Raw genomic sequence first — 144,179 nt, 5'->3', positions numbered from 1 at the left:
AACCCGAACAGACCTATAACCACTAAGGAGATTGAAACAGTAATCAAAAATCTCCCAACAAACAGAAGCCCAGGGCCAGATGGCTTCCCAGGGGAATTCTACCAAACATTTCAAGAAGAATTAATACCTATTCTTCTGAAACTGTTCCAAAAAATAGAAATGGAAGGAAAACTTCCAAACTCGTTTTATGAGGCCAACATTACTTTGATCCCAAAACCAAACAAAGACCCCATCATAAAGGAGAATTACAGACCAATATCCTTGATGAACATGGATGCAAAAATTCTCACCAAAATACTAGCCAATAGGATGCAACAATACACTAAAAGGATTATTCACCATGACCAAGTGGGATTTATCCCTGGGCTACAAGGTTGGTTCAACATCCACAAATCAATCACTGTGATAGAACTTTAATAAAAGAAAGAACAAGAACCATATGATCCTCCCAATAGATGCAGAAAAAGCATTTGACAAAGTACAGCATCCTTTCTTGATCAAAACTCTTCAGAGTATAGGGATAGAGGGTACATACCTCAATATCATAAAAGCCATCTATGAAAAACCCACAGCAAATATCATTCTCAATGGGGAAAAACTGAGAGCTTTCCCCCTAAGGTCAGGAACGTGGCAGGGATGTCCACTATCACCACTGCTATTCAACATAGTATTAGAAGTCCTAACCACAGCAATCAGACAACAAAAAGAAATCAAAGGCATCCAAATTGGCAAAGAAGAAGTCAAACTCTCACTGTTTGCAGATGATATGATAGTTTATGTGGAAAACCAAAAAGACTCCACCCCAACACTGCTAGAACTCATACAGGAATTCAGTAAAGTGGCAGGATATAAAATCAGTGCCCAGAAATCAGTGGCATTCCTATACACCAACAACAAGACAGAAGAAAGAGAAATTAAGGAGTCGATCCCATTTACAATTACACCCAAAACCATCCAAGATACCTAGGAATAAATCTAACCAAAGAGACAAAGGATCTGTACTCAGGAAACTATAAAATACTCATGAAAGAAATTGAGGAAGACACAAAGAAATGGAAGAACGTTCCATTCTCATGGATTGGAACAACAAATATTGTGAAGATGTCAATGCTACCTAGAGCAATCTACACATTCAGTGCAATCCCCATCAAAATACCATCCACTTTTTTCAAAGAAATGGAACAAGTAATCCTAAAATTTGTACGGAACCAGAAAAGACCCTGAATAGCCAGAGGAATGTTGAAAAAGAAAAGCAAAGCTGGCAGCATCACAATTCCGGACTTCCAGCTCTATTACAAAGCTGTCATCATCAAGACAGTATGGTACTGGCACAAAACAGACACATAGATCAATGGAACAGAATAGAGAGCCCAGAAATGCACCCTCAACTCTATGGTCAACTCATCTTTGACAAAGCAGCAAAGAATGTCCAATGGAAAAATGACAGTCTCTTCAACAAATGGTGTTGGGAAAATTGGACAGCCACATGCAGAAGAATGAAACTGGACCATTTCCTTATACCACACACAAAAATAGACTCCAAATGGTTGAAAGACCTCAATGTGAGACAGGAGTCCATCAAAATCCTAAAGGAGAACACAGGCGGCAACCTCTTTGACCTCAGCCTCAGCAACTTCTTCCTAGAAACATCGCCAAAGGCAAGGGAAGCAAGGGCAAAAATGAACTATTGGGACTTCATCAAGATAAAGAGCTTTTGCACAGCAAAAGAAACAGTCAACAAAACCAAAAGACAACTGACAGAATGGGAGAAGATATTTGCAAATGACATATCAGATAAAGGGCTAGTATCCAAAATCTATAAAGAACTTATCAAACTCAACACCCAAAGAACAAATGATCCAATCAAGAAACGGGCAGAAGACATGAAGAGACATTTTTTCAAAGAAGACATCCATATGCCCAACAGACAAATGAAAAAGTGCTCAACATTGCTCGGCCTCAGGGAAATCCAAATCAAAACCTCAATGAGATACCACCTCCCACCAGTCAGAATGGTTAAAATTAACAAGTCAGGAAACGACAGATGTTGGCGGGGATGCAGAAGAAGGGGAACCCTCCTACACTGTTGGTGGGAATGCAAGCTGGTGCAGCCACTCTGGAAAACAGTATGGAGGTTCCTCAAAAAGTTGAAAATAGAGCTACCATATGATCCAGCAATTGCACTACTGGGTATTTACCCCAAAGATACAAATGTAGGGATCCGAAGGGGTACATGCACCCCGATGTTCATAGCAGCAATGTCCACAATAGCCAAACTGTGGAAAGAGCCAAGATGTCCATCGACAGATGAATGGATAAAGAAGATGTGGTATATATACACCATGGAATATTATGCAGCCATCAAAAGGAATGAAATCTTGCCATTTGCAAAGACGTGGATGGAACTGGAGGGTATTATGCTGAGTGAAATAAGTCAATCAGAGAAAGACATATATCATATGATTTCACTGATATGAGGAATCTTAATCTCAGGAAACAAAGTGAGGGTTGCTGGAGTGGTGGGGGGTGGGAGGCATGGGTGGCTGGGTGATAGAGACTGGGGAGGGTATGTGCTATGGTGAGCACTGTGAATTGTGTAAGACTATTGAATCACAGACCTGTACCTCTGAAACAAATAATGCAATATATGTTAAGAAAAAAAAAAAAGAGGAAGAAGATAGCAGGAGGGGAAGAATGAAGTGGGGGAAATTGGAAGGGGAGGGTAACCATGAGAGACTATGGACTCTGAGAAATAAACTGATGGTTCTAGAGGGAAGGGGGTGGAGGGATGGGTTAGCTTGGTGATGGGTATTAAAGAGGGCACGTTCTGCATGGAGCACTGGGTGTTATACGCAAACAATGAATCATGGAACACTACATCAAAAACTTATGATGTAATGTATGGTAATTAACATAACGTAATAAAAAAAATAAGTTTCAGCCTCTTGTTAAGTAAGTGAACATAAAAGAAAATTATCTTAAAATGCTTCTACAAAGAAATACACATTAAAATGCAGCAATGTATATTGCAAATGTTGTCATTCTGTTTAATTTAAAGCCATGTATTGACAAAAATAGAAGATTAGAAATGATCATAAGATATTATTTCCATAAAAATCTATTCATAGCAATAAATAGTGAAAAATAGAAGTGGACTCTAGTGGTGGCATAGAATATAATTCTCTTTTTGCAGAAATTATTTAAATGAGGGTGGCCCTAAAAAGGAACTTTTTAAGATACGACTTAATGTGAATAATATAATTCACTTAATGACTACATAAACTGTGATTGTCTTGGTGGAAAGAGAATAAATTACATGTTCATCATTATGATTCTTATTTTCTCTTTCACTATTGTAATATGACTAAATCTCTATCATATTTTACTTAAACAAACATTAGGGTACGCGTAATATATCAAAATTTCAGAGTCCCAGAAAGAAAATAGATATTTGGTATGAAACGTTTTGCATGCACAAACTGTTTAGGCATATTGTGACACTCATTAAGTCAGGGTGGTAGAAATACTATATATATATATATATATATATATATATATATATGTATATATATATAATTTTTTTTTAAGAGAGCAAGAGCAGCGGGGGAGGGAGGGGCAGAGAGAGATTTTTTTTTTTAAGATTTTTATTTATTTGAGAGAGAGAGAGAATGAGCAGTGGGGAGGGGTAGAAGGGGAGAGAGAGAGAGAAGCAGGCTCACTGCTGAGCAAGAAGCCTGATGCAGGAGATCATGACCTGAGCCGAAGGCAGATGCTTAACTGCCTGAGCCACCTGGGCGCCCCACAGAGAGAGAATCTTAAGCAAGCTCCACACCCATCACAGAGACCCTGAGATTATGACCTGAGCAGAAATCAAGATTTGCTGCTTAACCCACTGAACCACCCAGGCACCCCATGGTGGTGGAAGTACCTTTGAAACCATGTTTCTAGAGCCAACCAAGAGTTATCCATGCAAGCAGTTATTTCTAAGGATAACAGTCTCAGTGCTACAATGTTAACTCCTTTCTGCACAGTATGATATAGAAATTAAATTTGCTGAGAATGATTTAGGGGGTGTAATAACTCAAAATTTTGTAATTTAAATATTTTCCTATCACTTTCATAATAATAGGATAATATGACCAAATACTTGTTAAATCAGAATGAAGATGAACTTTATAATTGGGAATTAACAGAGTTAAATGAAGTAATAACATGAATATAGTCACATGGAAACCTTTAAATTAAATTTTAGTATCAACAATTATATTTATTATATTAAGTCACTTTATCTACTATATTTTAAAGACAGTATACCAAATGGTTAATGATTCTTTACTCAGTTTGAGAAATGTCAGTATAGAGAGTGATATTTAATAGTTTATTCATTGTAATTTACATAAAGTATTTGAAAAAAATATGACAAAAAGTGTGAGATTTCCTACATGTGACAAAGTTTTGTGCATTTATTAAAAACCACCCATAATTTGAGCATCTAAGTGAAGATAACAAGGTCATTATCCATGTGAATATATCTCACGTACTGTAACCATCAAGTTGTTTGTAACCTAAATCTACTTTTGGTTGTCTCTTCTAATTCCAGTGAAGGTGGTTTATTCATTGTTCCTTTGGTGTTATTTGATTATGACTTATGTTTGGTTGATGGCATTATTTGGAAACTCTGGAGACTGGCCAAAAGATGCTTTCCCACAGAGTGTGATTGAATTTGATATGCCCAGAGCCTAAAGCACTTTAGACTTGGACCCACAATTATCCTTTGCCAAGTCCTCGGTTTTTTGTTTTTTTTTTTTAAAGATTTATTTATTTATTTGAGAGACAGAGAGAGAGAGCACGCTGAGGGGGAGAGCAGAGCGGCGGAGGGAGAGAATCCTTCAAGCAGACTCCCTGCTAAGTGTGGAGGGCTCCATACCGCAACCCTGAGATCATGATCTGACCCAAAACCAAGTGTCAGACACCCAACTGACTGAGCCACCCAGGTTCCCCCAAGTCTTCAGTTTTGTATATTAGTCCCAGGTCCCAGATCCCCCTTAGTAATCTAGGGAAAGGCCCAGTATCCCAAAAGCAGTACTGATATGTGGTCCTGACCACAAAACCTGTCCTTTATGTGTTTTCACAGCTCACCACTCAGGTACAAACCTGTGCTTTTCTTCTATCTCATTCTCTCTCTGTCTCTCTCTCTCCAGCACATGTGCTCTAGCTGTCTCTTTATTTGTGGTGTTTTCTCTTACATCCTGCAAGTCAAGAAATTAAGTATAATTTATCTTTTATGCAGGTTTTAGTATCAGGAAGGCCCCCCCAGAGAATTTAATCCACAATATTGGTGGAAACAGAAATCCCTACAGAGCACTTTGATACTGTAATATTCAGTGAAGGATGGCTGATACTGTATCATGGAAAGAGAAAATTACTATGGAAAAAATAACGTTCATTTTTCATCCTTTCATTCAATAAATTCCATAAATTTAATATGCATTTATAGAGGGTTTATTGAGAACCAAGTGTTATAGTTAGTATTGAGGCTTCAGAGAGAAATAAGTAGTGGTCCCTACTCTTAAGGACCCATGTGTAGTGAAGATACAAACCAACTTGTAAATGAATAAATTATAATATAATGTGATGTATAGAACAAAGGGGAAACAAGAATAAATGAGTCAGACACAATTTCATGTATTCACCATCTTCTTCTCATATTATTTCTCCCCAAGCATTATGAAAATTATCCTTACCCCCTCAATGCACGTAGCCAAGGCCATATGACTATTAACCAGGCTGATTAAACATAGACCAACTATAAATGGATCACTCCAAAGTAAAACTGTGAAAATCTCCATGTGATCTCCAGTTTCTCTGTTACTTTGCAGTGACAAACATGGAAGCCTTTTTTGAGACCACAAGCTCAGGGTTGCCTGGGTTACCTGGGTCCCACAAGAGGGACCAGTGCCCTTGGCCGTGGCTAGGACTCATGGTGAACTTTATAGAAGTAGGTAAGCCACTGAGATCTTGGAGATGTTTATTAAATGTAGCACAGCTTAGAGTATCTTAGTAATAAAATATGGAAATGGCATAGAGAATAGAATTGACTTTGTTTGGTAGATGTGAGAAGGGATTTGGGGAAGAGCAGGGTTTGCAGGTAGACAGAGAGAAGATCCTGTGCAAAGACATTAAGGTGTGAAGCTGATTATAGGAACTATACACTATTGTAGAGATAATTATTCTAAGTGCCAGGAAAGGAATGAATGTTAATATGTCAGCCATAGTGAACAGCATTCTATAATGACTTATCAGTCAGAGTTCTGGGTTGTAAGTAATAGAAACTGACTCTTGCTTATTTAATTAAAAAAAGAAAGAGTGAGAGAGAGAGAGAGAAGGAAAGAAGGAAGGAGGGAAGAAAGGAAGGAAGGGAGGGAAGAAGAAATTGGACAAGTTCTGGGTAGATTACAGAAACTAGGGAACCAACGTCAGAAAATAGATGGAACCCAAAGATTCTGGTGAGCAGGAGCCACTACCAAGGTTACCCAACATGCACAGTCTAGTCCCACCACCCCGGTTTGGCAGCTCCCACTAGACTCCATTATTTCAGCCCCTGGATGCCAGGGTTTCTACCACTTGAGAATTCTGCTCTGCGATTAATTGCAACAGTCCTTGCATTTACTCAATACTTGCCCAATATCCCAATCCTTCTCTGGAGATATTTTATTAGATAATGTGAGCTTAGATAGTGTAACCCATTAACTGGCAGGGTACAGGGAACGTGGATATCCTCGTTTTTGTAGGAGATGGCTGGGTTGTGATACCCGGAAGACAAAACAAACAAATGAAAAGATGCAGAAAACTTGTATGACTCTACCTTGTCTCATTTATCTCCTCCTTTCTCTCTGCATGTTAAACAATGTGCCTTTCTTTTATCTCTTTGAGCAAAGCTGACTCGAACCTACACCCACTCTCACTTGCTGTTCCCTTTCCTGGGAGTTCTCTTCCCATCAGTCTTTGCATTCATCGTTTCAACAATCTCACTGTCACAAGACATTGTCACCTCCACAGAGAGATGTTTCTCAGACATTCTGTATCCTGCTGCCTACTCTCCCTAATCACTGTATATCATATGGTGGTTTTCTCAGCTCATCGCCTTTGTTGCTATTTGAAGTGATATTCGTTGTTTTGTTTGGTCATGCATGCATCAGTGGTCCTCCAGCAGATGGTGTGAGCAGATGCATGTTTAGAAGCACAAGCACTGCAGGGCATTGAGCAGTATGTTGCCCATATTATGTGCTCAATGGACACCCACTGAATGAAGGATTGGGAGGTTGCAATTTTTTTGACATTAAAAGGGGAGCCTGGGTGGCTCAGTCAGTTAAGTGTCTGACTCTTGATTTTGGCTCAGGTCACAATTTCAGGGTCTTGAGATCAAGCCCCGCATCAAGCTCCATGCTCAGCATAGAGTCTGCTTGAGATTCTCTCTCTCCCTCTCCCCTGCTCCTCCCCCTGTTTGTGTGCTCTAAATAAATAAATAAATAAAATCTTTTAAAAAAATGTTACTGATGATTAGACAAAGATAATTTTCATCCCATGATAAAGAGTAGGAACAAAACTGTAGTACACTGAGGAATGTTTACAGTAAGGTAAAAAAAAGAAACATGAAAATTGCAATTTTGAGAGAAAGTGGTTGTTTTTTCTTCTTTAGAAAAAGCATTGTAGACCATCAGTCAAATCTACCTCACTCTATGAAGGAGATTGAGCTTAATTTACCTTCTACTACTGATTCTGTAGCTCTTTCCTCAAAAGTGTCACATCTATTAGTTTAATTATGATTCCTGTCAATTTTAGGTTTTCTGAATTTCACTAAAATTTCTCATCCTAAAATAGCACACAAGACTCCCATAAAGTAAACAGAAAGCTTAATTAGTAGGATGATTCTATTTTCTGTTTTTTGTGTTTTTTTTAAAAATAATTTCAGGATCAGGTAAACTTTATCAAGAATTCTATTTTTATTATTTAATGATATTTAGCTTGTGTTAGGGTTCCCTCTCCTCTCCCTTTTGCACTTTTCCATAACCAGTAACTTTCATTATATTTGTGAAAGACTTTCCTCTAAGAGAATCACTATTTCTCCCTCATTGGAATGCATCTTACCATTGTAAGGTGAGTCTTAAAATTGAAATGGAAAACATTTATTTTCTTTCTAATGGTGTAAAATCAATGGTGTTTCTTTAATTAAATTTACATTCAACTTGAGTAAAAACTACAGAATATCTCAATTACTTCATTCTTCCATTAGCCTTATGAGGATGTATTATTATATCTCTACACAGCAAAGAAGTTAAATAATTTGCCCAAAATAACACAGTTAATAGATGATTGGATTGGAATACAAACATAGGCAGTCCAATGATGAAGTTTTCACTTTTAACTGTTATTCCTTTAGTATTTAATAAAATATTTTCTATATTTTTTAAAAGATTTTATTTATTTATTTGAGAGTGAGAGAGAAAGAAAGCACAAGCAGGGGGAGCAGCAGGTTCCCGCCTAGCAGGGAGCCTGATGCGGGGCTCGATCCCAGGACCCCGGGATCATGACCTGAGCCAAAGGCAGATGCTTAACCGACTGAGCCACCCAGGTGTCCCTTAATAAAATATTTAAACACATTGTTTCCATTAGTCTCTGTACTAGTATATAATTATTATGTGACTCTTGCAAAGCAATCTTGTTTTGTTTGGCGGGGGACAGTATACAAATACATACTTCAGCTGTTCATATATCAAGAGTACTTACAATATGCAAAGGAAAATATCATTTGAGTGATTTATGTTTATGTTTTATCCACGCTCACTTTAACAGTTGGCATTTATATCATCCAATTTATTCTGCTTTGATCTTTAAGATGCTTGCAAAAATAAAAATATCCTTATATTTGGAAGCTAAAATTTCAATATTTCTACCATTTTCCTGACTTCATCTATAATTTTACTAAGACCTTTTTTTTTTTTGATATGAAGAGAGGTTAATGCAAACAAACAGAAGGAATTCAAATCTCTAATTATGTGATACCAGGAGTGGTATAATGATTCATCATAGGGAATCCAAATAACTCTCTTCAGTCCAACTGTGAACAAATAACTTCATTGTAAGTAATACAGAAGAGGCACAGACATGACTATTTCATAAATAAAACCAGAAACCTAGAGACATGTCTTCAAATGATGCACCTAGAAAACCAGAGTTGCACTTGAGTAACTACAGCATCCTAGAAGCCCTGACTTAAAAGGAAGTGTACACATGAGCAAACCAAGTGGGGCATAAACCACAGCCTTTGGAGTGCTCTCCTTACAAAAGAATCAAGGTTGTGAAATAGAGAATAAAACTGAAAGAAAGTAACTCCACCAAAAATAGATTTTGGTATGTATATGGAGATGAAAATGAGTATGAAGAAAAAAAAAACTAGTTCTTTCAGGGACATACAAAAGGATACTCCTTTCATATTGTCCATATTTATTTCATATAAAAAATTGTCCTTGCAGGTATGAATTATATTTTAATTGGATCTGTGTCACCGGGGCCTCTAAAACAGATGGGATTCATTTTCTAGTGAAGTTATCTTTTATTTTAATTTGAATATTGGGATTCTCTTCTTGATACTTCAGCTTGGAGACTTTGAAATTAAATATGTATCCAGTCTAATTGAAATAAATGGCACTATATTATTGTTGGTCAAAAATTCTTTGTAAAATCTGGAGATATTTTGTTCTCCAAATTTTCTTTTTTTTATTAAAGATTTTATTTATTTTATTTATTTATTTGACAGAGAGAGAGAGACAGCGAGAGAGGGAACACAAGCAGGGGGAGAGGGAGAGGGAGAAGCAGGCTTCCCGCCGAGCACAGAGCCTGATGCAGGGCTCGATCCCAGGACCCTGGGATCATGACCTGAGCCGAAGGCAGATGCTTAACCGACTGAGCCACCCAGGTGCCCCTGTTCTCCAAATTTTCAACAGCTCTCAAGATGGTGTACTTAGATGGGCTGGGAAGAAAATTGCAAATGTAAATTTCCTTGAGATTAGTAATTTTAAAATGAAGCAGTGAAGTTATCCATTAATTTATTAATCCCAGAAATATTTATTAAACTCCAAATAACACTTACTGGGGATAGACAGAAGAACAAGGTTATTCATTATTTTAAAAAATTTCACAAGCCAGTACATCAGGGAAGCCAAGAAAAACTATTTTAAATACAATATTATACTTGTTATAATGGAGTTATGTTTAATATTATATAAAAGGGCAGAAAAATAATTGTGTATTTCTCACCTCCAATTTTTCACTACCACTCCTTGCTTATTTCCTTCATGAAATGGATCAAAATATTTTATTAAACGTTTCTTTGTTCACTTGTCTCTCCTATTAGATATTAGTCTACAGGGCTAATCAATCAGTCAGGCATAATAAAGTTTGATTAATATAACAAGTACTTGACATAGTTTTAATGCTTTATTTATTTGTTTGTCCAGAAAACACACACAGGTTTCTGAATCAGAGGCAGACTTAAAAGCAATAACTTCACAGCTTTCCTAAGCACACTTAACTCCTTCAGAGCAAGGTGAGAGGAGCCAAGTGGTTATGCGGGCAGGGTCTGTACCATAACAGAGAAATCTCGAAATTGTGGATCTGGAGTCTTACAGAGTAAGTGGTACACTTCCCTCCCTTCCTCATCTTTCTAAAAAAAAAATCTCTCCAGGAAGAGAAAGAAGTCTCTGGTTTATAATCCTTTGGAATATAGACAAGGAATTTTGCAGAAATAAATCTAGAACTCTGAAATTCTATTTATTCAAACACCCTTTAACTTCCAAAGCTTGGCATTTAATTCAGGTTTTTAGTAATTTTGGCTCAGAAAGCCCTGACCAAAAACAAACATAAAAATATTCATATTTCTTCCCCACACTAAGGAAAATGCTTATAGAGAATAAAGAACAATGCTGTACAGAATTATTAAAAGACATATGGTAACAAACAAAACCAAATTTATCCCGCTCCTTGTCTATTTCTTGAAATATTTTTGAATATCATTTATTTGTGTTCTTTTGCTCACAAAATAGTTTTCTAAGTAAAGGATTCGAATAAAAATGACAAAGTCATGACTAAATTTATTGCTAATTTACTATAATCTGTCCTTTTTTTTTTTTCATGTGACACATGGAATAAGTCTGTGTCCCCAGGACCAAAGATAGAAGAAAAGGACTAATGAAGCATGATATGGGAGCCAAGTATATTATTTCATGGGATTTCCTATGCTAGCCTATATGAATCTCATGAATATCCATAGTGATATAGATGTATATTAGAGTCTGGATGTTAGGAAATACTCATATACATTTAATATGTCTGAAAAATGAACAGAATAAAAGTATAGAAAATGGAAGCATTATAGTTAAGGAAGAAGCCACTGTGTTTTGTAAATCATTCCATTTTGTAGGTTGTACTTCTGGTTTCTCATTTGTGAAATTTTGCGGTTGGAGTAGATGGTATTGATTGACTTGTAAAATTATATGGTTATACTAGACAAAATTATGAGGTGGCACTACATAATATTTAAAATCATTTTTCAATTCAACAGTCTACATATTGTCTTCTTTTACACACTCACACACACACACACATGCACACTTTAAGAAAGAATTTCAGAAAAAACTCATGGACACTATAAGGAGTTTCAGTAAAGCCGCACGGGTAGAGAATATTATTAGTCTTATATACACGTTACACATTACATAAAACAGGCTGTTATTTTGCATTGATCTTGTTTCTTTTCACATTATGAATGAGAATGAGGGTTTGATAATTAAATTTTCATCTACTCTCTAACATACCTTGAATTATTTGTGGAGAATGAATATCAATGTTGACTCCCCAGCCATGCTACACTTAATCGTGCCAACAAGGAATTTCATTTTATATCAACCTGAACATATTAAAATATTGGTTATTATGATTTGAAGTTATAGATTTACATTTTAAAAGTATATATTTCATGAAAGAATCTTCTTAGATTTTATAGCATTTAATAAACATTAAATAATGATATCATAAGATTCTGAAATTGAACAATCTGGCTGTTCTAATTGTAAAATAAATTTCTACATGTATTAGGGTAAACCATTAATTATCTCTGGTAAGTGGTGACAAAAGATAGCTAAAGTCTTTCTTGTTTAAGTTCATCTTCTCTAGATCTTAACTGTATTATGGCCTTTTAGCCTTAGCACAAACAGAGTAAAAATCACGAACCAGGCATGTGTGTATATATGTACATACATGTGTATAAATACACACACATATATATACATGCACACATAGGCAAGCACGCACCCATACATTCAAGCAGATAATAATTTAGAAGTTGTTTTCATTAATTATATCTGAAATAGACTTCACTTTTGTATGGTCTATATTTTTCAATCATTCAGATAATTACCAATAGGAAAATAACTAAAAGGCAATCTGAAGTAAACAGAATTCTGAAGTAGGCCCCACAATTTCTGCCCCCTGGTGCACATAACCTGCTTAATCCCTGGACACTGATGGGATGGATTTCACTCCCATCATTGGGTCATGTTATATGGCGCTGTTGACTTTAAGAAAGGGAGAGTTTCTGGAGCATGACTGACCTAATTAGAGGAGCACTTTAAAAGAAAATTTTCTCCAAGTGGTCACATAGGAAGAAGTTAGAGACTAGAAGCATGAGACAGGTTTTCCGTTTGGGGTTTTGAAGATAGAGGCATAGAACTGAAAGCAAGCCTCTAGTTTTTAAGAACGGACTCAGCTAACAGCTAGCAAGGAAATGGGGACATCAGTCCCACAACCACCAGAAAACAAAATCTGCCAACAAAGGATCTGAATGATCCTGAAGCAAAGTCTTCCTCACAGCCTCCAGAAAGGAACAAAAACATGGTATTTCTCACACCTCACCTGTGCAGCCCTGAGCAGAGGACACAGCTAACCTGTGTCTGGATTTCCGATATTCAGAACTGTGAGCTAATAAATGGGTGTTGTTTTAAGCTCCCAAAGTTGTGGTAATTTGTTATGCAGCAGAAGAAAAATAATACGCAAACAAAGCTTGAAGTACAAACTTTTAAAAATTTTATAAAACTGGTAAAATTTAAAAATTGCATAAAATTGTCAGAGGGTATGTAAAGTGCAGTTGGTCAGTCTTGATAATATTTATGCTTGATAAATCAAAACAGTGATTGGTAGAAAGTCATGGATCCCACCTAATGTTTTTTAGGGTTATTCTTGTACAATGCCAGGTAGTTTTGTCATCTATCACAATATTCAGGAAATGACACATATTTTACAGATGTTTTTTGATATTTTCTACTATATTTATATCTAAATATTTTAAGACATTTCTACTGTTCCAGTTTTGTTTGGAAAATGTGGGGACTTGAATGAACAGTAGAGGAAATGAGAAACTGAATCTTTAAGGATTGTCAACACGAGTTTTGACGTCTGTGTTATTGATATTACAGCAATGTAGTATTTAACTGAAACTAATGCAATTATATTTCAATAAAAGAAGAAGACTGTGACCAGCTTCTAAATTTTAACATGAAATCATTAATCCTATTTAATAAAATCACACCTGAACATTTCCAAGCTTCATGCAGTGATCTAGTTCTGTGACATCGATGACTATGCTTCTGCTTAACTTCTGTCCTCTTTTTCTCAAGAATATATAAGTTGATTGCAAAACAATAGAGCAAAACAATTATATCCTTTTTTCCCCCATGGGCAAACCAAGAACAAGCCCTTGTTTCAACTAAAATCATTAGATTTTACTACATAGTGAATAGATAAAAGATCAGCATATAAAATTACTGGATCTTAAAATAATGGGTAAAGGGATAAAAAAATCAGCTAATTAAAATTTTCCCCCAATTTTGTGCTATTCTCCCTATTTTGTTAGTTAATTGTCATTCTTTATCAGTGGAACAGTAGGGTCAATATATGTCAGATCTTTATTCAGCCAAGGTACTTTCAAAGTTTTTCCATTGCTCAGTCCCCATTAACATGAAAGAATTAAAAGAATTCTTGAAGAAATCAAATACACAAACAGGGCACGGCACATCTATTAACAAGAAATGGTCTTAGTTTTACTCGAAAGGAGTTTTAACCAAGAATTTGTTTCCTCCTTAACATGTAATATATTCAGATAAAAACAAAAAAGTGCAAACTCATAAACATCATAATTTAAAATATAAAATAGATGTTATTATTTTAAAAATATTTTTCTGGCTTGTTTAATGGTTATTAATTGAAAGAATTTTCCCTGTAACAACTCAAGTATTTACTAATGATTATCTAAACATAGACTAAACTATTTAAAGTACTACCACATCATAGCTGCTATAAGTAAAAACATTTAAAAAATGCAGGAAAACATAGTAAAAGAATGTGCCCAAATTTTTATCTCCTTAGTGAGGAAATAACAATGGGTTAACGATGCTGTTTAGTAAAAGACATTTAAACATTTTTAGCTTAGAAATTTAAATTCCATAAACAGGTTAGCTTACTTCTTTTAGGAGTAAAGTCTCATGCACTTTTATCCATGTCTATGCTATTTAATATGCTATAACTTCCTTGAGCTAAGTTACTATTCTGAAGCAAATTTTAAAAATTAGCACTGGGATACTTTGAAAGTGCTCCCTGCCAAATATTATTTTGCCCTGGTCATATTTGGGCCATTATCATTAGTGTTTTGCTGTAGTTTATTTTAACTTTTTTTTTTTTTACCTTTGTTATGACCTTGGGCACGAATAAGCTCATTAAAAATTAAATTGCTTATTATAGCCTGGCATCACTTTCCACTTTGATCAGAAAGCACAATAGGTTCCTTGAGTGGATTTACCTATAAAATGTTCTAGTAATGAGAACAACAACAACAAAAAAGGCAAACTTAATAACCTTAATGCTAAAACAAAAGCTAAGGAAATGCCACCAAGAGGGCGATAAGAAACATTTTATATGGCAAAAATAAACTATAGGTTTGTGATATTAGAATTTGGTTTTCTATCTCATTAAGTAAGCCTATTTTACAACTTGAAAACCTAGTTGTCGATTTCAGCTCTACAAAATTAGGTTCTGTCACTATATGTATATATTCTGTTAATAACGATCATGTCGATGTCTTTCTCTTCCCCTCCCCGAGCAGGAGAGTACCATGAGCAACTCTTGAATAATTCCATTAAGAAGAAAATTATTTAAAAAATAGTTTCTAAATTAGGTATCTTAAATATGCTGAAAGCTTTATTCTTTTTTAAAATTCTGAGGCTGTTATTTCACAGTTTTGATTGCGTTGTAACAATTTAGTTTGGGGTAGTTCTATTCTTAGAGTTCCAGTATAATTTATAGTTTTCCATCTTTTCAACATATGGAGAGAGTAATAAAGTAAAGGCAGAGTGGCTCATATCCAAGGTTTACAGCAATTATATATGAACTAAAGTGTTCTGAAAACTTTTATTTGCATTGAAATTTCCTCAAATATACTGTATATAAATGCATTTGCATTTGAAATTTGAAGGCTCTGCACTTGGGATTCCATTGTATGGATGAAATGAAAAGATTTGGCAATAAAACCATTATATTTATATCTACTTGCTATCCTTGGATGTAGTTATATCAACATGAAGAAAAATAAAGCTTTTAAAGTTATTTATTTTTTTAATGTTAGAATGAAGTGCACTGTAAGAAAGTAAAATTTAATATCATTTAAACAAAAATTCTATCACTGTTCAACTCAAATTATCACAAAATCCTCAGAAGCATCAAAAGTATTATCATAATCACTATCATCAAACTTTTAACATTAACTTGAAACCAACTAAACAAGGCAGAGGTCCATAGTTAGGACTTACTCTGGGTTTAGGGGTTTTGGAGGTAATAAGATAAAAATAAACTATTGTAAAGCAATGGTGCTTAAATCAGATTCTAGAGACAAAATGTATTTCTATTATTACAGATTAAATTAATTTTGATTTGTAACTCATTTTGTGCTCCTAATATAAGATGAAGGAAATTTAACAAAAAAGTATGTATTTGTCATCTATATATTGTATCCTTTCAGGACCATACTAGTTTTCCTGGAATGGGAATGTACTTATTATAGCCCTGAGGAACATTAACTCTGGATATTTCTTTGCATTAAAATTTGGAATTTATTTATTCATTTATAGGTAATTCTATTACTTGTTGTCCAAAATTTGAAAGAAAACATAATAACTGCTTTTATCATACACAATAAGCAATTTGAATAACTCATCAATTTTCATATGATGTTTTACAACAAAGGGCAGAGAATAAAGATAGGCAATTAGAAAGTAAGGCTGGAGGGGTGCCTGGGTGGCTCAGTCGGTTAAGCGTCTGCCTTCGGCTCAGGTCATGATCCCAGGGTCCTGGGATCGAGTTCTGCATCGGGCTCCCTGCTGAGCAGGGAGTCTGCTGTTCCCCCTGTTTGTGTGCTCTTGCATGCTCTCTCTCTCTCTGTCAAATAAATAAATAAAATCTTTTTTAAAAAAGAAGTAAGACTGGATGTATAACTTGAATCTTTCTACATATGGGTGTTTTTCATGTTGATATGGAGTTGCTACATTTTAATATACTTACTTGTTCTTATATTACAGTTTATTTTGGCTATTAAAAGTTTCTCCTTTTATAATTAATACTGTAATATGTATATTCTTACTTTATAGCTTTTTACCTATAGGTGTATTTGTCCCACAAGATGAATTAGCACTCAATACTTTTCTCAATCAAGAAGTACATATAGTTTCTAGTTCTTTAACAAACTGGTAAATGGATTTTAAAAGCCATTTTATTAACTTACGGTGATGTAAAGCAAAAGAAAAACTAATAAGTATCAATTTCTCAATTTTGTTGTTACTTTTGCTTATCTGATAGTATGCTAAAGCAAATGGACTATGACCCATTTTTTTCTCCTTACCTGTAGGACATTCTGAGAAAGAAAGCTGGTGACCCAGGCTAATCTTCCTGGAAACATGCTAATAATTAAACCTCTTGGCAAATAGACTAATTATATTGTCATGAGGAGAGTCTTTATCTGTGGAATGCTTTCAGCAGACTGCCTGCAGTTTAGGATTGCTTTTTGGAAAACAAGCCTAGAATCTTTATATTCACAAAGCATCTCCTTGGAAATTGTATAAGCTACAACGTATGATTCATAACCAAAATTCTCTTCATGGTTGAGACATCTGAAGAATCTTGCATTGTAGTGGTGGAACATTTTATAAGTGTCTTCTGTGGCAATTCAGAAAGCAGATAAATGTACTAAATGAGTCCACAGCTTTAGTTGAAAGAGTCAGGAAATAGACTGTTGATTACCATTGGCTACATTTCATAGGGTGCTATAAGAAGAGTTTAGAAAAGCAAATCCTTTACAAATAGGATTAGAAGAAAATTCAGTGAGTGTACATTCTGGGACTTGTAGGGTAGAGAGAAATGCAACTGATCTTCATTTAACTTTGAAAAACAAAACCAAAAAGGCCATCAGGTAGCAAGATAGAAAATCAGCCTGTGGTGAGGACTGAATTACTCTGTTACAACTTAGAACTCTGATTATGTTGGTACCCAGTAAAGACCAACAATTGGTCAAAAGTCCTTCAGAGGAAAAGGTCTAAGGAATAGTGATCCTTTTAAGTAAAAAGTACCTATAATTATGACTAGAGAGAGTTGTTTACCAAAAAATTTTGCATATGGCTACAATACGTGGAGCTGTTTGGAAAAAAAGATAGGTTTATGAGAGATATAAAACACTGAACCCACCAGTGACTGACCTTGAACCCCAAATCCCCCAAATATGGAAAATCAGCTTAGCTGCCAAGGATAGACTTCTCTCTGATGGCTTTTCAAGACACGACCAAGGAAGAACATCCAGAAGGCAGAGGCAAGTGTCACTGGAAAGAGTAAATAAACCACAATGCTCCGCTCCCTCCCCTCAGTGAGATTTCAGAATTGTTATGTAGTTATATCTACTCGGCAGCTTTCATTCTTCACTTTCCGGACTAAGTGTTCTTTGATGTTATCCTGTATTTATTGGGTGTGTTCTTTTAATTCTTCAACCTCTAGATCAAGACAAGTTATATGCAAATCTGACACAGACATAGGACACGGATTCTGATGCTAGACTAGATTCTTGGATGTACTTTGGGAGGATGAACATATTTGCATGTAAAAGGGAGGGAAGCTGATTTTTGCATGTAAAAGGGAGGGAAGCTGACCAAGAGACGAGTGTGTAAATTGCTTATTTTTCAAACCATTTACCTCCTGCCTACTGTTATTTAGGGTGAATGATGGTCTCTCAAAGGCGGTCATGTCCTAATCCCCAGAAATTATGAATGTATTAATTTACATGGCAAAAAGAATTTTGAAGATATGATTAGTTTATGGATCTTCAGATGGAGAGATGATCTTGGATGGTCTGGGTGGGCACAATGTAATCACAAGCACCTGTATTAGAGAGAGGCAGCAGGGTCAGAGTGAGAGGAAAATATGATGATAGATTCAGAGGTGAGAGAGAGAGAAGATATTTAATGATGCTATGCTTTTGGCTTTGGAGACAGAGAAAGAGGCCACTAACCAAGAATTCAAGAAATGCAGGCAGCCTCTAGAATGTGGGGAAGGCAAGGAAATGGATTCTATTCTAGAGTCTCTAAAGGAAATGCAGTCCTGTTGATATCTTGATCTTAAAACTTCTGACTTCTAGAACTGTAATATTAAATTTGTAAGATAATAAATCTATAAAATAATAATTTATGGTAATTTGTTACAGTAGCAGTAGGAAACTAATAAAATGACTTTCAGTTCTCATCCTGTGAGAAATTATACTTGCCTACAACATGACAGAATTCTTGACAATGTGACTTGCTTTAAATAATGATTCATGAGCAGAAGTGACATGCCACTTCCAAGGAGAAATTTTAAGAGCCATCACATATTTCCACCATGTTTGTTTGTTTTGCCTCGGCCACAAAAACAACAATGTCCCAGATAGGGACAGTTTCATTCGCCTGGGCTCCAGAATGAAGATAAACGCGGTAAGACCATAACTGGGGCACAATGGACCAAAAACATGAATGCAAACGAAGCTATTGCTGTTATAATTTACATGTTATACAGCTATAGTTTAATTTGGACAGAATGGAGATTTTTCTCCAAAATGTCTAAGTTTTTTGAACATTTGGGATTTTTATGTATTACCTTTCACAATAAAAATTGTTAAAATCTTCACTATATATGTTATACACATTCCTTTAAAATTTCTCTAAATTTATTATTATTCTTTATATATTTTTTAAAGATTTTATTTATTGATTTGAGAGAGAGTGAGAGCGTGAGAGTGAGTGCTTGGGCATGCACAAGCATGGGGAGGGGCAGAGAGAAAAGGATAGGGAGAAACAGACTCCCTGATGAGTGTGGAGCCCCACAAGGGGCTTGATCCCAGGACCCTGAGATCATTACCTGAGCCAAAGTCAGATGCTTAACGGACTGAGCCACCCAGGCGCCCCTATTCTTTATATATTTTTTTAAAGATTTTATTTATTTATTAGAGAGAGAGAAGTAGGATCAGAGGGAGAGAAAGAGAGAAGCAGAGTCCCTGCTGAGCAGGAAGCCCTACGTGGGGCTCGATCCCAGGACCCTGAGATCATGACCTGAGCTGAAGGCAGACGCTTAACCAACTGAGCCACCCAGACGCCCCTCTATTCTTTATATTTTAATGAGTAATTCTTGGTATGTAAGGAACAAGGAACATGAATATGTTCTCATGTAATTTGAAACCTATATGTGTAAAAACAGATTATATGCCCTTGAGTTTCTTTAAATCTCTTTTGTGTTGGCTTTAATTCTGTATTTGGCATAAAGTTTCTGGGTTATATAAACCGTGTCCCACTGACTTCTGAAAATTATTGTATTAAAGAATACTCTAGCCAGATAAATTCTCTTATATGGATATATGGATATGTAATGTATATTATATATTACCTATAGCATATGTATTTCATATATATATATATATATATATATATTTAGAAATTTCCATTGCAAATATGTTCAAGATTCTTGTGGTAGACTGAATCCTTTTTCCAATTCTTACTTCTCTGCTGCACAGTTATACTTCCACATACTTGCCAGTAACTGGTGAGGCTATCATAGCAGAATAGGTAGAGAATGCATTCCTACCATTGGCTTTGAGCTTAGTCATGTTACTTGCTTTGATCAATAAATGTTAGTAGACATGATGTGAGGGGAGGCTTAATGTGCTTGTTTGGCTTGACATTGACTTCTTGTACTTCTGAATTCCTTTATGAGAATACTCGCCTGTGTAGTTACTGATGTCACAAAGGAGATACATGCAGAGCAGAACTGTCCACAATGACGGTGTGAAGCCAAGCTCATTTGATCTTAGCTGAGCTCTACAGAGCCACATTTGATATGTGTCAATAAGAAAAATTAATGTTAGCTGTTGTTAGCCATTGATAGTTTAGGATTGTTGATTAAAGAAGATTATAAAAGCAATGGCTCATTCAATTGTTATATCATGTCGTTTTAACCTGTTGGGCATATATTTTTTTAAGTCATTTAAATTATTATTTTATTAAATGCTATTTTTCTGGTATTAAAATTATCTTATTAAAAACGCTAATCTTGCTTTGTTTGGCTCACACTGGCCTCGAATTCTGTTTTTTAATAAATTTTTCCCTGGTATCAGTTTTAGTATTTTTATCTTTTGGACAACTCCTTGATAAATTATGTTTGTTGTTGTTCAGGTGGTGGAGGTAATTTTTTGTGCACTCTTTCAGTCTTAGTTTTCTAGTGATGACCTTTAAATATATTAGTGCTTTATTCTGAATTAGTTCTACCTCAATCTTTTATGGATCTTCAAAATATCATGCTTTTGTGTTTTGGTTTCTTATTTTCTATATTTTTTTGGAGGGGAGGTCTTTTTAATGACTTGTTTACTTATGGATTGTTTTTTCTCTATTTTGGTTTAAATGTTATACCATGTTTTCTAACACTAACACTGATTATAGCCCTGACAAAAACTAAAAAAAAAAATAGTTTGGATAACATATTTAAAATCTTCATAAATAAATACCTGACCTCGCAAGAATATAAGATAAATACAAAGGCCAAAATTAAATTGAAACAGTGACCTTCGGATGAAAGGAAACTTCAAAGTACTCACTTTGAAGATACCAGGTAAATCATGCATGAACTTCCATTTTGAAAACATATCTACTTCCCAAAGAGAGACAGTACAGAGCCTGCCCAAGGTGAAAAGTCTAATAGGAATATTCCACATAAGGCTGACACTGAACATGCAGATGAATAAGAACTAATCCCATCCACAAAAATGGGTCTTGACTTAATTTGGTGCTGAGTGATAATAGGAAAAAGAAAATTCTCTTCAGAATTTGGTAATAAAAGCTGGGATATCAAGAAAATAAAAGCCCAAATTTGAACCACATGTGTGATTTCCAAGTATAAACAAATCATTTAATTCAGTGTTCCAAGATTGATAGGGTCCTCCTCAATACATGTAAACAATCTCTGAATAGATGCAACCATAACTCATTCCTAAGGAACTTACACAAGCAACTTCAAAGATTATGAGCAGTATATAGCTTTTTTAAAACATGGACACTACACATGAAAGGCAAAATTAATACAAACAGAATTAGGCCTTCAAAGACTACATGACGAAATCATTAAACTGTAAGGAAATTATATTCAATAGGATTTCATAAATAAAATTTTGAAAGTATGATCAAGAGACAAGAGTCCAATACAAAATGACCAGGTAGACTTGATACAGGACTAAATATTACTGGTTGGAATGCATGTATTTCTATCTATCTATATAATTCAATCAAAGAATTTCAAACTGATTAGTCATCACTAAAGAGAGAATAAGTGGCTGGAAGATGGATGCAAAGAAATTATTCAGAACACATCCCAAAGACAAGAAAAAGCAGAACAAATTTTAAAAGGTTAAGAAATATGTAGGATATAATGAACAAGTGTAACATACAGCTAGTTGAATGTCTACAATGATAAAATATAGACAGAAGAGAAGAGAAAGTATTTGATAATAAAATGACTAAAAATTTTTTAGAACTGTCCAGCAATATCATATTCAGCTTCAGAAACCTCCAAGAAATCTCTACCTTGGCAAATGAAAAGAAAGCCAGACATAGATTTATCCTTCAAAACTGCAAAACATAAACAATAGAGAATCTTAAAGACAGATGCTGATCATCTAGGAACAAAATTAATCTGAGAGTTGATTCTTTTTTTTTTTTAAAGATTTTATTTATTTATTTGAGACAGAGAGAATGAGAGGGAGGAGGGTCAGAGGGAGAAGCAGACTCCCTGCCGAGCAGGGAGCCCGATGCGGGACTCGACCCCGGGACTCCAGGATCATGACCTGAGCCGAAGGCAGAGGCTTAACCGACTGAGCCACCCAGGCGCCCATGAGAGTTGATTCTTTTTTTTTTTTTTTAAAGATTTTATTTATTTATTTGACAGAGACAGAGACAGCGAGAGCAGGAACACAAGCAGGGGGAGTGGGAGAGGGAGAAGCAGGCTTCCTGCCAAGCAGGGAGCCCAATGTGGGGCTTGATCCCAGGACCCTGGGACCATGACCTGAGCCGAAGGCAGACACTTAACAACTGAGCCACCCAGGCGCCCCAACTGGGTGGCTCAGTCCCTGGAGTCCCTGGATCGAGTCCCGCATTGGGCTCCCTGCTCGGCGGGGAGTCTGCTTCTCCCTCTGACCCTCCCCCCTCTCATGTGCTCTCTCTCATTCTCTCTCTCTCAAATAAATAAATAAAATCTTTAAAAAAAAAAAGATGAACACTTTTTTTAAAAAGAAGATTTTATTTATTCATTTGGGAGAAAGAGAGCACAAGCAAGTGTGAGCAGGGGAAGGGGGGAGAGGTAGAGGGAGAGGGAGAAGCAGACTCCCTGCTGAGCAGGGAGACCAACATGACTCTATCTCAGGAATCATGACCTCAGCTGAAAGCAGATACTTAACCATCTAAGCCTCCCAGGTGTTCCCCCCCCAGCCCAAAGATGAACACTTTTTAGTAGTTTTTCATATATATGCAATGTAAGTGCCTGACATTAAGCTTTTGATTGTGGAGGAATCTACTTCAAAGACATCCATCTCGAATAAACACATGACCAGATACACAACTAGACAGAGAGCTAGCCTGCCTTACCCATGAAGTTCCTGTTTTAAACCTGGGTGATGCAGGTAAGTCACCACTTCACTGACCCTGTTTTCCCCTTCCTGTGCTTTAATTCCCACTCTTACATTTTAAATTCACCAAAATAGTAAACCCGTAAAACCCTAGGCACCCCATACTTGACTTCAATATATGCAGAACCCCAGGTTGGGGCTCTCTCTGTCTCTACCTATGACCTTGCTGCATGGCCCCAAGTGTTCTGTGTACTATCTAGGATTTATTAGTGATGAATCTTATTTTTGCAAAGTTCCCTGATGGTTGTTGCTGAGGTCTATCTTGTGATCGTAAGAAGAACTACAAGGGCCAGTCCAGCCACAACAGTGGACCTAGTTGGGAAAAATCTGTTGGAATTTTCCACAAGTAGTATGGTCCTAGTGTGTTTCTCAGGCATTCCAAGCTGAGAGCACCAGTATGGACAGGCTAAGACTGACACAAAACAATACTTTATTGTGCACTTTTAAATGCCTTAAAAATTTCAAAGTTGGTATAAGTTTTCCCTTCTGAAAAACTAATTTAATAAGTGAGTCAATTAAAAAATAAAAGAATGTGCTGTAGTCACAAGGAAAGTAATCCCATATGGAACGTATGCATAAAGTAAAGAGTCATAGACAAAAAACAAAAAAAACACAAAAAAACAAAACAAAACAAAAGCCTGCCAGTAGGTAAATAATCCCAAGGAAATATTGGTTGAGTAATGATGATGCTTAATTGTGAGGTTAAAAATCATTGATAGATATGGACAAAAATCACATATATGCAGAGGGGTGACTTCAAAGTTACAGGTTTCTAAGGAATCTAGTTTTGTTCAGAAAATGTAAATAGCTTCTGCACAGCAAAGAAAACCATCAACAAAATGAAAAGACAACCTACAGAATGGGAGAAATATTTGCAAATCCTATATCTGATAAGGGGCTAATATCCAAAATATATTATAAAAACTCGTACAACTCAATAAATAGCACACACAAAAATCTAAATTAAAAATGGGCAGATCTGAATAAACATTTTTTTTTCCAGACAATACATACAGATTGCCAACAGGTATATGAAAAGATGCTCAATATCACTAATCATGAGGGAAATGCAAATCAAAACCACAATGAGGTATCACGGCACACCTATTTTGGCTATTATCAAAAAGACAAGGAATAACCAGTGTTGGCAAGGATGTAGAAAGAAAGGGAACCCTTGTGAACTATTGCTTGGAATGTAAATTGTGGCAGCCACAATGAAAAACAGTATGGAAGTTCCTCAAGAAATTAAAAATAGAAGTACCATATAATCCAGTAATTCCACTTCTGGGAATATATCTGAAGGAAACAAACACACTATGTCAGAGAGATATATGCACCCCCATGTTCATGCCAACATTATTTACAATGACCGAGACATGCAAACAACCTAAGTGCCCATCAATGGATAAAGAATTTGTAGTATGTACATGCGATGGGATATTATTCAACCATAAAAAATGAGGAAATCCTGCTATTTACAACAATATGGATGGACTTTGAGGGCATTATGCCAAGTGACATAAGTCAATTATGCCAAGTGACATAAGTCAAAATAAGTCAGACAGATTATGCCAAGTGACATAAGTCAAAATAAGTCAGAAAGATAACTTTTGTATGATCCTTCTTATACATGGAATCTAAAAACAAACAAAAAAACAAACAAACACTTATAAGAAAAAAGGAGGAGAATTGTGGTCACCAGAGGTGGGGTTTGGGAATGAGGGAAATGGAGGAAGGGAGTCAAAAGGTACACACTTCTAGTTATAAGATAAATGAGTAAAGATATAATGTACATCATGGTGACTATAGTTAACACTGCTGTATGATATACAGGAAAGTTGTGAAAAGAGGAAATGCTAAGAGTTCTCATCACAAGAAAAACATTTCTTCTTCTTGTATTTTATATCTATATGCGATGATAGATGTTCACCAAATTTATTGTGGTGATCATTTCACAATACACATAAGTCAAATCATTATGCTGTATACTTTATACAGTACTGTGTATCAATTATATCTCAATAAAACTGGGGAGGGGAAAGAATTTCAGACAATACCTTAAAATCTTTATACAAGTGAAACACTAGATCCAAGTGACCTTAGAAGGAAATTTTACTAAATATAGAAAGAATAAATAATTCCACTCTTACATAGACTGTTACAGAGAATAGGAAAGGAAGGAGTATTTGTCACCTTGTTTTATGATGCTAATAAAACCTTGATACCAAAAGTTGACAACAAAAGTAATAGGAATAAAAAATAAATATCATTCTAGTCATTAATACGCAGTACTGTATTAGCAAAATGGAACTAGTAATGAAGAAAAAGTAAGGTAAACCTGACACAATTGGGTTGATTCCCATTAACAGATAAAAGGAGAAAATAGGGCGCCTGGGTGGCTCAGTTGGTTGGGCGACTGCCTTCGGCTCAGGTCATGATCCTGGAGTCCCGGGATCAGTCCCGCATCGGGCTCCCTGCTCGGCAGGGAGTCTGCTTCTCCCTCTGACCCTCTCCCCTCTCATGTGCTCTCTCTCTCTCATTCTCTATCTCTCAAATAAATAAATAAAATCTTTAAAAAAAAAAGGAGAAAATAAAATATGTAATTATCTCAATATACAAGAAAGGTTTTCAGTAAAAATTTACATCTATATGTGATTAAAATAAGTTATTAGCATTTAAAATAGGATGTCCTGATGAAGGGCATCACAAAATAGTAAAGCAAATACAATATTTAATGGTAAAGCAAATACAGCATTTAATGGTAAAAGCAGTTACTTTTGGAGCACGTGGGTGGTGAGTGGGTTAAGCATGCAACACGTGGTTTTGGCTAAGGTTTGATCTCAGGGTGGCGAAATCAAGCCCTGTATCTGCTTGAGGTTCTGTCCCTCTCTCTTTCCCTCTCCCTCCAGATGTACTCTTTCTTTCTCTAAAGATAAAATAAGTAAATCTTTAAAAAAAAAAAGCAGTTACTTTTGGACTAGATACACCATCACCACTTTTATTCAACACTGTAGTAGATACCTTCAACATTAGAACAAGAAAAGAGAAGAAAAGTAAAACAAATGATTGAGAATGAAGAAATGAAACATTTTTTTTTTCAGATCATACGATTATCCATGCAGAAAACTCAACAGAAATGACATGGAAATTTTAGAATTAATAAATGAATGTGTCATGTTTTGTGGATTATTAACATACAAATCAATTGCAGTGTTATACACAAGGAACAGGAATTTTAAATGTAATCTAAAAATGGCAATCACATAACAATATTATAAATTGCCTAAGATATGCAAACTTTTCTACCAGAATATTTACTCAAAGAGAATAAAATATTAATAAAAGACATTGAAGCAGATGTAAATAAAGGAAGAAGTTTACTATGATTTTGATTACAAGGGTCAGTACTGTGAGGTTGTCAATTCTCTCCACATGTGAATGCGATCATAATCACAACTTCAATGGTATTTTTTTAGTTTTTAAACCTCAATAAGATGATTCTAAAATTTATTAGAAAGGATAAAAAGTAAGAAATAGCCAACTCTTTCCTGAAAAATAAAGGACAAGAGTATGGACAGTGTTAAGAGTATATAATATTGTGGAAAGAGAAAACAGACAAAACATGATTAGAAGATATTATAAAAGTATATTTTTTCCTCCTTGGGTACTAAGGATTTCCTAAATCAAATGTAAATGGTACAAACCATAATGGAAAATATTGATTACTTTTTCTGTATCAAATTAACAAACTTTTTTAAATTAAAACAAAACAAAACAAAGAAACAAGAATACTACCATATACATACATGAGATGTGATAAAACGAATATTCCCATTATACACCACTGATTTTAGAGAGTAAACATGTACAATCACATTGAAAAACAATTTAGAAACCCTTAGTGAGGTTGAACCAAATGCACTGTCAAAATTCCAAAAATAGTAAAAATTAAAATCAAATCAGTAAAGTAGTATTTAATAAGGTTTATTGTTCAGAGAACAACAGTTTGAGAACTAGAAGTCTTCAAATACAAAGCTGATATGAAACTCAGAGGCATGACAACACAAGAAGGCTTATAAAGTGAAAATGGGGAAGTTATGGGGTGCCTGGGTGGCTCAGATGGTTGAGCGTCTGCCTTCGGCTCAGGTCATGATCCCAGGGTCCTGGGATCGAGCCCCACATCGGGCTCCTGGCTCAGCGGGGAGTCTGCTTCTCCCTCTTCCTCTGCTTCTCCCACTGCTCATGCTCTCTCTCTCTATATATCTCTGTGTTTCAAATGAATAGATAAAAATCTTTAAAAAAAAAAAAAGAAAAGAAAATGGGGAAGTTATTTAACCTTTATGATGACTGACTATTACAATGGGGGTTTGCAGGTGGCCGGGGATTGGTTAAAAGTGATTATCATATCAGTTTAAGAAGATGATTTAAGTTTATTGTATGGCTATCAGGGGCATTTATAAGAAATGACCTACGTTTTGCCTATATTCATGAAATAGGCTACAATCAGTTTTGCTTCGGTGGCTTAAATAGTTTTGTCTGCTAAGGGAATTTTCAAGTTTGGTGTCCATTACGTATTTTACTTTAATAGTGCTCTGCAGTAAAATCCCTATGAAAAATCTTGTTCTTGGGCACTAGGAGCTCTGTATCTGACTGATCAAAATAGGAAGGAAAAAAAAAGGCAAGCAGCTGCCTAAATTTACATTAATAGTATAGTAGAGTGTATGGAAGAGTAGAACAAGGATTACATTATGGTATATTCATACCATAGAATACAATGTAACAGTAAAAATGAATGAACTAAAGCTGTATGTATAAACATGGTTGATGCTCAAAATGTACTATAACTTTTTTAAAAAAGATTTTATTTATTTATTTGAGAGAGAGAGAATGAGAGAGAGAGAGAGCACATGAGAGGGGAGGGTCAGAGGGAGAAGCAGACTCCCTGCCGAGCAGGGAGCCTGATGCGGGACTCGATCCAGGGACTCCAGGATCATGACCTGAGCCGAAGGCAGTCGCTTAAGCAACTGAGCCACCCAGGCGCCCCAAAATGTACTATAACTTTAGAAAGCAAGCAGGTCATATAAAATATAAGATTCCATTTATATAAACTACAAAGAAGCAACAAAATTATTGACGGTGATAGATCAATACATAAAGACATATGTGGTAGAATCACAAAAACCAAACAAAGATTAAGAATTCATTGTTATGACTATGTCCCAAGATGAAGAAGAGATATTAATCAAGATCAAGGGACTATAAAGTTCTAGCTAGTGTTTATCTCTTAATCTGGGAGTGGAGAATATGAACACTCCCTTTATTAGTATTCTTTAAGCTGTGTAATTGTACGTGTGTTCGAATATATATTCTTTTTGAAATGTGATGAATTTCACATAATTAGCAAGTTTTAAATTTAAAGGTAAATTTTCAGCCATTATATTCTTCTAATCTTTTTGACCTGTTTTTCTACTTTTTTTCTTTATCAATGTTAAGACTTACTATGTTCCTGTACACATTAAAAACCTAACATATCTTTTAGTTTTCTAGTGATCCCAAACACTCATGTCTGATGTTTATATTTGTAAGTCATTGCCTATTTATAAAATAAAGGATTTTTTCCCTCCCAGATATCTTCTATGTACAATAAGTTTTCTGAGTACTTGAATGCCTGAAGTCTCTTTATTTGACACTTATGCATTTAAATGATAGTGTAAAGTGCTTTACTTACACCAATTTAGGGATATTGCTTCATTTTATTTTTCCATTCAGCGTTGTCGTTTAGAAACCTGATGTGGATCTTATATTCTTTCTTTTTATGTGATGTATTTTTGTATTCTTTCTGGGAGATTGCCGCTGATATTCCTAAATACCCCTAGCATGTGTATAACACAAGTTATTTCTTGTTTCTCCTTTTTGGGTTTTACGAGCCAGCCATTTCACTGCAAATGTGTTGGGCACACTTTTGAGTCCTAGACAGCATCCCCTCAATTTCAACAGCAGCGATGGTAGACAGTTTCTTGGTGTCTTGGCAGCCACTCACCTCAGGAGCCTAGCATCTCTGCTTCTCTGCCTTAGGGAAAGGGCTTGTTCAGCCTGTAGGGCAATCCACAGGCCAAAAGGCCACTCTGGGAGTCGGTGGATATAAGTCCCAACTTTCTGTCCTTAGGAAAGACATGTCTGAAGCACGTTCCATGGAGGTCCTCAGGCTCTCCATCAAAAAGAGACCTCAGTGGCTCAATAGCAAACCAGTTTCTCCCTATCCCAGCTCACCTACTTCTTTACTTTTGATTCCTGGGATCGATGCACCCATCTGCTTTTGGGCATTGTTTTATGGGGAACACTAACTATGACATTTATGTTAAACTCTTTTTCTTTTTTTTTTTAAGATTTTTTATTTATTTATTCATTAGAGACAGAGAGAGAGAGAGAGGCAGAGGGAGAAGCAGGCTCCCTGCAGAGCAGAGAGCCCAATGCGGGACTCGATCCCAGGACTCTGGGATCATGACCTGAGCCGAAGGCAGACGCTTAACGACTGAGCCACCCAGGCGCCCTAAACTCTTTTTCTTTACCTCTGGAATGCTATGTTTGATATTATTTCTATAAACACACATGATCCTTTCCAGTCCCTTCCTTTATTCAAAGACTCCTCTTAGAGAGAAATTAATCCTTTGAATCGTATTCTTTGTATTGATTATGTTTCTCATATTTTGTTTCTAATTAAGATTGCTTTAAAAAATTTCTGGGAGAGTTTCTCACCTCAATTTTCCAACTCACTAATTTTCACTTTGCCTGTAGCTCATGAGAATTTTAATTAAAAAATGAGCTTTGAATAGCTGATGTAAGGTCTGACATAATGTAATTTGTATTGTTAACATTATATAAAAGATAATCATTTGTCAAAAAGAAAAATGATTTGCTTTAATTTATTCTTTGTCAAAAAGAAAATTATCATGTCTCAATTTCTTAGACCACTTAGAAATTCTAGACATCCATAACCACCATAATTTTTTTCATATCTTCAATTATTACAGAGATTTTAGAATTTTCTCACATACTCCATTATGTTCTTCAAACACACATATGTTTGTATATCTGTATGTGTAATGTGTGTGTGTGTTGTGCATGTGTGTTTATGAGAGCATTTATATATCAATTTTAGTAGTCTTAGTTTAAACAAACTCACATTTTTTGATTCTCATGACAGGTATTTTCTTTTCTGGAATTTAGAAAATTACCCTAAAGCATTATGTTTGAATCATATTTTATTCATTGAAATCTCAACTGAGATCTCAAAGAAAATTATACATGAATGTCTGAAAATATATATTTCAATTGACTCGGAACAGTGAAGCCACTTCATATAGTATATTTTGTTATTTTTACCCTTTCAAATTTTGCATGGCTAATTTTAAAGAGCTATTTTGAAGCATAATTGCACAACTCTCCTTTAAAGCTTTGGCAAGGAGGTAGAATGGAGTAGGAAAATTTATGAAATTGTAAAGAAAGCATTATATACTTCTGCCCTATAGCTTTTGAACAAAGTTGCCTAGGAATACTTCTCCATACTGTGAATCTGCTGCTGATTATATCAGTAGTCTTTGCCATAACCTCTGGACTTCTCTATTTGTCACCTGAATTATGGAGATAATAATGCTTAACTGCTTCCCGGGGGGGGTGGAAAAAGGAAGTATATTCTTATTAATAAAATGAAGGAAAAAATTTGTATTCATAAAACTAAAACTATTTTGTCTATTGTATTTTTCCTTTAGATGTTCAAATTCTTTAGAGTACATCAAAATCCACAAAAGAAACTTGAAACAAAGTTTCAGTAATTGACTCATCTATATACTTCAGCTATAAGCATTGTTTCAGAAGATGATAAGTTTCTATGTTCAGTGCAGCATTAACCTTAATTTTTTAAAACTTTTACACTAAATTATTCATATTTTAATTCAAGTTTGTTCACCTTTGTGTGTCATAAAGCAAATAAAACATATCATTTATAAGTCTGGGAATTTTTAATTCTATAGTGAATTATTATATAGAACAGAATATTTCAGGTTTTACCTTTCTATCCGAAGATATATTTTGCTTTATATCAAAATCACTTAACTTTAAATATTTAAAAACTCAATAGTTTATTGGCTAAAAGTGGCAATATTTGATTGGCAATCTTAACTACAGAGGGAATCATTAAACATAAAATTGACTTTTGATTGAAATATCACATCAGCTTATTACCCAAAAGGTAATTTCACTTGATTCAGTGCTCAAACTTCATTGAACTTTAATCCATCATTTCATATTACACACAATCAGAATGAAAATATATATTTTTGTTAATATATATATATTTGTTATATATAAAATTTGAAAGAATAAATGTATGGAAAGTGATGAGAAATGTTAGGACTTGAGTCGTTTGGTCACCCAAGAGCTCAAAAAAGAGTTCCTGTTTGATAGGTGCAAATAACTAATTGAAGTAGCTATTTCCATTTATATGATCCCAATCTGATGACTTAGGGCCACATAGCTATCTCTTCCATTATGTTTTTCTCAATAACCTTTTACTGCATTTCTGAATCATAGGTCATGCTATATAATCCACTTCTACTCAATGTAGATTTTCATGAAACACTTCAGTATCATGGATCTGGATAGCTCCATTCTTTACTAAAATCTTTCAAGGACTGCTTAAACTTGACACAAATCCCTGGTGAAATTCTCACAGCTCTACTATGTGTAATGGCAATAAAAATCAAGATTTAAAAGATATAGCACATATTTACAGCTGTACTTACAACATTGTGTAAAGAGCATCTTGACATTGAAGTTACCAGGAAATTGCTCATGAGATGAACAAAGTATATCATGTGTAACTATTTCTACTCCAAATTACTTTGCACTGTTTCCATCTATGGAACCTGTGGTCATAAGGGCATCTTTATAATTCCTATGCTCAAGAGCTTTAGTATTCATTTTTTAAAATGAGATTCTACTTAGATTTGGGCCAGTTTTATACTTGGTCATATGAAGGCCAACTTTTGTACCACGGCAAAAGAAGAGATCAGATGGGATTTGAACTAAGAAATCCAGGATGCCCTAGTTTTCAACCTTTCCTTTTATCCACACAGATCTCACCATTCCATTAATTTTAATTTTCCATTCTGATTTAAGCAAAGGTGAAAGCACAAGTTTAGCTAAAGGGGAACTGTACTTAGTTTGGTATAGATTCACTTACAGGGTATGTTAAATATGAAAAAAATGAATGCAATGATAATAATCACTTTATTATTGCAAATTTTCTATGCAACTCAGGGAAATGCTTCAAAGAGAAGGATTCTCAAGGCAAGCCCTATTAAAAACCTGCAACAATAATCTTTCTCCTGTATTTTTAGGTTAAAAACGAGTTTCAACTAAAAATATGCCCCATGCAGGCATTTTTCCCCTAGTTTAAAAATGTACTTAATTACCTTTAGGATATTTCCTTTCAAATATGCCCCTGAGGTTCATCCACTTATTCTATACTTGTCACAGAAAAGTCAGGTCTCCCTAGTGTTTGTGGATAGTTGGTTCCACTTAAAGAGTTTAAAAGTCAAAGAGAAAGAAGATGAAAATATTACTTCTTTCTTGTAAGATAGCTCTTTCATTTTTATCCTATATGAATAAATTTATCTCAAAATAAAGTACAGATGATTATTGCTGACTGAATGCTTGAAATTAAAATAAATATTTCCATGTTACATAAGTGAAATTATGTGCTACTATTAACCAATTAACAAAAGCACTGTATTGACTGCAAGAATCCACTTAGGGATGAATCACCCAAAATCACCAAGGTGAAAAATAACACAAAAATTACTTATTAAAATGCATTTTCACCCATTTCATACAATACACTTCTGTGACAAAATCTGAAAGTACTGCATAAATTATCACATCACCAGAATTTTTTTTTAATGACAATCTAAAAACTACTAAGATCAACAAGTTATAAATAAAAGTTGTCAATATCTGGGAAACACTCCTTAACACTTGCATCGGCTTGTTTGGCGGCTGATTACAAGCATTAGAAGTGGACTCTGGCCATGTATGTACAAAATCAATTTAGAAATATACGAAGTCATTCATAGAAGAAGAAGCCCGGAGAAGCAGATTCTGAAATCTCACTGGAATCAGAAGCAAGAGACCAGTTAGGATGTTTTTACTGTTGCTGGCACTACCAGACATTAGCCGTTGTCAGTCCTGTCTTCGATTCCAACAGAGCTGCCAGAAGAAACCTCACGTCATTGCCTCTTTGTATCCCACCTTCTGATTCCATCTCTGTGAGTGACAGCCTTGCATTGACTGTGCCTCCATACTGACCACGTGCCATTGCCCTAGTTGAGAGGAGACGCCCGGCTTTGAAGATTCCTGTAATCATGTCACCAACCAAATTGTACAGTGTTGCTTTCTCAAATAAAAATAGTCCTCGCAGGCTGGCAAAGGATTTCCTCTCCAGAACAATCTTTTTTTTTTTTTTTCTAATGGCATGCAGACCAGTGGGTTTAGCAATATTAAATTTTTGGTGAAGTTACATGGCCAAAGAGAATGACCGTGGGATCATTCCTTCATACCTTCATCACATTTGTAATTAAGCAATTAAATTATGGTAAGAAATAAAGGAGCAGAGAAGGGGTTGTTTGACATTCCAATGCCTTTATGCACAGCAGTTGCCTACATAATCTCACCGTCTGGGCAGAACCTCGGCATTGTGTTCAGTGTCCAAGCACGTCTGTGACGGCGTGTGAGGAAAATGGAAGGGGTACCAGGGTGTACCTGGTTTTATGCTCTTCTTATGTCAGCACATTTACTATCATTTATCTCCCCTTTTTGGAGTTTCAAAGCCTTGATCATTTCTTTTTTTTAAAGATTTTATTATTTATTTGACAGAGACACAGCGAGAGAGGGAACACAAGCAGGGGGAGTGGGAAAGGGAGAAGCAGGCTTCCCGCTGAGCAGGGAGCCCGATGCCGGACTCGATCCCAGGACTGCAGGATCATCACCTGAGCAGAAGGCAGACGCTTAACGACTGAGCCACCAAGGCGCCCTGTCTTGATCATTTCTATATGTTTTAATTCTGAAGTTCCTTGCTTAACTTTCCACTTTTTTTCCTAGCCATTATATTCTATATGTAAGGAAGATAAATGGATAGGTAGATGACAGATAAGAGACTCAAAACTTACATCTTAAAATCTTTTATCTCAAAACAATTTCATATTTATTGACGTGATCCTAGCTTGTTCTAGCCTCTCCTAACATATTCTAAAGAAACTTAGCTTCGTAAATTCTCTGTAAATAAAAATATTCTCTCCTATTTTCTGAGGCTCATGAAACTGCTTAAAAATTTTTGCATGTTTTCCACTTTCCATGAAATCATAAAATAACCAATTCATGAACTTTTTAGCTTCTTGAATTGATTTGTAAAGTTCATCTATTGTAATTGTTATTTGTATCAAATGGAATCTTGAAAATGACATTACCTGTTCAAACTGTATCCGAATAACCTTTGACAGAAAGTAATACACTCTACAATACTTGTTTTGATTTTCTACTATATAGATTAAAATTTTTACAAGAACAATGTCTCATACCACTGCAGAAATAAGCACCTACAGCGGAAATGCTATAGAGTGTTTGCAACTTCAAATAAAAATCTATTGACTTAGCTAAACTTTCAAGGACAAAACTTTTCTAAATGACCTCTGCAAAAAAAAAAAAAATCTTTAGGGAAAGTATAAGAGTCTAGAAAAAACTTTTCTCCTCAGATCTTGAAGAAATACCTCATCTAGATTCGGAAGCAGAACAGAGATTCCTTTATACTACAATAATACATTCAGATGCCTTGAAGATTAGACCAAGTTCTTTCCTAGTTCAGTGTTCACTCTAACATGACCAATGACATCTTCAGTCAACTGTCAGATAGCAGTACTGTTTTAACCCTTAATATCCATCAGCCATATTTTAGGTATAAAAAATAATTTTGTGAGTAGGCTGGACTTTTTAGTGAAATCATTTCATGCATGGTATACTATTGCAAGGATTGTTGAAGTTAGAATCTTCACTTATTTTACAAATATATGTTTCTCTAGGTTGTCCCCTCTAAAGAAGTGGAGTGACAGTCCACTGACTCCCTTCCATGTGGAGACTAGCACTATACAAGCACACCTCCTCCCCCAAAACATGCACCACAACAAAAAAAAAATGTATCCATAGACTCATTTTTAGCTTTGTATTCACATGCATCACTCTCTGTGTTGTACTTCCTCAAGTATGATGCCAGAATGGTCTTTTAAAACATGTTAGATCATAGCTCTCCTCTGATTAACATCATCTCCTTTCATCTAGAGTAAAAGCCAAAAACTTCACAATGGCCTCTACATGAGCTGTCCACATCCTTCTTTTGTTACCCTGAGACGTCCCTATTATTTTCCCCTTATTCATATTTGTGTAGCCATATGAACTCCTCTGCTCTTCCTCAAAAATCCTTGGGCATTGCCTCGGGGTCTTATTTCCCTCTTCCTCCAGATTCTTCATGGCTTATTCCTCTTGGTCACTACCTCACCTTCTTCAAGTACAGGATCAAGCATTATCTTACTAGGGCCTACCCTGACCATCTCTTTGCAAGTGCAATCTTCCCTATCCCCCAGAACTTCATAGTTTCCTTTCTCTTCTCTACTACTATCCATTGAAATTTATCATGTTTTAACCTACTGTAAAATTTAGCAAAATATAAATAAATGAATTGAAATTTAATTCGATTCGCTAAGTTTCAAAATCAAAATAAAGCTACTCATGATTCTAGCATTCAATGTCCATCTGGTTGCTGAGATTAAGAACGAATATCACATTTCACACATGTTACTTCAGCAGTCCCAATCACAGGTAGATAACCCAGAAGAAATCCTATGCATATAAAAGAGAAGACATGTACAAGGAAGTTGACAGCAGTACTCTTCACAAACAAGTGAGTATATGAATAAATTGTGATATAATGCAAGATAATATGGCAAAGTGAAGGAACTAACGTGGCATGCAAAAATAGGGATAGCTCTCATTAACATAACATCTAAAGAAAACAAAATGTTTGTTCAATTTACAAAATGTCCCTCAACTGCCAACTTTAATTGAGTAGAATACTTTGGTAATTACCGAATACCCTCACACTGGGTTATATGGGTAAACAAAAGGACGTATGACCATTCCAAGAAAAAATATTTTGTTAAGGAAGATCTATTTCATTCATTCAGAGAAAAAGGTGATCTTACCTAAGCTCGTTAGCTGTTCAATCCCTCTCTGAAGCCCAAATCAGAGTCTATCTTCAACAAGGGTAGAGCCATAAGCCAAAAAAAGGTCATGGCATTTAGACATAGTAAATTTTTGTTTCGAGGACAAAGGGCAAAACATTTGAGAAACATTTTCATGGACCTGAAGGTCTACAAGTTTCACTGAACCATCACTGAATACTGAAACCCCAGTGATGGAAATATCCATGTGAATTTAAAAATACATTCGTGTGTATGTGTGTGTGTATATGTGTGTTTTATAGTTTAATATGTGGGATTTTCTTTCTTATGCTCAGCACTGCCTAAGCATAACCTCCCATATATCTGTGCAACATTTCCCCAGGGATTTTTTTTTTTTTTTGCATCTCTTTGAATAAAAAGAAGGATATATGTCAAAGAACAAAGGAATCATTAAATGGAGTCAGGATCAGTTTTTTTGTTTTGTTTTATTTTTTGTTTTTTGTCCTATTCCAAGTTAACCTAAGCACTCACTTAAGCTAATACAGTTTCTGTTTTTTTGTTTGGTTGTGTGATGATCCCAGAATGACTTCAGAAGTGACTAAATGATGGGTAGCAAGCTAATGTTACTGTCTTCTTCAAAAAGAGCAATTTTCATAGTGATTTTGATGGAATAGAGGAAGTCAGTGGTAATAAATTATTCAAGATAACAATAGTCTTAAAGTATCAATAAGTTATCTTTTTTAAATAGCAGCCTGTAGCTGGGCTGCATGTCAGAATATAGTTAACTTTGTGCTTGGGGTTGAGATTATCCTGTTGGTAAGGTTAAATAACACCATATATTTTTCTATTTTAATTCATCATTAAATAGGCTGACCAAATTGAGACCATACATTCAATGAAGTCATTAAACTAATATATCTTTTAGCACCCTGTGTTGTTAGTCAATATAAAGCTACTCTACATGGAGTCATTGGTGGAATACAGCTTCAAGCAAATCACAATGTATCTCTAACGAATCAGATTTCTGAGAGCAATACTTTAATTTGTCCTAAAATTCCACTTTGAAATTTCCAATTAACTCTTCTGTTTGACACCTACCTCAAGAGGTGCAAGTAGAAAAGCCTTTAAGGTAATGGTTAATTGGATACACACTTTCTAAGCTAGAAGTTTGAAGAAGTACTTTTATAGCTAATTCTTTGGAAACAGACATCTATATATAACTTAGGTATTTTAGTCTAATTTCTATGTTTCACATTATAAATAGTTGACTTTCTTTATGGTTTTCTCTTTGAAAAAAATGATTTTTAAAAATCATGTCATTTCGGGATGTCTGGGTGGCTCAGTCGGGCTCCCTGCTCAGTGGGGAGCCTGCTTCTCCCTCTCCCTCTGCTTGAAATCATGTCCTTTCAATTAAGAAAAATTATTAATGTTTGTCTTCAGTTTACAAAATGAAGAAGGTAGGAAGAGTCTTGAAAGTCATCTTTGTTACTAAGCTCTTTCAGTGTTTTTTTTTTCCTGCTGTTTTTAGAAAAGCGTTAGAATAAGTAAAAGTGTTATAAATGCAATTATTAGTTGGTATGATGGTTTTTGTATAATGAATAATCTGATTAAAGATTTTACAGAAATAATGGCATAATAAATGTATGCTTTGATTACAGCTCCTACTTCAAACATATCAATTTTAGTTAAGATAATTAATGTTATATATATATATCTTCAGATTAAGAAATGATATCTTTGCATATTAGGAGAAAGGATTGAGACTGAACAATGAGTCTACTGTGCATGCAGCAGGAAAGCGTTGCAGTGGTTTGAATCTAGTAGGTTAGAAGAGGAATAGAAGGGGTCCATTTAAGACTTGTCTCAAGGTGTGAAGCTGGGATGTGTTTACATTGTTTCTCAGTAAGTAGCCTGTGGCTATAAAACTCTGAGCCTAGGGAGGAAGGATAATACAGAAATAAACAATAATTATCAGTTGTCACAGAGATTCTACCTATAACATATGACTATCACCGTGAGGCTAGAAAAGTGTAACATGACAAGAAGGTAATTGTCTTTGAACATGGAGACTCCATAATCCCTATATAAAAGGGGTGAGCACAGAAGAACAGAATGAGAAAAATCAAATAAAAGTGAACTAAGAAAGTAAATACTTCCCGCTTAAAATGAGCATGCAAAAGCAAATAGAAAGAAAAAAATTCGATTGTATGCAAGATAATTATAACAGATCACTAAGATGTTGTTGCTCATGAATGCTCATGTAAAGAAAATTCTAGTATTTTAAATTTATCATCAAAGAAATAAATGAAGATATCACAACCATAAAAAACATAAGATATGATGAAATACAAACACAGTTGAATGAAGCAGGCTAAATGAAATAAGAAAGTGAACGGATTAAATTTTTTCTACATGAAAAATGCAGCTTTTAAAATTTAAAAATGCATAGAAGGAATCGACTCTAGGCAGTATAAAAAATAGCAAATTGGAATATAAAATTGAGAACAATCACACAGAATTAAGTATCAAAAGATAAAAAAAGATTAAAAATGAAAAAGTAGGAAAGAGGATGACATAAATTCAGAAGCCAGTATTTTTCTGAGAAGTTTGAACACAGAGTGATGTGCAGAGTTACAGCTCAACTATTTCCAACATGAGTATTTTTCTTAGGAAAGCATGATGTTGAAATAGCACTTGGTATGTTAATAGTGAAAAAAATTCCATATAGGCAGTCATGTGTTGAGAAACTGAGCACAAGCAATAAAGAAATATTTTAAAACAAATACCAGAAAGAAAAAAAATATATTAACAAGTATAATGATATCTAGGCTTACAACAATATTTTTACAGAAGCAATTAATGCTGGAAGATAATGGGGTTTTATATGACAGTAATGACAAAATGGATATCAACATAAAAGTAATTACCTTGCTAAACGGTCATTTAGAACATACAACAAACTTCCACCTCCTTAGTCAACACAGTAATTGGGGTTAAATTTACAACTTCCACCTCTATTTTTAACAATTAAAAATCCAGATTTTTTTTATGTGAAGTATTGACAAGAAGCAAGAGGCCCAAAATAGAATTACCTATGTTAATACCTGACCTAACTACAGTTAATACCTGACCTAACTACAGTTTCAGTCTTCTTCAGGAATGTAACCTTAACCCGTAAGTCTGGAGTTTTCACCAGCACCAATGAGATAACCTGCCACATAGGCCCTTTCTACCCCACGCCCCCACCCCGAAGAAAGATGAGATAATCTCCCTAATAGATCCTTTGGTCCCTTTGGTTCCTCAAAGGAAGATACCTCACCAGACACAATCCTTGTGTTTGTGACTTCCTTATCCTGCCTTTAAAATGCTTTTCTTCTCTGTAGCCCTTTGGAGTTCCTTTCTATTGTTGGATGGGATGCTGCGTGATTCATGAATCATTCGATAAACCAATTAGATCTTAAAAGTTTACTCAGTTGAATTTTCATTATTGAACAGAACTGTGGCTTTCAATAAATTAGAATTCAGGCAATAAGATATAGTGATAGGGAATAAACAAATAAAGTGAGTCCTACAACACCTCTAGGTTACTGCCTAGAGATATTTGAGGTCATGGGATATTCCCTGGATTCCCGGACACTGAATTGAGTATGTAAGCAAGTCAAGGCATCTACAGGGTGCAGGTCCAAGTAGCAGGGGAGGAAAAGTACACATAGAAAGAACTCCAGAAATCTACAGAGGGAAACCTTCAAGTACACAATCCTGTACTGATCAGCATAACTGTGTGAGGAAATTAAGAAGTTGGCAAGTGAAACACCTGAAAGGATTAGGGGGAATAGTGTCTGAAGTTCACACAAGGCTTGGACTAGTGTCTGTACCCTCCGACTGGAATGCAAAATGCCCACTTAATGGGACAACAAATAGAGTGCTGAGAAGATTTTGTCTCAGTAGGAGGGAAAACACCCTACACTATATCTGCTTTGATCTGACCTAAGAACATTTATAGGCAAGACCCAAAAGAATGAAATTGTTTCCATGTAAATTAGCAAACAAAGCTCAAGAATTTTTATAGAAGTAAAAAATATCCAGGACACAAACATAAAATTAACAGCATCTGGCACCTAATTAAAAACTATGAATCAGGCAAAAGAAATAGAAAATTATAATTCATGGTGGGGAGAAAAATCAATCAAAGTTGATTTAGAAATAGCATAAATAATAGAATAGACAAGCACTTTATTTTTTTTAGGATTTTATTTATTTATTTGAGAGAGAGAGAAAGAGATCATGAGCAGGGGGTAAGGAAGAGGGAGAGGAAGAAGCAGACTCCCTGCTGAGCAGGGAGCCCACCATGGGGCTCAGAGGACCCTGAGATCATGATCTGAGTCCAAGTCAGATGCTTAATTAACTGAGCTAGGCACCCCCAGACAAGGACTTTAAAAACTAGATAATTACTCTATTGTATACTCCATCAAGAAACTATGTCAAAGATGGAACATGTTACACAAAGATATGAAAGAAATAACAAAGGACCCAGATTGAACTTCTAATCATGAAAACTACAATGTCAGAGATAAAAATACATTAAAGATGGGTCACCTGGGTGGCTCAGTCAATTAAGTGGCCAACTCTTGATTTCAGCTCAGGTCATGATCTCAGAGTCTGGAGATGGAGCCCCGTGTTGGGCTCTGCGCTCAGGGCACAGTCTGTTTGAAATGGTGTCTTTCCCTCTCTCCCTTCCCTCCCCCTGCTCACACGTGCACGCTATCTCTCTCTCTCTCACTAAATAAATAAAATCTTTAAAAAAAGAAACACAAAATGCACTAAAGGCGATAAATACTAGATGAGATATTTTAGAAGCAAAGATTAGTAAACTTGAAGGTATAGCAAAGAAATCTAACCAAAAGTGAACTGGAGGGAAAAAGATTGTATGGGAAGAAAAAATTGAGTAAAGCATCAGTGAAGTGTGGAACAACATCAAGCAGCCAAGTATTGGGTAAGGAGTTTCTATAGAGTGTGTTTGTCGAGGGGGGCTGTGGTGGTGGTAACAACAAATATTTAAAGATATAATGGCAAAATTTTCCAGTGCAAGTGAGAAGACAGTAGTACAACATCTCTAAAGTACTAGGAAAAAGTGAAAAAGCCACCTTATAATCTTTTACTAAGAGAAAATATCTTTTAGAAAATAAAGGTGAAATAAGGACTTTATTCAGACATACAGAAGCTAAAAAAATTCATCACAAGTTAAACTTCTTTGAAAGAAATATTAAAGGAAATCCTTCAAACAGAAGGAAAAAAAACACATGAAAACCTGGATCTATGTGAAGAAACAAAGAGCATCAAAAATAGAAAATCCATGAGTAAATACAAAGATTATCATGATTATTTAAATAACTAAAATTTAATTCACTGTTTACACACACACACACACACACACACAAATAATCTAATGTACTGTAGGGTTCAACATCTGTTGAACTAAAATGTATGGCAACAGCAAAGTAAAGACTGGGAAGAGAAAATTAGAAGTATATTCTTATAAGGATATTATGTTTTATGTTAAATAGCATATTATCCTTTGAAAGTGAAGTTTGAGGAGTTAAAATGTATACCCTAGATATTATAAATACCATAAATACCATATATATAAATACCATATAAATATCATAAACCACAACTACTAAAATAATACCAAAAAGGTATAAATCAACGCAGGTAATAAAAAAAGAATCAGAAAAAAATACTAATTATTTCCAAAGAAAGCAGGATAAACAGAAAATGGAACAAGGAATAAATGGGAGAAAGAGAAAATGAATGACAATATAGTTGATTTAAACACAAACATATCAATAATCACATTACATGTAAATGGTCTTACCATCTCAATTAAAAGGCAAAGATTGTCATATTGAAATTAAAAATAAGCACCAACTACATGCTGCCAAGTAAGAAACCTATTTACTATAAAGACACAAAGTGGTTAAAAGTACAAATATGTAAACAGATAAACCATACAAACACCAATGAAAATAAAACTTAGGTTGGCTCTATTACTCTATTAATAACAAAGTAGATTTCAGAACAAACAATGATAATAGAGATAAAGAGAATAATAAAATTATGGTCAATTCATCAGGAGAACATAGCAATCCTAATCATTCATTTAGCAAGTAATAGAAATTTAAAATATATGAACCAACACTTATAAAGCTGAAAGGAGAAATAATCCACAATATCTCACTCAAAATAATTGATAGAACACATAGACAGAAAATTAGTAAGGATATAAAATATGTGAAAAATATTATCAACCAATACTTCTTAATGACATTTTTTTAGAATGCTCCGTTCAACAATCACAGGAACACATTCTTCTCAAGTGCATACAGAACACTTGCCAAGACAGATTCTAGTTTGGGACACAAAATCAATATTTTTAAAAGGATATAATTCTTACAAAGTAGGTTATCTGACTACAGCTGGGTTAAATTATAAATCAATAACAAAAAGATATCTACAAAATCAGCCAATATTTGGACATTACATAACAGTCAGCTGGAGGTTGAGTGAGAGAAAACTTGAAATTATTTGCCGTAAATTTAAAGAGAGGATGTTAAGCATGATTGTTTATTTTTCTCTTGCCAAACAGAGCTAGAGAATTGGATTTTAACTATGGTTGTATTTTACCGAAACAACTCACAGAAAGAAAAAGAGAAACAAGATTATTGAGGGAGTACATAAGAGACTCATTAAAAAATGTAGACCTTGACAATTAAAGAATGTTAGAAAGGAGAGATAGTATATAAAGGGAGAGAGATGGAGGGATCTCACTGGGAATAGTGAATCCTTGAAGTTAGGGTTTGAATTGGAAAGAGAAGGTCATGGTCAGATCGTGATGCTTGAAATTTATATTATGGAGTGTCTGCAGTTATTGCTATTACCATTTGCTCAAATTAAAAATAATACTTTCAGACTGATAAGCAAATGTATTCAGAAGGAAAGGTGGAAGAGTAATATTACAAAATTCAGACACCATAAAAAGGTGAAAAACAAGTAGAATTTGAAAGAATGTATTTATAACACATATAACTGATAAAAAAGCAGGAAGCACAATATAAAAATTACAAAAAGGTAATAAGAAAAACATACATACTTATAAAAATATGGACAAATAATATGAAAAAGTCACATAAAGTAATAAACCTGAATGGTTATGTATATAAATGATGCTTAATCTCATCTCTGAGCAGAAAATTGCATATTTAAGAAGATCAAATCCCTCTTGTATGGAATAATTTAAAAATTTGACTCATCCCAATACATGAAGACACAAGAATTCTCACTGAATTAGTCAGTTACTTTGGAAAGCAATTGGCAATATTTAAGGAAGCTGAAGATGTGCATAGGCTATAATCAAGAAATTCCAATTCTGGATAAACATTCAGACCTGTACTTGAGGAGACATGTGCAATAATATTCACTGTAATATTAGTTATAATGGGGTAGAAAACATAAAACCCACCTAAAGGAATAGCTAAATAAGTTGAGGTATTGTCATACTCTGAGTAAACTAGGATAAAGTAAAGTATTGTAGTTGAACTAAACCCATAAACACCAACACAAGTAACTAAAAAATAAGCAAGATGTAAAAAATACAGGTTCAAACGCAATCCCTATCAAAATACCAACAACATTTTTCACAACGTTACAATAAACAATCCTGAAATTTTTATGGAACCACAAAAGACCCTGATAGCTGGGGCGCCTGGGTGGCTCAGTCGGTTAAGCGACTGCCTTCGGCTCAGGTCATGATCCTGGAGTCCCGGGATCGAGTCCCGCATCGGGCTCCCTGCTCGGCGAGGAGCCTGCTTCTCTCTCTGACCCTCCCCCCTCTCATGTGCTCTCTCTCATTCTCTCTCTCAAATAAATAAAAAAAATCTTTTAAAAAAAAAAAAAAAAAAAAAAGACCCTGATAGCCAACACAACCTTGAAAAAGAAAAGGAAATCTGGAGGCATCACAGTTCCAAACTTCAAGTTATATTACAAAGCTGTAGTGATCAGGACAGTATGGTACTGGCACAAAAACAGACACATAGATCAATGGAACAGAATAGAGAGCTCAGAAATGGACCCTCAACTCTATGGTCAACTAGTCTTTGACAAAGCAGGAAAGATTATTTAATGGGAAAAAGTCTCTTCAACAAATGGTGTTGGGAAAACTGGACAGCAACATGCAAAAGAATGAAACTGGACCACTTTTTCACACCATACACAAAAAGAAATTAAAAATGGATTAAAGATCTGAATGTGAGACCTGAAACCATAAAAATCCTAGAGAACACAGGCAGTAACCTCTTTCTTTTTTTTTTTAAAGATTTTATTTATTTATTTGAGAGAGAGACTCAGAGAGAGAGCACATGAGAGGGGGGAGGGTCGGGAGGGTCAGAGGAAGAAGCAGACTCCCTCCCGAGCAGGGAGCCCGATGCGGGACTCGATCCAGGGACTCCAGGATCATGACCTGAGCCGAAGGCAGTCGCTTAACCAACTGAGCCACCCAGGCGCCCAGGCAGTAACCTCTTTGACATGAGCCGTAGCAACTTCTTTCTAGATATGTCTCCTGAGGCAAGGGGATAAAAAGCAAAAACAAACTATTGGGACTACATCAAAATAAAAAGCTTCTGCACAGTGAAGGATACAAACAATAAAACTAAAAGGCAACCTACAGAGTAGGAGAAGATATTTGCAAATGACATATCTGATAATGGATTAATGATATAAAGAAATATTAAATCTCAACACCCAGAAAACAAATAATCTAATTAAAAACATGGGCAGAAAACATGAAGAGACATTTTTCCAAAGATGTCCAGATGGCCAACAGATGCATGAAAAGATGTTCAACATCACTGATCATCAGGGAAATACAAATCAAAACTACAATGAGATATCACCTCACACCTGTCAGATGGCTAAAATAAAAAATGCAAGAAACAACAAATGTTGGCGAGGATGTGGAGAAAAAGGAACCCTCTTATACTGTTGGTGGGAATGCAAACTGGTGCAGTTGCTGTGGAAAACAGTATGGAGTTTCCTTAAAAAGTTAAAAATAGAGCTACCCTACGATCCAGCAATTACACTCCTAGGTATTTACCCAAAGAATACAAAAATACTAATTCAAAGGGACACTTGCACTCTGATGTTTATAGCAGAATTATCTACTAACAGCCAAGGATGTTGAATCGATAAAGAAGTGTATATAATGGAATATTACTCAACCATCAAAAAGAATGAAATCTTGCCATTTGCAATGACATGGATGGAACTAGAGAGTATAATGCTAAGCAAAATATGTTAGGCAGAGAAAGACAAATACACATGATTTCACTCATATATGGAATTTAAGAAACAAACAAGCAAAGGGGAAAAAAAAAAAAAAACAGAGAGGGAGGCGAACCAAGAAATAGACTCTTAATTCTAGACAACAAACTGATGGTTACTAGAGGGGAAGTGGGTGGAGGGAGGGGTGAATTAGGTGATGGGGATTAAGGAGTATACTTGTAGTAATGAACACTGGGTGCTGTATGCAAGTGTTGTATTACTATAGTTGTACACCTGAATTTAATATTACACTTTATGTTAACTTACTGTAATTTAAATAACTTAAAAAAGAAAAAATATATAGGTTCAGTGCAATGATATTTACATATAATTTCAAAACAATATAAATAGTGTTTATGAATATGTATACATATGGGTATATAAAAACTATATACAACTAATAGAAAATGGTGATTTCCTCTGGAAATTGATATAATGGGATTGCAGAGGATTGATTTTATCTGCATTGTTCTGTTTTTTTTTTAAAAAATCTTAAATACTGAATATGATCAGATTTGGTCTAACTGGTTGATGGGTATGGAATGAAAATAGGCATCCTCATACTTGCTTTTTTTCTTTTTTAAATATGTCATCATGAAAGGAGAGAATACATTAAATATTGGTTTATCTTATCATTTGAATGTAAACAGAGAAGAGATAATATTTAAGGACTATTATGGCACCTGAATGAGCCATTTTAACTAATGAAAACTATACTATCAATTCATTAAGGCAGTATTTATATTGGTTGAATATAATTTATACTTCCCTAAATGCAATGTGAAATTTGTTTTTTTAATATTATAAGCTTCATACAATCTATCACCTGGTCATAATTTCTTTTTCTCTATAATATTTGTTGAAATTGAATTATACTGTAAGACAATTTATCTTCAATAGTTATAAAATATTTCCTTAAATAGTTATGAAATACTTTCTTAAATATAATGAATATACTATTTCATATAAAGGAAGTGGATTCTTTTTTTGCAGCAAATGTTCCTATAAGTACTCCTTGAAATTTATTCATATATCTAAGGCACTCTTATTTAATATTTTTCAAATTCATCAAAAACATTAATTTATCTTAAAGTTTGGATTTATGAAATATATAATTGGGATATTTGAAAATAAGTAAATATTTAAAAGATTAAGTGATTAATATATTTTCAGACATTTTGCCCATGTTATAGTTATGCTAAATTATTTACAATTGACTTATAAAAACATTTTAATAAACAAGAAGAATTTATGATTTATGTTTTCTAGTGAAATCTGGATACATTTCATATAGTTGAGAAAATCTTATTTAAAGGACAATTTAGATCATAGGAAAAACATAAAAATATTTAGCAGGCTAAAATTTTATTTCCCAATGTTTTTGTTTCTTGAGATCATCTTCACCTTTGGTTAATGTTTTAGAGATTTAAAAGAGCTTTTTAAAACAGTTTCATAGAAATATTCCTCACTTCAGCAATATATATTTTTTCCTACAAGCTTCCCCCCTCCACAGTCACACACACAGAGCTGTCTCTTATTATGGAAATGTTAATAGCTGTTATCATCAATAGTGAAATATCTTTTACACATTATTCATTAGTAAAAATTCTAAACTCTAACTTTCTTTTGTTAAGTAATCAGAGTGACATTCATGGATGACTGGAAATATTTGAAGTGATATCTTCTATATTTGAAAATTAGCTTTTTGTGTTGATAATATAAGCTTAGTGATGCCAGACTGCTTTAATCATGAAGACTTTTCAGCAATGAGACTATTCAATCTGGGCTCATGATTTCTCTCTGTCTCAATCCATAATCATGAGCACAGTTTTGGAAAAAAAATTTCAAATAAGAAAGAGAAGGTTAAGAACAATGAGTACATGGATTTTAATATTTAAAATAGTTTTAGCACACTATGAAATAAATTTAACATTTTGTGGGCATCTTCTGAAGGCTAATTTGTTTTATGGATGGCTTTGTATTCGGTGATATTATTCTAATTAAACAGAAGTTTGAAAGATCTTACAAAATTATAGTTAAGAATAGTTATTTTTGTGTTCTAATATTGTGGCTTGAAGGAAAAGAGAAACAAAATGGTAGAACAAATAAGACAATCAAAAGTGACCATCAGCAAAAGTGATTAAATTTCCATTGTTCCAGTGGCATTGGAGAGAGTCCCCGGGCTTGTCCTTGTTCAAAAGACTTATGTATTTCAGTTTGTTGGCTAAGACGGCAGTGATGACGTAATCAGACTTGGGTTTCAGTAAAATTGTAGCTTCTTTTTGGGGGGGAACTCAATGAATCCCCTTAGGGGATGCACAGAGGAACCAAAGGCTTTGTAGATTTTCCTTAATCTGTTAACTATACTAGCGGAGGTGATATTTGAACCTAAGCAAATGCCTCATGTTTACATCCTTTGATTCACCAACCCTGGCTGGATATAGCTACTAAATCAGCCAGAAATCTGACTTGTATTTCTGTCCATGCTAAATAATATAATAGTTTTGAGATCCTTCAAATGCCAATTAACTATTCTCTGTGTCTATTCCTTATTTCTAAATGAGGATTATTCCTATTTTGTAGATCACCATAGAAAGGGGTTCAAAGTAAAGAACTGGGTCAGTTCAAGGTAAGAGATTCTATGTGATATAGGGAGATGATAAACAGGACTTGATAAATCATGCAGAGGAGAGGGCATGGGACAAGTCCTCAGAGAAGCAAAGAGTGGACAGAAAACAGGGAGAAATTCAGAGCACAAGTGGAGAAAGTTTTTAGTTTGGTAAGGGCTGTCTCCTCATTAATGCACTTTTAGAAAAACTGTTACAATTGTGATAGATAGTGGAATATCTCTTTTGCCACTTACTAGCTTTGCCAATTTTTGGCTTACTCAAGCTGTGTGACTTTGGCAAGTAATTCTCCTTCTGAATCACTTTATCTTTAATATGGAGGGAATTACAGTGCTATTATAGATTTGTTATGATCAATAAAGCTAACATTTAAAGTGCTTCAAACAACTCCCAGTCCATAGTAAGTACTTAACAAATGCTATTTGTTATTATAATTGTCATTGTATTTGCTTCTATGCTATCTTTCATTTTCTATTGTTCACATATATATGTATATATACATACATACCTATACTTAAACAAATATATAGTATTCATAGAAATTATGCACATTTTCAATAATAATATAAACATTTATGTACTTACCCCAAACATATAATATTTATTACCCGTATCTGAAAAATCCACTGTACCCACTATGATTACTTTTCCAAACTTGTCTCGAAATACCCACAATGTTTACATTTCTGTTATTTAACCCTATGTTTTTCTTTTTTAAAAAAAATTTTTTTTGAGTGAGAGAGAACAGGAGGTAGGGAGGGGCAGAGTGAGAGGGAGAGAATATTTTTATTTTTTACTTATTTTTTAAGATTTTATTTATTTATTTGAGAGAGAGAGTGAATGAGCACAAGCAGGGGAAGTGGCAGAGGGAGAGCGAGAAGCAGGCTCCCTACAGGGAGACTGAGGTGGTGGGACTCAATCCCAGGACCCTGAGATCATGAGCGGATCCTAAGGCAGACACTTAAATGTCTGAGCCACCCCGGCGCCCCTAGAGAGAGAGAATCTTAAGCAGATTCCACGTTGAGTCCAGAGGCCCCCGGGGCGCTCCATCTTATGACCCTGAGATCACGACCTGAGCCGAAATCAAGAGTTGGACACTTAACCCACTGAGCCACCCAGGCGCCCCACTATGTTTTTTTTTTTTTTTTGAGATTTTCATTTACATTTTATAACAAAGCCACTTACACAAGAAATGTGTGCTCCCTCGTTTGGTGTAAAGTTATCTCTAGGAAGTGGCTGCCAGTTCAAGGACTCTATCTCCCAGCTCCCTTGTGTGTAGGTGGGACGATATGACACCTCCTTGCTTAAATAGAATATGGTTGGACGCGATATGGGTCGTTTCTGCATCATGGCGGTTAGGAATTGGGTGTGCCTCTCCATGTTCCCTTTCCCCATCAACCAGGTTGATGAAAAGAAATATGTGACTCTAGAGGACAATGAAGTCACAGTGTAAACGGAGTCACCATGCAAAGTAAAGCTACTTGTTCAAGAGGAACGCATGCTCCAGACACTTAACATGAGAAAGCAATGAATTCTCAAAGTTTGGGTTTTGGGTATTGAGGCAGCTAAAAGTAAGCTAACTAATAACAGGTTTATAGTCATAAGGAACGTGTTTATTTTTTAGAATTTTGCTTGTTTTCTCACTTTACAAAAACACTTGTAACGTGGATCATTCTGAAGCTTGCTTTTATTATTCAGAGTTATATTTTTGCTATTTGACATTTTTCATGCAGACATCTGTAGTTCTTTCACTTTTATTGCCATATGCTATCCTGTTGAATAAACACACTAGATTACAGTTATTCACTTTATCTTTTGATTCAATTGGTAAAAATTGTCATCTTTATGATAGTTAATGGTATTTCTCTTTCATATGGTTCAATAAAGTTTTATAATTTTGTTCCTAAAGGCCTCTCACATAATTTGCTAGATTTACTCCTAGATACTTCATATTTTTTATTTCTGTTGTAAAAAATACTGATGTTGACAAGTATGGAAACATACTTTGGAAATGTTAGAAAATAAAGAAATAATTATTGACATGTATTGATTTTTTGTTAATCAACCATGCTAAACTCTGTTATTAACCCAAATAATCTATAAATTCCTTGCATGTGCTAAGTACACAAGAATTCCATTTGCAAGTAATTATAATTTTGTTTCACCCTTGTAAATCTTTTTTTTTTTTAAGTTAACTGCCTAGGATTTCCTGAGAAAAGATGAACAGAAGTGTAAAAAGTTTGCATCTGTGTCTCGATCCTAATCTTCAAAAAATGCAGTAAAATTTAACTAGTAAGTATAATATTTGTAGTAAATTTTGTGATACAGCCTCTACTTCGTAAATAAATAACTTTTTTTTTTTGCTTGCTGAGAGATTTTATCAAGATTGGATACTAGATTTCATTACCCTTTTTTCGGTATCTATTATGTTAGTCGTATTTTCCTTATTAATTTTTAAATCTGCCGGCTTATATCATTTTATTTTGAAATGTAAAACCAAACTTGCATTCTTGGTATGACTCTAAATTGATCAGGAAGTAATGCCTGTTTTACCTGCTGCTTGTTCATTTGCTAATAATTACCTTAGTATTTTTGCTTCTAAATCCACAAATTAGATCAGGTTATAACTTTCATGTGTTTTAATGTTCTTGTCAGGTTTGAGTATCAAAAATGTACTAATCTCATAACATTGGGGAATAGAGTCAGTAAAAACAGAATTATCTATTACTTTAATGAGTGGTAAAACTTGTCCAAAAAATTGTTTGGCCTCTTACTTTTCTCTGTGAAAAGATTTTGACAAGAAGTTCAATTTCCTTAATGATTACAAAATTATTTTGCTTTTCTATTTCATTTGAGTCAGCTTGAGTGAGTTATATTTTTCCCATTTTAGCTTTTCTTTTTTTTTTAAAGGGATGCCCTATTTTTTTTTTAATATTTTATTTATTTATTTGAGAGAGAGAGAGAAACAGCGTGAGAGGGGATAGGGTCAGAGGGAGAAGCAGGCTCCCCACTGAGCCGGGAGCCCGATGTGGGACTGGATCCCAGGACTCCGGGATCATGACCTGAGCCGAAGGCAGTCGCTTAACCAACTGAGCCACCCAGGCGCCCAGCTTTTCAATTTGATAAAAATCAAATACTCTTTTTAAGATTTGAATAATTATAAACCCACAGTGAAGCCTTTTATATTATTTAAAATATGTATCTTGTACGTTACTTGGAAAGTTTTTTTTAGTATTTTCTTCGTCTTTATGAAAAGAAGTCTCTACTTCTCCATTTATTTTCACTAAATTTGATTCACCATTAGTATTTCTTTCTTTTAATTTCTTCAGTTTTTTCCTTCTCTTTTGTTTCCTTTTTGTTAAAAGGGGATAGTTAATTATGATTTCTCTACTTTTCTTTTATGTTTCCTTCATTTTCCTCTATGTTGCTTTAAATTTTTTCACAAGTTTTGGTTAAGCCATTTACATTTATTTACTTACTTATTTTTATTGAGACATAATTTTATAAAGCAAAGTGCATGATGTTAAGGTGCGTAGTTTGAACAGTATTTAGGGATATAGACCACCATGGACCATACCTTCAGTACCCCAGCAGGCCGCCTTCGGCCCTTCCACATCCAATCCACTGTGCCTGAAGGAACGACTCTTTGGAACTTAATATCCAAGGGATTTCATATGTTCTCTTGTTTCTGGCTTCTTTCACTACATATTTTGTCAAGTTGTGTAGATCCTAACTTGTCTAGGTATTGTTCTTTAAAAAAGCATGAAATCTTGCCATTTGCAACAATATGGATAGAGCTAGAGAGTATTACTCTAGATGAAATAAGTCAGTCAGAGAAAGACAAATACCTTATGATCTCACACATATATGGAATTTAAGAAACAAAACAAATGAGCAATGGGAAAAAGAGAAAGAGAGACAAACCGAGGAACAGACTCTTAACTTAGAGAATAAACTGATGGTTGCTGGGGTGGGGGGAGGTGGGTGGGCTATGGGCGAAATAGAGGTGATAGGGATTAAGGAGGGCACTTGTGATGAGCACTGGGTGATGTATGGGAGGTGTTGAATCACTGTATTGTACACCTGAAACAAATTACACTGTATGTTAACGAGCATTTGATAAAAATTTTAAAAAAAATTAACGTTCTGGTAAACCTTCTATAAATTTTAATTGGTAGCACATCCCTTATTGTTAAATTCTAACTCCTTTCACTTTGAATTATAATTTTATTGTGATCTATGAACTAGAAGAGTGTTTTATATTTCAAATGAATGTGCTCTCTCTAGGTATGTGTTTGTTACAGGATCATTTTCTTTAGGATAATAATAATATTACATTCATATATCTTCTTGGAATTTTTGAATTTTTTTAACTTATGGTAGTGAAACATATGATGCTAATACTTTTGCTTTAATTTCTATTTTGTTTGTTGTTAGTAGTTATATATCAGTATTAATTTAATTAATATATATCCAGGATGATATTATTTAGAATTTATTTAAAATTTTTGATGTTATATTTCAGGCATCTCTCTTGAACTCAGCATTTTTACTTCTTTTTAAAGATTTATTTATTTATTTTAGAGCGAATGAGAGAGAATGCTGGCAGGTGGGGAGGGGCAGAGGGAGAGAATCTCAAGCAGACTCCCTGCTGAGCATAGAAGCGGATGGAAGGCTTGATCTCATGACCCTGAGATCATAACCTTTCCCTAAATCAAGAGTTGGACCCTTAACTGACTCAGCCACCCAGATGCCCCTTGACTTCTTTTTAATATCTTATTTGTGCTGTTTTTTCTTCTTTTCCATTTTGTTTCATTTTGAGGTCCATTATTCTTTCATAAACCATTTTCACTCTATTTTGTAAGTAATTGTCCCTGTTGACTTTTATTGGTTATTTGAAATGGGAAAAAAAAATCTCAGTTTTGGGTTGTCAGAGAATGTCTTTATTCTGTTTGTTCTGTCCTTGTCCTCTTGATCTTGAAAGATAACTTCACAGCTTACAACAGTCTAGGTTGAAATGTGTTTTCTTTCAGCACATTAAAGATATAACAATTTCCTTTACTTCCCTTCTTGCCCTGGAAAATTCAGCTCTTAGGTTAATTGAAGTTCCTTTGCAGGCAACCTCCTTCCAGGGTCAATTGCTTTTAAGGCTTTCTCTTACTCTTTGGTTTACAGCAGTTCCATCATGCTTTTCTAGATGAATAATTTCTTTTTTTTTTTCTTTTTTTTATTATTATGTTATGTTAATCACCATACATTACATCATTAGTTTTTGATGTAGTGGTCCATGATTCATTGTTTGCGTATAACACCCAGTACTCCATGCAGAACGTACCCTCTTTAATACCCATCACCAGGCTTCTTCCTCTTTCTCTCATTCTTTTTTTTTTATCATTAACTGATTAAATGGTATTCCTGGATCTATTCCTTCTAATGTCTTATTTTAAACTCCTGTTATTTATACGTTAGACCATCTCATTTTTGTCATCCATCTTTTTCAAGTATCCTTCCATTTGTTATTCAAGCTCTGGGACATTTAACTTCTCAGATTCTTCCAAAGAACTCATCTCTTGTCAGATGACCAACCAGGTTAGCAATCTGTGTGTGTAATCTGGTAATTCATGGGCACATTCCAAAAGGGACATGGACATAAGTGGTTTTGTGGAAACTGTCAGATCCTCACCTTCCATGTGTAATTTTTCTGAAGTTCATTTGTTTTAGAACATATTTTTGAGCAAGGTTTTAAAAGGGTTCTCCTTTTTCATTCTTAGTTCACATTCATCCTTTACCTACTCTTTAGAATATAAAGGCATTTGAATCCTATTATGATAACTTTCCTAGAGATATAAATGTGAAACAAAGTGATAGAACTATTACGGTCACAGAAGTCTTTTTTTTTTCTTTTTTGGCTCAGGCATAATTAATTATTCCCTTGACAATCTCACTATGAGTTCCATTTCCAAAAAGCAATGTTTTACTATTTTCTAATTGCTTATATCCTCACCATCATCTGTTGTTTCCTGTGTTACTAATTTTAGCTAACATTCTGACAGGTGTGAAGTGGTATCTCATCATGGTGGGAATGCAAACTGGTGTAGTCACTGTGGAAAACAGCATGCGGATTCCTCAAAAAGTTAAAAATAGAACTACCCTATGACCCAGCAATTGCACTAGTAGGTTTTTACCCACAGGATACAAAAATACAGATTTAAAGGGGCACACACACCTGATGTTTACAGCAACGTTATCAACAATAGCCAACTATGGAAAGAGCCCAAATGTCTATCAACTGATGAACGGATAAAGAATATGTGGTAGAAGACTATGAAAAAAAAAGAATATTTTGGGTTAAAAGGAAATGCTTTAAAAAGTTCCTCAATAGCTGCCCCAGTGAAATGTAGCTCTCCAGCAATTAAACCCCTCAATCCATTCTTAGAATAAGCAAACCAAGGTGGGAGGACATGGAACATATTGACTACCTGGCTGAATATTAAATATGGTTTCTTTTTCTAAATGGAAGGTTCAGGTGAAGATAATAAAGCCAGTTGAGCTGACTTAACTTCTGGGAGAGGGTTATATTTCAAGGACCTAAAATCTGATGGTCTTTCTTTGGTCAGACATCAAGATGGAAAATGTTTTTTTTCTTGACAAACTCTCAATTGTAATCGATAGCTTCTTTGCTATGTGATACAACAAGAAATTCAGTGTTTACTTTGTTTTCTGCCCCAGGTCTAGAGTCAGTTGTTTCTCATAAGACTTTTGGTTTCTTAGGGCGCCTGGGTGGCTCAGTCAGTTGGGTGTCCAGATTTTGGTTTCAGCTCATGTCATGGTCTCAGCGTCCTGGGATCTAGCCCCACACTGGGCTCTGCACTCAGTGGGGAGTCTGCTTCTCTTCCTCTGCCCCTGCCCCTGCTCATGCTCTCTCTCTCTTTCTCAAATAAATAAATAAAATCTCTCTCTCAAATGAATGGATACTTCTACAAAAAAAAAAAAAAGACTTTTGGTTTCTTTAATTGGAAACTAGTATATAGAGACCACAATCTGGTCACTAAATGAGTTTATTAATGCTGGCTTGGCCCTTGTTTCTACTCCTATTCAGTGAATAGAACAATGAAATACATACTTTTTAAAAAAAAATAAAATACATCGAGAGTTTATGCTGATTCTTTCAATTCAAATCTTACCCATCTTACACTTCTATCTTCTTTTTCTCCACTAAGAAACTTAGTTACAATTTAAATCAACATATTAATCGTTTATATTATCTGGCAAACACATTCCATAGTCTGACAACAACAGAACTAAAAAGACAAAGCAAGCAAACAAAGAACATCACTGACAGTCAACAGCAGGACAGTGGTAACTAGTCCCTAGGCCATGTTTCCTCTTAGTCAAAAACTGTTTTTAAAAAATATCAACAATAGGGGCACCTGGTGGCTCAGTTGTTAGGCGTCTGCCTTCGGCTCAAGTCCTAATCCCAGGGTCCTGGGATGGAGCCCCGCATCGGGCTCCCTGCTTGGCGGGAAGCCTGCTTCTCCCTCTCCCACTCCCCCCTGCTTGTGTTCCCTCTCTCGCTGTGTCTCTCTCTGTCAAATAAATAAATAAAATCTTTAAAAAAATAAAAAATATCAACAATAATCAGAACCATTTTGACCATGGTAGAACAAGAAAAATACAAGATGACTCTTTAATCATGTCTGAACACAGAACCAAGGACACAGACATTATATAAATAAACATATTCCTGGGGCGCCTGGGTGGCTCAGTCGTTAAGCGTCTGCCTTCAGCTCAGGTCATGATCCCAGGGTCCTGGGATCAAGCCCCGCATCGGGCTCCCTGCTCCGCGGGAAGCCTGTTTCTCCCTCTCCCTCTCCCCCCTGCTTGTGATCCTGCTCTCACTGTGTCTCTCTCTGTCAAATAAATAAATAAAATATTTAAAAAAATAAATAAATAAACATATTCCTCTTCCAGCTAACATGTTTGATTACTCTCATTTCTGACAGCCCTACTTATTGCTACTTCTTGATAAAATTTACTAATACATGCCATCTCCTAATTCCTCCAATTCCCAAAAGATCCTAATCCAGCAAAGGTTTCCTTCTTTTTTTGAATCCTGCTAAAACCTAACTATGCTGTCATAATTATATAATAATCACCTCATAACTCTCTCTTACTCCATCCTTTCCTTAGTAAATTCTTGTTTTCTATGGCAAGTTAATAAATTTATCTGACTACAAGCATGTTCTTAGTGTTCTTTGACTGATGGACTTTAGCAAAATTACAGTTTCCACTAAGATTTGTCTGAAACACTTGCTGTTATGTTCAATAATAAATAGTGCATACATCTGACACCCCTTGTACCTCTACAGGTTCAAAGGGAAAACCACCCTTCCCAAAACCTCAGGGGAATTTGCCTGGGTTCTGATGATTTCACTGAGACTATCAGAACTGGCCTTACTTTGTTTGCCCTACAAAATATAAAACCAATATTCCTTAAGAATGCAATCTCTATTTATAGGGCACCTGGGTGGCTCAGTCTGTTGAGCGTCTGACTTCGGCTCAGATCATGATCCGGGGGTCCTGGGATCTAGTCCCACATCGGGCTTCTTGCTTAGTGGAGAGTCTGCTTCTCCCTCTCCCTCTGCCCCTCTCCCCCAGCTCATGCTCTCTCTCACTCAAATAAATAAAATCTTAACAAAAATAAAAGAATGCAATCTCTATTTAAAGGAAATATTGACTTAAAGTGGACCTAAAATCTGCATTACATTTGGATCTGTGTGTCATTGCTAAAAATTTCCCAATTCCTAGGACAAAAAGAGAAAAGTAGATGTTGATAGTTTCAGACTTATCCTTGGTTCTTCACTTCTCTCTTACCTCTACCAATCTGCCCGATCTTTTAGTGGAGCTAGCAGATACAAAAATTTTGCTGAATACGGCTAGTTGGCAAGGTCATGAAAGGATTTAGAAGTTAATGAAATTTTAAGGGGAAACAAACAAACAAAAAAACCCTCATCTTTTTGACATGGATACTTGTTAGTACTGTAAATAAAAGGGTTAGTGAAAATGTAGTTGTCACATTCTTACTAAAAGTAAAGCGAAATGTTAAATTTGTAATACTTTCTGTATGTTTATTCCTCTTTAAAATTCTTCCTTCTAAAAGCTTTAACTGAAAGAAAAAAAGAGGTTAACTGTGATTTTTTCTTTTTTGAATTATGGCCTTGGTTATTAGATTTCAAAAATAAGAAAAGCAAGGCATGCAGATTTTGGCCTGATTCAGAATCCTTAAAATGTGGTCATTAATTTAGAAGCTTATAAATTATATTAAAATAATATTTTGTATAATATTTGAGATATTGGATATTCAACATGGTAAATTAAAGTAAGTTAACAGTATTGATTCAAAGACAATTCTATTGGGCGCCTGGGTGGCTCAGTTGTTTAAGCGACTGCTTTCGGCTCAGGTCATGATCCTGGAGTCCCGGGATCGAGTCCCACATCGGGCTCCCTGCTCATCAGGGGGTCTGCTTCTCCCTCTGCCCTCTTCCCTCTCGTGCTCTGTCTCTCATTCTCTCTCTCTCTCAAATAAATAAATAAAATCTTTAGAAAAAAAAAAGACAATTCTATTTTTCTACCTTGGCTTTACTATATAAAAATAACATAATCACCATATTCTGCAACAACAAGAATAGGGTTAAATTATTTATGAACACTTTCCAAACTGTATTGATTTTATGAGTCAAATATGCTATAATTGTTTTCTTATGTTTAATGTTTTAAAAACCATATAAATTTAAGTTCAGTTATAGGGAATTATAATAAAAGGATATTTTGAAAGGGTTTAAGCTTGTGAAATCTCATAATAATACAAATAATTTAAAAAATAAAGTGTTAGTGAAATTGTGTATACAGGTCTTTTTGTTGACTTTAAAATCTTAGACAAATGTTCAATTGAGTTAATTAAAATATAATCTTAGGATAGCTTTCCAATTTCTAAGTAAGCATAAAAAACAAATCAGTGATTGCTGAACCTAGTTGTAATTTATTCTTATTTAGTAGGAAGGCTATAAAACTTTATACAAATGCCTTTGAATATTATTATAATAATGCTTATTTTGCCACCTTAAAATTAAGTAATATGAAATGTTTGCTTATGAAAAAAAAATGTTTGTGTTTTCCTGTCTAGTGTTCTCTTGTGTTTGGATAAAACAAAGTAAATTGCTTTGGGTTAAAGATTTTAATTAAGATGAATATTTGAAACTACACAAGTGTTAAAACGACAGGATACATTTGTTATAGAAATTTATAAATATTTATACAAGAAAATTATCTCCTTATTGAGGTAATAGTCATAATTTATTAGAACAGTAAATACATTATTAAATAATGTTGCCTTGTTTTAAATAATTGTTAAATATGTTAATAGATACAGTTTTAGATAGTTATTTAAAATGCTGGAAGCTTTAAATTGATCATCTGTTTATATATTTATATAAATTTACATATCTACATTATATATGTGAGAGTGTGCATCAATTTATAGGTCTATGTGATTAATATTAGAAAAGGTGGCTTTTAAATCCTTTTCTGCAAATTGTTACTTGAATAATATCCCAGAAAAAAAAAGAAAGTGAGAATTTTAGTTTCTACTTTTCTAAAATAAATAGTTACTTTTTGCCTACATAGTTTACTTTTTATCATCCAAATATTAACTTTCTACTCTTCTGGCATGTTCTTGAATCCATATTTTTAAAAGGTAAACTTTGCAAATAATTCTTATTACTGTGCCTTATGAAAATATGAGCTTCATTTATTTCTTTTAGATATTTATGACTTAAGTGCATATCTTGTCCCCTTTAAAATCTCCTCGCTGTGTCTTTCCCAAATTCAAACTCCAGGTTAGAATAATAAACTCTTTTGACAGCTTTTATAACTAAACCAACTTTTGATTTCCTAGGATGACTAGGAAGAATTATGAAGGTTTGCTGATTCACCTGTTAAAAGAAAGTGTGTTAAAAATAATTGTACTTGTCTAATGGGCTCCAAATTGTATCCAAGGCAAAACTACGATGAAAGCCCTTTAGCTTACCGAACTTAAAACAACTGACAAATCAAAAGAGAAATGTGGTCTGCCTCATGTTAACTAATTACAATGTATTAAATAGAAATACATTCCAGTAATCATGAACTTGGGTTAAAGCACAAAGGCTATAAAATCACTTTCTTCAAAAACACTTTATTTTTAGATTTCCTTCTAGGCTAAATATTTTAGCCAATCAGGAGCAACCATAATATATCATTAGGAAGAAGTTAAAGGCCAGAGAGATTTGTTAATGCTCTCATTGTTTATCTGCCTTCCCATATTAGTAACACCCTGAATTCAGCTAGTTTTCTCTTATCTGAATTAGAAAAAAAATCACTGATTGTTTAACCTCATTTAGTGAAATGATCTTTGCCATTTGGAGATTCCCTGGACAACATGACTACCCAGTTGAATGAAAGGCAGAAAACAGTCTGTCATGCCAAAATTTGCAAAGCTATTTGTCAGATGACATCGCTTGGAGGATTCACACAAAATACAGATTTTTGAGTAAAAGTTTTCTTCTTCTTTTTTTTTTTTTTAAGATTGTATCTATTCAGGGGTGGGGTGGGGAGGGGCAGAGGGATAGGGACAAGTAGATTCCACACTGAGCACGGAGCCCAACTTGGGGCTCCCTCTCGTGACTCTGAGATCATGACCTGAGCTGAAACCAAGAGTCCGTCCCTCAATCGACTGAGCCACTCAGGCACCCCAAAAGTTTTCTTTTTTATGGTCAGAATTATGTAGATCTGAGAGAGGGATACCAGCACTTACATTAGATGCTTCTGATTCACAGCACCATTAATTGTGAAGAGAATAAGGGCCAACTCACCCAGGAATTAGTCTGTAGACAGTGGTAGTGTGAGCAGAGGGAGATTAAGCTATTTTTTTAACCTGGTATTTATAAAAACAGTCTCTAAATAGTCACATGCATATTGTAAGGATCTTATTAATCCCAAATTTTTGTTTGGTTTTGTTTTTGAGGATCAACCATATTCCTTAACACACAAATGAGCTCTATTCTTCCTTCTGGATTTCTTGTATGACTAGTTTTTCGATTTCTCAGTCTATCTTCTACATCGCCCTCCTATTTTCCTTCTTTTTGGTTATCCATATTACATTCTAGGAAATGTTTCTGGTTCAGTATTTTAGTACATTAATTATAATCAATGGGGTCCCCATGAATACTAACTAACCTAGTAGTTACATTATATATTCTAACTACTTTTTTTTAAATTTTAATAAATATATTTTTCTTCCTAAGATTTTCAGCTCATTCCTTTTCAAAGTAACTTTTTAAAATTTAAATTTGAAGGCAACTTTGTTTTGTTCAAAGTCTCTTGCCACTGTTTCTCATGAGCTCCCCAACTTCATTTCTCTCTCTCTCCTTCTTGTTCATTAGGCTCCAGCCCTAGTTTGTCCTTTTATTTCCTTAACACACCAAGCTTGCTTCTGACTCAGGGCTGCTTCAATCCCCACTCCTTTACATGAAGTCTACAATATGTCATGTGAATGACTTATCTGTTATTTGGATTTCTTTTCTTTCTTTTTTAAAGATTTTATTTATTATTTGAGACAGAGACAGAGAGAGACCAAACAAGCAGTGGGGAGGGTCAGAGGGAGAGGGAGAAGCAGACTCCCCACTGAGCAGAGAGCCTGATGTGGGACTCAATCCCAGGACCCTGAGATCATGACCTGAGCTGAAGGCAGATGCTTAACTGACTGAGCCGTCCAGTCACTCTTGTTATTTGGATTTCAACTCAAATGTCACCTCAGAGAGCCTTCTTTTCCTTCTATGTTTTTCTATCTTATTAACCTATTTGGTTATCTTTCTAGAACTTCTCAAGATACAAAATATGCTCTTTATTATTTGCATATTTTATTGGTCCTCAAAGTACATCAGCTCCTCAGGTGACATCAGCTCCAGGAGAACCAGGGCTTGTTTGGTGGGCTCATTCTTGAGCCCAACATGCCTCGATCTTTGTCCAGGACATAGAGTGTATTCAGTCAGCATCTTTTAACTGAATGCATGGATTATCACAGGGAGTTAGAGAGAATGTGTCATAGACATTGAAATCAAATTCTTGTGTCATAGAATTTGAAAACTATGATGGAAGTTCTGAAAATATATTTTATTAAAATTAAAAGCCAAAGCATTGTAAAGAGTGAATATAAGATTGTACATAAAAATTGCTAAGAAAAGGACTCGATTAACAAAATAAAAAGACAACCTATGGAACGGGAAAAAATATTTGTAAACCATACAGCTGGTAAGAGGTTAATATCCAAACTATATAAGGAACTCATAAAACTCAATAGCAAAAAAATAAATAAAATAAAAATAAAAATAAATTTTAATCCATTTAAAAATTGAGCAAAGAACATGAATAGACATTTTTTCAAAGAAGATGGAAAGTGCGAAAGGTACAAATTTTCATTTATAAGATAAAAAAGTATTAGAGGTACAATATACAACGTGATGACTACAGTTATCACAACTTCATGGTACATTTGAAAGATAGAAAGGAAATCCTAAGAGTTCTCATCACAAGAAAAAAAACAGTCTTTTCTTTCTTTTTGGGAGGTATCTATATGAGATGATGAATATTAAGTAAGCTTATTGTGGTAATCATTTTATAATGTATGTAAATTGAATCATTATGCTGTATACCTTAAACTTACATAGTGCTGTACGTCAATTAAACCTCAACAAAATATTTTTCAACAACATATGTTCTAGTAATAACATTCATAAGACTGAAATATAATTGTTAATAGAATAAAGAATAATGAATAGAATGAAGAATAACATTTATATAGAATAAGAGAACTCACTAGTAAAGTCTACATGGAACATATTTTGGAATCAGTGGCGAATTATTCATGGTGTTTATTGTATGTTTTCCTGAAATAATTTAAACAGAAAATTCATATCTCTTTTCAATCTATGGAATCCTTTATTTCATTCAAATATATCATTATTATTCTTTCCATTTTACAAAAAAAATGAGGTATTATCAGGATGAGTAAGCTCATATTGAGCAAGTATTGAGAAAGATGATCAAATAAGGTCTGAAATTCATGTATGAGAGTCTTTTATTTTCTGATATTGTCAACAAAGTCACCTTTCAAAATGAGTAGGCATGTTCCCCCCACCTCTTTAATTAACATGTAGCCTACTAAATAGAAAAAGAAAGAAAGAAAGAGAGAAAGAGAGAAAGGAAGAGAGAGGACTAATGTAGATGTTTAAGTATAAGATATAATTCAAGATGAATATGAAATATGCATTCTAATCAAAGTGTAATAATAAGACTGAAATAAGATTAAAGTACAGGCAAAAGCAATTAAGTGTTGATGTATAAAAATATTGACATTTATCTTGACCTTGTTATATTTATATCATTTTGAAGAGTATTATTTGTACGTAACTGTAAGAAACATATGGTTATGATCCAAAATTCAAATAATTACGATTTCAAAAATCCTTTTACATTAACCTTCCTTCAACATTTCAGTGACTATATAAGCAATTGTCTTGCAACTTGGTGAATAAATGCATTCCCAAAAATAAATTTTGGAGAAATTTAAAGATATTTAAAATAAAAACTATGAACAGTTTCTAAGATTATTTGGTAAGGCTAGTGATAATTCAGGGCACATTTTTCTAAGAATGATTATCATTAAGGTTTGTGTTTTTATTTAATAGTCCTGAATAAATGTTTTTTAAGTATGCTTATTTTCCTTTAAGCCTCATTTTCTACATAACAGTCGTTTTACAGTAATGTTACAGTAACTTAACTAATTCTCTAATTTTAAGGCTTATATTTTTGGTGTAATATTATTTACACTTTCTTAGCTTGAAAAGACATTAGAGGTTAGTGAAGTTCAACAATAAAGCCCCAAATCCTAATATTAACTTTTGTTCCGTTGACAGAATAATTAATGCTTGCCTTGACTTGTCTGTGTCTACTATTCTTCAAAGTCAAACACTATAAAGATAGCAATAGTCTGTCACTCATTAACACCTTTGAAAACTCTAGTGCACTATGTGTGGTGGTATTCACTTCACTGTACCTACTAACAGGACTGAATTCTTAAGTGTGCTCATTATTATTATGAAATGAGAAATTTAGCATTTCATGTTATAACCAATGAGATTGGAAGCAGTGGAATCAGAGTTTGGTGAACAAATTAAACCCTTGTCTTTCTCTTGTATGGTCTTGGATGTCATGGGACTTCTAACGTACAAGAGTCATCTCCTCAGCATGTTCAATACATCTGTCTCATCAGTTGTACACGGTGGTTGCAAAGATTAAGATATTCAAATACTCAAAATCTATAAAAGGTAACGGAGTAGTGTTTATCCTACCCTTTTAGTAACTAAATTTATTCATCAGTAATTAAGTATTTTGCACCTTAAAAATGTGCATTTTACAGTAATGAGAAGAAGAATAACCTCTTATTCATAATCAGTAAGTAACAAGCTATATATAAATGTGTGTATATTCATATATGGCATATATATGCTAATATGCATACACAGGTATGTGTATGAACTTTGTATCTCCATATATACAAACATAAAGATGCATATATATGTAAATATACACATAAATAGATTGATAGAAATAGAGATCTTTGCATATATACATCAATATGGGTTTATAAAATGAATACTTTAAAAACAATGGACTGAGATATGGTCATATGGAAAAAATACATCTTGATCCCTTTCTTGTATCATAAAAAAATTAATATAAACAGATTTTATACCTAAGCATTATTTCTAGATGTGAATGTTAATAGACCTCTGGATAAAAATATAGACAAATATTTCTATGATTGTTAGGCAGGGAAAAAATATTTAAGGGGAACCCAAAAGCACTATTTAATTAAAAAATGATAAATTGGACTTTATTAAAATGAAGAATCCATGTACTGCCAAAGATACCCTAAAGAGAGCAAGTAAGCAAACCACCTTTAAGTGGAAAAAAATGTATATATCTTATATCCACAAGGCATGTTCAAATCAATAAGTAAATAAAAGAAAATCCAAGAGATAAATTCCTCAGACTTGAACAGGTACTGCATGAAAGATGATACACACACTGTAAACAGGATAATCTCCTTAACCACATTCATCACCAGATAAATACAAATTAAAACAATATGCTACCACTCTATGCCCACAGAAGAACTGAAATCAAGAGATGATAGCATACGGTGCTATTAATAAAGAACTAAAACACTCCCATATTCTGTTGATGAGCTCACAATTTCATAGAAACATTTGAGAAAACCGGCCTTATCTGCTAACACTGAAAATACGTGTCCTATGGCCCAACAATTCCCTTTTAGGAATATACTCCACAGAAATGTGTACATAAGTTCACCAAAGACATGTGCAAGGAGGTTCACAGCAGTACAAATTATTAAAACCATATGCTGGGACCAACCCAAATATCCATCTACAACAGATCGGATAGACAAATGTTGGTGTATTCATACAGCAGAATACTATAGAGCAATGTAAATTAACAAGCTACTATTAAACACAACAAATTGGAGAATTTCCAAACAAATGTTGAGTGAAACAAATGTGATATAAAAAAGGACATATTTTATGATTTCATTACATAAAGTTCAAAACAGGAAGGTGAAAAATAAAAATCTAACCAAATAATAGAGTCAGCATAGTGGTTATTTCGGAGGCATTTGCATCTGAGACGGCACATGAGGGGAAGTCTCCGTTGTGGTGGTATAGTTTTATTTACAAAATATTGGAAAATTGGATCATGGTTACATACTTGTGGTTATATTGCAAAAATTAATTAAGCTGCAAACTTCATAGGATTCCTAAAAATTGTTTTACTTTAATAAAAAAGTTCTCAAAAACTTGTACACTTTGAAGGATTCAGTTGCTCCCAACACATTTATAATAAGTTAGGTCCTAAGAAAGGAACCTATTAGATCAGATGACTGATCTAATTACAAAGAAAATTTGAACTGCCCTGTAAAACATCAGTAACACAATGTCCATGATTTTCATTTACCTGTTAACTAAGAGTTGGCATCAAAATGTTCATTATTCTAGGCTTCTGATATCTTGTATTGGTCTAAATAGTTCTAGAAAACTTTTTCTGAACAAAAACTGATTTTCAGTCAGTTTCATGTTTTGTTTTATTTTTGAATTATGTATTTTGTTGCATTTATTATATCATTATTAGAATAGTATGTATTTATTATAGGCAATTTTGAAAATATAGAGAAGCATAAATATCAACATCATATATTAATCTGTTATATCCATCTTATAATTTAACATTTTTATATAATACAAAAATATATTTATATGCAAACATGAGATTAATAAAAATGAAAGTATTCTCAATGCATATCACCTATTTTATTTATTTAAATTATATTAAGAATATTTTTCCCTATCATTATTTCCTAAATCTGATTTTTATCAGCTGTTTACAATGATCTCAACTGACTATATTACAAATTATTTATACAATTACCATTGTTGCATATTTACACCAATTCTTGATATAAAATCTCCTTGTTTTCTTTCCCCCCCTCAGATTCCTTTGCAGATTTCTTTTCACGTCCCCATCCTCTTATGATGTGAATGTCCAAGGCTCAGACTTTTTCTCATGATTTCAAATATAATCATATTATACTGTAATTTGCTTCTCTATTTTCTTATTTCTATCCCATCACTGGTTGAGCAGGCATGATTCAAATTAAAGGCTTTGGAGGGGGGTGGGGGGATGGGTTAGCCAGTGATGGGTATTAAAGAGGGCACGTACTGCATGGAGCACTGGGTGTTATACACAAACAATGAATCATGGAACACTACATCAAAAACTAATGATGTAATGTATGGTGATTAACATAACATAATAAAATAAAATAAAAATATAAAAAAATAAAAGGCAGATAGCAAATAAAAAAATATTAAAGGTTTTTCCTGAAATACCGATTATGGGAAAAGTCTGGAAATAGTTGTACTATGATACTATAATCTCTTTCTCTCAGTCTGTTTCTCCTCTTCTCCACCATGTAGATATACACACATAGACACATTTAGGGTTTTTTTCTGGCACATCCTGTGCCCTTTATCTTTATAATTTTTAAATTATTACCATACGGTTTCGATCATTGTGTTTTTTATGTTTAATATTTAATAGTGCAAGTCTGCCTATACAATTCTAATTTTCTAAAAAACACCACATTTTCAAAAAAACACAAAACACATTTTCACCTGCAGATTTATTTTAACAAGTTTTAAAAGATTGTAATTTTGATAAAGTTATAAATTCATTTACAGAGAATTGCCTTTGAATCTGTCAGGGTTGCAACAGGAAGCAGATGGGCATGGTAAAAAAAAAAAACAAAAAACAGAAGATATTGTGAAGAATTTTTACATATTAAGGGTTACATATAGAAGAGTGGGTGCTTGGAAGTGGAAGTAGTAAGGCTTGCCATGCTCAGGCCACAGGAGAGAAGTGAGCTACATCTAGTTAGGGTTCACAGCCAACTTAAGGTGAGTATGCTGGGAAGGGTCAAGGCAATACATACTAAAACTCTACTTCCCCTGCCACCTTCTTGCTAGCACTTCTCATTGTCCAAACCTAACCAGAAATCACAGGGTAAGAAAGCCCCGCTTTCTTATGTGACATGTAGTCCGTATTCTGGTTCCCCTCATAAAGGGAAAGAGGCAAGAGAAAGGTGGATCTTAAGGGGCAAACACAAGAAAATAGACATGGCTTTTTTGGAAATACAATTAATACAATGAATATCATTTGTCTAATCATCTACTTCTTTAATATCTGGTCTCTAATACCCTTTAGAACACTTGAAAAATATTAATTATGTCTTGCTTCAACAATTCTCTTGCAAATTAACTTCAATATAGCTACAGTTGTGGTATATTTGTGAATATTATATTATACATTCTATCTCATAATTAGTGATAAAATGATGTTCTTGGACATCTAATGAAATGTCATGCAAATTCCAAGGTTTTTGTGTACTGGTTTGTTTTGTTTTGCAGGTGATTTTTCTTTGTTATTTAATGCAGTGGGTGACTGTTGTTATTAATTGAACACTTGAGCCCTTCTAGGGATATTTACCTTTAGAAATAACTGTCCAGTTATTTTTGTAGGACTAAGGCTGGTATCTCCTACTCCTCCATCTTGCTGCCATTCTTCTTTTTATAATAAATTTCTATGCAATTGCTTTTCTCATTCTTTTGATCTAATTAGGTAATTTTTTTAGAACAGAATTTTACATAAAGATTTTTAATTATTTGTAATAAAATATCATCATTTTAAAAATAAGATATAAGTATCTTCTATACCTATAATTATATCAACATTATTTTCCCAAATATTTTTTATGTTTTCTTTCTTTTTATTTTTAATACTGGTGTGACATGTGAGTATATATTTTAGTCATATTAGAAACAGATTTGTAAGTAATACATAGTGCTTCTAATTTTTTTCTTAATAGTATTAATTTCAGCTAAAATTCTTACTAAATATTTTATAATATTATTTTAGGCTTTTTGCTCTTCCAGTTTTAAAAGTCTGAGAGAGATTTTTCTTTTATTGTCATTCATCCTACCTCATAATCTAATAATTTAAGACTAGCATGCATTTCTATTAATGGTTATGTTCACACTGCATACATTTTAAGTTAATATTCTTTTTTTTCCTTTGATTTCTAAATTTTAATACATGGTAATATTGATTGTGGTACTAGAAGTCCTCTTTTTCTTTTTAAAATTAATTTATAAATTTTGTTTTATTTATATCACATGGTCAGTGAACAAGTCTACAGGATTTCTCCTAAATAAATTATATGAAAGCATACTTTATAATCTATTTCATTTTTCCATCAAGTGATTGAAAATAAATATTCATTCTCAGAAAGGAAGTATGATATATAGCTATAATGTTATTCAGATCCCCTACATTTTGTACTTTAATTATCTACCTCATAACTGATTTAAAGAAAATATTAGTGCTATGTGATAAAGTTTCCCTTTCATAATTTTTGTAAATTTTTCTTTTATTTATTAGAGTTTTTGGTTTATTATGAATTATATAGTACAGCTAAAATTGTTGCTCTATATTTTATTTTGGTGCATGTTACATATCTTCAATAAAGAATGAAACTCATTGTGTGGTTTCTGTGTTTCTTATTTATATTCTACATCAATAGGTATATCGTAAATGTTGCCAAACCTTCTTTCTTTTTATTTGCATTTTCTTGATATTCTTCAAACTTCTTTTGCTGTAACTTATGAGTCACATATTTTTCAATTTGTTTCCTATCATCAATAAATAGTTGTACCTTTTTCGTCTCCTTGTAATTAAAAAAAAAGAACTAAAGTGAGATTTTTGTTTATGAAGGCAAGAAATTAAATCTCTACTTCAAGACTGAAGATTGAGTGTGTCTACCAAAACTTCCCCCTAAATTCTCTGAAATATCAGACTATAATAAGAAGAAAATAAGAAAATTAATAAATTCATAATGATGCCAGAGCATCCTAATTATAGCACTGATGGAACTGAAACTGATAGAAAATTTTAGTTGAGATTTGATGGAAAATCTCCCACCATTAAAACCATCTTTGGACATCCTTCTTCCCATTAGAGATACAGTGAAACTCCCCTGCTATCAACAGACTAAAATGAACAGAAATAATTGTGGGAAACTAACCGTTCCTTAGGTAATTAATTATAAAGTACATGTGTGTAGAAAATGTTCTCCTTCCCTGCATTTAGAGTACCTGCCTTTAGAAAAATTTGCTACTAAATGAAGCCCTCACCTCTAATTCAGGATAATTTCGTTGAAAGCAAAAGAAATAATAACTGCTAATGATTTTGCATTGCTTATGTAGTTCCAGGCACTATGCTTAAGAGCTTTACATAATGAGGAATCCCAGAGGTTAGAAAAGAAAAAGTAGACAGATGTGAACACATATACTTCTGTCTGTGGAATAGCATATTCAGAATTAATGCTTATGTTACATATTGGCAAAACGTATCTGCAACTTATGCAACAGGATATAGATTTATAACCATAATTTAAAATGAATTCCTAAACACCAATAAAGAAAAGCCATCATCCCCAAATAAAATATAAGTAGCAACAAAGTAGGAATACAAATGGCTAACCAACTCATGAAAGTTGGTTAAAATCTCACCACAATCAGAATAAGAGAAAAATGTTCCATTTTCACTAAAAAAGACTGGCCATATTTTTTTAAAAGTTTGGTAATACCTAGTAAAAGTGATAACCTAGTATATAACTTTCTTACACTGATGGTAAGAAGATGGATTCTTGTTCTAGGTGTCACACTGAGTAAAATGGATACATTTACAAATATAAATTATGTTTATGCCATAGGAAACAAAGCAATATGCACGAATTTCCAGTTACCTTGGACCTTTCTTATTCTACCCATCCAAAACCCAAATACTATACTGATAGTTTAAATGATTTTTTTTTAAAGGCTTAAAACTCATTTAAGCTATATTTTTAAGTTGTCATGGACCAGAAACAGAACAGAAAGACCCAGAGTGTTAGAACTGGTACCACAGCCTGCTGAGACCTGGCCCCAGTGATGAGCCCCAGAGGCAGCTGGGACACAACTCTAGACCACGAACAGGAAACCAAACCCAAAACATCCCAAATATGCTCATTTGTGTGGCAGATACAGAGGCAAAAGTCTCACTCTTTCCTTTTTTTTTTTCTAAAAAACAACAACAACAAAAACCATGATGTTCTACTCACAGAAAAATAGTTTATAATTATGATTCAAGGATGTATTTGACTTGTCATTATTTGTAACTAATGTGTGACTTGGACTCTCAGCTCCCACCTTTCTAAATTGGGCTTTCTACAACACCAACCACACCGAGTTTTCATATGGAAAAACACAGAGGCCAGTGAAGGTGACCATCCCAGAGCCACCACACCATGGATGCAGCATAAAGATCGATGGTAATCATGAATCTGAAATTAAACAGGCAAGAAATAAAGTGATTTTGAGGTTGCCTTTGTATTTGTTTTCTAATTGGTTGATGGACAAATGATATAATCACAGATTCCTAAACAAAGTATTTGGACAGATAATATATACACATAAATATAGATACATAAATATACATGATCCTTTAACATTTAATACACTGCCACTAACATAATTCCAATTCCAGTAATATGGCAAACTATAAAATCTGAAAGAATTTAGTGCAGCGAAATTCCCAAATTCCTCAAATTCTGAGCTCATAGAAAGTAACAGAACTCCCTCCTTTGGGGGGTGGAGGTACTGCAAGGAAGCCAGAAATCAAGTTAGACAATTAAGTACACTCAATCTCTCAAAACCAGTTGAATTACATTTGGATTGTTAAATAGAGAACACTCAGCTAACGGCTGTTAGACAAATCTGATGGAGGGACGCCTGGGTGACTCGGTTGGGCGACTGCCTTCAGCTCAGGTCGTGATCCTGGAGTCCCGGGATCGAGTCCCGCATCGGGCTCCCTGCTCGGCAGGGGGTCTGCTTCTCCCTCTGACCCTCCCCCCTGTCATGTGTGCGCTCTCTCTCTCTCTCAAATAAATAAGTAAATAAAATCTTTAAAAAAAAAAAATCTGATGGAATAATTAAAACTGAATTTTTATTTAAGAGGCTTAGCAACTGTGCTCCAAAAAGTATCCTAGGTGATTTCCCCCCTGTCATGTGTGCGCTCTCTCTCTCTCTCAAATAAATAAATAAATAAAATCTTTAAAAAAAAAATCTGATGGAATAATTAAAACTGAATTTTTATTTAAGAGGCTTAGCAACTGTGCTCCAAAAAGTATCCTAGGTGATTACCCTTTTTTAAATTCTGCATATTAGAAAATCAGCAATTTTTGCTGTTTTTGAAAGGAGGTTCAAAGAAATTACTGCACCACCACACCATGCATCTTATCATCTGCCTATTTTAATAGTAATTTCCACATAAGCAGAAGTGATTTGAGTACCAGTATAGATAGGTTATATTATGCTACAGCTCTAAGTAACTCCACAATTGAAGCATTTTAAGCCACTCTTATAAAAGACTTCTCTGTCCATCTCTGGGTAGCACAGGACTTCTGCTCATTTAGGGATGCCACAGGCAGTGGAGTGGACTTCAAAAACCAATATCAGAACAGTGTCCATCCTTTTCCAATCTTAACTTCCTCCTATATACAATGGCGGGAGCACCTCATTTATCTTCTTCCTAGAATTGTCAGAATCTTACTGCAGCAATACATGACAAACCACTTTATAAACTATAAACCACTATTTAAATGTAAAGTATAATTTTAAAATAGATAACTTCAAGTTTAGGCTCTATTCCTGGAAACATGAGACATATTTCTTTATAGATCAAACCTCAACAGAAGCTTGAAAATATCTTTTTTATCTAATATGAATATAACATTGACTCCTGAAAGCAGATATGTATCTTGATTTTCCAAGTAATATCTACCATTTTCTTAGTTTTCTGTGGATTTTTATACAGTTTCTATAAATAGTTTCACATAATATTACTAACAGTGTTATTTTCAGAATACATTCTGAGAGCATATGAGCCAGTGGGAAATAAACACAAAAATCTTAGGGTATGTATGTAATAATTTTTTCTGGAAAAACAATTGTTTTCTAAGGGAATGAACTAGAGATGTGCACATTTTGACAAAAAGTTTCCATATTCTTTTCTGGTCTTAGCATCTCTAGTACAGTTTATTTCTATTGAAGAGGGAAATTCAAATCCAGTAATGAATTTTCAAGTGATTAAGTTTCTTTTTAATAATGCTCATAATGAGCTCTGTCCCTGAGTTTGAAACCTCAGACTAAATGTGACCCATTCAGACTCAGTGTAATCTATACCATTTTTCTTAGAAAAAGAAATCAGTTGCACATAATATTGGCTCCCATTTAAAGAGACTCTCATGTCTAGCCCTTTCTCAGTACTTTTCTATTTCAACTAAATTAAGAAACTTGTGACTTCTACCCTATGTTTACTTATCAAAATTTTTCTAAATGGTCTCCTTAGTTGTAAACTAAACTTCTTCAAAAACACCTTAATGTTGCAGTGGGATGAATTTCACAGGTTCAATTGAAATGTCTTTAGGATTACAAGAAACTGAGATCAAGATCACACCATACACAACCGACAGAATGGGAGAAGATATTTGCAAATGACATATCAGATAAAGGGCTAGTATCCAAAATCTGTAAATAACTTATTAAACTCAACACCCAAAGAACAAATGATCCAATCAAGAAACGGGCAGAAGACATGAACAGACATTTTTCCAAAGGAGACATCCAAATGGCCAACAGACACGTGAAAAAGTGCTCAACATTGCTCGGCATCACGGAAATACAAATCAAAACCTCAATGAGATACCACCTCACACCAGTCAGAATGGCTAAAATTAACAAGTCAGGAAATGACAGATGTTGGCGGGGATGCGGAGAAAGGGGAACCCTCCTACACTGTTGGTGGGAATGCAAGCTGGTGCAGCCACTCTGGAAATCAGTATGGATGTTCCTCAAAAAGTTGAAAATAGAGCTACCATACGATCCAGCAATTGCACTACTGGGTATTTACCCCAAAGATACAAATGTAGGGATCTGAAGGGGTACGTGCACCCCGATGTTTATAGCAGCAATGTCCACAATAGCCAAACTGTGAAAGAGCCAAGATGTCCATCGACAGATGAATGGATAAAGAAGAAGTGGTATATATACACAATGGAATATTATGCAGCCATCAAAAGGAATGAGATCTTGCCATTTGCAACGACGTGGATGGAACTGGAGGGTATTATGTTGAGTGAAATAAGTCAAACAGAGAAAGACATGTATCATATGACCTCACTGATATGAGGAATTCTTAATCGCAGGAAACAAACTGAGGGTTGCTGGAGTGGGGGGTGGGGTGGGAGGGATGGGGTGACTGGGTGATGGACACTGGGGAGGGTAAGTGTTATGGTGAGCGCTGTGAATTGTGTAAGACTGTTGAATCACAGCCCTGTACCTCTGAAACAAATAATACATTATATGTTTTAAAAAAAAAAAAGAAGATAGCAGGAGGGGAAGAATGAAGGGGGGGGATCGGAGGGGGAGACGAACCATGAGAGACTATGGACTCTGAGAAACAAACTGAGGGTTCTAGAGGGGAGGGGGGTGGGGGTGGGAGGATGGGTTAGCCTGGTGATGGGTATTAAGGAGGGCATGTTCTGCATGGAGCACTAGGTGTTATGCAAACAATGAATCATGGAACACTACATCTAAAACTAATGATGCAATGTATGGTGATTAACATAACATAATGAAAAAAAAGATCACACCATACTCATATTGGTAGACATTGTACTTTTGTTTTTTTGTGGATAATATATATCTTTAACAAAGGTTTTGGCTAGATGAAAAACATCTTTCTCTAAATAAATGTACCATATATATGCATTCATTATTTTAGATCAAATGGGTATTAATATTTTATTAGTATATTTTAATAATTGAATGATGACTGTCGACATTAACACCATCATTCATCCAAGTAGCTTAGAAAAGGAAAAAATAAACCTACCCAAATAAATTAATAAGGATAGGCTCCTCAGATTAAAAAAAAAAAACAGGAAACAAATATAAGATACATTTAGAAAAGTAATACAAATGCTGTTTTTTTTAAAGTCCAAATTAGAAAAAAAGTCCAGATTAAAAGGATACTTAGCCAAGACTACTTTTAAAAATGTTTTAAATAAAGAATAATAATAAAAATAATAATAGTAATACATAAATAGTACAAACAAAATAATGAAAGAAGGAACTACAATTGTGAAAGCAATTTTAAAAAGCTTAGATTAAAATATTTTCTTTGAAATGCAAATTATCATAAGGTACTAGAGGAAAAATAGAAAAATTGATAGATCAATAATGAGGAAGGATATTCTAAGTGATTAAACACCTATACCTAAAAGCAGACTCAAAGGTTTTTATCGATCTATTATAAAACACCTTTCATAAAAAAGATAAATCTTATGACAATTAAGCTGTTGCAAACAAAGACTAAGATGGAGGTTAAAACTAAATAAATGATAGTCATAAAACTACTCTAGATTATTACATATCAGTCTTATTTGTGAAATATCAAGTGAAATACTGAGAAAACTAATATAGGAGAGTTTTAAGATGACCAAACATGTTTTATTCTAGGCATTCAAGGATAGTTCAGTTTTACAGAGTACACTACTCAATCCATAGTTATAAAAATTTATACAAGTAAAGGGCGCCTGGGTGGTTCAGTTGGTTAAGTATGGCCTTAGGCTTGGGTAGTGGTCTCAGGGTCCTGGGATGGAGCCCCACGCATAGCTTCTGGCTCCCTGCTCAGCAGGGAGTCTATTTCTCCCTCTCCCTTTGCCCCTCCCATCTGCTCTTGTGTTCTTTCGCTCTCTCTCAAATAATGAATAAAATCTTTAAAAAAATTTATACAAGTAAATAAATCTGAGTGAGAAACCAGAGAAACAAGAAGAAAATAAGACTTACGGGTATTAGATACTAGGATTATCATTAGATATTAGATATTGGGATTATTAGATATTAGATATTGGGATTATCATTTCAGATAACAAATTAAATATGAATAACATGATAGAGCAATACAGAGGGGAATAGAAACCATAAGGAAGAATATTTGTAAAAAAAATCAAAATTAGATTTCCACAATTAAAATTATTCTAAAAGAAATAAAACTATAATTATTAAAATTTAAAAGCCCATTCTTTTTTAAAATGGCAGCTTAGAAATAGCTAAAAACAAATCAGTGATATTTAATATATACCTAAACGTATTACCCAGCCTGCAGCACAAAAAGACAAATATAGAGAAAACATGCGAGACTTGATTTTCTCCTCAGGGATTTACAGAGGGGGGAAAATGCATCCAAACACATAAAAGTCAGACAAACTGCAAATTCATAACCAGTCATGAATCCACAGAGAACTTAGATTATAAGACAACCAAATCATCTCCTATGCCTGAGGAGAGAGAGGTACCTTGTGGAGAGATGGGATCTGAGCACTTGCTTTTCTTGAGCAGACACAGTGAGATGCAAGTACAAAGAACCAAGTGGAATAGAACACCCATGGCTGGAGGCTGAGTGCATGAGAGCAGAACGCAGAGAACAGAAAGATTCTGAGGATCACAGACACTAGGAGGGTGGTTTATAACCTTTTGAAGACTCATTTTCCACAAATCCTACCTAGCACACATACAGACTCCTAGAAAAAGTATCTGGAAAGCTTTGCTTATGGCACAAGTTTTGGGCAGGATAGGAACAGCCACTGTGGGAGCCTCACAAAACTCCAATCTACCTCTTCTGTCTTCATGTATTAGTTCACTCATGCTGCAATAACAAAATACCCTAGGCTGGGTGGTTTAAATGATATACATTTACTTGCTCACAGTTCTGGAGGCTGGAATTCCAGGACTAAGGTATTGTTCGCATAGTAGTATTCATTCTGAAGCCTTCCTCCTTGACTTGCAGATGGCCAATTTCTCACTGTGTCCTCACATGGCTGCTCCTCTGAGCATGCACACAGAACTCACTGCTATTTCTTCCTCCTATAAAGACACTAGTCCTGTAGGATTAAGGCCCCACCCTTACAACCTTGTGGTCCTAACTACAAATACAGTAACCCTGGGGCTTAGGGCTTCAAACTGCGGGGGACGCAAGACACAATTTAGCCTATAAAATCTCCTGTGAAACAAAAGTCTTAATGGGTGGGGGAAGAGGCAAGGAACACTGCCACTTTTAGGGGACAATGAAAGCTGATCATGACTAAGAGAAGTGAACAAAATAAAACTGTCCATCACTAGTGGTTACGGCAAGGATTCCTGCTGGGACCAGAACTACCATGTGGAGGAAGGGCAGGAACACTTGAGAAAGCCATATGCCTAGGCCAAGGGACCTGTCTCAATCAGGCTTAACCAGTGGCTTAATCAGAACACATAACACCTTTCACACCTCCACTACCAAGCTAATAGACTTTCAGTAAATGGAACAGTGGAATACCGCTGTGATATCTGTAAGGGGCTGACTCTCTCTGAGGTTCAGTGCAAAAGGAAGACATATGTGAGCTTGCAGGGAACACTGAGAAATATTTAGTAATCCAGTCTTCACACTAAATACATGGTATCACTAAAGGGGTTTGAAAACTCTAGTGTACTGGGGGTAATCCTAGTGACAACAAACCTGGAGCCAAGCTCAACTGTTGACTAGATTAACACAAACCACCATATTGCAAGCCTTGCAGGAAGAAAGGCATGCCAATTTCTAAGAATAAAAATTGTGTGTTTTAGTCTGTGCTGTCTTACAGGAAAGACTCAGCTTTCAGACAACATTATGAACTACAAAAAAAGACGATCCAATGCTACACACCTCCAAAAGAGAAAACAATCAACGGAATCAAGTGGAGATATGACACAATTGTTGGCAGTATAGGATAGGAAACTTAAAATGCTATCATTAATATGTAAAGACCCTAATGGAAAAAAGCATGCAAAATCACCTGAGTAATTTCAACAGAGATGCAAACTACAAGAATGAAATGGAACGCTTGAAATGATAACATAGTGAAAGAGATAAAGAATTCATAATAAAATAAAGATGGACATGATATAAAGGAGGGAAGACTCAGTGAACTTGAAAAGAAGTTGTAGAAATTATCCTGACACCTAAAAGAAAGAAGTAATGAAAAAAACAGAACAACCAAGTATATGGGACAAATAATCCAATAAATGCTAATCTCCACGTTATAGGAATTCAAGAAGCAGAAGATAGAATGGGGAAAAACAAAACAAAACAAAAACCCTGAAAAAATAGTCAGAAAATAGCTAAAATGATTGAAGATTTCAGTTCAAACATTTCAATAATAACATTGAATGTGAATGATCTAAATGCAAATTCAAACCTGAGACTGTCCAATGGGATAGAAAAGCTAGACCCAAGTATATGTTGTTTATAAGAAACTCACTTTAGGGGCGCCTGGGTGGCTCAGTCTTTAAGTGTCTGCCTTCGGCTCAGGTCATGATCTCAGGGTCCTGGGATCGAGCCCCACATCGGGCTCCCTGCTCAGCGGGAATCCTGCTTCTCCCTCTCCCACTCCCCCTGCTTGTGTTCCCTCTCTCGCTGTCTCTCTCTCTCTGTCAAATAAATAAATAAAATCTTAAAAAAAAAGAAACTCACTTTAAATATGAAGACAAACATTGGTTGAAAGTGAAAGGATGGAAAAGGCACATGATGTGAATACTAACCCAAAGAAATTTTGGCTATTTAATATTGGATTTCAAAATAAGGAATATTATCACTAATAAAGAAGGACATGGCATAATGAGAAACAGATCAATTCTCCAATAAACATAAACATTCTAAATTTGTATGCATCTAACAACAAAGCTTCAACATATATGAGACAAAGACAAAGAGCACTGAAAGGATAAATAGACAACTCCATAATTACAATGAGAGAATTCAGACTCCTCTCTCAATCTCTGATAAAATGAGTAAGCAGAAAATTAGTATGGATATTGGAAGACCTGAACAACACTGTCAACAAGTTGTCCTAATTGATATTTATAGAATACTCAATAACGTTAGAGTATACATACTTTTCAAACACATGGAATATTCAACAAGTGTGACTGTATTCTAGTCTATAAAGCAAACTTTATGGACATATATACATATATATATGTCCATATGTATATATGTATATATATATATAAAACTATGTTATTGGATCATAAAAGAAATAAACTAGTAATCAATAGTAGAAAGATATTTGGAAACTCCCAAATAATTTGGAATAAATAAAACATTCTCAATAACCCATGTGTTAAAGTAAAGGAAAATTAATTAAATTTTTTTTTACTAAATTAAAATTAAAATACAATATACCAAATTTATCAGATAAAATTAAAGCAGTGTTCAGAGAGAAGTTTTTTAGCATTAACTGCTAAAATTAAAAAATGAAAAAGATCAGGGCCTCAGAGGGTTAAGCGTCTGCCTTTGGCTCAAGTCATGATCCCAGGGTCCTGGGATCAAGCCCCTCATCAGGCTCCCTGCTGAGCGGCGAGCCTGCTTCTCCCTCTCCCTCTGCCTGCCATTCCCCCTGCTTGTACTCTCATTCTCTCTCTGTCAAAATAAATAAAATCTTTAAAAAATGAAAAAGATCTTTCTTAAATCAGTGTTCTAAGCTTGCACCATAGGAAACTAAAAAAAGAACAAATTAAAAGTAAAGTAAGCATAAAGAAAATAAAAACACCAATGAAATGAAAAATAGAAAACAATAGAAAAATTGAAACTGAATGTTGACTCTGAAAATATCAATAAATTTGATCAACCTCTAGTCAGAATTACCAAGAAAACGATTGAAGAAACAAGTTATCAACATCATGAATGAAAGAGAAGACATCAGTATAAATTCTGCAGATACTAATTGAATGATGAAAGAATCTACAAACAATTCTAAGCCCATACATTCAAACCTTTAGCTGAAAAAGACCAGTTCACTGAATGATACAAACGACCAAAACTTCCACAAGAAGATGTATGTAAAAAGTTCTTTATCTACTGAAGAAACAGAACTCTCACTCAAATACCTTCCAAAAAAGAAAACTCCAGATGTATTCTCTGGTGAATTCTACCAAACATAAAAGAAGAAGTAATAACAATTCTACTAAACATTTTCAAGTATATACAAGAGGAGAAAACACTTCTAAGTCAGTTCATGAGAACAGCATTACATTAACAAAACCAGACATTTAAAAAAAATAAAATTGTAGACCAGTATCCCTCATGAATTATATGAAAAATCATCATCAAAATGTTAGCAAATTGAATCCAGCAATACATACAAAGAGTGATACATCACAATCTAATGGGTTTGTCCCAAGAAAGCAAGGTTGGTTCAACATGGAATATCAAATAATGTAATTTACCATTATAACAGATGAAAAAAAGAAAAAAGTAACATACGATCCTGCCAAGAATGCAGAAAAATCATTTGACAAAATTCAGCATCCATTCAGGCAACCAGCAATAGAAATCAATCTCCATCTGAAAAAATTGCCATCTACAAAAAGCATACCTTAATATTCCCTGCAGTGTGCAGACTTTGATAGCTCTGCTCAAATAGCTTTTCCTTCACTTAATCTTTGAAGTTGACTTCTAGGAACCACTCTTGGATCAAGGTCATTCAGTGGTCAGCCAGTGATAGTTCAGAGCTTATGTTTAAACTCCCTGAACTAGAAAGATTTTCACTAATTATGTTGCACCTAAATGTGCCTTAGGGATTACGTTTCCTGTTCAAGCTCTCAGCCTCCATTAATTGCTCTATTGTTTCAACAGTCTCTGGGACATATATTGATCCACAGTCTGACCCAAATATAGACAGTTTTCTTACTAGGGGCAAGATGGTCTTAAGATTCCCTGAACAGTCTCTCTCTGCTATAAAACAGAAGCCAATGTGTTTTGTGGGGAGGGACAGGAAAGTTGCTCTTCACTAGCAGCTCTACCCAGATTCCTCCTACGGAACAGACATTTGCGTTTGGTGGTAGTTGTAGAGGGATGCTTCAACCTGCCACCAACTCTAAGGAGTAATAATTAGGGTTTAAGGAACAAAGTCGTAGAGTGATGTCAGAGAAAGGGTCAGAGTAAGAAACACTGCAAGTCCACCCTCTTTAAAAACAGTGACAACTATACCAAAACTACCTGAAACTCTCTTTTTTTTTTTTTTTTTTTCGGAGGAGTTGGTAATCCTAGAACCCAACCAAAAGCTTGTAGCCATCTGGTAAAGCATTCATTTAAAAAACTAACAAGCAAACAAACAAACTATTCCCCTCCCCCACCAAATCTCAGTTGATTCTCTGTGAGAGCAAAAAATGTGGTGTCTTAATTTATACTATTCCTATCCTCTGTTCTCCATTTCAGTAGAAGACTTAAAAATAATAATTTGCATTTTTCTGGTCCCTGAACCTGAGGGAGCAGGACAGACTTCATTGATAAAGAATTCTTGTGTGATTTGTCTGGAGACTGCCTGGAAGAATAAGTCAAAGGGTGTGTCTTTAACTCTCCTGATTGGGAAATTAAATAGTGCTTAAAGCCACTGTTTGGGGGAACATTGCCAAAAACATTTACAGAAAAATTTCTAGCTTCAACTGCCTACAGCAACAATTGGGGCAAAGAGTAGACCAACTAAAACCTTTGGGAGGAAAGGCTTTAAAAACTCTGACATATACCTGGGCAACAAGGAAGTCATGTGTCGTCCATGTTCACCCATGTTGTGACATATTGCTATATTTCCTTTGTTTTTAAAGTAGAATAGAATTCCTCTGTGTTTACCACATTTTCTTTATGCACAAAGAAATAATGAACAGTTAGTTTGTTTCTACATCTTGGCTATTATGAATCATGCTGCAATAAATATAGGAGTGCTTATATCTCTTCAAGATCATGATGTCAGTTCATTAGGATAAATACCCAGAATTGGGATTGCTGGATCATATGGTGGTTCTATTTTAAATTTTTGGAGGAACTTCCAAGCTATTTTCAATAGCAGTTATACCCTTTTGCATCCCTACCAATAGTATACAAAGGTTCCAATTTCTCTACACTTGCCAATGGTTGATATCTTATTTTTATTTTTATTTTTTATAATTACCATCCTAATAGGTGTGAGGTCATATCTCATTTGGTTTTGATTTGCATTTCCCTGATTATTAGTGATGTCCTCTTTCCTCACCTCTATTTAACTTTACAGTGGAAGTTCTAGCCAGTGCAATTGGTAAAGAAAAAAAATAAATAAAAAACATGAAGATTGTAAAAGAATACCTAAAATTAAAAAATATATATATTAGCAGAAAACATGGCTTTATACATAAAACCCCCAAAGAATACACACGCATGTATAGAATACACATGATTAAAGCTGATAAATGAGTTCAGTCGAGTTGCAGGACACATGATGAATATTGAAAAATCAGTTGTATTTGTACACTATGAACAATCTGAAAAATGATATTAACAATACCATACAATTCCCTCTGTAATAACATTTCCTAATGTCCTCCACAATTGGAGGACTCACACTTCCCGAATTCAAAGCTTACTGTAAAAGTACAGTGATCAAAACACTGTGGTATTGAAATAAGGATAAACAGACAGATCAAATGGTATATAATTGAAAGTTCAAAAATATATCCAAAAATACATGAAATTTGATTTTCAACAAGCATGCCATCACCATTAGAGGGGGAAAAAATCATCTTTTCCACAAAGGTGCTAGAACAACTGGCTCTCCACATGCAAAAGAATGAATTTTGATCTCTACCATACACAACAGTTAAATCAAAATGGGTCAAAGATGGCGCCTGGCTGGCTCAGGTGGAAGAGCCTGTGGCTCCTGAACTCGGGGTCATGAGTTTGAAATCCACGTTGGGTGTAAAGATTACTTAAATAAACAATTTTTTAAATGGGTCTAATATCTAAATGTAAGAGCTAATATTATAAAATTCTTAGAAACAAACCTTGGTGTACATCTTTGTGACCTTGGATTTGGTAACACTTTATTCTATAGGACACCAAAAGCACAAGCAACGAAAGGAAAAAAATGATAAATTAAGCTTCATAGAAAGTAAGAACTTGAAAATTTGATAAATTAAACTTCATAAAAAGTAAAAACTTTTGTGCATCAAAGGACACTATCAAGAAAGTGAATGACAATGCAAAAGGGGAGAAAATACTTGCATATCTTATATATGATAAAGGTTTAGGCTCCACAAAATAGGAAGAACTCTTATAGCTTAAGAATAAAAAGACAGGGCGCCTGGGTGGCTCAGTTGGTTAAGCGACTGCCTTCGGCTCAGGTCATGATCCTGGAGTCCCGGGATCGAGTCCCGCATCGGGCTCCCTGCTCGGCAGGGAGTCTGCTTCTCCCTCTGACCCTCCCCCCTCTCGTGTGCTCTCTCTCTCTCTCTCTCTCTCACTCTCTCAAATAAATGAATAAATAAAATCTTTAAAAAAAAAAAAAAAAGAATAAAAAGACAAATAAGCCAATTTAAAAATAAGCAAAGTATTTGAATAAACATTCCTTCAAAGATGATATATGGATGGTCAATAAGTACATGAAAGATACTCAACATATTCATTCATTATGGAAATGCAAAATCAAACCACAGTGAGATACCACCATGTACTCACTAGGTTGGCTATAATTATATATATATATAATTATATATTATATATATTTTTCTACATCCTATAGCACTTGTTTAATATATAAATAACATATATACTTATATAATAGTTTATATGTTATATATATATAACATATTATACATATAACATATAATAGTATATATTTATTTCACTACTGATAAAAATGTAAAGTGGTACAATCTGTGCAAAACAGGTTGGCAGTTCTTCAAAATGGTAAGCATAGAGATTTCATATGACCTTATCATTGTACTCCTACGCATATACCCAAGAGAAATGAAAAAATTACATATCAAACTTGTGCACAAATGGAAATAGCAGCATTATTCATAATAACCAAAAAGTGGAAATAACTCAAATGCCCATCAATTGATGGAGAGATAAACAGAGGTGGTATATTCATATAATGAATTATTCAGCCAACCCCCCCCCCAAAAGAATGGAGTATTGATACATGCTACAACATGGATGGGTATTTAAAACATGATGCTAACTGAAAGAAGCCAGAAACAAAAAGCCATATATTGGATGATTCTATTTATATGAAATGTCCAGAATAAGCAAAACTGGGACAGAAAGTAGATTAAAGGTTGCCAGGTGTTGAAGGAGGAACTGGGATTGACTACTTACAGGAATTCCTTTTAGGGGTTAATTAAATATTCTAGAATTAAGTAGTGATGATGGTTGAAAAATACTGTGAATACACTAAAAACCACTGAATCATACACGTAACAATGATTAAAATGAATTTTACAGTATGTGAATTTTATCTCACTAAATAAAATAGGAAAGAAACGGTGTAATACATTTGCCTCAGACATTAGAACTCGTAAAGGATCTGTGTTTCCAAACATACTGTTTCATGCCTCTGTGCCTTTACATAGTCCATTCTTTCTTCCCATAATTTATTTCCTTAAATTTTGTTTAATTACTGAATTACCAATTAATTTTCATGATTGAGTTCCAAAAAATATGTTATTTGAGATACAGTTATCATTGATCATTTTCTTCTAAGCTATGACTCAAACTTGTACAAATTTCTTTAATACAATTTCCCACACTATTTGTGTGTTTTTAAGTGTGTCTGCCTGTCCTCAACTATTTAAGGGCACATCAACCATTAAACAAGCTTTATGTCTTCAGAAATTTTGTAGTGCACAGGATATTCTTCTATATTAATCAATCAATAAATACTGATTACTTTTATGAGTAGAATTTTAAAAATTATTATTTTAAAAATTACTGAAAAGTATTGCTCCAAATTATTTTCTATATAAATAAATTTTTAATTTAGAACTTACACCTTATATTACAGAGATTTTCTGCATTATTTTTCCTCTTTTTATATCTATAAAATATAAGACAATGTGCTTAAAAATGTTTGACTCAGGAAGGCATTCTTTGACCTCAATCGTGAATACAAATCACTCTTTTTTTCAGTATAACTCTCCTCAAAAATCAATGTTCACAAGATGAAAAAAATAAAAATGTAAGAAAACTAAATCCAAACACAGGAGCTGTGGAATCTTTCTCTTCATTAGACAATAAGAATTGGCAGAGAGAAAAAGACTGGAGTAACAAATGACAGGGTGCCCAGCAAATATGCAAATAAAAGTGTTTATAGGGGGAAAATATTCTAAGTGCTTGCTAAAGTGGCCTATGTATTTTCTATGTAGAGGGAGTTTAAAATACATTGATTTTTTTTTTTTTTTTCTGAAAGGGTTCTTAATGAGTCATTGATTCCAACTGTTGCAGAGTGGATTTGTTCATATGTTCAGACAGCGTAGGTTTTTTTTTTTTTTTTTAAGATTTTATTTATTTATTTATTTGAGAGAGAGAATGAGAGAGAGAGAGAGAGCATGAGATGGGGGAGGGTCAGAGGGAGAAGCAGACTCCCCGCTGAGCGGGGAGCCCGACGCGGGACTCGATCCCGGAACTCCAGGATCATGACCTGAGCCGAAGGCAGTCGCTTAACCAACTGAGCCACCCAGGCGCCCCAAGACAGCGTAGGTTTAAGGGTAGATTCAAAGGCACTAGTTTTCATTGTTGATTGCATCACATAAATGATTTTATATAAGTTCTTAATTAAACAAAAGTTTATTATCTGGCATTTAATATTGCAAATATTGCCATTTTCTATTTTTCTATCGCATTTCCATGGCTCTTATGACAGCAACTTGTATGATTCTCAAAAACTAGACTAAGATTAAAGCTACTTTTTTAATCTAAAAGTCTATTCTGAAACATTCATCCTTTCAAATATGCAAAACTTATTTCTCACGTTCAGTGATGACATTGTGTAATCACTTCTACTTCATATTATTTCACTTATAGAAGAAGCTTAAATTAGTAAATTCTGTTTTCAAGCAGTGATGTTACAAAACTTCACGTACAAGTTTGTTGTTTGGAACTTAGAACATATTCTTTCATTTGACTAAAATAAGTTTTATGGAATCATAATTAGATCCTTTGGTTAGTTTCTCCAAAGTTTACTTATGTTGTATTAAATTAGATCCTTAACTTGGCTATTTTTTTTTTTACAATACTTGTAGCAAAATAAATACTTATAGTGAAATTAAATAAAAGTGAAAATTTCTTATCTTGGCTTTGTATATTACTGGGGAAAAGAACAGAATATTTATGGAAGTATAAGAGAGATTTCTAAGAAATTTATAGTTTATAATAAAAATAAAAGTAGTAACAATGGTGATAACATCAGTTCTTGTATCTGATTTAACAATAGCAATAGAATCATTTTCACAAAGATACATTTTGCCTGTTTATTGTTTTTACTTATTATTTTCCATGCAGATTGACAAGCTACAAAAATATATTCCTTTCCTTCTGGACAGGTTTTAAATGTCAGGAAGGAGAACTGATTCCGCATTAAAACTTGTGTTTTATATAAATAAAGTTTTTGATGAAGAAGTTTGGGGTCTTCCTTTCTTGTGTTCCGAGAAGCCATTATATTCTGATCCTTCTCCATTCCCTATGCCTCCTAGTCAATTTTTTAATCCGTATTGATCTGTTGGATTATTTGTTGCTGCCAGTGAACAGAGTCTGATGAGTTGATACATCAGTTGTTGTTCTTGGTTGCCAGCAACACAGAAAAGTAATCTAATGAGTAATTTCAGATAGCCCACGTAATCTCTGGGAAGCCCACACCAGGTCTGAACACTGTGTCACCAGGAGTAAGACTCCAGGACATACTACATGACTGCAAACCTCATGTTACTGTCAGCCAGTCAAATTCACCACCATTTGTGTCTCCGTTGCTGCTTTGAAAAGGAAATGTCCCCACTCCCATAGCTCTTGCCACATCTCTGCTGTATAGCCCAGAGAATGGGTTGGGTGCATCTTTTTTTTTTTTTTTAAAGATTTTATTTATTTGAGAGAGAGAGAATGAGAGAGAAAGAACACATGAGAGGGGATAGGGTCAGAGGGTGAAGCAGACTCCCTGCCAAGCAGGGAGCCCGATGCGGGACTCGATCCAGGGAGTGCAGGATCATGACCTGAGCCGAAGGCAGTCGCTTAACCAACTGAGCCACCCAGGCGCCCCAAGGGTTGGGTGCATCTTATTGGTGAAGCCCAACGTCACTCCCCCATACCCTAGCAACAAAGGAGGCTGGGACAGTGAGATACTTCTGGCATCTATGGTCTGTGGCAGAGACTAATGATATGGGAAATGCTCCCAAACATAGGAAGAATGTATGAGGTGGAATGTCACCAAAAGAAATTACACATGGCCTGTTTGAGGTATCAAATTTATTTGAATAAATATTCATTTAAATATTTTTTTTATCAAGGAAAGTAGTTTTCTGGTCATTTAACTGCTCTTACTCTTACAAAAATAAAGTGTTTAATATGCACACACAACTTATATTCACACTATATATAAAATAGGTAATTGGAACCATCCTAAATCAGAATGTGTATATTAATAAAACTAATAGCTAATATACACTTAGAATTATGCTATAATTGGTATATAATAGTAGATACCATAATATAGTTATATAGATAATAAAAGAGGTAAAAGATTGCTTTGGATAATCTCACTTTAGGGTAAGGGGGATGACAGTAGTTAAGGAAAGCTATAAGTTCAAATTTAATCCTCCATGGGTCTAATGAGCTAAAATGTGTACCTCAAAAATATATGTCAAATCCGAACCACCTACCTGTGTATGTAAACTTATTTGTAAAGATAACAAAGTTAAGGGTCTTGGGATGAGATCATCCTGCAGTTAGGGTGAGTCCTAAATCATGTCCTTGTAAGAGAATGGAGAGGAAGACCTGACAAGCACAGGGAAGAAAGCCATGTGAAGATGGAGGCCCAGTTTGGAGGCATGCTACCAGAAGCTGGAACAAACAAGCCTTCTCCCTTAGAATCTTCCAGGGAGTACGGCTATGCCAACACCTGGATTTCAAACTTCTGACCTCCAGAATTATGACGGAGTGAATTTCTGTAGTTTCATGTCACCAAGTTTATGTTAATTTGTTGTGCAGGACTAGGAAATTAACCCAATGGGATAAAATAGATTTCCTACTGGCCTTTGCGTGGATGTAAGAAGAAAATTTTTCTTACTGGCTACTCACATAAACACATGATTAATAGTTTAGGTTACTCAGGATGTGCCTGTAATTTGAGCTATTCTAACAAGTTTATCATTTTACATTTATATACAATTTTACATAAATCTTTAAAAGTTTTATATAGTTTCATGATAATAAATACCCCATTTTTTAAAATAAAGAAATTGATCATTTTTGATACCTAGATGTTTTTTACTATTTTATAGCTTAAAAATCCTTGGATAATTCAAAAAGAAATAAGGAAAATAAGAATGGGAAAAATGGGAAAGCTTAAACAATGAAACACTTGAAATACATTTATTTCTATGAAAAATCATGTGAATTTTTATAAATGTATAAAGTTTTCCATTTAACTTTACAAAGTAAATATGGAATATAAAGAATTTAGTTTGAATTCAATTGGTAATTACACATATAGCAAACAACAAAAATAAGGATGAATAAAAGTAACAATGAGAAGGAAACCCATGATCATGATACCATAGAAATGGTCTTAAACACTTTGACTTTTAGATCCAAGTAATATTAAGTTACACTCCCTCTGTTGGTTGGGTCGTATTTTGCCAGTTAGACTTGGGGGAGAGAGACCAAAGATCGAAATGCACTTAGGACATACATGTTCTTTCAGCTGTGTAAAATGCTGTCCTGAGTAGAGATATAAAAAAAGAGTAGGGATTAGAACAAACCTAAGATGTATTGTAAGGAAAGTACCAGAAGGACATGAATATTACACAATGGAGTAAGAAAAGAAAATTGTGAAAGACTGATACATTTGTAGCTTGGCTGATTGGAAGAATGACAAGGTGATTGGCAGGAATGGTAATATAAAGAAACTGAGCAATAATGCCGGTTCTCATTCAAATTGATGATACAGGTATCTGGATGAGATGATTTATGAGATATCCAGAGACAATGTTCCTGCCAGAACCTCTGTCCCACACCCCCCCCCCCAAAATTGTCCCCTTTTGTCTTAGGAGGTGCAGAGACTCTTGCAGAGTGAGAGGAGATGCTCCTTCTTATTTTGAGCTTCAATTTCAAAAGCTTATAAGAGGTGAAGACTGGAAGATTTGAAAGTACACATTATGTGACAAAACTATTTTCCCCTTGCCCCCCATGTTATATTTTTCACTGCCAAGATAAAATTCTTTAAGTTTTGTTTTGAGAAAAGTAGGGTCTGGAGAGAAAGCAAGATTTTCAGCGTGGTTGGATGGGGGTGGGGCTGCAGTATTTTTATGGTTGGGGAGAGGATATAGTTTTTGGAATATTATGAGAACATGACAGCCAAGAATACTTGTTAACCAGTTCTTGTTGGGTCCTGGGAGGTAAGGCAAGAATAGTGTGCCTGTTCAAGCAGCCAGGGGACAAAGAGGAGACTAAGGCACCTACCCCAAATATTCTGTACCTACCAACAGGTGAGAGAACACCCAAAGGTTTCTTTACCCCAAGGAAGCAGAAGTTAGCTGAAAGATGGTTAACTATAGGAGATCTCAGAGTTGATGAATTCTCCCTAATTCAAGATTCAGTTTTAATTTCATTTTCTCTAAGCAAACTTCTTTAACCATAAATGAGACTAGGGTGTACTAACTCCTCTGAGCTCTCATGGTTCCTTGTACATTGTATTATAGATATTCCATATTATTTACCTTATGACAATGTAAAGCTCTGAGAAGTAGAGTTTGAATTCCTCAGCAAAATAATCCTAATATATGCAATTTGTCAAATAATCAGTACAGATTATGGTATTCTATATTGCCTGAAGTAGTAAATAATCATTTCTGAGATAAACCAGTGATGACCTCTTTTTATGGGCCTCCATCTCCCTTCCTACAATCCTTTGGAATTTCTTCATATTTTCAACTACCTTTTCCATTTGGTTTTCATTGTCACATGTTCCTTAACACAAATAAGGCCTATTATAATAGTCTTTGGATTTTTTCCTCATTTCTAGTCTTTTCTGCCTCAGTATTTGCTTACCCTTAAAAATATAAATTTTCCAAAATCATGCTAGTCTTTAATTTCTCCATGTTAACTAAGTAATCACTCTCTCAAGCATAGCTCCGTATATCTGCACCAACAAACCCACTTCACTCTATTGCTCCATGGCTGCCTTCACAATCCATGGATGAGAAACAAGGTTCCTTCTAGAAACTCCACTATCACTCAATCTTTCTCCCCATCTAAGACTACTTCCTCTCGCTTCAATTCATAGCCATTAAGATGTAATGTGCTTTACATTTCACTTATGAGTCACTTCCTAAATGTTCTCAAACTGGGTTTTCTCGACCTTGGCAGAATGGCCATTTGGGGCTGGATAATTCTATGTTGGATGAAGGGGCTGTTCTGTGCATTACAGGATGTTTCTCGGCATCCTTGGCCTCTACTCACTAAATACCAGGAGCATCTCCACACCCCGAGTTCTGATGACCAAAATTGTTTCCAGACATTGCTAAATGTTCTCTGGGGGATAAAATTGTCCCTAGTAGGAATCACTGCTTGAAATAACACTAATTTTTTGAAATTAAAAAAGAAATCCTACCTTTGTATAGCTCTGAACATTTTACAATGTACCTTTTATTATATACACAAGTTATAATAATACAGGATGTTATTTATCGTATAGGTAATCTCATTTATCCCCTACCACAGTACCACATTATCATGTATTATGAGGTCCTTACAGATGGGAAATTCAAGGACATGAAATTCAGTAGATGGCTATTCTACCACCCTTTCTTCCATTCAATGGCATATGATGTCTATATGAATCACTTCTGACTTAATCACAGCCTACATTGTGAGGTATCTTGTAGTAAACTCTTAGATTATAATTTTGTTCTTGGTGGTTATTGCTTCCTTCTTTAAATAGATTGTCAGCAATTTGAAGGAACTATTCATTACATAAAAACTATTGGATATCTCAGCAGAAATGTTATCTACTCCACTTACTTAATATTAAAGAAGGAAACAGTTTTCTATCAATACCTACCAGTCCCTCACAAACACTAACTGCCCTGTCAACATTTAATGAAATATTTAAAGAGTACTAATGAGCATCCTTAGGCACACATGTAAATTAAACATCTTTCAACAGGCAGCTGGTTTTCAGTTATTCTATCATGGAGAACATTCTCTCCTGTTTCTCCGTCCTCAGTGCCTTCTTGATCAATCTGTTAATTAAAGGATGCATTCAGAACTCTCTGTTAAAACTTCCCATCACTCCTGATTACACTGAGGTTCTATCTTTCACCAAAATCTATTTTTATCTAAAATTCATCAAAACTAATTTCCTCAGAATAGCTAAGCTTGAAGACTTGAAAGGAGTAAGTGATCAGATACTATGATGAGGTTACTGCTGAGTTAATTATTTAATGGTTTTAGGAGCATTTGAGATGTGAAAGGGAACCTATTTTAGACCAAAGTAAGAAATTTGGTTCCTCCATTTCTTCAAAGTACCTTTGGAAAAAATATTTTATAAGGAAAAATCAGATTTCATAAAAAGCAAAAATGTTACTCAACTGATCATTTTGAGATAGAATCATTGAAAAAAAGTAGATAGAAAGGATAAGAGAGAAATGAATTAGTAACAGAGATGACTTTGAATTTTAAGAGTGACCACAAAAACAATGATACTAGATAAAATGTTTGTATAAATCAATTTATTTTAAAATGAACACATTCAAATTACTTTTTAAGCTGCATCAATATTATTTTACATCTGATAGATAGATGTATATCAGTAATAGACATTGAGAAGAGTTCCCAAACACATGATCCTGTCAAAACCTCTACTATGTGATATAAATATAATAAAATGTATGAGCAGAGGGAAATAAAAATGGAAAAAATAATAATTTCCCATTGCTTAAAGGGTTTCACTTCTGCAAGAAAGAATAAAAAATTAAGTGAGCTAATGTGTACTTATGGGAATTCATTAGGAACAATTGAAAATTAAAAGTTAAAATGTCTATTTCTATCAAAAATGTTTCTGAATCTATTCAATTTCTGACAGAAGAGGACTTTAATTATTATGTTGTGTCACTCACAGGGACGAGAGTATTTTCCAAGATGATTGACTGCAGCTGGATTTGAGAGCAATTCTCATTTTCCCCATTTCAGACTCCATGCTAAATCTAGGAAACAGACACAATAGTTTGTAAAAGAATATTCATCAACATAGACTGACTTACAGAGTTTGATGAGGGATCAGGGGATTTATTCAACTTTCATCTTACTGAAGGAAATGTTCTTGAATATGTCATTTGTAGAAAATTAACCTATGGTGATTACTCTGAAATATTTTGAAGATTCTGTGGCCATTTTTTTTTAAATTTCCATAGATAGAAAGTAAGAATTGTGAGAATGAATAAAGGAGTTGATGGAGTTGTAGGGATTACGTGAGTTAACTAAGAGTGAGGAAAACAGTCATGGAAAGTTCTCCAGTAAGTCAGACTTGTGAAAAGTCATGACACGAATAAGAAAATTTAAGAATGGGTTTCCCACGGAATGGGTTTCTTGATATTATATTCTGTGTTTTAAAAAATCCAACCATTTTTTCATGGTAGTAAGTTGGCATGATTTTAAATGCATAACCTTGGGCACTTGAGTAGTGTTTCTTACTCCGTCTGAAGTATTTAGTACTAAATATACTTGAGCATTGCCATGTTCCTTATGGGAAGGTTCAAATACTGGGAAAAATTGACTCATACTTTTCAAATTCCAATGGCTAGGATATGGTTAAAAACTCATTTTTTTAGTGATACTGATGAAAAATGCATGCCCCAACTTTTCTTAGCACTGAGGTCATTTCCCAAAAGCATTTTTGCTTGACTAATTTACAATTTTGCTAAACACTAAAGAATAAGTCACACCAAATAATCCTTAACTGATGAGTTGAGCAAGATGGGCTGATTGGCCTTTTACAGCTCTAACTTCTGTAATTCCATAAATTCAATATAGTGTATCAAAACTCTCAAAGGTAATGCAGTGATGAATCAATACAAATGAACTATAATGAAAATGGAGCATTTCTTTTATTCTGTATTTAAGAGACTTTCTGAGGTGATTGTGCTGAGGATATGTAAGGTTATTCAATGTAGCTAATGCCTCCCTTCCTTATGGCAAAAGCTTTAGCAGTACAACTGTATTTCCCCATCTCCATATAGGACATTTTTAATTGGTTTTCTGGATGGTGCCCAGAAATTCTGAGCGCTTTAAAGAGGTTTCTCAAGGGGGGCGGAGCAAGATGGCGGAGGAGTAGGAGACCTGGATTTCGTCTCCTCTCAGGAATTCAGCTGGATAGGGATCAAACCATTCTGAACACCTACAAACTCAACAGGAGATCGAAGAAAAGAAGAGCAACAACTCTCTCATCAGAAAAGCGACCACTTTCTGGAAGGTAGGACATGCGGAGAAGTGAATCCGAGGCGATATTCGGGAGGATAGACGGCGGGGGAGGGGCCTCCGGCGGCCGCTTCTGGCAAGTGATAGAGCCACGGGGCACAGAATCAGAACTTTTAGAAGTCTGCTCTGCTGAGGGACATCACTCTGCTGGCTAAGCGGGGGGTGGAACCCTCCGGGACAGTGTGGTCTCAGGACCCACGGGGTCACAGAAAGACCGGGGGTGCGTGAGTGCAGCAGAGCTCCCAGGGATCGGAGCAGGGAAGCCGGCTGCAGAGGCGGAGCCCAGGCGTGGGCTCTGAGCTCTGGGTTGCCATAAACTGTGATCCGCGGCACAGTCGGGCCCCTGCTCCTCCAGCAGGGTCCCAACAAGCGGCAGATCCGGGGAGACTCCCCTTCCTCCCCCGGGAGGAGCCACGTGGGAGTGCGCCGCAGGGATCTGCTGGGTTTGGAGACTCCACCCGGGGTCGGGTGCCAGAGATAGAAACCCGCGGTCACAGGCCGGGTGAGCACGGAGTGCGGCTGGAGACGGGAGTGACTGACGGCTTTTCTCTGGGGGCTCACTGAGAAGCGGGGCCCCGAGTTCTCGGCTCCTCCGCGGCGGAGATTGGGAGGCCGCCATTTTCACTCTCCGCCTCCAAAGCCGTACGGAAAGCTCACAGGGAACAAAAGCCCCAGAGAGCACACCTGAGCAGATTACTTAGCTGGGAGGGGGCAAGGGCGGGGCAATTCTGCCTCCGGCAAAGACATTTGGAAACCACGGCAACAGGCCCCTCCCCAGAAGATCAGCGAGAACAGCCAGCCAAGACCAAGTTTACCGATCAATGAGAACGGCAGAACTCCAGCGCTAGGGGACTACTGCACATAGAATTCATGGCTTTTTTACCATGATTCTGTAGTCTTTCAAAATTAATTTTTTTTAACTGTCTTTTTTTCTTTTTTTTTTCTTTTTGAATTTTTCTTTTTCCCTTTTTCAACCAACATCTTATCAATCCCCTTTTTTTAAAAAAAAAAAACATTTTTATTTTTCATTTTTAGAGTCATATTCTATCCCTTCATAGTAGTTACCCGTATTTTTGGCTTATATATATAAGTTGTTCTCTCTTTAAAATTTTGAGATAGTTTCTTCTAACAGATCAAAATATACCCTAAATCTCTAGTATATGGTATTTTCTATTCCCCTGCCTGATCACATCCTCTCCCTTTTTTTTTCTTTTTTTAAATCCTCTTCTTTCTTTTTTCAAACAACTTCTTATCAATTCCTTTTATAAAATTTTTTATAATTTCCATCTTTACAGTCATATTCCATCCATTCATCAGATCAACCCTTATTTTTGTACATATATAAGTTTTTCTTTCTTTAAAATTTTGGGAGGCACTTTCTTCTAAAAGACCAAAATACACCCCAAATCTAGTGTGTGCCACTGATCTATATACCAGCCTGATCATATTTGATCACATTCTGGTTTTTCTGTTGTTGTTGTTTTGTTTTGTTTGTTTTTGTTTTTATCTTTATCTTTTTCTTTTTTTTCTTTTTCTTTTTTCTCTCTTTCCCTTTCTTTTCCCACTGCTTCAGGTCTTTTCTGATTTGTTTAGAGTATATTTTCTGGGGACGTTGTTACTCTGCTAGCATTTTGTTCTCTCATTAATCTATTCTCCTCTGCACAAAATGACAAGACGGAAAAAATCACCTCAAAAAAAAGAACAAGAGGTAGTACCGACTGCCAGGGACCTACTCAATACGGACATTAGTACGATGTCAGATCTAGAGTTCAGAATCATCACGTTAAAGATACTAGGTGGGCTTGAAAAAAATATGGAAGTTATGAGAGAAACCCTTTCTGGAGAAGTAAAAGAACTAAAATCCAACCAAGTAGAAATCAAAAAGGCTATTAATGAGGTGCAATCAAAAATGGGGGCGCTAACTGCTAGAATAAATGAGGCAGAAGAGAGAATCAGTAATATAGAAGATGAAATGATGGAAAATAAAGAAGCTGAGAAAAAGAGAGATAAACAACTACTGGATCACGAGGGCAGAATTCGAGAGATAAGTGATACCATAAGATGAAACAACATTAGAATAATTGGGATCCCAGAAGAAGAAGAAAGAGAGAGAGGGGCAGAAGGTATAATGGAGCAAATTATAGCAGAGAACTTCCCTAATTTGGAGAAGGAAACAGGCATGAAAATCCAGGAAGCACAGAGAACCCCTCTCAAAATCAATAAAAATAGGTCAACACCCCGACATCTAATAGTAAAACTTACGAGTCTCATAGACAAAGAGAAAATCCTGAAAGCAGCTCGGGAGAAGAGATATGTAACCTACAAGGGTAGAAACATTAGATTGGCAACAGACCTATCCACAGAGACCTGGCAGGCCAGAAGGACTGGCAGGATATATTCAGAGCACTAAATGAGAAAAATATGCAGCCAAGAATACTATATCCAGCTAGGCTGTCATTGAAAATTGAAGGAGAGATAAAGAGCTTCCAGGACAAACAAAAACTAAAGGAATTTGCAAACACAAAACCAGCCCTACAGGAAATCTTGAAAGGGGTCCTCTAAGCAAAGAGAGAGCCTAAAAGCAACATAGACCAGAAAGGAACACAGACAATATACGGTAACAGTCACCTTAACAGACACTACAATGGCACTAAATTCCTATCTTTCAATAGTTACCCTGAATGTAAATGGGCTCAATGCCCCAATCAAAAGACACAGGCTATCAGACTGGATTAAAAAACAAGACCCATCGATATGCTGTCTGCAAGAGACTCATTTTAGACCCAAAGACACCCCCAGATTGAAAGTGAGGGGGTGGAAAACCATTTACCATGCTAATGGACACCAAAAGAAAGCTGGGGTGGCAATCCTTATATCAGACAAATTAGATTTTAAACCAAAGACTGTAATAAGAGATGAGGAAGGACACTATATCATACTTAAAGGATCTATCCAACAAGAAGACCTAACAATTGTAAATATCTATGCCCCTAACATGGGAGCAGCCAATTATATAAGCCAATTAATAACAAAAGCAAAGAAACACATCGACAACAATACAATAATAGTGGGGGACTTTAACACCCCCCTCACTGAAATGGACAGATCGTCTAAGCAAAAGATCAACAAGGAAATAAAGACTTTAAATGACACACTGGACCAAATGGACTTTACAGACATATTCAGAACATTCCACCCCAAAGCAACGGAATACACATTCTTCTCTAGTGCCCATGGAACATTCTCCAGAATAGATCACATCCTAGGTCATAAATCAGGCCTCAACCGGTAGCAAAAGATTGGAATCATTCCCTGCCTATTTTCAGACCACAATGCTTTGAAACTAGAGCTCAATCACAAGACAAAGGTCAGAAAGAACTCAAATACATGGAGGCTAAAGAGCATCCTACTGAAGAATGAATGGGTCAACCAGGAAATTAAAGAAGAATTAAAAAAATACATGGAAACCAATGAAAATGAAAACACAACTATTCAAAATCTTTGGGATGCAGCAAAGGCAGTCCTAAGAGGAAAGTATATAGCAATACAAGCCTTTCTCAAGAAGCAAAAAAGGTCTCAAGTACACAACCTAACCTTACACCTAAAGGAGCTGGAGAAAGAACAGCAAATAAAGCCTAAACCCAGCAGGAGAAGAGAAATAATAAAGATCAGAGCAGAAATCAATGAAATAGAAACTAAAAGAACAGTAGAACAAATCAACGAAACTAGGAGCTGGTTCTTTGAAAGAATTAACAAGATTGATAAACCCCTGGCCAGACTTATCAAAAAGAGAAGAGAAATGACCCAAATCAACAAAATCATGAATGAAAGAGGAGAGATCACAACCAACACCAAAGAAATACAAACAATTATAAGAACATATTATGAGCAACTCTATGCCAGCAAATTAGATAACCTGGAAGAAATGGAGGCATTCCTAAAGATGTACCAACTACCAAAACTGAACCAGGATGAAATAGAAAACCTGAACAGACCTATAACCACTAAGGAAATTGAAGCAGTCATCAAAAATCTCCCAAAAAACAAAAGCCCAGGGCCAGATGGCTTCCCAGGGGAATTCTACCAAACATTTCAAGAAGAATTAATACCTATTCTTCTGAAACTGTTCCAAAAAATAGAAATGGAAGGAAAACTGCTAAACTCATTTTATGAGGCCAGCATTACCTTGATCCCAAAACCAGACAAAGACCCCATCAAAAAGGAGAATTACAGACCAATATCCCTGATGAACAGGGATGCAAAAATTCTCCCCAAAATACTAGCCAATAGGATCCAACAGTACATTAAAAGGATTATTCACCATGACCAAGTGGGATTTATCCCTGGGCTGCAAGGTTGGTTCAACATCCGCAAGTCAATCAATGTGATACAATACATTAACAAAAGAAAGAACAAGAATCATATGATCCTCTCAATAGATGCAGAAAAAGCATTTGACAAAGTACAGCATCCTTTCTTGATCAAAACTCTTCAGAGTATAGGGATCAAGGGTACATACCTCAATATCATAAAAGCCATCTATGAAAAACCCACAGCCAATATCATTCTCAATGGGGAAAAACTGAGACCTTTCCCCCTAAGGTCAGGAACGCGGCAGGGATGTCCACTATCACCACTGCTATTCAACATAGTATTGGAAGTCCTAGCCACAGCAATCAGACAACAAAAAGAAATCAAAGGCATCCAAATTGGCAAGGAAGAAGTCAAACTCTCACTCTTTGCAGATGATATGATACTTTATGTGGAAAACCCAAAAGACTCCACCCCAAAACTGCTAGAACTCATACAGGAATTCAGTAAAGTGGCAGGATATAAAATCAATGCACAGAAGTCAGTGGCATTCCTATACAGCAACAACAAGACAGAAGAAAGAGAAATTAAGGAGTCGATCCCATTTACAATTGCACCCAAAACCATAAGATACCTAGGAATCAATCTAACCAAAGAGACAAAGGATCTGTACTCAGAAAACTATAAAATACTCATGAAAGAAATGGAGGAAGACACAAAGAAATGGAAAAACGTTCCATGCTCATGGATTGGAAGAACAAATATTGTGAACATGTCAATGCTACCTAGAACAATCTACACATTCAATGCAATCCCCATCAAAATACCATTCACTTTTTTCAAAGAAATGGAACAAATCATCCTAAAATTTGTATGGAACCAGAAAAGACCCCGCATAGCCAGAGGAATGTTGAAAAAGAAAAGCAAAGCCGGCGGCATCACAATTCTGGGCTTCCAGCTCTATTACAAAGCTGTCATCATCAAGACAGCATGGTACTGGCACAAAAACAGACACATAGATCAATGGAACAGAATAGAGAGCCCAGAAATGGACCCTCAACTCTATGGTCAACTCATCTTTGACAAAGCAGCAAAGAATGTCCAATGGAACAAAGACAGTCTCTTCAACAAATGGTGTTGGGAAAATTGGATAGCCACATGCAGAAGAATGAAACTGGACCATTTCCTTACACCACACACAAAAATAGACTCCAAATGGTTGAAAGACCTCAATGTGAGACAGGAGTCCATCCAAATCCTAAAGGAGAACACAGGCAGCAACCTCTTTGACCTCAGCCGAAGCAACTTCTTCCTAGAAACATCACCAAAGGCAAGGGAAGCAAGGGCAAAAATGAACTATTGGGACTTCATCAAGATAAAAAGCTTTTGCAAAGGAAAGGAAATAGTCAACAAAACCAAAAGACAACCGACAGAATGGGAGAAGATATTTGCAAATGACATATCAGATAAAGGGCTAGTATCCAAAATCTATAAAGAACTCATTAAACTCAACACCCAAAGAACAAAGAATCCAATCAAGAAATGGGCAGAAGACATGAACAGACATTTTTCCAAAGAAGACATCCAAATGGCCAAAAGACACATGAAAAAGTACTCAATATCGCTCGGCATCAGGGAAATCCAAATCAAAACCTCAATGAGATACCACCTCACACCAGTCAGAATGGCTAAAATTAACAAGTCAGGAAATGACAGATATTGGCGGGGATGCGGAGAAAGGGGAACCCTCCTACACTGTTGGTGGGAATGCAAGCTGGTGCAGCCACTCTGGAAAACTGTATGGAGGTTCCTCAAAAAGTTGAAAATAGAGCTACCATATGATCCAGCAATTGCACTACTGGGTATTTACCCCAAAGATACAAAAGTAGGGATCCGAAGGGGTACGTGCACCCCGATGTTTATAGCAGCAATGTCTACAATAGCCAAACTGTGGAAAGAGCCAAGATGTCCATCAACAGATGAATGGATAAAGAAGATGTGGTATATATATACAATGGAATATTATGCAGCCATCAAATGAATGAGATCTTGCCATTTGAAACGACGTGGATGGAACTGGAGGGTATTATGTTGAGTGAAATAAGTCAAACAGAGAAAGACATGTATCATATGATCTCACTGATATGAGGAATTCTTAATCTCAGGAAACAAACTGAGGGTTGCTGGAGTGGGGGGTGGGGTGGGAAGGATGGTGTGACTGGGTGATAGACACTGGGGAGGGTATGTGCTCTGGTAAGTGCTGTGAATTGTGCAAGACTGTTGAATCTCAGATCTGTACCTCTGAAACAAATAATGCAATATATGTTAAGAAAAAAAAAAGAAGAAGAAGGTAGCGGGAGGGGAAGAATGAAGCGGGGGAAATCGGAGGGGTAGACGAACCATGAGAGACGATGGACTCTGAAAAACAAACAGGGTTCTAGAGGGGAGGGGGGTGGGAGGATGGGTTAGCCTGGTGGTGGGTATTGAGGAGGGCACATTCTGCATGGAGCACTGGGTGTTATGCACAAACAATGAATCATGGAACACTTCATCTAAAACTAATGATGTAATGTATGGGGATTAACATAAGAATAAAAATAAAATAAAAAAAAAAAGAGGTTTCTCAAGAGCGTTACAAAGAGGCTATATCTATAGCTCTTGAAGTTAACAGTTTGTAAGTTTGAGGTCAAAATTGTATGCATTTTAAAGTATACACTCCTCATTTGCAAACCAGGGCTCATGATGAGGACAGGAAGTCAATTTTCTCCTTTCTGCATATGTCAAGAATGAATATTGCCTTGATCTAAATATTTGGAGATTCAAATAGATGACTTTAATTTATAATGCATATCTTGTAAGCCTGCTCTAGTTTGCTTAGATGGTTACTTGTAAATTAAAACAAACAAGAAGTAGCAAAAAATAAACAAATGACCAGAGAGAATCTATAGCAAAACTTTGGTGAATACTTTTCTCCTAAAACTTACGTGCTAAGACAGACTTATAACAACAACCAAAAGTAGTTTAATAATGTTTCTGTGTATTTGCTAAAAAATGTTTCACAAGTTTAATCAAGCAAATGTAAAAAAGTATTTGCCGAATTTATAGAATATCGTCTTGCTCTTTATACTATGAGTCTTGAGAACAAGAACTAGCAGAGTGGCTGGAAATTTGGATGAGTTTAATATATATATTATGAAATGAATGAAGAAATTAGTAAATAAGGATAAATATATAAATGAGTAAAAATATAAAGATTTATATATATGCATATGTCATGAATTTCTTTGATACGATGCATTACTATATACTAATATATCTACTATACATTATATCTATAGACAAGAATATTTTCTGTAACATCTTGATGAATAGCCATTACATAATAAATTTACAACATGGCATAGCAAACTGATTTGGAGATAGGCTCTGGGCACAACAATGGTTTACAATTCATTCCAACCACCTACTAGCTGGGTTTCCATGGGTAAGTTATTCAGACTTAAGTTTCCGCCCCTTTACTTGTCAAAGAGGAATGAGAGTTTCTACCTCCCTCTATTTTTGTGCAGATTCACTTACGTCTAGAACCTATTAAAAAAAAAAAAAACTTATCTCAGTCTCGAGGAAGTCCAAAAATGTTGAAAACCTTACTATCATCGTATTACTTCATTTACCTCTAAATTTTGTGGGTTTTTTTTTTCCTTCCTCCGCAGGCGAAAGGAGTTTGAGAGCATAAGAGGATGAAGGCGCCCATTCAGGCTGCGCGGGAGACAGCTCAGCGTGGGGCTGCGCTGCCCCGGAAGGTAGGTGTCAGAGCCTGGGGCGGGGAAGGGGCTTTGATGCTGTCCCGCCCCTCCTGCACCTGGTGCTGGTTATAAAAATCCCGCTCTCCACCAGACGACCGTGGTACAGCCTGAGGAGGGTGGCGAAACCCAGCGTGTCCTGGAAGAAGCCACATCGCAGCTGAGCAAGCCCAGTGAGAAAGTGGTCTCAGCCCGAGGGAGCAGGGTGGGCCAGGCGGAGGTCCAAAAAAGGAAGTCCAAGATGTTGCCATCATTATCATTGTATTATTATTTAATTTATTTCTAAACTTCGTGTTTTAAGCAACAGAACGCTTTTCCCCTTATTATTTATTGGATATTATAAATTGTATATTTAGAAAAGCCTATTTTGTCTTCCAGTGTGGCATGATGTAAGGTTATATCAATCTACTTGCTCACTATAGCATTAAAATATAGTTTTAAACCCAGAAGTATTTTATATTAAAAGACTGGTATTAATCATAGATTAATATTATAGATAATCTATATATAATATATAAATTAATATATATCTATATATATAGTGTATATATAGATTAAAATATTTCTTTAATTTTTTTTACTTTGAGAAGACAAATATATCTTGAAATTATTTTGTAGGACTATTCCATAAATAAAATACTTTTGAGACTTCCTAAGAGGAATACATATTAGTATATTATTTTAGGATAAGGTATATAATTTTTTGCTTTGTCCAAATCATAAATTTCTATTCTTAAAATGCATTCCTTCTAAAGTTATGAATTTGCTTTTTGCTACTTTGCTAATTAGAGATATTCAGGCCAATATTTTGCATGAAGAACATATAAGCCTCTGCTCTGATAGTTGTTTACCACTTCAAAACCCAGGTGGGAAAACCTAAAATCAGGGTGTTTCTGACTTTTCTTTAATTCTTTAATGCATAGGAACCTGTTGCCAACTAAGTTCAATGAACTCGATTCCAAAGTCCACGACTGGTGTTTATGAATGACCTACATTTAATTTTTACTCTAAAAGTCAGGGTTGGTTCAAATGGTCCTTTGATAAATTCTGGAATGATTTTTATCTGGTAACAAAGAATATAATCTTTTAAACTTCCTCTTAGATTTTTTTTTTAAGTTTATTTGAGAGAGAGCGTGTGTAGGAGCCCATGCTGGAGCAGGGGGAGGAGCAGAGGCAGAGGGAGAAGCAGACTCCCCGCTGAGCAGGGAGCCCGATGCGGGGCTCGATCCCAGGACCCCAAGATCACGACCTGAGCCGAAGGCAGACGCTTAACTGACTGAGCCACCCAGGTGCCCCTATCTTTTAAACTTCTTATAAAAGTTTGGTTTCGGGGTGCCTGGGTGGCTCAGTTGGTTGGGCGTCTGCCTTCGGCTCAGGTCATGATCCTGGAGTCCCGGGATCGAGTCCCGCATCGGGCTCCCTGCTCGGCGGGGGGGTCTGCTTCTCCCTCTGACTCTCCCCCCTCTCATGTGCTCTCTCTCATTCTCTCTCTCTCAAATAAATAAATAAAATCTTTAAAAAAAAAATAAAAGTTTGATTTCAATGATTTGCTAACATAATTGTATGTTAGTCACGTGCTTGCATCTAAAAGTGGAACAAATAAAAGTATATTAGAAAGAGTGGTGCCCCTATTAAACCTAGTTATTTAAGTATTCAACATTTACTTAGACCAAGTGATGCGAAAGGGACAGGCAGAGTAAGACCACTGGGGTCAGTACTCTCTCAATGTGGTTGTCCCTAGAAATTCCCCTTTTGTTGTAAACTTATATATGCCACTCAACCACAATAAAACCCCGCGCTTTGCTGGACACGTTATTTAGAAGGCTTTTCAGCATGCCTTAGATGGCTAAGCAAAGCATTTGTCCCGTTTGTCCTTCCTGAGCAGCTGAATTTAAGTAATAGAGTATATTTTATAAAGCTTATAATGTTGCCTGGCACATAGGAAACAGACATGAGATATACTCTGATAAATTCATTTTCTACATTTTCAGTAATATTTAGAATCCCAGAGAAACAGGGGCGCCTGGGTGGCTCAGTCGGTTGAGCGTCTGCCTTCGGCTCGGGTTGTGATCCCAGGGTCCTGGGATCGAGCCCCGCATCGGGCTCCCTGCTCGGCCGGAAGCCTGCTTCTCCCTCTCCCACTCCCCCTGCTTGTGTTGTCTCTCTCTCTCTCTCTCTCTCTGTCAAATAAAATATTTAAAAAAAAAAAAAAAAGAATCCCAGAGAAACAGTATTATTTGTAGACTGGCATTCCGGGAGCCTGTCCAGGTGATCTACTGTCTAGCCCTTTTCTGCCTGGATGTTATCATAAAGAAGCAAAAGATAGGGTGCCTGGGTGGCTCAGTCGTTAAGCGTCTGCCTTCGGCTCAGGTCACGATCCCAGGGTCCTGGGATCAAGTCCCACATCGGGCTCCGTGCTCGGCAGGAAGCCTGCTTCTCCCTCTCCCACTCCCCCTGCTTGTGTTCCTGCTCTCGCTATCTCTCTCTCTGTTAAATAAATAAATAAAATCTTAAAAAAAAAAAAAAAGAAAAAGAAGCAAAAGATAATATGTGTTCTATATGCAGGTGACACTAGTTTATGTTGATAAATTAGAAGTCATGATGAAAATCTTCTAAGTAATGTTACCTAATTTTACAGAAGAGGCAAACATTTTTTTCCCTCATTTTAAGCTGACAAATGTTAAACAAATTGTCCTGTTTATTAGTATAGAAATGGGATTAGAATGCAAGTATGTCTGAAACCACACTTTTAAATCAGTAGAATATACTGTTTCCAACTGACTGTAAGAAATAGCAGATATTGTCACCAAAATCTTGCCGAGAAAGAATGTCCTCAGATAAACTATTCTGGACAAATGCCATTTCTCAAAATAGAGAACTGGTTTATAGCTAAAAACCCTACACAGCAACCTATCATATTCAGTTAACTAAATATAAACTTTTCCTCCACTCAACTTATGCTTAAAAGTTCACCAGAATTACCCTGGTTAATGTTGGATGTTCTATGGGTGTACTCTTTTTTACATGGCTGTCATGCATATTTGCTGAAACCTCTTTTAAAATTATTTAGATATAAAGCAATTTCACTGTAATCTATTACCTAGACTTACCTGTTCAAATATGAGATAATGTAGATCCTAAATTACTGAGGAAAATCTTGAACCTAACTACAAGTGTTCTTACATGATTAGGATTTGTTATTTTTTAAAAGATTTTATTTGAGAGAGAGTGAGTGAGCGGGAGTGGGAATGAGAGGAAGAGAGAATCCAAAGTAGACTCCACACTGAGCACAAGGTTCCATCCCACAATCTTGAGATCACGACCTGAGCTGAAACCAAGAGTCAGACACTTAACCAACTGAGTCACCCAGGCGCCCCTGATTTGTTATTTACTGGAATATTTATTAAGTCCTTATGTGTCTGGGACTGTGCTAGATTCTGAGTATATGTTGGTGAATAGAATAATGTAATTCTCTGTAGAAAGCTTATATAGAAGAGGGGAGGCAATAATACATAAGTAACACTTGAATATGAATTATGATTTTGATAAGCATTATGAAGAAAATAATGACATGTCGAACCAACTTGTAAAAGAGCTCAGGTAACAGAGCCCTGAGAAAGATACATTTAGGCCATGGAATGATGAGAGAAAGCCTGCTATGTCAAAAACCATCGGAAGAGTATTCTGGTAGAAGTAATACCTAGAGGGCGCCTGGTTGGCTCAGTTGGTTAGGCGACTGCCTTCAGCTCAGGTCATGATCCTGGAGTCCCGGGATCGAGTCCCGCGTCGGGCTCCCTGCTCGGCGGGGAGTCTGCTTCTCCCTCTGACCCTCTTCCCTCTCGTGCTCTCTATCTCTCATTCTCTCTCTCTCAAATAAATAAATAAAAAATCTTTAAAAAAAAAAAAAAAAAAAAAGAAGTAATACCTAGAATTACTTTGAGAATTCTCTTTGGAGTACTCTGAGGTGGGAAACTCCTTCTGGCAAGTGAAAGAAGCTCAGTGTGACTGGGGTAGAGCGGACAAAGGAAAAAGATATCCAGGGCAAGATTAGCTAATTTCCAGATCTATGGGGACTTTTATAGGGATATACTTGCTCTCCTAACATGGGTTTAGAACATCCACTGAGAGCCCAGTGATCTTAGGACTGAGGTAAAAATAGATAAAATTGTCATGGCCCAGCTCACGTGAACTTGATCTAATGGGAAAGATAAGTACCAGTTAAGTAATCACATAGTCAGTATAAAATGGTAATGTTAGAATTTCTCTAAGAGATTGATGATTGGTGCTATGAGAGCTAATGGAGAGATCTGACCCTGTGACCGAGATCAAAAAGGCTTCTCAGAAGAAGTGGAGCTTGAGTTGAGAGCTAAGTGATGAGCAGCCAGAAGAAAAGAAGAATGAATCGAATCATGGGCTTGCGTACACATGGCATGATGAATAATCTTTGGGGGAAAACTACTCCTTTTAATGTATGTGGACAATAATGAGAGTCGAGCCAAGAACAGATGTGGGTGATAAATTATGAAACTATTACCATAGTCCAGGTGGAAAATTATAACCAGGATGCTGGCAATGACGTATAGAAGACTGGGCAATTTTGAGATATATTGAGGATGTAAAAAGTCTGATTTACTGATTCACGTGGGATGTACAACAAGGGAGGAGAAGCACGGCGATTCCTTAGGTTCCTGATTAAACAGAACAGTGAAGAATGCTACTATTTACTGCAGTGAAGTAGGATTTGAAGACCTAGCTGAGGAGAGCAATCAGGAGTTTGTTTGTGGACATGTTAACTTTGGTGTCAACATGTCAGTGTGAGACTTCCAAGAAGAAATGCCAAGCGGACTGTTGGTTATAAATGAAGAGGCACTAGTATGCCTTATCTGCCAGTCATTAGCATTTAGATGTTAGAGATCTGGAGGTTGTGTGGTCTTGTACTGAGGCAAACACGTTCAATGGACTTTGAAATTTCCATAAAATACTGTCACCCAAATGATCAGGACTCTATAGTTGTCTTAACTGGCAGCATAGAATGGCCATATTACCAGTATATAAGGGGTATAATCCTGAACATTGTGTTATTCCACAATTTCCAAAATACTGGTTGTGAAAACTGTTTGTGAAAATAAGAAAGCTGAAAAATTTTCCAACTTTTGAAAGCGTGTGAAACAAAAGCTGTCTCCTGCATCTAACCAAGATTTCATAGCTGCCAGGTGAATTTATATTTCTTTCATGCTCGTAGAAACCTTTATTTTGGCTTGGATGTGTTTTTAATACAAGAGGTATTTACTACAAGAGATACCTATTCCTATTTATTAGATGCGTATATTATGTGAACTGTGTGAAACAACCAGAAATCAACTGAATTTAGTGTCCTTGGTGTTTTTGTTTACTTCTGTTTTGTTTTGCAACATTGGCCAATTTAATAAGTGGTGTTGACATAAATTTCTAGGCCCATGATGGGGCTGCCATGCCAGCAAACCGAAACTCCGATAACTTCCATGTCCCTGTAATGCTCCATTTGACCAGGAACACAGTATAAACAGTCAGCCTGTTCCCAAACACCAAGGCACCTCTGGGCCTTCTCGTCAAACAAGGCGACTGTAGGACCCCAGACTATCAGCTATTTTGTTTGTCTCTTCCTTCCTTTTGTTAGTCTTTATCCTTTAAAAATTTCTTGCCTTATTATTTAAAAATTTCTTGCACCCCATTTTGCAGTTCTCTGAAAAACAACAATAAAAAATTGTACACTTCAAGACGTGTTAAATTTTTATTGTATCACCTAAATTGTCTTCTTTAACCATTTTTTAAACAGTTTTGGCAACAAGGAATGAAATTCAAGGCTGACTGTTAATGGCCTGTAGGACAAGATGCACAGGTGAGATGCCTGCTGAGTCCTTGGAGTTCATTGCTCTTCTTGTCACCAAGAGCTATGGGTAAGTCACTCTTGGATTTGAGTTTTTCTCACTTGTGTGCAGTTGTTCTATCCAAACACACTTTATTTAAGTGTATATAGTTCCCAGAAAGGTTTTGGGGCCCTAGAAAGGTTCTGGAGTTTATTAAATTCCTGGAAAGTTGCCAGTAATTGGGAGTCTGCAATGGGTAGCACCATCAGGGGGCTCAGAAAGAAGGAATTCCAGTGTCCAAAACTGGTGATGACCATGAGGGGACTCACAGTGCCATAAGGTAAGTCCACAGTATAAATCACTGAGGGACTTGGAGAAATAATTAACACAGGAAATTAAGACTGTTTTGACCACCAAAGTCAAAATCTAAGTGGGCACAAGCCAGACTATTAAAAGCCATCAAGGTGTCCAGCACTATAAAGAAATCTTGTGAAAGGAATGATAAATCTTTTTGCTAATGGGAATCTTGGAAGCCCAAGCCTCAAATTGGTGCGTGGAGCATTTTAAAGCTGTAAGGACGCTCCTCACCTAGCTCTGAGACTTCTTGTGCTAGGATAAGTTGGTCATGCAACATGGTAGATTGGTAGATTGACACCAGGCCCCCCGCCAACCTCAGGAAAATTTCTGTGAGACAAGGTGCCCTGGAAAACACCAGAAGATCCTCAGCCTGGTAGCACATCCTTCCTAGGTATTAATTCAGGTCAGAGGAACCCAAGTCTTCGCTAGAGGAATAGGGTCCTCAAGTTTCAAAGAGTTGAGTGTGCTATGCCACTTTCTGGCATAACAGCTTATTTTATATCTGAGAAACATGGTCCTGAAGACTGTCAATATTTATAAAAAGAACAAAACCTTACTAAGACAACCTAGAATTACAATGGCCATTATGGGAACATTCCAACTAGACCAGATCTTTATTTAAGGAATGTCCTTGAACACAAGGGCTCCCAAATCAACAAAAAGAATGGGTTGTTATAACTGGCATGCAGAAACCTTCCAAAAGCTTCAAAATTCCAAAATCATTGGGCCCCTCAAGGGGCATCTCAGATGGCAAAACTGAGAGTGAAGTGAATTAAATACATTAATGAATAAGTTATGGCAGAAATCCAGGTATTTCCCCTAACTTGCCTAAAGTGGACCTTAATTCCAGGATGGGCCCCTCCAATGGTTGATGGCATGATTGATGGGAATCATAGGGAATGCTACCACTTATTCCCTTCAACGGCAAAGGGGAAACTGAAATTAAAATTATTGGAAAAATACCAAATTCTGGCAGATACGCAAGCTATATTCTCTATGATAAACTCCACTTGCTCAAAGCTGACGAGATCCTGGGAAAACTGGTAGAAACCGGTGGAGGGTGAGAATTTACCAGAGTGAGCTCTCCTGGATTACTCTAGTGCCTGATCAGAGAAGAAAATAAAATGTCAATTTGTCTCTTCATTTCCAAGTGTAGACCCATTATTTATTGATCCTTTCTCTCCCAGGGACAGCCATCACCTCCTTGTCTGTTTCGTTTCCCATCCCGAGAACTTGGCTTGGCAGCTGTCAGGCTGGGGGCCTCACAAATATGGCCAGCCAGAAGTGATGGTTGCACTCCATTTGCATGAAGCTTGGGTCCTACCTACTGTGGCAGGCTCTCAGGGGAATTATTTTGTCTTTGTTTAACTTTGGAAGTGGCTCTGGATCTTGGCGTGGAAGGATCTTTTGCACCCTCTTTGGAGATGCCTCTTGTGTCCAGGGGTTGTTCAATACTGCTACGAATATTTTACTCTTTGCCACAAGACAAGATATTTCAAAGGGATTTTGTTTTGTTTTGTTTTGCTTTGCTTTGCTTTTTTACATTTAGCTCTATGGGTAGAAGTTGGCCAAATTGTAAGGTGATATTCAGAGCCTGTTCAGAACTTTTTTTTTTTTTTTTTATGCCTTCTCTCCCAAACTAAATGAAACTGTATACCTAGAGGGAAAGAAAAATATTCCAAAGACAAACTGCTCTCAATCTTGAACTAGGGATCTTTTGATTTCTATCTTAGCTGAGGATCTTGTCCTTGATACTAGAAGCAAAGGGAAGATAATATAGTTGGATTGCTGAGTCAGCACCTTGATATCTGTCAGGAGTGAAAAACAATTGTCCTGTAAATTGAGGACAACTCTTCAGAAGGGGGAAAAAAAAAAAAAAACTGGGGGAAAGGCTATTTGGAAACTCGGCAAAATTGTATCATTTTGTATCATTTGAACTGTCTTCTTTAATCATTTTGTAACAGTGTGGAGTGTACATATTTGCAGAAATTAGTCAACAGACATCTCAGATGGCAAAACTGAGAGTGAAGTGAATTAAATATGTTAATGAACAAGTTAGGGCAGAAATCCAGGTATTTCCCCTAACTTGCCTAGAGTGGACCTTGAATAACCTGCTCAACTGCCCTCACTCACCCTCTCTTCCTATTTCCAGGTGACATCCTTGCATTCTGGAACATTTTTTCCAGATAAGTCTCTTACCCCACAATCGAAATCCCAGAGGAGTCTTGTTAGCACTCTTAAGGCAGTATGGACCTCCTCCTTTTCCCTCTCCTTTTTGATTTGTTCCTTGGCCAGCCCCCTAGTTGGCAGTAAGAAATAGTTGCCTACCTTGGAGTTGGCCTCACTCTTTTCTGTTTGTTCCATAATAATTTCTGGATTTACACATTAATGGTATAGCACAGTTAGCTCAGGTATTTAAATCAAATTATGAGTGAAAATAGCACTTTTGAATTTTTTTTTTTTTTACCCCCTTGGAGATCTCTAGGGACAGATATATGGACTGAATGATCCATGGCGTATTTATTCCTGCAGCTACCCTAAGGATCATTCTTCAGTTAAGCTCACTCATCTGGTAGGGCACAATCTCAGCTGCAGTAATTCAGCCTCCAGCCCTCATTACCAGTTACCTGTGCTTTGTGGTGATTAGCCATCATTGGAGAACATAAGTCTGTGGACTTTTCTTCCTCTAAAATGCCTTCATTCATAGTGGAGAGTGAGGGTTATTATCACTCTCCAGTTCCACTCTCAAGGACAGATCTTGGAGGCTTCCATTTCATATCACTACTGACTTTCAGTTTGTTAAAATAAAAACACCACCACCACCCAAATAACAAGAGAACCCCACACTGTATTCCCAATTCAACCCCCTCCCTTCAACCTCAGGAATCCATTTCTAAGGAACACCACAGGTGAGCTGTGAGAGCTGTGAATAACAAACACAGCTAAAATAGCTCCTTTGCATACTGAATTCTTATTCAGTAGTTCTTATCCACAGAGGATGCCTGGAAGCAGGGGTACAAACCCTATTTATACTATTTTTTTTGCTATGCACCCACACCTATGATAAAATTTAATTTATAAATTAGGCACAGTAAGAGGCCAATAATAACCAATAATAAAATGAAACAATGTTAACAATATACAATAGTAAAAGTTGTGTGAATGTGGTCTCTTTCTCAAAATATCTGATTGTCCTGTTCTCTCCCTTCTTGTGATGATGTGAAATGGTGAAGAGCCATCGTGTTGAAATGAAATGAGGTGAATGATGTGGCATTGTGACGTAGCACTAGGTGACTGTCGACCTTTTGATGATTCTTCTGAAGGAAGGTCATCTACTCCTGGCCTGGGGCTGACAGTGGGTAACGGAAACTATGAAAATGGAAACTGTGCATGAGGGGGCTAGTGGGGATTGCTGTAGTTCTGGGGAGCTACTGACTTTTCCTCAGGTAGCACTATTATGCTGACCCCGTGTGGTACTTGGCAGCCTACAGTGAGGACTCTTTACATCACCAGGGCTTCTCTTTCCCTACTTCCCAAGCCCCCTATCCTTCAGCGTCCTGCAATCTCAAGTGTTAGCTCCACCCTGCTCCCCTCCTTCTGTAGCCTCAGTGGTTATGGCCCAAAGGATCACTTCTATTCTTTTTGCCTCTGCAGCTGTGCAATATTTTATTATAATCTATTTAGGGCTTCCTTTTTGGCCTTACAAATTCAGTTTGGAAGACCGAGAAACCAAAAAGGAACACTAGCTTTTTTTTTTTTGTCTCTATGCTTCCTCCAAATCAAACCTAGTTCTCCTCACTGCAATGGGATGTATCAAATTGGCTAGGAAAACACCAGGTTCTAATGAGAGTCCTAGAGATGGGGGAAATAGGTAAAGTGGATTAAGAGAACACTTACCTTGATGAGCACTGAGTAATGTGTGGAATTGTTGAATCACTATACTGAACACCTGAAACTAACACCATCTGTTAACTACACTGGAATTAAAAAAAAAAACAAAACAACAAATATTACCATTTAGAGTTGCCAGGTTGCTACACAGATATTATTCACTATTTACCAGCTAAACTAGCTTTCATTATGAGGATGCATGGGGCAAGTACCTCTTAGACCTAGGACCCAGTATAGAAACTGCATGCTACATTTGTCATTTTAGTCCACTGAATCAACACCGTTTGGCTACTGGAAATCTCAGGGCAAAATGTATAGTCTATCTGTAGTAGTAAAGGCAGAAATGACATTCAAAAGAGGAATGTTTAATGTAGACTATGACATGAGAACCCTGGGGGGTGCCTGGCTCTATTGATCTGAGGCTCACCTTAGAAAGTGGGGTTACTTTATGTTATTTTGTTCTAGCTCTTAGTCTCCTTACTCAGAGGAAGTAAAAAATCTCACTGAATATTCAAATATAGTATCTGTATATCTATTACATTGATGACTGGTGAATGATGATTCATTCTGCAAATATACCAAGAATTAACAGTTCTTCTGCTTTTGGACTTTCAACCTATTTCAACATTTTGCTGTATCCTACGTACATGACCCTTGCCTTAATAAATTCTTTGTTGAAAGGTTGTTAACAATTTGTAGGTCTTGAATCCTGTTATTAAAATACTTTCCAAAATGTTTGATGTCCATTTGTGGTTTTCCTGATCAACTATAAGTTTGCTTTTTCACTATGACACTATACAAGTTTGTAATTATTTTTAATTCTTCTGTGGTAGTTATAAAAGGTACATTCTTTCAAATTATTGCTTTTTCTTTTTAATTAAGCAAGCTGAAACTTTCCCCATACTTAATCACATCCTACATTCGACCTTTCAAAAAAAAATTAAGACCAAATAAAATATAAACTTTTAAATCTACATAGATTTGGCTTCAGACAAAGGCAAAAAACATTTTTACATCTCTAATTTTAGATACTGACATAAAATTTTTGTATTTTATGTTTTCCCCTAATGTAAAAAGCAGCCTAATATATTATTGTTAAGGTATTCATGTAGAAATTTTGTTAAAGAATCTTAAATTTCTTAGGATATTTTGTTTCTTAAATGTTAAGGCTGTGTTTACCATGGACTAAGAATATTGCAGTTTTTAAAAAGAGGATTGGTCCCACTTAGATCTGTTGAAAATATTTACAATTGTCACTGATCCAGTTGAATAAATAAAAGTTAGTGACAGTGATTTGCAGGAGATTAGATTAGAATTTAGTGAATAGACCCCTCTATATCTATAGGCTTTCATCTAGGAAAAGGTGAGAGAACAGACCCTTGAGAAACAGTTATGTTTGACTCTGTTGCAGTGGGAATCTGTTACTGAGAATGAAGCCAGGGGCAAAGATAATGTCATGAGAAAAAAAGAGGGAAGAGACACTTTTGTTCCATCTTTGGGTAGGCCAGTTAGCCATCTTGAATGTCTTATCTTTTGTTCTGTGGCCTCAGTGATTGTGTGGGTCCAAGTCTTACTTTTGTCTCTTTCTTATAATTGCCTTATTACATTTGGATCATATCCTATGTGATGTATGCAAGAATCGTTGGTTAATGAGTATGCCAAAGAACATCCTAAGGTTTTTCCAAGTAGATTAACCTACAGAATTCTGTTGTAAATAAAAGCTGGATAGTATATGAGAGGCAAAAAAGTCCAGGTAGTGAGTAGACTAAGGATAAGAAATCCTGCTAGAGGGAGAGAAGAAGTGACAGAGTGACAATTCGTATGTCTCTATTTATTGAGCACCACTTTTTAAAAAATATAATCTGTGTAATTTGTCCAGTTTCACCAGAAAAGTGAAGCAGTCAAAAGTTAAAAATTTAAAGCTCATGTCCAAATAAACTTAGAAACCAGCACTTTACACAGTTTACAGAAATAATTATTTTAATCACCACATCCATTACTGTTTGTAACATAATTTTCAATATTAAAATTATTTTTGAAAATCAATCCTGTATTTAATGACATTTTATTCTTAATTACATAGACATCTTGTAATGGTTATTCTGAAACAATTTTATATTCATTTAACATCCATATTATATAATAACATTCTATAAAGTCATATTTATATTTATAAACATTTCTTAAAGTAAGAAAATGATAAAACAGAGTCTTTGTTGAAACAGAATGAACAATATTTAAAGGTAGAATTATCTGGAATTTAAATGAGGGCTTAGTAGACTCAAATGGATTTTTGGTTGCTATCATCTAATTAGAGGTTTTAATCTTTGATTCTCACATTGAAGTTCTAGAAAATAAAATTGCTTTTGAATATCTTTTCCAGTATCAAAGACTTCAAGAAAATAGTAGCCTGATAAAGATCTACCAGTAGATCGAAAGAAACTTGATCATGACTAAAATATCTCTTTAAGTTACCTGTGGGAGAGATTAAATCACATTTATGATTATAGTATAGAACCTTTCAAAGGTAATGAAAATGGAAAAAAAATTTAAAAAATTTAATATACTATTTTACTTAGGAGAACTAGCATTGTTTCATATGTATGAAATAATGTATGACTATGTATGAAATTATTAAATTATTAAGTAACATTTTATAAACCGTAGAAGTAAATGACCAACAGAAGAGTATGAGAATACAATTGCACTAAGAATAATAATAAAACTGAAGCAATAAATTAAAATGTTAGAGTAATTTCTTTATGTCTGCAGTATTAATAGTTAACACTTATTGTCTATATTGTGATATATTGATTATTCTGTAATTTATTCTTTTTCTTGCCTGGGATATGTTGTGGAATCCCCAGGAAATGAAAACGAGTAATTAGTGTCTGAGATAGTTTCAAAGTTCTAAAGAAAATGTTCTTCTATTTGGTTCAGGATGGTACCTAAGAATCTCACAGTGGCCTGAAGAGAAGTATAGAGGAGTCAAAACCCTAGAGAGTCAGAACAACAAGCAATGTAACACATAAGTAAACTTAATTGGGTGAACTGATTCCATACCTGTAACTTACCCATAAAATGAAATGATACTATGAAATAATCTGTCATTGAGTACTAGTTGTCCTTTATTATTTTTTGCTTACTTGTTTTTACAGTATTTATATTACCTTATTAAATTTATTTTAATTTTAATCCCAGTATAATTAGCATACAGATTTATATTAGTTTCAGGTGTACAATATAGTGATTCAACAATTCTGTACATTGCTGAGGGCTCATCATAGTAATGTGCTCTTAATCCGCCTTCACCTATTTCACCCTTCTGCCCACCCACCTCCCTTCAGGTAACCATCAGCTTGTTTTCTATAGTTAAGTTTCTTTTTTTGGTCTCTTTTTTCTTTGTGTGTTATGTTTTTTAAATTCCTTATACGAGTGAAATCATATGGTATTTGTCTCTGACTGACTTATTTCCCTTAGCATAATACTCTGTAGCTCCATCCATGTCATAGAAAATGGCAAGATTTTATTCTTTTTATGGCTGAATAATATTCCACTGCATATATATATACATACACATACATACATACCACTTCTTCCTATCCATTCATCTATCCATGGATGCTTGGATTGCTTCCACAATTTGGCTATTGTAAATAATGTTGCAGTTATCATAGGGGTGCATATATCTTTTCAAATTAGAGTCTTTGTATTCTTTGGGTAAATACTCAGTAGTAGAATTATTGGATCATATGGTAATTCTATTTTTAATTTCTTGAGGAACCTTCATACTGTTTTCCACAGTGGCTGCACCAACTTGCATTCCCACCAATGGTGCACAAGGGTTCCTTTTTCTCCACATCCTCATCAACACTTGCTGTTTCTTGTGTTTTTTATTTTAGCCATTCTGACATGTGGGGTGATATCTTCTTGTGGTTTTGATTTGCATTTCCCTGGTGATGAGTGATGACCATCTTTCCATGTGTCTGTTAGCCACCTGTATGTCTTTGGAAAAGTGTCTGTTTGTGTATTCTGTCTACTTTTTAATTGGATTATTTGGGTTTTTTGGGTGTTGTATAAGTTCTTTACATATTTTGGATACTAACCACTTATCAGATCTATAATTTACAAATATCTTCTCCCATTCAGTAAGTTGTCTTTTAGTTTTGTTGATTGTTTCCTTTGCTGTGAGGAAGCTTTTAATTTTGATGTAGTCCCAATAGTTTATTTTTGCTTTTGCTTCCCATGCCTCAGTAGACATGTCTAGAAAAATGTTGCTATGGCCAATGTTAGAGAAATTACTGCCTGTGCTCTCTATTAGGATTTTATGTTTCAGATCTCACATTTAGGTCTTTAATCCATTTTGAGTTTATTTTTGTGTATGATGTGAGAATTTTGTCCAGTTACATTCTTTTGCATGTGGCTGTTTAGTTTTCCCAACACCGTGCATTGAAGAGACTTCTTCCCATTGGATATTCTTTCCTGCTTTGTCCAAGATTAATTGATCATGTAGTTGTGGGTTCATTTCTGGGTTTTCTGTTCTGTTCCATTGATCTATGTGTCTATTTTTGTGCCAGTACCATACTTTTCTCATCACTACAGCTTTGTAATGTAACTTGAAGTCTGGAATTGTGATGCCTCCAGCTTTGCTTTGCTTTTTCAAGATTGCTTTGACTATTCAGGGTCTTTTGTGATTCCATACAAATTTTAGGATTGCTTGTTCCACCTCTGTGAAAAATGCTGTGGTATTATGATACGGAGTGCATTATATCTGTAGATGGCTTTGAGTAGAATGGATATTTTAACAATATTTATTCTCCCAGCCCAAGAGCATGGAATCTCTTTCCATTTGTTTGTGTCTTCTTCAGTTTGTTTCATCAGTGTTTTACAGCTTCAGCTTCACCTTCTTGGTTATGTGTATTCCTAGGTACTTGATTCTTTTTGGTGCAATTGTAAATGGGATTGTTTTCTTAATTTTTTCTTTCTGCTACTTCCTTATTAGTGTATGGAAATGCAATGGATTTCTGTATATTGATTTTGTATCCTGTGACCTTACAGAATTCATTTATCAGTTCTAGTAGGTTTTTGGTGGAGTCTTGGGTTTTCTGTATATAGTATCATGTCATTTGCAAATACTGAAAGTTTTACTTCTTCCTTACCATTTTGGGTGCCTTTTATTTCTTCTTTCTTATCTGATTCCTATGGCTAGGACTTCTAGTACTATGTTGAATAAAAGCAGTGAGAGTGGACATCCTTGTCTTATACCTGACCGTGGAGGAAAAGCTCTCAGTTTTTCACCACTGAGTATGATATTAGCTGTGGGTTTTTCATATATGATCTTTTGAAGTATGTTCCCTTTAAACCTACTTTCCTGAGGGCTTTTGTGAATGGATGTTGTGCCTTATCACATGCTTATTTCTGCATTGAAATTATCGTATCGTTTTCATTCTTTCTCTGATTGAGGAGATGTATTAAATTAGTTGATTTCCAACTATTGCTCAACATTGCATCCTAGGAATGAATCCCACATAATGGCGGTGAATGATTTTTTTAATGCATTGCTGGATTCAGTTTGCTAGTATTTTGTTGAGGATTTTTGCAACTATGTTCATCAGAGATATTGCCCTGGAGTTCTCTCTTTTTTTGTGGTGTCTTTATCTGTTTTTGGTATCGTGGTAATGCTGGCCTCATAGAATGAATTTGAAAGTTTTTCTACCTCCTCTATTTTTTGGAGTAGTTTGATAAGCATAGGTATTAATTCTTCCTTAAATATTTGGTAGAATTCTGTGAATCCATCTGGCCCTGGACTTTTGTTTTTGGGGAGGTTTTGATTATTAATACAATGTCCTTACGGTGATGGATCTGTTCAAATTTTCTATTTCTTCCTGGTTCAATTTTTGTAAGGTTAAATGTTTCTAGGCATTTATCCATTTCTTTTAAGTTGTCCAATTTTTTGGCATATAATTTTTCATAATATTTTCTTATAATCCTTTGTATTTCTGTGGTGCCAATTGTTATTTCTCCTCTTTCATTCATGACTTAGTTTACTTGAGTTTCCTGCCCCCCCCCTTTTTTAATGATTTTGGCTAAGGTTTTTATCAATTCTGTTGATTTTTTTCCCCGAGGAATCAGCTCCTGGTTTCATTATTCTCTTTTATTATTATTTTATTTTTTAGTGTCTATTTCATTTATTTCTGCTCTGATCTTTATCTTCTCCTTCCTTCTCCTGGTTTTGGGTTTTGTTTGTTGTTCTTTTTCTAGCTTCTAGGGGCACAAGGTTAAGTTGTTTATTTAAGAGTTTTCTTGCTTCTTGAAGTAAGCCTGTATTGCTATATACTTCCCTCTAAGAACAGTTTTTGCTGCATCTCAAAGATTTTGGATGACTGTATTTTCATTTTCATTTGTCTCTGTGTATTTTTTGATTTCCTCTTTGATTTCCCAGTTGACCCATTCATTGTTTATTAACATGTTATATAACCTCTATGTATTTATGTTCTTCCAGATTTTTTATTGTGGTTGATTTCAAGTTTCATAACATTATGTTTGGAAAACATGCCTGGTATGACTTTGGTCTTCTGGAATTTGTTGAGACTCATTTTGTAGCCTAACATATGATCTGTTCTGGAGGATGTTCCATGTGCTCTTTTTTTTTTTTTTATTAAAGATTTTTATTTATTTATTTATTTATTTATTTTTTTAAAAGATTTTATTTATTTATTTGAGACAGAGAGAATGAGAGCACATGAGAGGGGGGAGGGTCAGAGGCAGAAGCAGGCTCCCTGCCGAGCAGGGAGCCCGATGCGGGACTCGATCCAGGGACTCCAGGATCATGACCTGAGCCGAAGGCAGTCGCTTAACCAACTGAGCCACCCAGGCACCCAATTTTTATTTATTTTTGACAGAGAGAGTGTACAAGCAGGGGAAGAAGCAGGCAGAGGGAGAGGGAGAAGCAGGTTCCCCGCTGAGCAGGAAGCCCGATGTGGGGCTCGATCCCAGGACCCTGGGATCATGACCCGAGCCGAAGGCAGACGCTTAACCGACTGAGCCACCCAGGCGCCCCTGTTCCAGGTGCTCTTGAAAAGAATGTATTTTTTGTTGTTTAGGATGGAATGTTCTGAATATATCTGTTAGATCCTTCTAGTCCAATCTGTCATTTAAAGCCAATGTTTCCTTGTTGATTTTCTGTTTGGATGATCTATCCATTGATGAAGTGGGCTTTTATGGTTCCCTGCTATTATTGTATTACTATCAATTACTTCCTTTAAGTTTGTTATTAGCTGCTTTATGTATTTGGGTGTTCCCGCATTGGGTGCATAAATATTTATAGTTGTTATATTGTTGGATTTTTCCCTTCATGAATATGTAGTGTTCTTATTTGTCTCTTCTTACAATCTGTTTTAAAGTCTATTTTGTCTGATATAAGTATTGATATCCTGGCCTTTTTTTCACTTTCATTTTCATGATAAAAGACTTTCTATCCCTTCACTTTCATTCTGGCTGTGTCCTTAGGTCTGGAATGAGTCTCTTGTAGGCAGAATACAGATGGGTCTTGTTATTTTATTCATTCCGTCACACTATGTCTTTTGATTGGAGCATTTAGTCCATTCATTTTCAAAATAATTATTGATAGCTATGTACTTATTGCCATTTTGTTACTGGTTGTTTTTGTATTTGTTCTCTGTTCCTTTCTTCTCTTGCTCTTGTTTCATAGTTTGCTGGCTTTCTTTAGTGATATGCATGGACTCCTCTCTATTTTTTGTATATCTATTTTCTGTTTTTGATTTGTGGTTACCATTAAGTTTATACAACATCTTATGCATAAAATAATAAGCGATCTACACTAAGTTGATGGACTGGTATGTATGGTGATCTTCCCCTCTCCCTGAGGCAAGAATCACTTTGGGGTGCTGCTGCTCCCTGTTGGGGTGGCTTGCACACAGCCACACTTCTGGCGCTGCTTTGGAGGAGCTTCTGCCAAGGGTGGGTTTGCAGGAGAATGTGAGACATGTGGTGTTAGCAAGGCTTGCCCTGTCTGCTGTGAGAGGGGCATGGAGCCACTTGAGGAAACTCCTGCCTCAGGGCTCAAGTGGGAGTCCTCAGAAGAATGTGGAGGCAGGGCATGTGGTACCAGCAAGGTCTCGCTTGTCCACTGAGGGAGGGAAGCTGCTGCCACCTGGGAAAACTCCTGCCAAGGCAGCCATGTTTGGAGGGGCTGGATCTGCAAAAGTGCTCAGGAAGAGTTGGTGTCCTTGGCAAGCTAGGTGGAGAGTGTTCCAGTTGAGCAGGTTCCTGCAGGTGTTCTTGTATCTAGGTTGGGGGGTGAGGGAGAGAAATGATGCCCGTCAGCTCTTTTATTGTTGGAGAAGTCTCCCAAAGATCCCTGCCTTTCCAGCACATGTTCTGAGATTAGTAAACAAATCTCCCTCCTATTCCCAGGTATTTTTTTTTTCAAATTGCTCCTTTTGTGCTGTATATCTCAATGGGACTGTTTGTTGTGCTGTCTCTTTAAGGGTGGGGACTCCGTTTCTTCTTGCCCTCTCACTATCCCAGAGCCCAGCCACTTGGTTTTTAAAGTTCCAGGTGTTAAGCCCTCTGATTGTAAGAACTAGCGAAATTAGGCTCCTCCAGTTTTCAGAGCCAAATGTGAGGATTCATCTTCCCAGTGCAGATCCTCTGTGCTTGGCGTGGAGTCTGCTCCTCTCCCCTCATGGTGTCCTCGGTGTCCCTCCCTTCCAGGGACAGTTCTGTGAGTCACTTGGGCAGCAAATAAGTCTCTGCTCTTCTTTGATATGGCCTCTTCTCTACATTTAGCTACATTTAGCTATGGAGAGTCTGTTCTGCTGTTCTTCGGGTCTTTTTCTTGTTTTTTTACAATAATGGGGGTGTTATCTAATTGGATCTGTGGACGAGGGGAGCCTTGGGGTCCTCCTACTCCATCATCTTCCCAGAAGTCCTGTGACCTTTTCCTACTAGTTGTCTTTTAAATAGCACATTTACTTCTGCTGTCAGCACAGTGTGGGAGGTGGGCTCCTGAGTACACATTACATGACATGGGTGACAGGTATTTGATGGCAAGGTTGTCACTGAAAGAGAAAAATTCCTTGATCTATTTGATCCTCGCATTAATGGAGTCCATATTGGGGAATTTTCTTACTCTCTAAAATTATTTGTATCCCCCGAATTAATATTTTTGGCACTTTCATGGCATTTTGAGTATGCACAGAGCGGCAAAATATTTGTCACCCAGTATGCACATTGGGAGCTGAGCCTAAACAAGGTGAGGTTCTGCATTCCTGTCTCAACTTCCATACTATAAACAAGTGTCTTTTTTCATGGTCTATTTAGGGCTGCATTTTTCACATTTATTTGCTTTTTGTTGGTGATGTCACTGTGAAATGCCCCAAAGCATAGTGCTGAAGTGCTGTCCAGTGTTTGTAAGCGCAAGACAGCCGTGATGGGCCTTGCGGAGATAATACACGTTAGATAAGCTTTATTTAGGTATGAGTTACAGTGCTGTTGGCCATGTGTTTAATGTTAAAGAATCAACAATAATATTAAAATGGGTGTCTTTAAACAGAAACATATGTAAAACAATGTTATATAGTGACCAGTTGATGAAAATGTATTGACCAGAGGCCTGCAGGAAACTTACCCTATAATTCCCCTAAGACTAATGGTCCAGGATTCTCTAATTCAGCATTCACAACAACTTTATAGAGCATGATTTCTGTGAATAACAAGAATCAACTGTATTTGGGTGCGTTAGTTTGCTGGAGCTGCCATAACAATAATGTTATAGGTTGGGTGGCTTAACCAACAGAAATTTATTTTTTCACAGTTCAAAAGGCCAAAGTTCAAGCTCAAGATATCAGCAGGGGTGGTTTCTTCTGAGGCCTATCTGCTTGGCTTGCATTTGGCCACTGTCTTCCTGTTGTGTCCTCACATGGTCTTTCTTCTGTGTGCATGTATCTCTGGTGTCTTTATGTGTCCAGAAACACCAGTCAAACTAGAATAGGGCCCACTCTAATGGTCCCATTTCAATTCATTCACTTCTTTAAAGGCCCTCTTTCCAAATACAGTCACATTCTGAGGTACTGGGTGTTCAGGCTTCAACATGTGAGTATTGGAGGGCACATAATCAAGCCCGTAACCATGACTATCCAGCAACAGACAATTATTCACAAAGGTTTCTTTTGTTCTTTTCTTTTCCTTTTTTTCTGTTTTAGAAAGTTCTGGTGTTATTTTATGATTGATAATTATTTCAAAGACATTGTTATTTTTCAAAAAATTTCAATTCTTGACTACATATCTATAAGTGTCTTTGAATTGCCACATCCTGAGAGTAGAACTCTGGGTAGTAATTTCCATTTTTATTTGTGTTTTTATGGAAAATATGAAATTAGAATATTTAAGCTATAGTTCTATTTCTAACTAAGTCTTAACCAACTTTTTTTTTTTTTTAAAGATTTTATTTATTTATTTGAGAGAGAGAGAATGAGAGACAGAGAGCATAAGAGGGAGGAGGGTCAGAGGGAGAAGCAGACTCCCTGCTGAGCAGGGAGCCCGATGTGGGACTCGATCCAGGGACTCCAGGATCATGACCTGAGCCAAAGGCAGTCGCTTAACCAACTGAGCCACCCAGGCGCCCCGTATTTCTAACTAAGTCTTGCATAATTTCTGCTTGAGTAACTTTTATATATTCAAGACCTGGATATGGGTAAAAAGACAATGTTAAAAAAAAAAAATAATACTCTTTGATCCTTGACTTCTTCCATCATATTTCTAGGCTCTCACCTGACCTTACTCCTTTTTAATAAAATCTCTCACAGATTTCAAAGTAGCTTATATTTCTGTTACAGGCATTTTGGTTTTCCACATATATTACAAGTTCCTACCCAACCTCCTGAGCTTAACTTCAGCTCAAGGTGGTACTCTGAGTTGTTGATTTTGACATCATTTCCTTTTAACTGTTGTTGCCAACTACTATTATGATTTTAAAATTAATAGTTGGAATCTTGAACAGAGTGGACTTTCTTCTATTTTTTTCCCCCAGCATCCCTAGGGTTACAGTTATATTTGACTTGTACTTATTGATTTTTTTTATAGTGCTTTATCTCAAGAAGTTCAAGTTCATAGTTCTCAAATTTTTAGAAGTGCACAAGTTATATCATAGAATATTGAGCTCTACAATTTCTTTCTCTACAAAGCTTATTCCCTGTATGATGCCCAAATACTTTGACTTTTTCCTAATAAGAACAAAATTCATATTCCCTTAGGATATGTCAAAGGATTTGCTTGTTTAATCTCTGTATCAAATTTCAATCTATGTCAACTCGATTCTTTAATTTTATGTTCTAAGGAAATTCTTATGTTTTACCATACAAATAGGATGGGCAACTATTATATGTTAGATATGCATTTCAAAGGAGTTCTTGATCCATTCTGATATTAACATGCTCAGTGTCCTAATGTGGGTACATTAAAGAGCCACACCCAGGACATTTACTGTATTTATATTAACTATGAAAAGAAATTGTGCCATTTATTGTTTTTCTGTTATTAAAGAAATTATTTCAGTGTCTTTGGATAATTAAGACATTCTCTGGTAAACATTTAATATGGCTTTAAAGTTTAATGATTTTTAATTGTCTTTTTAAATTAATAATTTCTAGATCATCTTATAGTGACTTAGCTTTAGATTGTATTTCTTCCCTAATGTAAAATAATTCTACTTATTCTATAATCCTTGGTTAAGTTATGTGTTATCCAATTTTCTATTTGTTTAAGTTTATAATCAAGGAAATAAGCTATGTACTTAATACAGTAAAGTGGTTTAGAAATGTGAAATGATCCCCAATTCACTTCTAAACCCTTTTAAAATATATTAAATGCCAATGAGTGAGAAATACACAACTCTTTGTAAATTTTAAATTACAAACATTAGTCTTTATAATATTGTGCCAAACCCACAATTTTTTTATGTAAAAGATCATAAAAATGTTTATTGCATAGTCAGTAGAGTAAATATTAAATGATATTTGGAAAGCCTCTGTAATAGTTCTTCTGCTTTATAGTCAGAATCCTCAGTCTTTTCCTTTTGTTTTTTAATATTTATAGGAACTATTTAACACTTTGAGGTTAAAACAATCTTTTTGTACCTAATCAGTAATACTGTAACTACATATGTTGATGTGTAATATGCAGAGATTTTACATGTATTATATCAGTTAATTAACACTCTAAATGCAGTAAAATCCATTTTATGAACCATAAAGTGGCTAAAAAAATTTAATCTTTACTGCAAGCCACATATTTGATTGTGTGACATCAGGATTTTTGGTGAAGTTCAGTATTATAAGAAGGACCTCTGTGAATAATGATGACCTTTCTGGCATTTTCAGAGTAACAGGAGATGGAAATATTTCACCAGTCCTATTACTTGGATTTTATTCCCACTTCGCCCAGTATGACCAACTGAGCAGGATATGGATGTATTCTTCTGATTCATAACCTAACAAGCAGCATACAAATGCTTGCATACCCAGCATTTTCTCAATAACATGACCAATTGTTTCCAGAGCTACTCTTCTTATCAAATCACCAACTAGATAAGCACACTATTATCTACTTCAAATTCTGGAGCTACAGACATTCTATCAGTAGTTAGGAAGATAGTCATTTCAGGGATCTGGGCATAAACATTAATGCTGCTTCCTATGATCCTTGTAAATACCTTGTTTTTCGCTGTTAAAATTAGATGGTATTGATATGAATTCACTCGTGTGGAATTTAAGAAACAAAACAGATGAACATATGGCACGGGGGAAAAACAGAGAGAAGGAAACAAACCATAAGAGACTCTTAACTATAGACAACAAACAGGATTCACGGAGAGAAGTGGGTGGGAAATGGGCCAGATGGGTGATGGGCATTAAGGAGGGCACTTGTTGTGATGAGCGCTGGGTGTTGTATGGAAGTAATGAATTATTGAATTCTACTCTTGAAACCAATGTTGCACTGTATGTTAACTAACTAAAATTTAAATAAAAATTTAAAAAATAGATGGTATTGGCACTATGGTAAGGGATTTGTCCTTTGACTTTTTTGTTATCAGTTCAGTTATCTTTTTTTTTTTTTTAAGATTTTATTTATTTGAGGGAGGAGAAGAGGGAGAGGGAGATATTCTCCTGCAGACTTCCCGCTGAGCCATGAGCCTGATGCAGGGCTCCATCTCACCACTCTGCATTCATGACCTGAGCCAAAACCAAGAGTCAGACCCTTAACAAACTGAGCCACCCAGGCGCCCCTCAGTTATCTTCTTTCCTTAAGTTTTTATCAATCTAACTTGTCTTTCTCTATTTAAGAATTAGTGCCAACTATTTTACTAAGCTTATCAGTAAGAATTTCTTTCCACTGAGAAAAACTACCTCTTTATACTAGATTATATCCTTGATGTAAAAGTCAGTTTCTTTTTATGTATATAATCTCATCAACAATCCCTAATATGTTAACCTAACTTCAAACTTTGTACAAAAATTTGTATTATATGAAGTGACTAATAAATCTGGAGAGGTAGCCCCTGTTATTCTGATATTGACATATAAAAACACTGTGATAGTCAAGCTGATTCTGTAAATATTTCACTTTAATCTTATAACTGTTTACCCAACCCGTATTATATCTTATGATAGCTAGAATGTTGTTCACTAGTTAGCAGCTAACATAGGAAAAAGTACATCAAAAGAAAGAATTCAGAATTGTGTTAGATATGGCATTTGTCTTATTAAATAGCAATATTAGTCTTTTAAAGATAGGAGTTAAATGTATAGATGATTATAAATAAACTATCCTAAATAATCAATGATTAAGTGATAACCTGGCTTAAATTTATACAATTTATGTTACAGTAAGTTTATGTAATTTCCTTTACATTGTAAAAACAGTTTGCCTGAGATCCTACTTTGCATACTAAGTATTTAATTCTGTCGAAGAACTTACTTTTAAGTGACATAATAAAGTGGAGCAAATATTTTAGGATGAAAATAAAAAGTGACATTAGTTCCTCTCTACCCCCTGCCGGTGATTCAGATACCCATGAATCCAATTATTAAAGCTGCCCTGAGGAAAAGGAAGCCTTTGAATAACTTAGAGTGATTTTTTTTTGCTTCAGAAAACACTCCTTTACTCTTCTAAACACTTAAATAACTCTATGTCTTTAACCTTTAAAACCTTATAAAGCAGAATTATCTCAGGTTCCAAGATTCTTTGATTTTATACATTCACAGAAAAGATGCGTCAATGCCCACTACTATAGAAAGTTTGGGCATTGATTTAGTAGGTTAAACAGCTTTTTCTCTGAGAGCTTAGAGGTACAATGTTTTAACATTTATGGTCTTTGCAAAAATAAGATGTTGAAGTGACTATTAATGATTCCATGACATCCTGGGTAAAGGGAATCAGAGTACACTTTTCAATTTCATTATATTTGACCTATTTTTGTTTAAATACCATTTAAACACATTTGCTCAAGATCCAAAGATCAACTTTGTCAAAATTTTATTAATTTTACTATAGATAAAATAAATCTAATATTTATGTAGAATTAGTAATCCAGTTTCCTCCATGTAAAACGAGGATAATAATAGTAGTTAACTCATGGTGTTGTGACACTTAAATGGATTACAAAAATGAAAACTGCTTAGGACAGTGCAGGCTAACAATAAGTACTATGCAGGGTTAACTTTTATCATCATTATCATCATTGTCATTAATGTGTCTCTCTTACATTATGAAGCTAGACACACAGAATGAGAATGGAGTACAGAATGCTCATCTGATGTTGGTTATGGCCCATGTCCCTGCCTCCTTCCCACCACTGCTTCCTTTTCATCTTTGTCCCATTTGTCATTGTCTAATGGGGTTAAAAAGTAGGGAAAAAATGTTTGAGGTGAACTACGAAATTCCTGTTTCTGTGTGTTTATTCTGTTTATCTTTTCCCTCCAAACTCCACTTGCCTTTTAGTTATGTCTGGAAGGCATCTAATATGTTTGTGTTTTAAGAGAATCCAATACATCACAGTCCTTGAGATGGGCTCTCTCATGTCTGTCCTTCACAGATGCATTTGGAGACTAGCTTTGATGAGATCAATACTTCCTCTCTTTTCACAATCACAAATTTGAGAAAAGTCTGAAGATACATGGGAATAAGTATATACCAAATTGTCAAACATACAAATATGTCTATCAAATTTTTAGTGGCATTTATTTGTAAGACTTGCCAATGAGATTTTCTTTCTCGCTCTTGATAAGCTTCCTCTTTTGATACCCTCAGTTGAAGTTCTAAATTATGCTAGGTAGTCTTCATTGTTCATTTTTTTGTTTATTCACTCATTCATTTATTCATGTATTCATTCATTAAATATTAGTTAAGTGCAGACACTGAGGAGAAGGAGAGATGCAAGATAATGTATATGACTTTATCTCATGGTTTACCTTATGTGGAAAAAAATAATGATGGCAGAAACAAACATAATTAGGAAATAAGTATTATTAAAAATATAAGATCTTATGAGGTAATACAATGGGAAAATCTAATTTGAAAGGAAGGCCAGAGAATGCTTCTCAGAGGTGCTATTTAAGCTGGAACCACAATATTGGGTAGAAGTTAGCTCAACACGGATGGATGGGACTTGACCCTTGACTGAGAAATAGAATGTATGAAGGGTTTCCATGCAGAGAAGTTCTAACTGCTCTTGGTAACCAGATAAAAAGCTAGTGTGTGATAAAAATGAACAAATGGGAGAAAGTTGGTTGATGAAACTGGAGAAGTAGGCTGTGATCAGCTCTAAGCCTGATAGCACGTGACCTTGTTTCTTCTTTCATGGGTACAAAAGAATCTATCAGGCATGGGATCCCTCAACTTCTTTTCACACATATAAGTTCATATGCATCATTACTTTCCTTCTGACCTCAAAGAACAAAGGCACCTTTCTCTTCTGATCAAGACTAAATCATTCTCTGTACTTCTTTCAACATTTTTTATTTTTCTCAAGGTTGCCTCTTTAACATACTTTTTTCTCTAAACCTTTCTACCTTTAAAGAAACAAACAAAAAAGTCTGTGGAGGACCTCTGTCTTTGAAACAGTTTGCATTTGGGACATCCCAAATGCCGGGATATCTGGTTAACATTTTCAAGGTGCTAAGAGATCCAAAGCAGCACTAAAATAGTTAACCATAATTACAACCAATAATGTTCTGGAGTTGGCTCTTGCCAAAGCCTGCTGTTATTGTGACCATCTCTTCTAAACCCTGCCTTCAGTAATGTCATGTCCATAGCTTGAAATAGGCTGTGGTGGAAGTATGCAGGGGATGGATAAAACAGAGATTACGAAATGAGTTTTTCCACCCCTAACACTGCCTCCTCCAAAGAGAGAGCAGTTGTGAAACATTTACTAGTAGACCACTGATTACAATATAGCACTTTCCCAAAGTTGTAACTTATAGTGTCAAGGGAAGCATCCCAGGCATTACCGTATTCAATTAGCTTTATACTTGAATCATGTTCTCTCTTTTTTTTTAAAGATTTTATTCATTTATTTGAGAGAGAGAATGAGAGAGAGCACATGAGAGGGGGGAGGGTCAGAGGGAGAAGCAGACCCCCTGCTGAGCAAGGAGCCCGATGCGGGACTCGATCCCAGGACTCCAGGATCATGACCTGAGCCGAAGGCAGTCGCCCAACCAACTGAGCCACCCAGGCGCCCTTGAATCATGTTCTCTTATATATTTGTAATATGAAGCTTATTTTATTGAAATTTTGCTTCATATTTCAATATCCCTATTATGAGATGTATCTAGTTGTACCCTAACGTATATTTTATGACATGAACTTCTAGTTCAGTGTCCTAATGATAAACATTGCTATAACAATGTAACTTATGTATGTATTAAGTTATATATAATATATAGTGACACACTTAAAGAAGGCTCTTTCAGAAAATATGTAGTTATCAAAAAACTGAGAAACATGGATCTTGGTTTTTGCCTGCATTACCTACCATGCTAATATTCTCCCTTCTTTCTCTGTTAAACTTCTTGAAACTTCATCTATAGTGTTGATCATTATATACTTACCAACTATTTATTTCTTAATGCACTATAATTAGGCTTTTTCCTACTTGTAGAACTTGCATTAATTCCGAACTTTTGATTTCAATATCTAGCTCTATTATCACTGGCCCCTATTCTTTCAGCTGATTCATTCAAGTATTCCCAGTGCCAACCCACAAAGATGTTGAAACCATTGATACACCATATTACAATAATCCATAAGATGCCTTTGGTTTCTCTTAATTCTCCTTTTACCGTAGGATCTCCTATTCTTTGCACAACACATCAACACATACACATACATACACAATGCATCAAAACAAAATCATATCAGTTATATCTCCAGCATGTTTCTAGTGCCACGTGCCTACCAATCTTTTTCATTCTTCTTTAAATACATAGGAAGCCTATGCTTCCCAGAAACTTACCTTACTACATTTATATGAGATCATAAGACCGGATTCTGGCCAACTGAATATAAGTAGAAGTGACAATACCTTTTCCAATTGTGACTTCTCCAATGCCTCAAACTTTATCCCTGGTATCTGGTAGAAGAGAAGTACTCTTGAGTTGTTACATCCTCCAAATGAAAACGTCCTAGAATTTTAATTATAATATAGATGAGAACCTCAGATCTCTATCTGAACAAGCTAAGAAATAAACCTTTATTATACTGAGACAATAAAATTTGGGTGCTGTTTAACACAGCAGCTAATGTTTACCCTAATATAGAAGTTGGTCCCTTGAGAATGCATTTACTTACTTTCATACAGTAAAGGTAACAAAACTAAATTATATGACGTTGGCTTAGCTGTATGGTGCTTAGCAAGAGGGACACTCAAACCAAAGACTGAAAAGATGGCAGTGGTCTAGAGAAAAATGTTTCATAAGGCTGCCACCTCTGGAACATATGCCATATTGGCCAGCATCTCTAGGGTAGAGGTAGGAAGACAGATCCTCAAGGTGTGTTTATTGGTTGATTGTTATTAGCTCTATTTGAACAGAAAAAGATGAGCTCAAGGAACAGTTGGTCAGTTTGCAAGCAGAAATGAAATGATCCAGAAATTCAGGGCTTTGCAAGGTTGGAAAAGGTGAAAGGTAATGAATCCTAAAAAGTAGGAGTTGTGATTTAAAAGGGATTTTCATGGCTAGGATCCAGGAAAACATTTCAGTATAAAAGAAAAAAAAAAACAATTTAGGCCAAAGGTCAGGTTCACAGTAAGGTCTTTATACTTCCATATAGTTTCAGAACAGTCTCCATTACCTGGAGAGAGAACTATAAGAGTGAGGGAGCAAAATAAAGCACTTTTAAGAACAATGTCTGGGAAAGAAACTTGTAGGTGATTACTGGCACGTAGAACTAACTGAAATGGAATAAATCAGATGCCTACTCCATTTCTGAAGAAATTATATTGACAAATGAACCATGGTCCTGAACTCAGAAAACTTTTTTACTATTCAAGGCTAAAAACAATCCTCATTACCTACCCTCCTGCCTTGTCCAAGTAGGACCTGGGTTCTGGAAGTTATAAAGGCCCTAAAGAGGGTATATTCTCCAACACTCATTACAGGTATGGCCATGAACAATAACAGAAATAAACTAACATTACAGAAGGTAGAGAAAAAGGCTACTGAGTAAATGACCAAAGGAGTTTTTTCCTCATATGGACATTCAGGATATATTTAGGGACTCCTCCTGCATCCACTATAGGAAGGAACTGTCATAGGAGACCCACGTAAAGATTTGCCTAGGATATTCACTTTGGACATTTTTGGAAAACAAAAACAGAAACAAACAAAAAAACCCCAGACCTTCGTTGTATTAACCACAGATGTTTGTGGTGTGTGTGTGTGTGTGTGTGTGTGAGTGTTTTCGTTTTACAGCATTATAGTAGTTGATGTGATGTACTATCCAGATCCTTTCTTCTGGACCCTCTTAATTAACTTGCTCCTCCATCTTCTAGGAGTATTTGCTGCTGACATCTATAGTACATCTCTTTCTATGGATTGACTCCTACCCAAGGAAGCTGCCTTACCCCAAGATTAAGGCCCCTGCATGGAATAGACTTATTAAATGACTAGTCAGTCAAGGGCCTTAGTGCCAATCCCACTGTCTCCATTTGGAGAACTCCAAAGCGTTATCCACTCCAGAGCACCCATGAAATTGGCTATAACCTCTGTAGCAACTGCATCTAAACTCCTGCCACTGCCCCATCCTGCTTTCTTTACTTCCTTACAGTGTTGTTCCCAAGTGCACTTCCCCAAAAATGCCTGAATACAAATCTTTATGTCAGAGTCTCCTAGGGAACCTGACTTAAGACAAGAGTTCATAGTTTTTAGTCTAACTTATCCTTAGATCCTTGTTTGTTAAATATATACCTCAACTCTACTGACATCTTGCTGTGGTCACTACACCACCTGAATCCAACTACCATTTCCTCTTGGAGTAATACACAGCCTTTTTACTGGAATTCATCTTCTTTTATTTATTTTTTTCTTTCACTCTTATCCCTTTTCAAACCTACCTTCCTTCAGAAGTGATAATTGAATGTAAGTCATATCATGTGGTTGCTTCCACTTAATACCCATCAAAATTTTACATTTTACTGGAATAAAATACACTCCTTTTTATGGCCTAAGAAATTTGGCCTGATATGGCCCAAGCCTGTCTCTTCAACCTTATCTTCTACTCCTCTGTCTTCTTCACTGTGCTCTAACCACCTTGAATTTTAGGTTCTCAAGCATATCATGCCTTTCCCACTTTAAGGAACTTTCACCTGCCATTTGCTCAGCAAAAGGATCTCTTCCTTCCCACCATATTTCACATATTATTTCCTTTTCTTTGGATCTCATCAGGGGGACCATCTATGAGAACCCAGCCTAAATGGTGTCCCCTTCTCTGATTTTCTATCTCAGTTCCTTGCTTATTTAATCTGTTGATTTTTATTTTATTTTATTGTCTTACTCATTGTCTCCTTTAATTCCTTTTTTTAATGTATATATCTGTTTTACCCCTTTAATATACATTTTTATGAGGTAAAGTAGCAATATGTCTTCTATGTCTTCTTCACTCCTGTATTCTCAGCACCCAACACAGTGATTGTACTAATCACTCAAAAAAGCTATTGCATGAAAAATACTTGCCTATTTGTTTTGTTGACTGTTTCCTTTGCTGTGCAGAAGCTTTTTATCTTGATGAAGTCCCAAAAGTACATTTTTGCTTTTGTTTCACCAGCCTTTGGAGATGGATCTTGAAAGAAGTTGCTGTGGGCGATGTCAAAGAGGTCACTGCCTCTGTTCTCCTCTAGGATGTTGATGGATTCCTGTTTCACATCGAGGTCTTTCATCCATTTGGAGTTTATCTTTGTGTATGGTGTTAGAGAATGGTTGAGTTTTATTCTTCTCCATGTGGTTGTCCAATTTTCCCAGCACCATTTATTAAAGAGACTGTCTTTTTTTCATTGCATATTTTTTCCTGCTTTATCGAAGATTATTTGACCATAGAGTTGAGGGTCCATATGTGGGCTCTCTATTCTGTTCCATTGGTCTATATGTTTGTTTTTGTGCCAATACCATGCTGTCTTGGTGATCACTGCTTTGTAATATAGCTTGAAATAGGGCAAGGTGATGCCCCCAGCTTTGTTTTTCTTTTTCAACATCTCCTTGGCGATTCGGGGTCTTTTCTGATTCCATACAAATTTTAGGATTGTTTGTTCCAGCACTTTGAAAAATGTCATTGGAATTTTGATCAGGATGGCATTGAAGGTATAGATTGCTCTGGGTAGCATAGACATTTTAACAATGTTTATTCTTCTGATCCATGAGCATGGAATGTTTTCCATCTCTTTGTGTCTTCATCAATTTCTTTTTTTTTTTTAAAGATTTTATTTATTTATTTGAGAAAGAGAATGAGATAGAGAGAGCATGAGAGGGGGGAGGGTCAGAGAGAGAGGCAGACTCCCTGCTGAGCAGGGAGCCCGACGTGGGACTCGATCCCGGGACTCCAGGATCATGGCCTGAGCCGAAGGCAGTTGCTTGACCAACTGAGCCACCCAGGCGCCGTTCATCAATTTATTTCATGAGTGTTCTGTAGTTCCTAGAGTATAGATCCTTTACCTCTTTGGTTAGGTTTATTCCAAGGTATCTTATTGTTTTTGGTGCTATTGTAAATGGAATAGTTTCTCTAGTTTCACTTTCTACAGATGCATTGTTAGTGTACAAGAAAGCAACTGATTTCTGTGCATTGATTTTATATCCTGCCACATTACTGAATTGCTGTATGAGTTCTAGTAATTTGGGGGTGGAATCTTTTGGGTTTTCCACATAAAGTATCATGTCATCTGCTAAAAGAGAGAGTTTGACTTCTTTTTTGCCAATTTGAATACATTTTCTTTTTGTTGTCTGATTGCTGTTGCTAGGATTTCTAGTACTATGTTGAACAATAGTGGCGAGAGTGGGTATCCTTGACTGTTCCTGAACTTAAGGGAAAGGCTCTCAGCTTTTCTCCATTGAGGATGATATTTGCTGTGGGTTTTTCATAGATGGCTGAACTTGAGGAATGTTGCCTCTATCCCTATACTCTGAAGAGTTTTAATCAGGAAAGAATGCTGTATTTTATCAAATGTTTTTTTCTGCGTCAATTGAGAGTACCATGTCATTCTTCTCTCTCCTCTTATTAATGTGTTCTATCACACTGATTGATTTGTGAATGTTGAACCACCCTTGTATCCCGGGGATAAATGCCACTTGATTGTGGTGGATGATCCTTTTGATGTATTGTTGGCCTTTATTTATATTAGAGTCTGGAAAGCTAAAATACTCAATATCCCAGTCTCTTGTTGCTGGAGAAGGGGCATTTAGCATGATTTTGGATAATGATGTATAGATAGAAATCCCTGGGGAAGGAGCCTCTCTGTCTCTCTCTTACCCATGCACATGCACAGAGGAAAACCTGCTTAGCTTTTTGTCCTTTGTTCTACTCCCTTCTCCTTTCCTGGAACAAGTACAATCCCTGAATTTATAGCAACTAGTCTTATGACATGAGTAAAAAATAGTCTCCTATTTGCACCAGTGCAGCATGAAGATTGAAGAAGCTTGGGTCCTCAGTAGTGTTGCTGAATACCATGGCTATGTTGGATTGCCAGTCTCAAGACTGCATAATCTGATGACCTCTGCTTGTTTATACCACTAAAGTGATGGTTTTCTGTTACTCATAGCTGCATGAAATACTAACATTCTATCTCTTAAGGTACACATGAGTATATTCATCATGTATTTGGCATTTCACGTACACCTAAGGGCCAAGATACTTAATACTGAAACTTCTGTAATCAAATATCCTATTTCCTTTCTTGAGATGAGTATCTTCATTACTGCTACTGGTTCCCTGTGTATAGTTATAAATGTAGTACCTTCCTAGACAGGAAAGTTCCTGTATTCCTATATTTATTTCCTCGCTCTCTCTTTTTTTATGTTATGTTAATCACTATACATTACATCATTAGTTTTTGATGTAGTGTTCCATGATTCATTGTTTGCATATAACACCCAGTGCTCCATTCAGTACGTGCTCTCTTTAATACCCATCACCAGGCTAACCCATCCCTCCACCCTCATCCCCTCTAGAACCCTCAGTTTTTTTTTTTTGAACATATAATGTATTTGTTTCAGAGGTACATCTGTGACTCAAAAGTCTTACACAATTCACAGTGCTCACCATAGCACATACCTTCCCCAATGTCTATCACCCAGCCACTGCATCCCTCCCACCCCCCTACCACTCCAACAACCTTCAGTTTGTTTCCTGAGATTAAGAATTCCTCATACCAGTGAGGTCATATGATACATGTCTTTCTCTGATTGACTTATTTCACTCAGCATAATACCCTCCAGTTCCATTCACGTCATTGCAAATGGCAAGATTTCATTCCTTTTGATGGCTGCATAATATTCCATTGTGTGTGTGTGCGTGTGTGTGTATATACATATATATATATGACGTTTTCTTTATCCATTCATCTGTTGATGGACATCCTGGCTCTTTCCATAGTTTGGCTATTGTGGACATTGCTGCTATAAACGTCGGGGTACATGTACACCTTCAGATCCCTACATTTGTATCTTTGGGGTAAATACCCAGTAGTGCAATTGCTGAGTCATATGGTAGCTCTATTTTCAACTTTTTTAGGAAACTCCACACTGTTTTCCAGAGTGGCTGCACCAGCTTGCATTCCCACCAACAGTGTAGGAGGGTTCCCCTTTCCTCTGCATCCCCGCCACCATCTGTCATTTCCTGACTTGTTAATTTTAGCCATTCTGACTGGTGTGAGGTGGTATCTCATTGAGGTTTTGATTTGGAATTCCCTGATGCCGAGCGATGCTGAGCACTTTTTCATGTGTCTGTTGGCCATTTGGATGTCTTCTTTGGAAAAATGTCTGTTCATGTCTTCTGCCCATTTCTTGATCAGATCATTTGTTCTTTGGGTGTTGAGTTTGATAAGTTCTTTATAGATTTTGGATACTAGCCCTTTATCTGATATGTCATTTGCAAATATCTTCACCCATTCTGTCGGTTGTCTTTTGGTTTTGTTGACTGTTTCCTTTGCTGTGCAAAAGCTTTTTATCTTGATGAAGTCCCAATAGTTCATTTTTGCCCTTGCTTCCCTTGCCTTTGGCAATGTTTCTAGGAAGAAGTTGCTTCGGCTGAGGTCAAAGAGGTTGCTGCCTGTGTTCTCCTTTAGGATTTGGATGGACTCCTGTCTCACATTGAGGTCTTTCAACCATTTGGAGTCTATTTTTGTGTGTGGTGTAAGGAAATGGTCCAGTTTCATTCTTCTGCATGTGGCTGTCCAATTTTCCCAACACCATTTGTTGAAGAGACTGTCTTCTTGCCATTGGACATTCTTTCCTGCTTTGTTGAAGATTAGTTGGCCATAGAGTTAAGGGTCCATTTCTGGGTTCTCTATTCTGTTCCACTGATCAATGTGTTTTTGTGCAAGTATGATACTGTCTTGAAAATTACAGCTTTGTAATAGAGTGAAGTCCAGAATTGTGATGCCACCAACTTTGTTTTTCTTTTTCAACATTCCTCTGGCTATTCAGGGTCTTTTCTGGTTCCGTACAAATTTTAGGATTACTTGTTCCATTTCTTTGAAAAAAGTGGATGGTATTTTGTTGGTTGCATTGAATGTGTAGATTCCTTAGGTAGCATTGACATCTTCACAATATTTGTTCTTCCAATCCATGAGCATGGAACGTTTTTCCATTTCTTTATCTCTTCCTCAATTTCTTTTATGAGTATTTTATAGTTTTCTGAGTACAGATTCTTTGCCTCTTTGGTTAGATCTATTCCTAGGTATCTTGGATGGTTTTGGGTGCAATTGTAAATGGGATCGACTCCTTAATTTCTCTTTCTCCTGTCTTGTTGTTGGTGTATAGGAATGCCACTGATTTCTGTGCATTGATTTTATATCCTGCCACTTTACTGAATTCCTGTATGAGTTCTAGCAGTTTTGGGGTGGATTCTTTTCGGTTTTCCACATAAAATATCATATCATCTGCAAACAGTGAGAGTTTGACTTCTTCTTTGCCAATTTGGATGCCTTTTATTTCTTTTTGTTGTCTGATTGCTGTGGTTAGGACTTCTAATACTATGTTGAATAGCAGTGGTGATAGTGGACATCCCTGCTGTGTTCCTGACCTTAGGGGGAAAGCTCTCAGTTTTCCCCCATTGACAATGATATTTGCTGTGGGCTTTTCATAGATGGCTTTTATGATATTGAGGCATGTACCCTCTATCCCTATACTCTGAAGAGTTTTGATCAAGAAAGGATGCTGTACTTTGTCAAATGCTTTTTCTGCATCTGTTGAGAGGATCATATGGTTCTTGTTCTTTCTTTTATTAAAGTATTCTATCACACTGATTGATTTGCGGATGTTGAACCAACCTTGCAGCCCAGGGATAAATCCCACTTGGTCATGGTGAATAATCCTTTTAATGTACTGTTGGATCCTATTGGCTAGTATTTTGGGGAGAATTTTTGCATCCATGTTCATCAAGGATATTGGTCTGTAATTCTCTTTTTTGATGGGGTCTTTGTCTGGTTTGGGGATCAAGGTAATGGTGGCCTCGTAAAATGAGTTTGGAAGTTTTCCTTCCATTTCTATTTTTTGGAACAGTTTTCAGAAGAATAGGTATTAATTCTTCTTGAAATGTTTGGTAGAATTCCCCTGGGAGGCCATCTGGACCTGGACTTTTGTTTGTTGGGAGATTTTTGATGACTGCTTCAATTTCCTTAGTGGTTATAGGTTTGTTCAGGTTTTCCATTTCTTCCTGGTTCAGTTTTGGTAGTTGATACATCTCTAGGAATGCCTCCATTTCTTCCAGGTTATCTAATTTGCTGGCCTATAGTTGCTCATAATATGTTCTTATAATTGTTTGTATTTGGTGTTGGTTGTGATCTCTCCTCTTTCATTCATGATTTTATTTATTTGGGTCATTTCTCTTTTCTTTTTGATAAGTCTGGCCAGGGGTTTATCAATCTTGTTAATTCTTTCAAAGAACCAGCTCCTAGTTTCGTTGATCTGTTCTACTGTTCTTTTGGTTTCTATTTCATTGATTCCTGCTCTGATCTTTATTAATTTCTCTTCTCCTGCTGGGTTTAGGCTTTATTTGCTGTTCTTTCTCCAGCTCCTTTAGGGTTAGGTTGTATACTTGAGACCTTTCTTGTTTCTTGAGAAAGGCTTATATTGCTATATACTTTCCACTTAGGACTGCCTTTGCTGTATCCTAAAGATTTTGAACAGTTGTATTTTCATTTTCATTTTTTTCCGTGAATTTTTAAAATTCTTCTTTAATTTCCTGGTTGACCCATTCATTCTTTAGTAGGATGCTCTTTAGCCTCCATGTATTTGAGTTCTTTCTGACTTTCCTCTTGTGATTGAGTTCTAGTTTCAAAGCATTGTGGTCTGAAAATAGACAGGGAATGATCCCAGTCTTTTGGTACTGGTTGAGACCTCATTTGTGACGTAGGATGTGACTGATTCTGGAGAATGTTCCATGGGCACTAGAGAAGAATGTGTATTCCGTTGCTTTGGGATGGAATGTTCTGAATAGATCTGTGAAGTCCATTTTGTCAGTGTGTCATTTAAAGTCTTTATTTCCTTGTTGATCTTTTGCTTAGAGGATCTGTCTATTTCATTGAGGGGGGTGTTAAAGTCCCCCAGTATTATTGTATTGTTGTCGATGTGTTTCTCTGCTTTTGTTACTAATTGACTTATACAATTGGCTGCTGCCATGTTAGGGGCATAGATATTTACAATTGTTAGATCTTCTTGTTGGATAGACCCTTTAAGCAGGATATGGTGTCCTTCCTCAGCTCTTATTATAGTCTTTGGTTTAAAATCTAACTTGTCTGTTTTAAAGATTGCCACCCCAGCTTTCTTTTGGTGTCCATTAGCATGGTTAAATGGTTTTCCACCCCCTCACTTTCAATCTGGGTTGTCTTTGGGTCTAAAATGAGTGTCTTGTAGACAACATGTTGATGGGTTTTGTTTTTTTATCCAATCTGATACCTTGTGTCTTTTGATTGGGGCATTTAGCACATTTACATTCAGGGTTACTACTGAAAGATATGAATTTAGTGCCATTGTATTGCCTGTAAGGTGACTGTTGCTGTATATTGTCTGTCTTCCTTTCTGGTCTATGTTACTTCTGGCTCTCTCTTTGCTTAGAGGACCCCTTTCAGTATTTCTTGTAGAGCTGGTTTTGTATTTGCAAATTCCTTTAGTTTTTGTTTGTCCTGGAAGCTTTTTATCTCTCCTTCTATTTTCAATGACAGCCTAGCTGGATATAGTGTTCTTGGCTGCATGTTTTTCTCATTTAGTGCTCTGAAGATATCATGCCAGTCCTTTCTGTCCTGCCGGGTCTCTGTGGATAGGCCTGTTGCCAATCTAATGTTTCTACCCTTGTAGGTTACAGATCTCTTCTCCCGAGCTGCTTTCAGGATTTTCTCTTTGTCTCTGAGACTTGTAAGTTTTACTATTAAATGTTGGGGTGTTGACATATTTTTATTGATTTTCAGGGGGATTCTCTGGGCCTCCTGGATTTTGATGCCTGTTTCCATCCCCAAATTAGGGAAGTTCTCTGCTATAATTTGCTCCAAAATACCTTCTGCCCCCTCTCTCTTTCTTCTTCTTCTGGGATCCCTGTTATTCTAATTTGCTTTGTCTTATGGTATCACTTATCTCTCGAATTCTGCCCTCACGATCCAGTAGTTGTTTATCTCTCTTTTTGTCAGCTTCTTTATTTTCCATCAGTTGGTCTTCTATATCACTAATTCTCTCTTCTGACTCATTTATCCTAGCAGTTAGTGCCCCCATTTTTGATTGCACTTCATTAATAGCCTTTTTGATTTTGACTTGGTTAGATTTTAGTTCTTTTATTTCTCCAGAAAGGGTTTCTCTAATATCTTCCATGCTTTTTTCAAGCCCAGTTAGTATCTTTAAAATCATCATTCTGAACTCTAGTTCTGACATCTTACGAATGTCCGTATTGATTAAGTCCCTGCCGGTCGGTCCTGCCTCTTGTTCTTTTTTTTGAGGTGTTTTTTTCCATCTTGTCATTTTGTCCAGTGGAGAATAGATGAATGAGAGAATAAAATGCTAACAGGGTAACAGTGACCCCAGAAAAATATACACTAAACAAATCAGAAGAGACCTTCCAGAAAGTGGTCACTTTTCTGTTCAGAGTTGCTGCTATTCTTTTCTTCGATCTCCTGTTGAGTTCGTAGGTGTTCAGAATGGTTTGATCCCTATCTAGCTGAATTCCTGGGACCAGACGAAATTTAGGTCTCCTGCTCTTCCACCATCTTGCTCCTCCCCATATTTCCTATATTTAATAGGTAATTAGGTCCTCTTGAATATATTTATAATCCATTCCCTTCTTTCCACCCACCTGGCACTGTTCTTTTGCAATATCTCAACATCTCTCACATTAACATTGCATGTGTCTCTTATTTATCTTATATCTTCATATATACTCCATTCTAATCCATCATCTACACAGAAAAAGTGGCTTTTCATAAAACACAAATTTTTCTTGTATTTTTATACAGTATTATACCTTTCATTATAGTTCACACCTTATTAGAATAACTTAACCTGTCATTAAAGACTTTAATGATCCATGTTTAGCTCTTCTTATATTCATCATCTCTCACTTTCTTCCTTCCATATAGTCATACATGTAAGTCAGCTCTTTCTTTTTCCTAAAATCTAGCATGTCTCCATGTTTTCTTTTTCATGTGCTTTTTCTCACTGCTTTTGGTTCTCCTTATTTTGCTTTCTGATTAGACCATAATTCATTATTAATTTTTCAAGAACTGCTGTGATTTGTAGATTTTGTATAATAGTAATTGAGCCCATATGTCCTCATGCACAGACACAATTGCCTCCTCCTCTGCATCATCACTGTGCCACCACTTGTCAATATTGGTTTTCTTGCCTCTGCCCCATTCTTTACTCAGTGTTCAACCAGAGGAACAGAACTGCTAGGAGATACATATATATATATACACTAAGAGACTTATTGAAAGGAATTGGCTTATATGATTATTGGAACTAGATAGATACACTGAAACCTTAAGGTAGGCTAGCAGGAAGGGCAGGCTGATACTCTTGACATAGCTGAAGCTAAAGCCGCTCTCTACAGGCAGAATTCCTCCTTTTCTGGGAAGCCTCGACTCTGCTCTTAAGTCCTTGCAACTGATTGAATCAGGTCCACCCACATTATCTAGGATAGTCTTCCATACTAAAGTCAACTCATTATGGACTTGAATCACATCTACGAAATACCTTCACAGCAAAAGCTACATAAGTGTTTCATTGAATAACTGGCTTCAGTAGCCCACCTGAAGTGACACATAAAATGGTCTATCGCACTTCTTAAGGACTGATAGCATAACTTTTCATCTCTTTATAAATCTAGCTTTTGTCATATTGCAAGAGTTTGTCTATAATAGCACTTCCCTGCTCGACAGAAGCTAGAAATTTGATTAAAATTTATATGACAATGCCCCTTTTCATATGCAGCCATTCCTCTTACTTATATAAGTACCAAGGTGTATCTTAGAAAAGAAAAAAGAAAAAAAAAAAGACCTGACCATGACTGAAATTCAGAAATATACCCAAACCATGATCGATTTGGTGGCTCCAGCACAAGTCTCTGTCCCCAGACATAACTCATTATAAGGAAGAAAAAATATAGGGCATCAATCCAGACTCAATTCCAAGATACAAGAATCAGAAAGATCTTTTCATTTTGGACACAGTTAGATGACTGGTAATAAAACGCATCATGGCCTAGTCACCCTCCCTGCTTGCATATGCTTATCCAAGGAGATAATGGTCTTTGTATTTAAAGAGATATATCATCTGGCATCCATTGGGCCACCTACTCTCAGAGTTTAACAGAGAAAGAGATATTGTGCCCTGTTTCCCTCAAAAGCATTCTTACTAATGTGGTTAAACAGTCTACTGCAGTAGAGATACAGTCTAGTACAAAATCTTTCCAGAATATAAGTACAGGGTGCTAGGTGAATGTGTATCCTGGAGATTTAAAATTGCCAGAGATAGATGCAGGATCTAGTTACAATGTAGCTATAAAGTGCTGCCTTGTCTTTGCCCCCTGCTCAAAATAAAGCTGTTACCTTTCTAGCCCTGTCCGCCATGGTGCTTAGCAGCCAGGGATGCATGGTCTCAGACATGTTTACCAAGTAAAACACTGACTTGAGGGGCGCCTGGGTGGCTCAGTCATTAAGCGTCTGCCTTCGGCTCAGGTCATGATCCCAGGGTCCTGGGATTGAGCCCCGCATCGGGCTCCCTGCTCAGTGGGGAGTCTACTTCTCCCACTCCCACTCCCCCTGCTTGTGTTCCCTCTCTCGCTGTGTCTCTCTCTGTCAAATAAATAAATAAAATATTTAAAAAAAATAAAATAAAAATGCCAGAGATAGAAACAATGTCCTAAGTGACACCTAAGTTGAGATGGGAAGGAAGAAGAAGTAGTTGAGAATGACTATTTTAGGCAGATGTTTTAGATGGCCCCCAGTCATGGAGTTGAGAACAGACCTAGAAATGATTGAGATATGGAAAGAGTTCAGTGTGAATAGATACTGAGAACAAATAGAAGAGTGATAGAAGGCTCTAGGTAGATGAGCAAAGACAAATCCTGTCAAACCTTGGTCAAAACACTGGATTTCTAAAGCCAGTAGAAAATGGAAAACTTCTATATGATTTTCAGCAGAAGGATAAAATAATCAGATTGTGTTTTAAATAGAATATTCATGTTACATTGTGGAAAATAGATTATGTAAAGGAAGATACTAGAAACTATTGAAATATTCAAAAATAGTTCTTAAATGGTGGTTAGGACTAGGCAGAAGGGAAGTGTAAGTGATATCAGTGAGGCTGTGGGAATGTGAATAAAAAAGTCTTTTAGCTGGAACATTTTTAGGACAATGGTACAATTTAATGATATACTATTTAAGGAATAGAGAAGATACTAGTTTTGAAAATGTTGATGTATTTGAAGTATTTGCATCCATCTGCAGATGTCAGTAAGAGCTGGATATAGTGATCTATAGTTTAGCAGAGGGATCTGAGTTTGAAACACTGATTTGAATTGTTTGTGTCCAGATCATCAGAAAGCCCATAGGAGAAAAGTAGACTGATGTCCTTGGATGAAAAACTGGGGAGGGGGGGTGGAGGGAAGAGAGGAGAAAATAAGATGGAAATAAGACCTAAGATGGAGACCTAGCAACTCATCATTAAGGCTCAGTTAGATAAGCACATACTGGCAAAGAAGACTGAGAAAAATGAGCATGGCAATTTGGGGAAAACTTGGATCATGGGATATCATGGAAGAAAATGGTATCTTAAAAAGTGGAGTGAATAAATAGATCAACTGCTGGAGCATGTAAATGGTGAAATACCTGGATTCAGTAATGTGGAAGTCAGTGCCTTTAGTGAGAGCAGAATTAGTGAAGAAGTGGAGATTAAGATCAGATGGGAATGATAAGTAAGAGTTGAGGATAAGTAAGCCAAAACATTCCATTTGGATAATATGTTCAATAAATACCACAGTTTGAGGGGAACATCAGGTGCAGTTGTGCGTGTTTGTGTCTGTCTGTGTGTGGGAAGGAAGGAAAAATTTTGCAGGAATCTTGGGTCCAGTTTGATTAATTGGGTGAATTTATTTCGTTACTCGTTATTGTATCTCTTGGGAACAGAAACACTTGACCCTATCCCTCCTAACAGGATAATCCACAAAAAGCACTCACCTTATATTGCTCTAAGGATGGTAGTGGGAGATCCCATGGATGCTTGTGAGTGGAAATTTGGTGATGCAGTCAGGCCTGGGACTTCAGTGAGGATGTTAATAATTTCTTAATATAAGCATATATGGAAATTTTTCTTAAGTATTTACATAGTAGTAGTCATAAAATAATGGACTTCTTACAACTAAAAGCATGGGGTTTTAGAACATGATGGTTTCAGGGCGCCTGGGTGGCTCAGTCATTAAGCGTCTGCCTTCGGCTCAAGTCATGATCCCAGGGTCCTGGGATCGAGCCCCGCCTGAGGCTCCCTGTTCAGCGGGAAGCCTGCTTCTCCCTCTCCCACTCCCCCTGCTTGTGTTCCCTCTCTCACTGTCTCTCTCTCTGTCAAATACACTTGATCTTAGCCAAAAGGCCGAGAAGCGATCTCTCTCTCTGTCAAATAAATAAATTTAAAAAAAAATTTTTTTTTCTTATGTTAATCCCCATACATTACATCATTAGTTTTACATGAAGTGTTCCATGATTCATTGTTTGTGCATAACACCCAGTGCTCCATGCAGAATGTGCCCTCCTCAATACCCACCACCAGGCTAACCCATCCTCCCACCCCCCTCCCCTCTAGAACCCTGTTTGTTTTTCAGAGTCCATCGTCTCTCATGGTTCGTCTACCCCTCCGATTTCCCCCGCTTCATTCTTCCCCTCCTGCTACCTTCTTCTTCTTCTTTTTTTTCTTAACATATATTGCATTATTTGTTTCAGAGGTACAGTGTCAAATAAATAAATTTTAAAAAAAAGTGTTAGAACATGATGGTTTCATGAATAATATAATTAAATTGCACAAATAATAAAGTCTAAGTTATCAGACACATAGTAGATACTCAATAAATAATTGCTGAATGAAAGATTTATTAATTGATCCATTATAGGACACTTACTTCATATTCTTTCCATATTTTTTTAAAGATTTATTTATTATTTTAGAGAGAGTGTGTGTGTGAGTCAGGGGAGGGGCAGAGGAAGAGAATCTTCAAGCAGACTCCCTGCTGAGTGCAGAGCCTGATGCAGGGCTGGATCTCACAACCCATGAGAGTCAAAACCAAATCAGATACTTAACCAACTGAGCCCTGGAGGAACCCCTATACTTTCCATATTTCACCCAGAGAGTAGAAAAATTAAATTGAGAAAAAAAAAGTGATCAGAATAAATTAAAGAAAATTGCAAAAGGGGCACCTGGGTGGCTCAGTCGTTAAGCGTCTGCCTTCGGCTCAGGTCATGATCCCAGGGTCCTGCGATCGAGCCCTGCATTAGGCTGCCTGCTCTGCGGGAACCCTGCTTCTCCCTCTCCCACTCCCCCTGCTTGTGTTCCTGCTCCCACTATTTCTCTCTCTGTCAAATAAATAAATAAAATCTTAAAAAAAAAAAGAAAATTGCAGAAGAAGTCAAAAATTTCAAATCCAGACAACCATAGTTTTGTTTGGAGTAATAGGACAGCAGTGGCTCTTCATTGTCA

The 144,179-nt window shown here is 35.7% G+C and overlaps 1 non-coding gene across 1 annotated transcript; it reads left to right on the top strand.

The window, feature by feature from the left end:
- The first annotated feature begins 140,969 nt into the window (after positions 1-140,969).
- Positions 140,970-141,100, top strand: LOC123324224. The gene has a single exon (XR_006539704.1). It is a non-coding gene; the product is annotated as a small nucleolar RNA SNORA63 (small nucleolar RNA).
- Positions 141,101-144,179: the final 3,079 nt, after the last annotated feature.

Source organism: Neomonachus schauinslandi, chromosome 2 (genome assembly GCF_002201575.2).
Source record: "Neomonachus schauinslandi chromosome 2, ASM220157v2, whole genome shotgun sequence".
NCBI classification, from domain to species: domain Eukaryota; kingdom Metazoa; phylum Chordata; class Mammalia; order Carnivora; family Phocidae; genus Neomonachus; species Neomonachus schauinslandi.
Note: the sequence above shows the minus strand (reverse complement) of the source record. Positions and strands in the feature narration are given on the sequence as shown.